This window comes from Rhineura floridana, chromosome 8 (genome assembly GCF_030035675.1).
Source record: "Rhineura floridana isolate rRhiFlo1 chromosome 8, rRhiFlo1.hap2, whole genome shotgun sequence".
Lineage (NCBI taxonomy): Eukaryota > Metazoa > Chordata > Lepidosauria > Squamata > Rhineuridae > Rhineura > Rhineura floridana.
Genome location: NC_084487.1, coordinates 47,868,216 through 47,975,664, shown reverse-complemented (window position 1 = coordinate 47,975,664; position 107,449 = coordinate 47,868,216). Strand labels below are relative to the sequence as shown.

Here is a 107,449-nt window from a genome sequence, read left to right as displayed (position 1 = left end):
GCTGTGTGGTCGTTTTAGTGAAGGGTGTAATAAATAAAGTTCGTTATCTGCGAGTGGTAGTTTATTATTGTAACTTGGGATTCAGAATTGCAGAAGCAGACTTCATATCTGCAAAAGTGCCAGTAGCGAGTAGCGACATTGTGAATCAATAAGAACCAGTCTTTATCAGATAACATACATGTAAAATCTCATCCTGCCGTATTACACCCCCCAACTGTCGAATTACTGTGTTGAGTTTTGCCGTTGAGTTTTGAAAATGCGCAACCCTTTTTTACCTAGTTAAGAATTTGGGAAATATTTCAGATGCATTGCTAAATGTCTGGAAAAAAGTATGAACACTGATGTACTAACACAGTAGCAATTGTTATTTAATACAAGATAGTCTTTTGCATATAGAAAAGGACGGTGTGTGTGCAAAACACTAAGACTGCAATCCTCACCTTGCATATCTGGGAGTAAGCCCCGTTAATTTCAGTTGGATTTATTTCTGAGTAGACATGGTTCAGTTTGTGTGGTAATTCTTTTTATTTATGTGGCAGGAAGAGACCAGCAAAACGAAAACAAAACACAGGGCGCACATACAGAACACATTGAGGAAATTGCATAGATAAGACTCCCTACAGGTATAGGAGTCACGGATGAATCACACACATGTTTCACACCCAGGATAATCCCCACCACCTTCCCATTTATAACCCACGTTTTCTTCAAGGAGCTCATGGTGGGGTGAATGCTTCTACCCCTCTCCATTTTATCCTCACAACAACCCTATGCAGTAGGTTAGGCTGAGAGATAGTGATTGATTGGCCCAAGGTCACCCAGTGGGCTTCATGGCAGGATTTGAATCCTGATGATGTCCCAGGCCACAATCCCAGGCCACCACTCTCCACTACACCAGCTACAGATCAGGCAGAGCAGCAGACAACAGGGAGCAGGAAAGAGCACAAAGGCTGAGGGAGAAGGAGATTTGTGGCCTGCTGCTGTCCTTCATGCCAGCTCCACAATATTCCCAGTGGCAGCCTACAAAGTGTACAGTGAACCGTGTAAGAGGGTTGTGTGATGTGTCCTTCCCTGGCTCTCCCTGTCAGGTTCCTACCTGCTCGTGGTTACTGCCTGTCTCTAGGCACCACCAGGGACTCCACCAGTCCGGACCGCACTCTCTTATGGTTTACCTATCCGCTCTAGCACAGATCTCAACAGATCCCCCTGCTAGGCAACCACCAGTAACGTCCCAATACTAGTATTCCCAGAGACTCTGAATACTGGTATTGTTATTCTCTTCACCGCTGTCACCATTTGTTACAGTTCCCCTTCAGCCTTGGTCATTACCGTACCCTCCCTTCTGGTCTGTGAAACCCCAGCCAAGGATCAGGCCTTTGGTAAACCAAATTAAGTATTTATTACAGATAACAAAACTAACAAGATTAACAAGATTTCTTCTTAAGGCACATAAGCATATGGTTTTACTCAATACTAATCCGAACTCCACCTCCCTCCTGGTAAACAACTCTCTAAACCCCACCAAGCAATCCACTCTTTCTCTTCTCCCCCCAGATTCCACAATTCACCATCTCACATTCACCCAGATTTACCTGTCATCCTTTCATTTATACTCTCAGCCATTTTAAACATTCAGCCAATCATCAAGCATTCTATTGCCCATTCACTCCCCCTCCTCTTTCACTCCACTTACCATGTATACTCTAAACAACCAGCACTTACCATATATACACTAATATATAGGAACATCACATTTCCCCCCCCTTAAACAACTGCAGAGTATTATTCCTGTTCCAGGATTTATACATCGCGTTAACAAATAAAAGTCTCTATGGGGAAAATGTCTTTCTTTGTTCCTCTGTCTGGTCACGTCACTGCAGTCCCAGCCACTTGCCTGGAAAGTCCATCGGCCAGTACATTGTCCTTGCCTTTGATGAACTGGAAGTCCACTTGATAGTCCTGTAGGGCCCAGGACCACCTCTGCAGCATAGTGTTATGGTTTTTCATAGTCTGTAACCATAACAAGGCCCGATGATCCGTAGTCACTGTGAATCTTCGTCCCCACACGTATGGGCGCAACTTGTTCAGTCCCCACACGACCGCTAGACACTCCTTCTGGACCGACGAATAGTTTTTCTCCCTCGGCGTCAGCTTGCGACTCAGGTACGCCACTGGATGTCTGGTGCCTTCTCTCTCCTGCAGCAAGACGACTCCCAGCGCGAGGTCTGACGCATCTGTAGCCACGATGAATGGTTGCTCATAGTCTGGTGCTATTAATATGGGTCCTTGGCACAAGGCTTGCTTCAGCAGATCAAAAGCCTTCTGACATTCATCCGTCCATACCACACGCTCAGAACACTTCTTCTTGGTCAATTCATGCAAGGGGGTTGCTATTTCCCCAAAATTTCTCACAAACTTCCTATAAAATCCAGCCACACCCAGAAATGCCCTTACTTGTTTTTTGGTTAAGGGGATCGGCCACGCTTGTATTGCCTCCACCTTGCTCCATAAGGGGGTGATTTTCCCACTCCCCACCTTATGTCTTAAATAGATTACTTCCTTTAGTCCAAACTGGCATTTCTTAGCTTTTATTGTGAGGCCTGCTTTTCTTAAGGCCTCCAATACTGTTGTCAGGTGTTGGACATGCTCAGGCACCGACTTGCTAAAAATGGCCACGTCATCGATATAGGCCACTGCAAAATCTGACATGCCTCGCAACACAGTATTGATTAGCCTCTGAAATGAACTTGGTGAGTTCCTTAGTCCCATGGGTAAGGTCACAAACTCATATAACCCATCTGGTGTACTGAAGGCAGTTTTGGCTCTGGATTGCTCGTCTAGTTCCATTTGCCAAAATCCTTTACAGAGATCTAGTGTAGAGATAATGGTTGCTGCCCCCAATAACTCTAACATAGCATCTACCCTAGGCATAGGATACGCATCTGGGACAGTAATTTTATTGATTAGCCGATAATCAATGCAAAACCTTGTCGTTCCATCTTTTTTCGGAACCAAGACAATACTTGAGGCCCAGGGACTGATGGATTCCCTGATCACTCCTAATTCCAGCATCTCTTCCACCTCCTTTTTGATCTCATTCAAAACTTTCCCATTCACACGGTACGGAACAGATCTGATTGGGGCATGATCTCCAGTATCAATGGAATGTATAACTATACTGGTTCGGCCAGGTTTGTTGCTAAAGAGATTCCTATAGGTTTTCAAAACTCTCAGAATCTCCTCTTTTACTTCCTCCTTCACCTCCTCTGACCATTCCACTTGATCTACCCCTCCTTTGTCTTTGCTTTCCTGTACCAAATCTGGAAGTTCAGGCCCACTTCCCTCAGTGAATAAGGTAACTTGCAACACCTTTGCATCCCTGGTATGGTAAGGCTTTAACATATTTACATGAACCACTTTGCTTTTGTTTAATTGGTCTGTGGTGATTACATATGTCACTGTGTCAAGCCTTTCTCTGATGGTATATGGTCCTTCCCAGTTAGCCTGTAATTTGTCATGTTTCCTGGGTATGAACGCCATAACCATATCTCCCACATCACACACACGTTCTCTGGCTGTTCTGTCATACCAGTAACTTTGCTTCTCCTATGCATGACTCAAATTCTCTTTCGCTACTTCCATCATTGATGTTAATTTATTGCGGAATTCCAATACAAAATCTACTACAGAAGTTTTGTACTCTCCCAGAGTTCCTTCCCATGAATTTTTTAGCAGTTCCAAAGGACCCCTCACTTTTCTAGTGAACATGAGTTCAAAGGGTGAGAAGCCTGTTGACTCCTGAGGGACTTCTCTGTATGCAAATAAGAAGCATCCCAACTGTTCATCCCAGTCTTGTGGGTGATCTTGAACATAGCTTCTGATCATGCCCTTCAAAACGCCATTGAATCTCTCAGTTAGCCCATTAGTGGTGGGATGGTAAGTAGTGGTCTTTAGATGTTTTAGACCACAACATTTCCACATACATTGCATCACTTCTCCCATGAATACACTGCCTTGATCTGTCAGCACTTCATGAGGGAAACCCAGCCTCATAAAAATTTTTAATAAAGCCTCTGCCACTACAGGGGCTTCTACAGATCTCAGTGCTTCTGCGTCTGGGTACCTGGTGGCAAAATCCACCACCACCACTAGATATTTCTTGCCATGCCTTGTGGGTTTGGAAAAAGGGCCCACCAAATCTATTCCCACTCTATAAAAGGGTTGTCCAATTATAGGAAGGGGCTTTAAGGGTGCCTTGGTCTTTACTCCACTCTTTCCCACCTTTTGGCATATTCCACAAGATAGACAATGTTGTTTTACATCCTTGGAGATATTTGGCCAATAATAATGTGCAGCCAATCTCCTCTTGGTCTTTTTTATTCCCAGATGTCCTGCACATGGGACATCGTGGGCTACCTCTAGCAATCTGGTTCTGTATTTGCTAGGTACTATCAATTGCTTCACTGGTTCACATTCATCCTTTCTCTCAGCAGGCATCCACAGTCTATATAAAATCCCATTCTCACACACAACTTGATTCCTCAGTTTGTCAGTGAAAGGAATCTGTTGGGTCAGGACTTGTTCCTTTACCTGCTTCAAACTGATATCTTTATGCAGCTCTTCCCTGAATTGATCTGCTTCTTCCCCAGAGACCACTTGATACAGTTTGTCTTCTTCAGCAGGCCTGCTAGTGGTTGCTATGGTGACCTGAGGCTGGTTAACAGATTCCACCCTGTTTGTTTCAGCCCCCCTTAATATGGCTTCTTTTTCTCTGCCAATTTGCTGTCTGGTCACTACATATATTTTCCCCTGTGCCCCCATAACATCTCTTCCCAGTATTACTCGTTCTTGTTGCTGGGCATTAATACCAACTTTATATTGGCCCTTTCGGCCTCTCCATTCCATTTTCACTAGGGCCACAGGCAAACTCTCTGGTTGACCCCTCACTCCTTGGATAGTCACTGTTTCCTGAGGTAATATTTCTTCAGATTTTATTAAATCTGGCCTCAGTAACGTCTGAGCGGCACCAGTGTCAAGCAATGCCCAATAAGTTGCCCCTTGTACACTCACTTCCTCTCTCAGACTTGAATCAAGGTCTGTTACTTCTGTCCAGTTTATCTGGCAGAACTGAACCTTTTTCGCTGTTTCTAAAGCCTTGGGCTCTGTTTTCACTGTCCTTGTCTGAGCAGGATTACTAATGGGGTTGGCAACCTCACATTGAAAACGTAGGTGCCCCGGTCTACCACATTTGTAGCATAATTTCTCCTCACTTTTAGGGTACACAGATCCACTCTGGGGTGTCCTGTGCCCTTCAGATTTTAATGGAGGACTCACTCGCTGTGGTACCACATCCCTTCTGCCAGCACTATATGGTCTGGGTTTAAACTCTCTTGATGTTTTCCCCACCCAGCCAGTTCTATTGGAGGCGAAGTGATCCGCCATCTCTGCGGCCTCCTGCACAGATGTAGGGGAATGGTCTTTGACCAGGAGCCTTATTTCTGGTGGTAACTGATGGTATAATTGATCCAGTATCATGAGGCTTTTCACCTCTTCCACTGACTGAGCTTTGGCACTACTCATCCACTTTCCAAATATATCCATCAACTTTGCTCCCAGTTCCACAAAAGACCTCCCTGTCTGTATCTGGCAGTTTCTGAAAAGCTTTCTAAAATAATCAGGCCCCAGTCTGAATCTTTTAAACACTGCTTCTTTGTATTCAGCATAGGTGACGGGCCTGTCTGAGGGGAAATATTGGTATACCTCAGCCAATTCCCCTTTAATCAGGTTTGATAAATACTGCATGTATTTATCTTCAGGTAGCCCCCACAACTGAGCTGCTTTTTCAAAGGTGCTGAGGTAAATTTGAGGATCTTGACCAGGCTCATAGACAGCAAAGTCCTTTGGAGTAATTTTTATTTTTGCTCCATCTCTCTCTTTCCTTGTCTCCTCAGAGTGAAATTTCTCTCTATCAAATTTTAACTTTTCTACTTGTAATTCAGCATCCAATGCTCGTTGCTTCTCCCTCTCCTCAAACCCCAATCTCATTCTCTCAATTTCCAACTCCCTCTGTTTTTCCTTATCTGCACCTTCCATCCTCAATCTCTCAGATTCCAACTTCAATCTCTCAGCTTCCAACTCCCTCTGCTTGTCTTTTTCCTCAGCCTCCCATCTTAACTTCTCTCTCAAGTACTCTATATAAGCGGGATTGCTTAAATATCCTTCTGGGGTCTCTTCCCTGACAGGTTGTTTTTGCTGGGCAGTAGCAAATCCTATAAGTGCTACCCTCAATTCATCTACCCCTTTACCTTCGTGAGGTAAATTGAATGTTATGCACTTCTCCACCAGCTCCTCTCTTTTCATTTTTATGTATTCAGCCATGGTGTTTGAGTTCACTCACTCTTTGCCACACACTCTTTGCCAGTCACTCTCACAAGAAATCTTGTTTTGTTATTTCTGTTTGCCACACCACTGTTTTGGATTCTCTAGTATTCGTATCTGGATTCTCTGTTGTTCGTATCCCACCGCTACCACCACATGTGATGCGTCCTTCCCTGGCTCTCCCTGTCAGGTTCCTACCTGCTCGTGGTTACTGCCTGTCTCTAGGCACCACCAGGGACTCCACCAGTCCGGACCACACTCTCTTATGGTTTACCTATCCGCTCTAGCACAGATCTCAACAGATCCCCCTGCTAGGCAACCACCAGTAACGTCCCAATACTAGTATTCCCAGAGACTCTGAATACTGGTATTGTTATTCTCTTCACCGCTGCCACCATTTGTTACAGTTCCCCTTCAGCCTTGGTCATTACCGTACCCTCCCTTCTGGTCTGTGAAACCCCAGCCAAGGATCAGGCCTTTGGTAAACCAAATTAAGTATTTATTACAGATAACAAAACTAACAAGATTAACAAGATTTCTTCTTAAGGCACATAAGCATATGGTTTTACTCAATACTAATCCGAACTCCACCTCCCTCCTGGTAAACAACTCTCTAAACCCCACCAAGCAATCCACTCTTTCTCTTCTCCCCCCAGATTCCACAATTCACCACCTCACATTCACCCAGATTTACCTGTCATCCTTTCATTTATACTCTCAGCCATTTTAAACATTCAGCCAATCATCAAGCATTCTATTGCCCATTCACTCCCCCTCCTCTTTCACTACTTACCATGTATACTCTAAACAACCAGCACTTACCATATATACACTAATATATAGGAACATCACAGGTTGCCCTTGCGCAAAAGAATCCAAGGGCGTTTTCTTCAGGATCTAAATTTGCAGCTCCCTGCCCTTGCTTGGAAGGCTTAACCAAGCCGCAGTTCATGAACAAGCAGTGTGCTGGCATGAGAAGAAAGGAAGCAATGGTGGTCCTTTGGTGCCCAAGTGCTCTGGGCACTCTGTGCTTGGCAGGTCCCTCAACCAAGGTGCAGCTCTGGCACACAAGAGGGAAGTGATAGCAATGCAGAGTGAGGCGTGCATGCAATTCTCTGCCTGGTTTTGTGTGGAGGCTGAGTAGGTTTCCCATATAGAATTGTAGAATCAGAGTGGGAAGGGGCCTATAAGGCCATCGAGTCCAATGCAGGAATCCAAATTAAAGCATACCTGATAGGTTCCTGTCCAGCTGCCTCTTCAATGCCTCCAGTGTTGGAGAGACCACCATCTCCCTAGGTAATTGGTTCCATTGTAGTACCGCTCTAACAGTTAGGACGTTTTTCCTGATGTTCAGTCAAAATCTGGCTTCCTATAACTTGAGCCCATTATTCCGTGTCCTGCGCTCTGAGATGATCGAGAAGATCCTGGCCCTCCTCTGTGTGGCAACCTGTCAAGTACTTGAAAGGTGCTATCATATCTCCCCTCAGTCTTCTCAAGGGTAAACATGCCCAGTTCTTTAAGTTTCTCCTCATGGGGCTTTGTTTCTAGTCCCCTGATAATCCCTGTTGCCAGCCTCTGAACTTACTCTAGTTTGTCTGCATCCTTAAAGTGCGGCGTCCAGAATTGGACGCGGTACTCAAGATGACGCCTAACCAGTACCGAATAGAGGAAAACCAATACTTCATGTGATCTGGAAACTACACTTCTGTTAATGCAGCCTAAAATAGCATTTGCCTTCTTTGCAACCACATCAGACTGTTTGCTCATATTCAGCTTATGATCAACAACAATGCCAAGATTCTTTTCACTTGTAGCCAAGTATCCCCATCTTATAACTGTGCATTTGGTTTCTTTTTCCTAGGTGTAGAAATTTGCACTTATCCCTGTTAAATTTCATTGTTTTCAGACCAATGCTCCAGCCTATTAAGATCCCTTTGAATTTTGTTTCTGTCTTTCAGGGTATACTGTATGCTATCCCCCCCCCGCCGCCCTTTTTGTATCATCTGCAAATCTGATAAGCTTTCCCTGCACCTCCTCATCCAAGTCATTAATAAAAAGGTTGCAGAGCACTGGGCCCAGGACTGATCCCACTTGTTACCTCCCTCCAGGTTGAGAAGGAACACTCTGAGTATGATTCTGTGGCCAGCTATGCATCCACCTGATAGTTGTTCCATCCAACCCACATTTAGCTAGCTTGCTAATCAGAATATCATGGGGCACTTTGTCAAAAGCTTTGCTGAAGTCAATATAATGTCCACAGTATTCCCAGTCTATGAGGGAGGTTATCTGATGTGCTTTACGGACCCTGGCTGTAAACACAGAAGTCACCAGAGCAAAACATTTCCATTGGCCACACCTGGAGGGGGAACGGGTTGATCTGCCCATCAGTTGCAAAATCTCTTTGTAAGCTGAATAAAAAAAACAAAACACTCAAGCTGCTTCCACCAGGTTTTACAATAAAAGGGGGTGGGGTTTGACTAGCACCAATTTCAGAAGAGAGGTAGAGACACACTTGAACCGGCATACCAGCAAGTGTGTTTCCACAGTCTGTTTGGATGCGCCAGCTGTGTCGAGTCCACAGTATGCTACACTGTAGATTACACAACCGCTGAGTACTGAAGGGCTTGAAAATTTGCCATATGAATTTAATAATAGTAATATAAAATTTAAATTTAGTCATCATCGTCATCGTCGTAGTTGTTGTGACCTTTGGGTTGGTCCTAATAAAGGTTTTGCCCAACTGTGAATTTTTGAGTTTTTTCTTAAGAACCAACCTATGTTTTTGATGCATTGATAATGAAGTCACTTCACAGACTATGCAATCATATGCACATTTGGAATTCTGTAGTGCGGTGATGGTGACGAGTTTAGACGGCTTCAAAAGGGGATTAGACAAATCCATGGAGGATGACTATCAATGGGTACCAGTCAGAATGGCTATGTATTGCCAGTATCAGAGGCACTATGCCTCTGAATTCCAGTTGCTGCAGAACAGCAGTGAAAAAGGGCTACTGCCCTTGTGTCCTGCTTGTGGACTTCCAGAAGGTATCTGGTTGGCCTCTGAGCCACTGGACACTGGACTAGGTAAGTCCAACAGGGCTCTAATTATGGTAAAAGTAAGTTCCAGAGAGTTCAATATATGGCATATTCCCATCAGCGTGCAGCCAAAAGCTACTTTTTAAAAAAGTTTATTCAATATTACACTTGAACTACAAAAAACTATGAAGGAGCACTGTATATTGTTTTGAGTGTAAAACACAAGCCATGCAAACACACTTCTTAAAAATGGACATGTAATACACATTTAATGCAAAGCAAATTTAACATTCCAACAAATTTAACATGTAGAGCACCATGAAGTTATTAGCTTTCATTTGTTGTATGAACTTAGTAAGTATATACTGTCTGCTGCTAACATTATTGCAGATCAGCATTCCTGAAGGAAAATTTCTTTAGGTAGATATTGTATATTACATTCTTCCTTCATGTCGTTAACTCTTCTCACTGGGGTTGGAAGTGCCACCTTATTTGCCATGGCAGCTTGATTTTATCATAGTAAAAACAGTTATGGTGGTTCTTTCTCCCCAGCTGGAATAGTCATCTTATCTGGAAATTGCCACTGCCCACAAAGTAACAGCACAGATGGTTATTACCAGCATTGGTCTGAGCCCCTGATGGAGTGGTAAACAATAGTTTTGTTGGCTCAACAATTAGTTATAGTTAAGGCCATTAATGTGCAAGACCATTAAAGAACAAACCTGATCCCGAAGATCAGAAAACAGCAATATGATATAAAGGCAGTGTATGGAGGACACCATAGAACAAGGCATCCAGCTTCTATTGCCATTATTTAAGTTATGGTTCATAGATGACTACAAAACTCACAATCCACTGATTGTGGCTGCAATGGCTGAGAAGTTTAAAAGCCTCTTCTAGGTTTATACTATTCCTCAACCTGCTTATTTTAAGCTCTCTCTTAGTCCATCCGGTATGGCTCCTATATTCAGCTTGGGTTACAATAATTTCCTCTTTCTGTAATTATTGCACAAGAAAGTATTATGGACATTCAGCACTGAATCCTCAGCTGTGCACATTGGACTTTCTGTTAACTATGTAAAAGCCTGTAATACAGTTATGGATAAAACTTAAAAGAGAGCAGAGTGCTTTAGAGAGATACCAAACACAGCACGAGACCATCCTTAGGGTTCTATTGTATACATCAGGAGTGAGGAACATCAGGCCCAAGGGCCAAATGTGGTCCTCCAGGCTTCGCTATTTGGCCCTTGGAACTCTTTCCAAACCACACATCACTGGCCCTACTTTGCACACTGTGTTTTTCCGTGGATGGAATGTGTCCTTGAACTCCAATAATGCCTCTTGCTTGTCTGGATGGAGTGAGGGATGTGTGTCTGCGTGTAGAAACCAGCCTATTGTACAAAGATAAAATTTACATTAATTTCTCTGTCTAATTTGCTTCTGGCCCTGCCTACCACTGGTATATGGCCCTTGGAAGGCTGCCCAGAAGGGAATGTGGCCTCAGACTGGAAAAGGTTCCCCATCCTGGCTATAAATGATGATGCTGAGGATCTGAGTGATTAAATGCTCACACATCATTATTATTATGAAACTTGTGAGAGTAACTGCCCCTAATTCTTTGCTTCTGCTATCCAGTCATGTTGCCTCTCAAAGAGGTTAATTTTCAAAAACTGACTCAGAAAATGTAGAGAAAGCAGAAGAAATTAGGGAGGACAGGGGCGTACCTGGCTTATGGAACTTGGGAGTCAACTTTTTTGTTTTGTAAGGTCTAGCACAACATTTTGACTAAGAGCTGGGAAATTCCTGTGTTTGCCAATTTCACTTGGCAACAGGTGGTCTTAGGCAAGCTACTATTCTCTCTGCTTTGCCCTCCATCTGCAATATGGAGATAAAGATACTAGCCTACCTTATCAGGTTGTTGTCAGTAACCTTTACATAATGTATGTGAAACATTTTGAACATTTGAAATGTGCTATATAAATGACTAGTATTATTAGTCTAGTATAAACCTTAAAGCAACTGGAATATATAGATTGAACGCCATTAATAGAATTATGTGGTATAGGAGAGATTCACAGATTCCTCTCATGTTTTAAGAAGCCACTTGATTCATGACAGCACCATCTTCAGCCTTACATCAATGTTTAAAAAATGTATACCATAGCCTCTTGCAAACATTGCTTGAGTTACAAATGGTATATAGTTAGGTTTCAGGGATATTCTGGCCATTTCTAGATCTCCTGGATATACTAAGTTGCAAGAGTAATCCAAAGCATACATATATCTTCAATTACAGCAATACAGGTTCTTTGGCAATTATGTTGTCTAGGAGCAAATCCACAAGTGCATCAAGAGCGCTGTGAAACCCTGTTTGATGTCCATTTTACCTTCGCTCGTTCTCCCCATTCTCCCCTCAAATACTTTTCCTCAATATGTTCACATTTCTACTCTCTTCTGGCTTTCCAGCCATTCCTTTCTCACTTCTGCTATCTCCTGACCATACCAATCATGCAACTTTGAGAAACAGGCGGTCTCGGGAGACACAGGGCTCTCCTGCACAGCAGAACCAAGGCCTGGAGCAAGCACTCCACCTGCATTGCCGCAAGCTGGTCTTCGGCGAGGAGGTAGAGGTGGGGGCTTCAAATATCCCACATCATGGTCCAAAACAACTCCTGCAACAGTGCAACTATTGTCCCATGTGGAATAACCATTTTCCAAAATGGCAGGGTGCTCCTGGACAGGTACCATAGTGGGATTGGAAAGATGTCTCTTCCGACCAGAGGAAGATTTTTTTGGTGATTTGTGACAGGCAATCAAGCTCTTCCTAGCTTCCTCCAGTTGTTTCTCTAGTTCCTTAACCACTAGCCTCATGTAATCAAAACTGGCTCGTGAAAGTGCCTTCACCCAAGCCTCCATAGCAGCTTGGCAGTCGGCAACCAGCAGATAGGCCTTGCCACCAGTGCCATCAAAGCGGATGGCAAAAGCAAACTCCTCAGCAGCCTCACACAGCTCCACGGTGCAGCCCTCCAGCACAATGAGGCCCAGGGGGTCGCGGCTCTCCTGCTCTTCAAAATAGAAAAGCAAGTTGCCCTTGAGGATGAACCAGCGGCGGTGGTAGGACGTGGTGTGGTGGTGGTGGTGGCGCTCCACACGCTTGCAGAGAAAACCAGTGTGGTCTGCTGGAGAGTTGCACGTGGCATAATGTGCCACGCTACGCTCATTCAGCTTCATTGTTGTAATGCTCCCCTGCAGAGTAAAGAAAGAGGAAATGTATTTAATGGCCACTTAGGAAATGACTGCTAATCTGCTAGCACTGAATAAAGACTCAAGGCCACGTCTCAAAGTTTAAGGTTCACCACTCTACAACATCAGAATAAAGACTCAAGGCCACGTCTCAAAGTTTAAGGTTCACCACTCTACAACATCAGAATAAAGACTCAAGGCCACATCTCAAAGTTTAAGGTTCACCACTCTACAACATCAGAACTATAAAATATGGACTGTAATGCTTTCTGAGTTATTAACTTTCTGAGTTATTAACATCTTGCCTGCTTTATCTAAGGATCTTACTGCAGGATATTTATTAAACTATCCAGAAGCAGACCTCATGCTAAAGTACATAAAAGCCTTATATATATATATGACGGAAGGAATTCTCTCACTGCTTCAAGTTTCAGTCACAACAAAGACAGTGTCCCTTCATTCATATGTGCACAAAGTACTACTTCCAGTGTAGCGTTCTGTGACCCCTGACTTCAAAAGCCAAGGGCACTTTCATGTGGAAATAATATGTGAGGATTAGTCAGCCAGGTGCAAATATATGATGATGATGATTTATTACCATCCCTTCATCCTGAAGTCCAAGGGCAGGTCACAACAATTTAAAATACAACATCAACACAGTTTAAAAGCCTGTTTCTACATCCATTTGGGAAATGTTACAATCCCAAAAAGATTGCTTTAAAAAGTTTTTCCACAAGCAACCCATGGTCTATCTCAAGCAGGCTAAAATTCACAAGCTAAAATACCTTGATCTTGCCTGACTTCCTGAGTGCAACTGCACCTCATGGAGAACAATGGGTCTTGAGAGAGGGGCTGATTGTGTCCAGCTCTGGCTATTTGCAATGACTTTGGAAGGAAGCAGATTAGCAATGACCCTGGAAGGAAGCAGGAGATTTCTTTAACTCAGTACCCACAGAACTGTGTTGAAATATATATGAGGTTCTCTTTCATAAGGAACCTGTAAAGGAATTCATTCTTGTATTCCCTTTATGAACCCCATTAAGCATCCCTGTTTTTAGCACAGGCTGCCCAAGTTAAGGGCGCTTCCATAGTGTCACTATTTTTGGGTGGGATTCAATCACATACCAGCAAATTCAGGTTGTACAATTAAAGCTGATTTGGAGCTTTCGCACAACAAATCCACTACCCCAAAAGATCAGTCTTTTTGAAAAAAGGAGCATCATAAGGAGACACACTGGAAAGTGTAGGATAATACTTGATTTGATGCAACATCACCTAGTCTCCCAGCAAACAAATCAGAGTGAATGCCCATCATATAGCCAACATTGTCTAATCTCCCTACAAACAAATCAAGATGATCAATAAACAGGTTGTCTGGAAGTAACTGTTTTCTTTTAGATGCTACTAAGTGCATTTTAAATATTGTAAGAACAGGGTATATTGTAGAAAATTGTGATGCTCAGAAGCATCTGAGTTCAGCCTCTTATCTACACAGCGATTTACTGTGTATCTGGTGCTACTTGCATCCTCTTTTAATTTGCATTGTTCACATGACGTTGCAGGCAAGTAGAAGCTATCACGCAATTTCCCCCTTTAAATCCTTATTAACCCAATCCCGATATAATCTGAAAAGGGAAGGAAAAAACATCTCCACTTCCTATCTCTAGGGCTTGCAGAAGCTTTGCTCCGATGCTCTTAGGTGGATGTGTCAATTGTTCCCCTCTCCATGCCCACTCCCTCCTCCTCCCTTCTTTCATTACATATCCTCTGGGCAGAGCTTGGAAGTAATTCGTTGCAAGTAACAAATGACTTGTAGCTCATTATTTTTTTGAGGAACGAGTGGGTAATTCCTTTACATTTTGATTGCAATAGAACTAGGAGTAATTTTATTACTTTTGTGGAGTAATTGTAATGTTTCCAGCATTACTGTTGGGCATTACTTGCGGGGGGAAGCAGGGTCTTCTGCTCCTCTGATTCATGGATGAAAACCATGTGCCTCAAACTGGGCTTCTGTGCAGCGTTGCTCTTCCCTCATGCTCTGTGGGTGGGTAGGAGGCAACGAGGGAGGAGGTAGAGAGTGAGACGGGGTGGAGTGGAGAAAACAATTATTTTTAAAAATGGATGGTGGTGGTGAAGAATGGAGTGGAGGGAAAAAGGAGCCAGAGGGCAAGAACAAAGATAGAGGAGGAAAAGGAGGCAACAGCAGAATGGAGATAAAGAACTTTGGAGGTGAAAGATGACAACTTGTGTGTGTGTGTGTGTGTGTGTGTGTGTGAGAGAGAGAGAGAGAGAGAGAGAGAGAGAATACTTTGTTTGCACTTGGCACACAAAGCGACCTCCCTCACCCTCTCTGGCTACTGTGCTGCATTTGCAGTATTTTAACTTTTTTGCATCTCAGGGGAAATGTTTGCTTGGGTGAGTGTCCCTTAGTTGGTGACATGGTAGAGTCTGGGAGGTGGTTAAGTGAGAGAGATTATGCTGGCTGGCTGAGGGGGGGGGTTGCATTTGGTTTGATGTGCAAAGATCTGAGTAGTGGCCTCTGCCTCCCTCCCCACCTCCCTTACCAGCAGAGAGACCACCATTGCTATCTTATGGGTAAAAAGTATTATTCTACTACCTCTGTATGTGTGTACAGTATTTATTTTAATGTTGTTGTAGGCTACTTAAATGTGCAGCAGCCAAGGCCAGCACCTTGTAGGCGTTTTTTTAAAAAAGTAATTGAGATGTAATTGTAATGATTACTTTTGAGAAAAAGTAAAGTAATCAGTTAATTTCAGAGCAATTGTAACGGTAATTATTACTACTTTTGGGCCATGTAATTGTAACTGTAATTTATTACTTTTCAAAAGTAATCTTTCAAGCTCTGCCTCTGGGCTTCACCGCTCTCTCCCATTTTAAAACTAAGCCCCAGACAAGAAATGGGGGTGGGGGTGGAGAGAGAACATCTGGGCGAGGGGGAATTAACATCTAAATCACTCACATCGGGAGCCACTTTTAAAAAAAACAGCCACAACCTCTGTCCCTGTCTCCACGTCATTTTTGATCAAGTGAGTTTATTATTTGCAAGCTATGGGCTCTGTTTCCAGAGTATCTAACCCCCCTTCCTCCCCCAGCCTTTTCAGGGGGATGCTTTCATTGAGAGAAGTGGAGGGGGGGTCTAGTTAGTTTCATTGTTTCTTGTCAATTGCATGCTGAGGGGTTCTTCTGCTTCAGCCTTGAAGCTGGAACAACTGCATCCTACCTGTGTGAATGGAAAACAGTGGATTGGAAGCTACCATTGAGCAAGAAGTGTGGACCCTGAAAACCTATTACACTGGTAAAAGCAGGGTCTTTAGTATGAAGTTAGGCTCCCGTGTGGATAAGCCCTTATAGTGACACTGCTCTATCTTCTCATCTGCTCCTATTCACTGAGAAAATCAAACTCCAATCCACCCCAGTCTTTACAAATGTATAAACATCTGTTTGCACAGATACCAATGGCGCAGATAGGAAAGAGAGCTGTGTACCAGTTATATTGATTAGGTTGTAGTTCTCTGGCAGTTTCCCAGTGTTGAGTGTTTACTAGACTTCATTTCTCCTTGCTATTGATGTCAGTTAGTGCAAAGATGCTGAAAATGGAGTTTCAGCTTTCGACCTGAAACAAAGAATTATTCAACTGTCATTTCAGTTTTAAAATGTGCACATGCATGCATGCACACACACATATATCAGGAACAGAACAGGGCAGAACCCATACACTCAAGAATACAACCCCCACTTTCTCCATAAACATGTGTTCTGGGATGTGATACCATGTTAGGGAGTTCTCGATTGTGTTGATTCTGCTGTTCTTTCTCATGTCTTCAGCACAGCTCCAATGCCATTAAGCCTCACCAAACACAATCCTCTGGCCCAGGCACTGCAGCGGAAGCCACACCAGCACAGTCAATTGACCCCAGGGATATAGCTCATGCGGAATGGTTTTGAAATGGCCCCATGGAATCATAGTCTTAACAGACTGACAAGAGACTTTTAGATCCAACAGATCCCCCATCCCAAAGCAGGATCTAATCCACAGCATGCTACAGGAGGTAAGATTTCTGCACGCCAAGCTGCTGTTTAAAGACACAGGAGCATGATAGCTCCGGGGAAGCCCCATATTCAAGCAGTATGACTCTGGATATCATTTGCAATGGGGCAAGAACAGAGGAGGGCTATTGCCTTCATGCCTCGCTTGTGGGTTTCTTGGAGGCATCAGGTAGCCCAAGGAAACAGAGGCCTGGATTAGACAGACTCATGGATTCAAGCAAGCAAATTTTTCTCATGTACTTATGAGTGCTGCCAATAAAACAAAGTCACTTTCGCTTTGCCAAAATGAAAGCCTTTTGCAGGACAATCTCATCTGCTCCTGCACCATTTCCAGTACTTGCCACTGACCTCTCCCAAGCCAGTTTTGTCTACCTACTGTATGGCTGCATACAACCTTGTCAGTATGCCCCTGAATACCAGTTCCTCGAGACCACAAGTTGGGAGAGTGCTCTGGCACACAGGTCCTGCTTTCAAGCTTCCCACAGGCATCTGGTTGGCCAGTGTGAACAGGATGCTGGACTAGATGTGGCTTTGGTCTGATCCCATACAACTCTTCTTATGTTCTTATGTATGTTCTCTGGACCTGGACTGTGTTATATTGTATGTTCTTCACAACCGCTAGTCACTGTTAGGTGCCATATGAAGGTAGCTGTTCTTCACAACCGCTAGTCACTGTTAGGTGCCATATGAAGGTAGCTGTTTGGGTTGCCAGTGCTACCTTTCCTTCTCGCTCCCTGATGTATGAAAAGCAGATCCAGCTTCTCCCATTACTACATCTCCGTTAGGCAAATGCTGCATCTATTGAATATCTTCCTCTCCTGCAACTGGTAAAGGGAAAAAGCCTTTGTCAGCAAGAAGAAGGTGCCAATTATGGAAATAACCTCTTGCAACCACTGGAACAATGGATCACTTCATTGATTCTGATTTTTCCTTTGGCATGTATGCATCACACCCCAGTTCATGTTATTAGCAGCAATAACAGATGGGGAAAATATTTATAGGAGGGTCTGTATAGCTCAGTAGAAGAACATACGCTTTGTACGCAGGAGGTCCCAGGTCCAAACCCTGGCATCTCCAGGTAAGGCTGGTTGTAGTGGAGACAGAACAGAGGGGAGCGCAGCCCCAGGACTTCTTTCAGAGGAGCAGATGTAACATCATCAGCCAGAATGCCAGGGTCACTGAAGAACTTTCCTTGCTCTGGCAATTGAATGACATGATAATGAGGCTTTCACATTTTAGTTGTGGCAGTTTAGCAGAGAGGAAGTCAGAGAATAAAGAAAACTATCAAGCAGATCCTGGATGCTTCTTTCCTTTTCTTTGATGGGGTGCCAACTTCACACTAACAGTTTAAATGGTCAAACTTCTTTGTGAGATTGAGAGCATTTCAGCTGGATTATCTTTTATCAAAGCTCACTTTGATAAAAATTAAATCTATGTAGTCAGAAGTAAGCAACATCGAGTTCAATGGAGCTTACTCCCAGAAAAGCAGACATGGATTGTAGTCATGCTGCTCCTGATAAATTGGTACCATGCCATTTATGTCTCCTCCTTAGTGTGTCTGCATGTAACAGCAAACAAACAAACACAACCCTAGCTGCTTCTCTCCTCCTCCTTCATGTCACACACATTCCCACACAGAAAGAGAGGAAGTACACACCCATGCATACAGACGCACACAGATTCTTTGCTTTTCCATGGAGTTTGGGTAAAGGATATAGTAGAATTAAAATGATTCCTCTTTAATTTGTATGATTTTTAACAGGGTCCCCCCCGCAAACTCACAGATCTGATGCTTGCCAGCACCACAAAATGGATCCAAAACATAGATCCTTATGGATCTCCACGATTTTTACATAAGATGACAACAAAACAACCAACAAATCACATACTGCATATGCCACCGCAAAGGTGACCTATGTAAACAATAAGATGGTCCAGAAGGATCCATGCCACTGTGGCAGTAATAGAAAGTGCCAGACTGGTTATTTTTACGACTCAGTCAATAGATGTAATCTGTGATTTGATGGCGGAGGGAGACCTGTGGAAAAATTATGCCATTGCAAGAGAATCCACTTCTTGGATCTGGTTGTGTGTGTGTGTGGATGGCGTGTATGTGCACATGAGCCTTTCCCCCCCCTCTCTCTGGTACTTCACTGGTACCCTCTCCCACTCCCTTCTCTCTCACATACACATTCATTCCATTCTCTATCAGGGGAGGCGCCAAAGGGGGGGCACGGGAGCAAACGCCCCCCTCAACAAGGAGCTCACCTCGTACCTAGTATATTTCGGCCACCTAGAAATATATTTTGCCTCTTCTGTGCCCCCCCCCGAATTTTTTTTCTGGTGCCTTTACTGTTCTCAATACATACATCCCCATACACACGCTGCTTCTCTCTCCCTCTCTGTCACTCCTGCAGCATCCCCCTTCCCTCCCCCTTCCCCCCCGCCGCCCGTTTTCCTCCCAAGAGTCGGCTCCCCTTTCCCTCCTACCCTCTCCGTCACTTTCTATTCAGCTGCTTAAAAAGCACATAGAGCTGTAGGGAATAAAGAAGTGGGAAGGAGTGTGGCTCTTCCCACTTCCGCTTTCGTCTTGATGTGTTTTTCAAAGGATAAAACCGTAATTGCTCTCGCCCACTTTGTGCCAAAGGGGGCAGTGCGTGCGTGGAGGGGAGCAGCAGAGAGGCTTCGTGGGTACTGGGGGAAGTCCTCAAGGACAGATTGGTTGACCCCAGATGTAGAGAAAATGATCAACACAGCTGTCTGCGTTTTTGGATTCTCCTAGGTGGGTGTGGCTATGGGGGGCTGTCCTGGGGCTAGGAAAAGACCCTCTACTTCAAACCCTGCAGAGCTGCTGAGCCTGCAATGGACCAATGGTTTGATTCCATATACTCTCTCACGGCCCCATTCATGGAGGACGAAGCTGCTCGCTCCAACAAAAACAAGGGACAAAAGTAGCAATCATCTCTTGCCTTTCACTGGCATTGGAACAGCAGCTTTTGTTGTTCCTCTTCTGGAACAGAACTGAACTATCTGCAAACCACACTAGGAAATTATTCTTTTTATAGACAGACCATCAAGCGGACTGGTGTAATATGAAATTTGATCAGTGGCCAACTGAGCAGAGTCCCTAGTGTCAAAATGCTCACGGGGAAGAAGATCCTTTTAAAGCCTCAGAGCTCAAGATGCCTACATAGTCCCTGTACTGGGGTGGGGAGAATCTCCCTAGTAATAGAGATTGTGGGAGATGGTTTTGAAATCAGGAACAGGCCTTGCTCTTAAAAAGCAAGGAGACATATTTTGTTTATAAGCTTACCTTGTTCCGGTACTGGAAATCTAACATCTTGAAACTTCGTACATCTCGCCATAGCCCGTTATCCCTGCTTTTATTTTATTTTTTTAAAAAAAAAACTTGCTTGTTTGTTTGTCCTCCCTCTTTCTCTGTTGAACCTATTACTGGTGTAGAACAATTTCGTAATGCAAAACCCGGAACGCAGGATCGCCACTGGAGCAGCAAATACAAGGACCCTCCAGGGGTAGCTCTTCAACGATCCAGGTTTTCCAACAGCCTCACATTAAAGAGAGGAGGTTTCATTCTTTTTATTCCCCCCTCCCTCTCATCCCTGCTTTTTCTATCGAGGTCCTGAAAGCCACGTATAGCAAGAATCAGACTGTAAGTCAACAAGTAAATGTTGATTTACCATTACTGGCCTTTATTATTAATCTGTTTCACGACTCTTCCTAATGATACTGTCGTTCATTTATATCTGTGTAATGGGTTCAATAGTTGCATCCACGTATCCCTAGTCTTTGCATTCACCCCCCCCCGATTTCTTGTTCCAAAGAATCTTATTTTTACTAGGGTGAGGGGGTATCTAACATTTATAAGAGGTCTTTTAACCTCTTTAACAAGCCATACTCTGCCCCGAGTGATTGTAAGATCTGGATCAGAGCTAGTCGCAGAAATGGTCAAGCTGAACCAAAGCCAACAGAATGTACAAGCAGCTTCCTTGATCATGCTACTTTATAAGGATCTGTCCTAAAATGAACCGAAATCGCTACATCCATAGCAAGATTATTATCCTTGGATCTTCCCCGAGAGCCCTTCCTAACGATAAAGGACAATTAGTTGAAAGTATGATATTGGAGGTGCCACTAACCTTACAGTGCTAAAGTTGTGCGAAGCATAACAAAGAACATGCAGGACGTGCTTTTTTTTTTTTAAGCCTTTTGTTTCTTGCGTGTACAGCCACAAGAGGGCACCATATTGTAGTACAGTACTACTACAGGACTAGAAGGAAGCTCTTAAGTCAGGAAACAAAGTGCACCGGCTTCCCCAAAGTGCACCGGACTGCAAAGGCAAAAATGCATCGGCTGGCCGCGAAAGGAAAGCTTCCCCAGTGCTTGACATGTTTTAAGCAAGACCCGAACGTGGGGTGGGGCTCATACAAAACCAATAAATTCATATTCCACAGGTCTTGGCAGTGTTTTTCTACTGGAAAGTGAAAGGCATTCTGCATCTGCTCAGAGGCACATATTCCTTCATACAGGCATGTTAAGAACATAAGAAGAGCCTGCTGGATCAGGCCAGTGGCCCATCTAGTCCAGCATCCTGTTCTAACAGTGGCCAACCAGGTGCCTGGGGGAAGCCTGCAAGCAGGACCCGAGTGCAAGAACACTCTCCCCTCCTGAGGCTTCCAGCAACTGGTTTTCAGAAGCATGCTGCCTCTGACTAGGGTGGCAGAGCACAGCCATCATGGCTAGTAGCCATTGATAGCCCTGTCCTCCATGAATTTGTCCAATCTTCTTTTAAAGCCGTCCAAGCTGGTGGCCATTACTGCATCTTGTGGGAGCAAATTCCATAGTTTAACTATGCGCTGAGTAAAGAAGTACTTCCTTTTGTCTGTCCTGAATCTTCCAACATTCAGCTTCTTTGAATGTCCACGAGTTCTAGTATTATGAGAGAGGGAGAAGAACTTTTCTCTATCCACTTTCTCAATGCCATGCATAATTTTATACACTTCTATCATGTCTCCTCTGACCCGCCTTTTCTCTAAACTAAAAAGCCCCAAATGCTGCAACCTTTCCTCGTAAGGGAGTCGCTCCATCCCCTTGATCATTCTGGTTGCCCTCTTCTGAACCTTTTCCAACTCTATAATATCCTTTTTGAGATGAGGCGACCAGAACTGTACACAGTATTCCAAATGCGGCCGCACCATAGATTTATACAACAGCATTATGATATCGGCTGTTTTATTTTCAATACCTTTCCTAATTATCCCTAGCATGGAATTTGCCTTTTTCACAGCTGCTGCACACTGGGTCGACATTTTCATCGTGCTGTCCACTACAACCCCGAGGTCTCTCTCCTGGTCGGTCACCGCCAGTTCAGACCCCATGAGCGTATATGTGAAATTAAGATTTTTTGCTCCAATATGCATAATTTTACACTTGTTTATATTGAATTGCATTTGCCATTTTTCTGCCCATTCAATCAGTTTGGAGAGGTCTTTTTGGAGCTCTTCGCAATCCCTTTTTGTTTTAACAACCCTGAACAATTTAGTGTCGTCAGCAAACTTGGCCACTTCACTGCTCACTCCTAATTCTAGGTCATTAATGAACAAGTTGAAAAGTACAGGTCCCAATACCGATCCTTGAGGGACTCCACTTTCTACAGCCCTCCATTGGGAGAACTGTCCGTTTATTCCTACTCTCTGCTTTCTGCTTCTTAACCAATTCCTTATCCACAAGAGGACCTCTCCTCTTATTCCATGACTGCTAAGCTTCCTCAGAAGCCTTTGGTGAGGTACCTTGTCAAACGCTTTTTGAAAGTCTAAGTACACTATGTCCACTGGATCACCTCTATCTATATGCTTGTTGACACTCTCAAAGAATTCTAATAGGTTACTGAGACAGGACTTTCCCTTGCAGAACCCATACTGGCTCTGCTTCAGCAAGGCTTGTTCTTCTATGTGCTTAGTTAATCTAGCTTTAATAATACTTTCTACCAGTTTTCCAGGGACAGAAGTTAAGCTAACTGGCCTGTAATTTCCGGGATCCCCTCTGGATCCCTTTTTGAAGATTGGCGTTACATTTGCCACTTTCCAGTCCTCAGGCACGGAGGAGGACCCAAGGGACAAGTTACATATTTTAGTTAGCAGATCAGCAATTTCACATTTGAGTTCTTTGAGAACTCTCGGGTGGATGTCATCTGGGCCCGGTGATTTGTCAGTTTTTATATTGTCCATTAAGCTTAGACCTTCCTCTCTCGTTACCACTATTTGTCTCAGTTCCTCAGAATCCCTTCCTGCAAATGTTAGTTCAGGTTCAGGGATCTGCCCTATATCTTCCACTGTGAAGACAGATGCAAAGAATTCATTTAGCTTCTCTGCAATCTCCTTATCGTTCTTTAGTACACCTTTGACTCCCTTATCATCCAAGGGTCCAATCGTCTCCCTAGATGGTCTCCTGCTTTGAATGTATTTATAGAATTTTTTGTTGTTGGTTTTTATGTTCTTAGCAATGTGCTCCTCAAATTCTTTTTTAGCATCCTTTATTGTCTTCTTGCATTTCTTTTGCCAGAGTTTGTGTTCTTTTTTATTTTCTTCATTCGGACAAGACTTCCATTTTCTGAAGGAAGACTTTTTGCCTCTAAGAGCTTCCTTGACTTTGCTCGTTAACCATGCTGGCATCTTCTTGGCCCTGGCGGTACCTTTTCTGATCTGCGGTATGCACTCCAGTTGAGCTTCTAATATAGTGTTTTTAAATGTTGCTGCAAGGTGATTTGCAGTGACAGATTAAAAACAGGACTAAGACGGGGCACTTGGTTGTTGTTTTCTCCTCCTGCCCCACCCACCCATGGCTGAATGATTTATTTCAGAGTCTCGAGGCATTTCCCTGCTGCAATGCAGACAGAGAGGGCAACCCTTATAGATGGTGTTCACATTTTCTGCCATCTGTTCTCATTTGCTATTGCTGACATTAAAGGGAGAGGAAGCCAACAAGAAAGCAGGAAGGGGCAAGGGAGAGAAAGTTGTGAAGCAGGTCAATACAAGAATGAACTCAGATCAGGAAGGAAGGAAGGAAGTAGTTCATCCTTTGGCACTATCTCCCATCCCTTGACAGCCTATACAGTAAAACAGGATCTGCACATTTTCTTTTGTGTCTCCATGAGGGAAAGGGCTACAGCAGTCTGGAGGGGGGAGCAGGACATCCTGAGAAGGGGCCTGGTGTAACTTTAAGGGGTCCAGGTCCACACAGGCCTTTCCACACGGCTGAAACTGATTCCCAGTTTCTTATTCCACACAGCATAGAAGCAGCCTGAATTCACTCCTACTTGCCAAAATAACATTTGGCCACGACAACTCATACAAGTCTGCCACAAGGAAAATGTCCTCTGCTAGAACTCCTAACAAAGTGTACTGTCCAAAGCTTTGTTTTCCAGGATATTGCCCACCAGAGTAAAATTCAGGGCAGGATGGCCTACCTAGTTATTTAAAAGGGAGAGGGAATCAACCTATTATAGTTATCTTGGGGTCTCAGTATGTGTTAGGTTAACAGAAAACAATAGAGATATTTAGAAGATTACCTTTCCATTTGCTTTTACATTTTATTTTAATCAAAAGATTATACACACATCCCATTAAACACATACTTTTGCGATCAATTAAAAACTGACTTTCCCAGTTACCAATACCAGTTCTCTAGTACCTTCCATTTCTGGTTGAAGTTTATTTAATATGTTACTGGAATGTTTTATTGTTTTATTATTGCAGTTTTGATTGTTGTGAGCTGCTTTGGTATTCATTGAATTAAACAACAATATAAATATGATTTAAATTCCTGCATTGAGCAGAGAGTTGGACTCGATGGGCTTATAGGCCCCTTCCAATTCTACTATTCTATGATTCTAAATAAATGAATGGACTAGGAGACCATATGTTTCCTTTGCCTGGATACTTAATGCCGAATAATGGCCTCCAAGGAGCCACACGCTGAGATAATCTGTGGGTGCCTCATCATATCATCAGGGTTGGTGGGGTACCATTTTCTTGAGTTCTTTTCTACATCCATTTCAGTTAGGACTCGGGCCTGGTTTTGGTACAGAAACTGCTTTGGTCACCCTGTATGATGGCCTGTGTAGGGAAAGATACAGGGAGAGTATGACTCTGTTGATCCTCCTTGATCTTTCAGAAGCGTTCAATACCATCAACCATGGTATTTGGGGCAACTGTCTGAGTTGGATATTGGAGGCACTGCATTGCGGTGGTTTCATTCCTACTTGGATGGCCAGCTCCAGAAGGTAGTTCTTGGGGAGCATTTCTTGGCTCTGTGAGTTCTTCACTATGGGGTCCCACAGGGGTCGATTCTGTTCCCCATGATGTTTAACATCTACATGAAACTGCTGAGTTGTGTCATACAGAGGTCTGGAGTGTGTTGTCATCAGTATGCTGATGACATGGAGCTCTATGTCTCCTTTTCATCTTCTGCAGGTGAGGCAATGGATATTCTGAGAGAGTGCTTGGTTGTGATAATGGACTGGATAAGGCCAATAAACTGAAGCTTAATCTAGACAAGACTGAGATGCTGTTGGTGGGTGGTTTCTCTGACTGGCTGAGTGTGTGTGGCCTGCTCTAGATAGTGTCATACTCCCTCTGAAGGAACAGGTTCGTCGTTTGGGGGTTCTCCTGCATCTGTTGCTGTCACTTTATTTATTTATCTATTTATTTATATCCTGCCCTTCCAGTAGGAGCCTAGGGCGGCAAACAAAAAAACTAAAACACTTTGAATCATCATAAAAACAGACTTTAAAATATATTAAAACAAAACATATTTAAAACATTTTTAAAGCTTTAAAACATCTTTTAAAAAAAGGTTTAAAAACATAATAAAAAGCAATTCCAACACAGACGCAGACTTTATGCACAGGTGGCCTCAGTGGTGTGGAGAGCCTTCCATCAGCTTAGGCTGGTGGCCCAACTATGACTCTATCTGGACAGAGATAACTTGGCTACAGTAATCTATGCTCTGGTAACCTCAAGGTTGGATTATTGCAATGTGCTTTATGTGGGGCTGCCTTTGAAAACTGTTTGGAAGCTTCAGTTAGTGCAGAAATGTAGCTGCCCAACTGTTGATGGGTTTGAAGCGAACAGATCATATAATATTAATTCTGTTCCAACTGCACTAGCTGCCTGTTCACTTCCAAGGCCAATTCAATATGCTGGTTTAGACCTATAAAGCTCTTTTGATTCAGGAGCCTAGTATCTTCTGGAACACATCGCCCCATATGAACCAACCTGGACCCTTAGATCTGCTTCTGAGGCTCTTCTCCAGGCCCTCCTCTGAGGGATTCTCGGAGGGTGGTGACAAGGGAGACGGCCTTCTCAGTCGTGGCTACCCATCTGTGGAACGTCTTTTCCGGGTATATATATGGGTATATATATGGGTGTTGTTTTACTATTTTGTTTTTATTGTATATATATTTATTTGAGTTTTTAACAATGTTTTAAGTCACTTGGAGGCCTTTGGGTAACCAAGCGGTTGGCTAGGTAGGTAGGTAGGTAGGTAATTAATTAATTAATTAATAAGATGCCCCCTCACCCACTATATTCTTTCCTATGCCTTAGGCAAAAAAGGAAAGCTTGGAGACAGACCTGTTGCTAAAGCATCTTGAAAGGGACAGTCTCCTGGGTTAAGGAGATGTGGTGGATTGGAGTGGCCCAACCTTTAATCTGGGAGGGCCAGATGTATGAATTTCAGTTTCCTATTCCGGTTTCTTCTACACTGAGTTCTACGGCACTCAGTTGTTCCCCTTCTGTCCCGCATGCCACAAATAGCAAAGAAGAACCCGACTGCACCGGCCCCATCCCTGGTAGCGACTTCTTCTTCTTCCTCGTTCGCTCGTAGCAAACAACCTTCGCTGATAATTGCAGACCTGAGAGCGCTGAGATCAGCTGACGATCGGAAATTCAGAGCAACCAAATTGGTCAGGTGACCAGCGGAAGGCAAGGAGTGCGCGGGTTGCGGCCGCCTCTGTGAGCGCGCTCTCGTCTTTGCAGACTGCGTGGTCGCCTTCGCTCTTGTGGGGTAACTATGTGTGATCTGGCTGTCTTGCGCGTTGGAGAAGTGCATGTTTTGCTGGACCCCTCCTGGGTGGAGGGTTAAACAGTGGGGTTTGCGGAATTGCCCGTTTCTACTGAAAATGAAACTTTTCTATAGGAACAGAGAGGGTGAAAACGAGCAAAACAGTGTGAACAGCCAATGCAGTACTAGCGTTTGGTGAGACCCCTGAATTCCTGACTAGCTTCCCGCCCCCCAAATTACTGAATTGCTTTACCTTTGGCAACGTTCTATTTATTATTATTATTATTATTATTATTATTATTATTATTATTATTATTTCCCTTCCTTCCAAAGGAGCCCAGGGTGACACACTAACAGTGAATTTTTTAAAAAATCTGAAAAACAAAGCATCCTTAAAACATCTTAAAAACAATTCCAACAGATGTAGACTGGGATAAGGTCTCTACTTAAAAGGCTTGTTGAAAGAGGAAGGTCTTCAGTAGGCGCCAGAAAGACAACAGAGAGGGTGCCTGTCACATATTGAAGGGGAGGGAATTCCAAAGGGTAGGTGCCATAACGCTAAAGGTCCTCTTCCCATATTATGTGGAATGGACTTCCTGATAAGATGGTATCTGCAGGAGGCCCTCACCTGGAGAGTGCAGTGATCGACTGAGTATATAAGGGGGTGAAAGATCTTTAATGTAATTGCATTTGGGGGATCACTGAGAGATCCTGCATGACAGCATTGGCCAACCTGGCATCCTGCAGATGTTTAGGATTACAACTCCCATCAGCCCCAGCCAGCCAAGGTGTTGCAGTCCAAAACATCTGGAGGGTGCCATTGAACGTGTCAAGGATTATCAATATTTTGGCACAGTCAGTAATCAAAATGGAGACAACAGTCAAGAAATTAGAAGACTAGGACTAGGGAGGGCAGCTATGAGAGAACTAGAAAAGGTCCTCAAATGCAAAGATGTATTACTGAACAAGTCAGGATCATTCAGTCCATGGTATTCCCGATCTCTATGTATGGATGTGAAAGTAAGACAGTGAAAAAAGTGGATAAGAGAAAAATCAACTCATTTGAAATGTGGTGTTAGAGGAGAGCTTTGCGCATACCATGTATTGTGAAAAAAGACAAATAATTGGGTGTTAGAACAAATTAAACCAGAGCTATCACTAGAAGTTAAAATGATGAAACTGAGGTTATCTTATCATGGACATATCATGAGAAGACAGGATTTACTAGAAAAGACCATAATGCTTGATAAAACAGAAGGGAGTAGAAAAAGAGGAAGACCAAACAAGACATGGACTGATTCCATAAAGGAAGCCACAGACCCGAACTTAAAGATCTGAGCAGGGTGGTCCATGACAGATGCTGTTGGAGGTCACTGATTCATAGGGTCGCCATAAGTCGTAATCGACTTGGAAGGCACATAACACACACACTCTCTGAGCAGGACTACCATTGAATACAATCCACAGTAAGTAAAATAAATGTCCTACCTGTAACGCTTGATGGAAGAGGTCTTAATTTCTCCAATGGCTGTGGCAGGGAGTAGGGCTGGCCCAACTATTTAGCATGGGAGGGCAGTGTTTTTCAGGCTGTTAATGACGCAGTGTCATGCAATCTAAGATTGCTTGGCAGTGTTGCAAAGGATGCAAAAGAATACAGAGAATAAGAACTTGAACTGAATACTTTTCATACGCTTAGGACAGCCTTCACCAACCTGGTGCCCTGCAGATGTCGTTGGACTAAACCCCCATCCACCCCAGCCAGCACAGGGAGTGCTGATGGGAACTGTAGTCCAACAATACCTGAAGGACACTGGCTTGGTGAAGGCTTGCCTGGGAATAGTGTGGGCTGACAGTGATGGAACTCCAGTTCTCTGGAGCAGCAAATGAGGATCCTTTCAGGGTACAATTCAATACACACTATACACAATGTATAGCCAGTATGGCTAATGAGCAGAAATGATGGGAGTTGTAGTCTGGACACCATTGGGGTAATTGGCTACAGCTTTCTGGGACTTGGCAAAAGATTTTCTCAGCCCTGCTACCTGAGAGCCTTTCCCTAAAGATGTCATGGATTGAACCTGGAGCTTCATATATGCCTGTCAGGTCTGCTTTAATTTGGATTCCTGGATTGAGCAGGGGGTTGGACTCGATGGCCTTATAGGCCCCTTCCAACTCTATGGTTCTATGGTTCTTTCTTGCCTGTATTATCTGTACCAGTTCATATTAACAGCACTTTACTCTTGCCATCTGGTTCCTGTATTTCTTTCTTTGTTGCAGTCCAAAACATCACACTGGGCAACGTGGGGGGGGGACAGGGGGAGTACTGCAGTCTGCATCTGTATAGGAATTGTTTTGTAAAATGTTTTATTTTTAAGATGTTTTAATGTTTTATCACTTGTTTGTCGTTCTGGGCTCCTTTTGGAAGAAAGGTCAGGATATTAATCAGTATGGGCACACTGGGAACAGCTTCCCTCTCAGTAGTCGTCGTTATGCCAGTTTGTCTACCTTTCTGGCGCTTGGGTGTTCCAGCCTGTAGCCACTAGTCAGCACTTACACAATGCTCTTCTATGCAACAAGATACAATCTGTATGTCTCTCTCCCCACCCCCATCCTTCCTCACTCTTATCTGTACAGTCCTTTGGTAAATGATCTGCTTTGCATGCAGGAGTTTGGGTAACTTTCTGAAACTTGGGTGGGTGAGTCCCAGAGATCCCTAAGCCACAAGCTACAAACTTGACACTACAGAAAGAGGACCACAGGTCCATTCTGCCAATCTTCCCATGCGCACATACAAACTTTGTTGGCCTTGGAACCAAGTCCCATTTGTCAATATGTGCTATGGCCTCGTGCTGTGATTTTGAGCTTTAGGACAATGGTGACATTGTTCGGTAGTAGTGGCAGCACAGGAATGTGGCTCGTATAGATCTGATGATGAGGAACTGCAGGCCTGGAACAGATGAAGCTGCCGTATACCGAATCAGACCAACAGTCTGTCTAGCTCAATCTTGTCTACACTGACTGGCAGCAGCTTCCCAGGGTTTCAGACAGGGAGTCTTTCCCAGCTCTGCTTGAATATGTTGGGGGTTGAACCTGGGACCTTCTGCATGCAAAGCAGACCATCCACCAAAGGGCTGTACAGATGAGGAAAGGGGGTGGGGAGACAGACAGACAGATAATATCTGATAGCACGGGAGAGCGTTGTGTTGGTGATAGCTGATGTCTGTGGGATGCGACACGGCAGTAGTTGAGTCGTTTCTGTGGTGCTGCAAGTTTGGAATTTGTTGGACAACTGATTCTGCTATACGAGGGAAGGACTGCATGTAAGTGATATGGAAGAACTTAGTGGCTACATAGAGATGGCCGTATTTTGGCTTAATAAACAGATGTGCACAAGTACTTCCTCCCCTTTCTTCCCTTTCTGGTCCACCTTAATGAAATGCAGAAGCCCCCAGTTAAGCATAATTTCCTGTTTCATCCCACTCCTCAAAACTATGGTTTTTGGAACAAGCCAGGATCTTACATCAAAGTTTAAAGGTGGTTTAAGATTCTGGCTTGTTCTAAAGATGCTAACCATAGTTTAGCGGTTTGGACAAAAGAGGAAACTATGTTTAATTGAAGACCTCCACATTTTATTGAAGCATGCTATGAAGGGAAAAGAAGAAAGGAGTATAGAGTAGGGTTGTTGACCCTTGATCGTTTTCTTATTGAAAAGTATTTTCCCTCCCTCTCTGCAGCGTTGATCCATCAGTCAGTAATCATGAAGCTCATAGCTTCTGTCCTTGCGATCTTGGTCTCCTCCCTGGCTCTGGAGAACGGGCTCATGAGGACACCCCCGATGGGGTGGCTTGCGTGGGAACGATTTCGTTGTAATATTGATTGTAAGAATGATCCCCATAACTGCATCAGGTAAGTGGAGGGGCAATGATGCGCATACACATGGCTGGGGCAAGAGAATATAGGAGAAAGAGGTGAGGTCCCTATTTATTATTTATTTATTGCATTTGTATACCGCCCCATAGCCGAAGCTTTCTGGGTGGTTTACAACAATTAAAAACAAATATACAAATTTAAAAACACATTTTTTTAAAAGCAATTTAAAAATGCAGGTCACAAAGCTGGATCTGTTTTGTGGGAAGAATACCTTGAGGAATGCCCGATTTTACCTTCCTTCCATCTCTTTTATGCTGCTATCTGAATATCCACTAGATGTGTCCTTCTCAACGTTACATTTTTTGAAGGCATGGCTTGGCAATTGGGGGATAGGCAATCAATCACCACTGCTGTGCTCAATGGAGAGAAATAAAAGGGCAGCAAGAAGCTTTTAACTTACATTGGAAGGGACCTTTGCTGAACTGAGTTTACTTCTGAGTAAACAGAAGGATCTTGACCGTGAGAAAGAGCACTCCTGGATAATATAGCGCTATATTTAAGTGCTATATGAAATGTCCATTTTTATTTATTTTAAATAAAATATTAAATTCTATATGAAATATCCATTTTAATTCCACTTCTAGCTCCATAAGAGCAATGTCTCATCAGCAGTAATGGGCTCTAGTGTGGAAGCAAGCTTGGACCCTACAGAGGAGAGAAGCCTGCCATCTATAGGTGAAAATTGGCTACTGCATGCTTGTCATGGAAAGAGCCCTGTACATTGTCTCTTCCATGTGTCATTGGTCTCCGTGGCCACAAATAATGTAGGGTCCCTTGGATGTTGTTCACTTTTTAAAGCCCTGTTTTACTATGTCCCCCTTCTCCTTGTGGAGCAGTGAGAAACTCTTCATGGACATGGCAGATCGTCTGGCAACGGATGGCTGGAGAGAGTTAGGCTACGTGTATGTGAATATAGATGATTGTTGGATGGCAAAGCAGCGGGATTCAGCCGGACAGCTGATTCCAGATCCTGAGAGGTTCCCTAGAGGCATCAAAGCCTTGGCAGATTACGTGAGTGATCAGTCACTTTTGATGTAGGAATAAGATCTAAGCCATCTCCCCTGTGGTTTTTAAAAATTCCTGTTTAGTGCTCAGTAGTGAGAATTAAACAACTTGTGAGGTGTTGAGTCCTAAAACCATGAAGTCCCAGAGGTACAAGGTCCTGTTACTTCAGTGGCTTTAAACTGTTTATTCAGAGTTGGTCTGTTGGTAGCATGTGGATGTTTCATCCAGTTCTAAAGCAGCCTTTGTTTACTTTGCCTTAGCATCTTTTATCTCCCAGGCCTGTCTGGATTTAGGGAGGAAATGACAGTTGTAGCTTGTGGAGGGAAGGGGGGTAAGTAATTTACTTACTCACTCTGTAATAACAAATCCCAACTTCCATTCCAGTGGTTCTCCTAAACCCATGCTGCTGCCACCATTCAGTTTCACTTATTCCCTCTGAACCTTTAATTTACCAATAATCTGGTAATTGTGGGGTACAGGAGCGGTACAAAGGTAGTCAGACACAGATATTATATTTAACAAAGGTATTAAAATTCATTATTACAAGATTATCAAGTGCACAAGCTTATCTGGTTACTTTAAAATAGCACTGTATTTTTAAATTATATACTTTTATAACTTGTTAACTGTCAATTTAAATATCAATAGCTTATATTTAACTAAGACAATTTTAAGGAAGCAGTCAGTGACCTGTATTAAAATCTTTTAGCCAAATTGGCCTTTTATACTCTCCACCTCAGTTAAACCGCAGCTGCACTATAACTGAGGACTCTGCTGGGAGCCTCTTTTTCCAACCGTTTATTGACCTGTTGGTCTATTGGACAAAAAAGAGAGGCAGGCTCTGGTGCTTGGTAAATTTATTGAGACTCAACGCGTTTCGGAGTAATCCTTCCTCAGGAGCAATGGAGATCTGATTGAAAGAAACAGATCTCCATTGCTCCTGAGGAAGGATTACTCCGAAACGCATTGAGCCTCAATAAATTTACCAAGCACCAGAGCCTGCCTCTCTTTTTTGTCCATTACATGGTGCTTTTCCCTTTTGTTTCTGTTGGTCTATTGGCCACCCCCCTACTGAAGTGCAGGTTTGTCTTGCTTTAGTGCCCTGGAAATCTCCCTGGCATTCCTACCAGTCACTAGCAGAGACCAACACTCCAAGCTGCTTCTCACTTCTCACCTCAGGGCTGCAGACAGGAGGTTCTCCCCTTGTCTCTTCAGCCTAAACCAAGTGATTCAGCTATTCCAAGCAAGGCCAGAAAGCCACTCCACCTGCCTCTCAGGTCTTCCTTCTTATTCCCCAATCCTCTTCCTCTGCTGCCGTCTTCTTCTGAATGACTCCACAAACACCAAGCGACAGCACCTCCAACTATCCCTGCTAACTCCTGACCGGCACCCGGCCACATATACACTTCTGGCTTCTCTAGTCCATCCCCAGCCAATCACATTGTCTAACTGAAAATTGTAAACCTGTACTCACCAATTTTTTAAAAAATGCACATCTTCTATCCTTCTTTTGCATACGGAGAATTCTAACTCGCAGCTAGTTAAGGCCCCACGTGACAATTGCACTAACATCAGATCAGACAGAAAACTTCCCATATCAAATGAACATTGCAATACAAATGTCAGAACACATTATACAATAGTTAACACTTAATTCAGATAAACAGGATTTCTTCACATAGTTCCAAGACGAAAATGGTCGGATGTTACAGAAGGGCTGGAAGAATGACAGAAGCACTAGTGAAGTTATGGGGCGTGGAGCCATATTCTCCACAAAGACAAAGGGAGTTGTAGCCAAAGTGAGGAGCTAGAGCAGGGGTGGGAAACATTTTCATCCCAAGGGCCAGGCTCCTTCATGGGGAACTCTCCAGTGGCCACATGCCAGTGATGAGTGGGGCCACAGGCCAAAATGGGCAAATCAACAGATGTAACTTACCTTTGTGCAGTCGGATACATTCCAAGTCAGGGGTTTCTATACTCATACACACGTGCAACATCTATATATATCCTCCATCCAGGCCAGGAAGAGGCATTGTCACAATTCAAGGACCTGTTCCAGCCAAGCAAAAGCTCTTGAGGAGGGCACAGAGCAGGGCGAGTGAGGAATGTGGCCTTGCAAGGGGGCATGATGTAGTGAGAGTCCCGGAAGCTGGATAGAGAGGCCTAGAAGGGCCGCATTCAGCCCCTGAGCCTGAGGGAAGGGCAACTCAGCAAGACAGTGCTGGGAAGACTGTGAAGGAGCTAAAATAGGGTGTTGGAGAAATAATGAATTTGTGATAAGGTTTCAGTGAGCTTTGTAAGAAGGGAAGTACAAGTGGTTGAGCTGGCTCCGGCAGCAGGGAAAGATTTGGGTTATGTGGGGGCTAGAGTGTATGCAGAGTAATCTGATGGGCTGGTTGCAGAAGTCACAGTGGACGTTTCCCAGTAGTGTTAAAGAGTGCCCCGCCCTGCATTTCTTGGATGTGCATGTTGTTGTAGCTCACCAAGATCTCTATTCTCTAGTTACCAAGGGATGAGGAAGCCACAATGAGAGAAATTCACACACGACTCTTCTCCTTTTACATGCTTTGTTGTCCATAGACATAATCATGTGGAGAGGTAGAATATGATCTGAGTAGCAATGGATTCCACAGCACAGTTGCCCATGATCGTAGGAGATGCCGGGGGGGTGGGGGATGTTGCTGCAATCACAAATATTGCTGCTAGTTGTATCAGAGTTCCATCTGGCTCATGCTTGCATTTCTGCAGTCATGGGAGTACACATTTGAGCTATGTTGTAGGTAGGAGAAAATTCCTGTGTGAAACAGTCCATAGGGAGTATTGGATAAGGGACCTGTGAATACATGCTGCGAGGGAGGAGGAGGCGGCTTTCCTTATTGGAGATGGGGGAAAATGCTTCATCATGCCAAGAATGGCAGCACACCAGCAGCTTTAACTGCCTTTAGATGGGAATTGTTGATGGGAGATTTCTGTTCATCTCTCAAGCCATGACTTCTTTTTACAGGTGCATGCACGGGGTCTGAAACTCGGCATTTATGCTGATCTAGGCACCCACACTTGTGGAGGATATCCTGGCACCACGTTCAACCGAATCGAACAAGATGCTTTAACATTTGCACAGTGGGGAGTGGACATGCTGAAGCTAGATGGCTGCTATTCATCAGCATGTGAGCAGGCTGAAGGTAAGGGCGGAGGCTTCCTCTTTGCATCTGTTGTCTTTGCCCTATCTCTCCATGCACCACATCTTGCGTGGGCCTGGACTCATCCCTGCTGCCTGACCATGAGAAGAGTGAATAAAAAATGAGGCTAAAAATTATTTGAATAAGATTTAGGTGCCTGTGTTTTTCAAATATATATTTAATATATTAGTTATAGTTCGTGTCATTTAAAAATAATTGGATTCAAAATGAAATCTGAATTTAATGCATCCGTGTTCACGTTTAAGGGTGATATCCAACATACTTGGAGTAGACCCAGTGAAATCAATGGACTTTATTGATTTCAGAGAGCCAGTGTGGTGTAGTGGTTAAGGTGTTGGACTACGACCTGGGAGACCAGGGTTTGAATCCCCACACAGCCATGAACCTCACTGGGTGACCTTGGGCCAGTCACGGCCTCTCAGCCTCGGAGGAAGGCAATGGTAAACCCCCTCTGAATACCACTTACCATGAAAACCCTATTCATAGGGTTGCCATAAGTCGGAATCGACTTGAAGGCAGTCCATTTCCATTTTTATTGATTTCAGTGGGTCGCCTCTGAATATGACTAACATTGGTTATCATCTTACTTCTGTATATTCTCTTAAAAGTGAATCATGAGCATCTTTAAAAATAATTTCAGTGAAAGGCAGTTCTACTTAAAAAAAGGTAAAGAGGGAGGGAAATGCCTGGTTTTTGAGTTGAATAATCACAAATGACACAGTATGCCTTGCATTGTATTTATTATTGTAGGATTCCTATTGGATCTTATCATAAGTACTAGAGTCCAGGAGAAGCCATCTTGGATCTCTCCAGGATCATCCCTGAAACTCACATGGATTATCTTGTTTTCTAGTTTTATATCCTTCACATACCTGACCACTGCAACTTTTTCAGTTTTCAAATTATTAATATTCTTTATCCCTAAAAGGTTATCCTAGGATGTCCAAGGCTCTGAATGCAACAGGCCGTCCAATTGCCTATTCCTGTAGCTGGCCAGCCTATCGAGGGGGGCTTCCACCCCAGGTGAGGCATAGTTGAGAAGACTTCAGAGGTGAGGTTAGTTCCTCCATCCCTTAAAGCTTGTTTAGAATCTTTCAGTCAATATTACCTATCCCATTTTGACAATTTGGATGGAGTGAGCAGGGATCCACAAATGCATACTCTCTACCAGCCACCAGGCAAGTGCTTCTTATGCTGGCAAGAGACAGGCAGGGCCTCCAACCTGACCTGTGCTACTTTTGGAAGTGCTTTGAAAACAGCTCAGCTCTATGACAAGGATCAAGACCTCAGTCCTTCCTGAAGCAATGCTCTGTTTACAGGGGTGGGTGAGGCGGTGGGAGAATAAAAATAAAGTCTCCAGGACAGCATCAGTCATGTTATATCCCACCTTCAAGAAGATCAGGATGGATTATCTGGATTGCCCTTATATTATCCTCACAATTATCTTGTGAGTTAGATTAGGGCTGCTAGTTGATGGCTGGCTGAAGATGGCTTACAGGAGTTGTAGTCCAAAACATCTGGAGGGCACCTGGTTGGGGAAGGCTGACCTATGCAGTATTTATGCCTATGTACTCCAGCATTTAGCTCAATAGTCAACACAGTCCTTGAGCTGTTCTATCAAATTTTACTTACCTGTGTGTCATGATGGCATACTTGGGTCTTCTGCAGCTGGATGGCCAATTTGTAGCTAGTTGTTTAATCTTTTCTCATTAATTAATATTTTGATGATGGCGTTTACCCTTTTTTCCCTTTTTGGGGGCGGGGGATGGGTTTTTCTCAAGAATAGCATTGTGGGTTTTTCCTCTCCGACACATATAACTGCACCTTGCCCTCTGTATCTTTTAAAGGTAAATCACACCAGTCTGCCTGTGTGATTAACCCATTTCACATCTTTTTCAGGTGAACTACACACTCCTGGCGAACGTATGTAATCTCTGGCGAAACTATGATGATATACAAGACTCTTGGGACAGCGTTCTCTCCATAGTGGAGTGGTTCTCAGCCAATCAGGATGTCCTTCAGCCAGTGGCTGGCCCTGGCCATTGGAATGACCCAGACATGGTAATTTTGAGCAGAGATTGACGAGAAAGCTAGGAAAGGGAGAGGAAGACAGACGGTCTCAGGAATTCTAAAGCTAGAAAGACACAGTGGAGACTATTGTTGGCAAGAATCTGTCTGTCCTCAGCATCTTGCATAGAAGGGTTTAAGTCTCTAAGTTAACTGAGCTAGGCAGTTTTTGTGTTTCTTTTTGGGAATCCTTCAATCTGCTGAAAATACCCATGTTTCTACCTTGTGTACCCTCTCCTCCCTAAAATTTCTGAGCCAGAGAAATGAATGCTCTCTCAAGAAATGCCTGGACTCTTAAGACATGTGTAAATTTTGCAAATAAGCATATGTGACGTTTTGCATAATGCAGAACTCCCTCCCTCCCTCAAGAAAGTCCCACTGGAAATGCATCATCTTCATGCAAACGTATAGATTGTCTGGCTTCTGATATTTCACCAGTCCCCACCCCCATCCACACACATTGAAGCTTATCTTTTGAGCCTTAGAAATTTAAAATGATTCCCAGGATATTGGATTTTGTGCCTGGCAGCCATTTCTGCATTTGCACAAGGTGATCTTGGAATAGACTCTGTTCCTGACAGTATTTCCTAGAATATCTTTAGAAACACGTTTGCCTAATCACAGGGGAAGTGAAATAGCTTCTCTGGGAGTTGTAGTCCAACAACATCTGAGGACCCAAAGTTGTGGAACAGTGAACTAGAGCCACCTCTGAATTAAGCCACATCTAACTTCTCTATCCTTTTACATTCATCCTTCACCTCATTCCCAACTTTAGTTATAACCCACCTTTTTGTCTTGCAGTTAATCATTGGGAACTTTGGCCTCAGCTATGAACAGTCTCTCTCTCAGATGGCCTTGTGGACTGTGATGGCTGCTCCCCTTTTGATGTCCACAGACCTCCGAACTATTTCTGAGTCTTCCCAGCAAATTCTGCAGAACAAACTGATGATCAAAATTAACCAAGATCCCCTGGGAATCCAAGGTCGTAGAATCCTTCAGGTAGGGAAGGACTGGATCCTGTGACCTGATAGATGAGCATATCATAGAAACCATTAGAGCTGAGAGTGCACCTTCCCCCTTCTGTCTTTTGATCCTCTAGTCTGGGGAGGATTGGTACTTGAGCCAAATGTGCGGTATTTTTATTTTGTTACATTTTGTATCGTGCCTTTCCTTCAAGACACATAACCCTAACCCAGACCTTTGGGGCACAGTTACTATCTTGATCCATTTTTATACTGCTGAATTTACACAAAAGTAGACCTACTGTGTAGTCCTTTACTGACCATTGTTTACTACTGTGTATACAGGAATGCCCCCAATTTCCAGCTGCTTACCATTTACAGTTTTCTTTCTGTTCACAAAAAAATGTATAGAAAACACCTGGGACAAAAATAGTCTAAGAAATCTATTTTTATTTATTTATTTATTTATTTATTTTGCAACAGGGTTCTTTCCCAGCTAATGTTAACATATTGGGATAAAAAAAATGCTGCACTGCCTTTTCCAAGCAAAAACGTGTCCAGGCAACCAGTCTTCTAACACAGTAAATAGCTTTGTTTTAGAACATTTTGTTACTCCAAAATTCGTTATAATTTAGCCAGTGTTAGAAACTTTTATGTTAGAAGATTTCTGTGTTTTTAAGTCACTGTTAGATTTTGATTTTATGTGTTATATATATATATCACTGTTAGATTTTGATTTTATGTGTTACATATATGTATGTATGTATGTTAGTGTTAAGGCAGCATGCCTGGTTGAGTGGAGATTTGAACCAGAGTCTCCCAGTCTTCTCTAGCTATTTCAACAGATGGGCTCTATAGTAGGGAAAGATCAGTGGTAGAACATCTCCTTTGCATGCAGAAGGTCCCAGGCTCAACCCCACAGCATCTCCAGGTAAGGCTGGGAGAGACCCCTGTCTGAAACCATGGAGAGCCACTGCCAGTCAGTGTGGATAGTACTGTGCTAGATGGACCATTGGTCTGATTCAATATAAGGCAGCTTTCTAGGTTCCTGGTATGTCCAGAGGAACATTCCTGATATTGGCACGTGCTCTTCAATCCGCTTCTATAGGAGAAATCACGCATAGAGGTGTTCCTGCGGCCACTTTCCCACTCGGCCAGTGCTCTGGTTTTCTTCAGTCGAAGGACAGACATGCCATATCGCTATATCACCTCCCTTGCCCAGCTCAATTTTACACAGAATGCTGTATATGAGGTAAGACAAGGGTCGTCAGTATCTCCAGGAGCAATCAGCATGGTGGGGCTGCACCGCTCACCTGACCTCTGCCCAGCTACACCACTGCTGCTGCTAACCTGGACAAAGAGGCATGGTGCCGACAGAGCCAATCTGGCACTCCTAGTGGTGCACTTGCGCTGCACCGACCTCTCCATCCCAATACGCAGCAGTGATGCAGTCAGACAGAGGTCAGGCTGTCTGTTACTGAATATCTTGTATTCTTTCTCATCCTTGCACACCAGCAGTTCTTCTTCTGGATCCTCTGTAGAGTGAGGATGGAGACTTCTGCAAGCACAGACCATATGCTGGCAGTGATATTCAAGAACCTCTTTTTGCACACTAATGCTGTGTATTGGGAGTCTCAACATTACTATGGGGAAATCTCATTCTCAGCCTCCCAACCATTAGGCCCCTCCCCCTGGCTCTAGCATTCACATCTCTCCTGCCTACCTTGGCTTAGGTTGGATGGGTACAACAGAGCAACAGTGTAACAGGTGCCTAATCTCTGCATGTCCTTGGTGATTTGCCACTGCAAATGTTTTGTTGTTGTTCAGTGTGGGCAGGTGGGTGGCATATTAACATCTGCATGGGGCTGTTTACCTATGACACGTGTTTACCCCACAAAGCAGCCTTCACATGATTGCATTTGAAAATGACCATGTCCCCGCTTGTCCTTTTCATCAGCAAGCTACATATTTTCAGTAATATCACAATACAATATAGCAAGCTAGAATGTAAACCATAAACTTCCGACCACCGCCAAAGTTTGTTTGGGGTGGAGGGGGTGCAACACAATGGGATGGGGAGTTACATTTTCTGTAGTTTTAAAGTCCAACCTGTAGGGGTAGTTTGAGTGCAGTATTTTTCATTTGTTCGGTGGAATAACATCTGTATCCTAAAGGCAATTCAAAGTAGATGTATCCCTGTTCATTCATTGATCCATACATGCACACTGTTAACTGTGTCCTGTCACAATTATTTCTTTTGTTTTTGCCAGGCACAGGATGTTTACACTGGTCAAATCATCAGTGGTTTGAAGGCTACCAACAACTTCACAGTGATCATTAATCCCTCTGGAGTAGTCATGTGGTATCTCTACCCAACAATGTACCTGCACCAGCCTTTCAGCTTTGTAAAGCAGCTATCTGAAGCCTAGATATTCTGCAGCTCTACCCTGTGATGTCATGAGGGGTGCATTCCAATTGCTGATGGTAGCTCAAATGGGGGACAATGGGAGAAACCACATTGCACGAGGTGGTGATTACACAGGCAATGTAAAAACAGAGGCAATGCATGATCCTATAGAATCACTTGGAAGTAAGCATAACCCACTCCGCACAGAGTTGCACCATTAGTGGTGGACAGATGCTTTGATCCTTGGGTGCGTTAATGATAATATATGCTTAGATCATCTTAAACAGTAAATGGAAATTTAAGATATTCAGATTAGACTCTGAAAAGGAACTTGCCCTGGATTTTCCATAAATGGCCTGGAAAAATTGTCTATGATCTAATAAGCCTAAATCCTTTTTTTCTTTCTTCCCTTACTGCAAGTATTTTACCTGCAACAGTATCGGAGGCAGCTAATGAAGTAAAATTTGATGGCATGTGCCATTTTTTCTCCATGTTCTCCACTATCTGTATCAGAGACTTACTAGTACCCAGAATTGCAAATTTTACTCTCCTAGGACTGCACCACTTCAGCTTGCAATAAGGATCATAAGATTAAATGCCAATTGTGGAATGATAGCAACTCAGGGAAAAGGGCGCTAGTCAGTCTTTTCCCTGACATGCTAATTTTTTTATCAGCAGGGAAATTTATGGAGAGGAATGGGTGAAATAGGCATAGCTCTGCATTCTGTGACACACCCTTCCCGAAATTATATCATGTTGCTGTTGAATGTAGTTTTGGCTTTTAGGAATATCAGTGCCCTGCTACATCAGATAAAAGATCCATCTAGTCCAGTCTTCTGTAGTTGGCCAGTTGCCTGTGGAAGCTTATAAGCAAAGGCAACCCCCTCCCTGTCACATTCCCCCAATCTGTTGCATTCAGAGGCTGTACACCTTAATCACGCTTAAAGGTCAGCTCACCTATGATAAAAATAATATGGTAGTATATAGGTATTAGTTGAATACAACTTAAGCCCTACTCAGAATAGACCCAGTGAAATTAATGAACTTAAGTTAGTCAAGTCTATTGACTGAAGTGGGTCTGCTCTCTGTAGGACTAGCACTGAATCCCATCCATTAAGAGTAATTGCACACTTGATTTTGTGTATATGGGCACGTACAGATTAGTTACAGTTTCCAACATGTGAAGGCTAGGTGTATAAAGCACATTGTAATCTATGTCGTGGCTTTCTTGAACAAGCTTATATAGAAGTGTCTTGCATGCAGCAGTGTTACAGGGAATATCTTGTTCACATTAGACCCTATATTTTAGCCTGCTTCTGTAAATTGCACCTTACACGGGCAAGAGATGGGAGCATGTGCAGCCTTTGCTTCTTATCAACTGCTTTGACCACTGGTATGCTTCTGGGCCTAATTCAAGGTGCTGGTTTTTACCTGTATAGCTCTATGCAGACTGGGACTCGCATTTTAATATCAAACAGCTGTCATTAGAAGAAGCTTTGCCTTTATCCTTATCAGCTGGAAGCCATGGAATGGCCTCCTTCTGGAATTCTCCTTTCACTTTCATTTTGAAAGGTATTTAAAACTCTGTGCAGTCTCCAGGATTTCTCCCTAGAATGAATTACTTTTCTAATTGACCAATGCATTTTCTAGCTTTTTATTCTGATTGTAATTTTTATTTTTACTGTAAGCCACTTTACATCCTGCTTTTCCAGAATACATTCAATATTTTAAATTATTAAATCAGAATTCAAATAAAGAATATTGTCTTGAGCGATGACCAAAAAAATCAAGAGATGAATTCCAGATCCAGTAGCTTTGCAGAAGGCTGTATGTTCCAGTAGCTTCGATACTACAGTATACTTGGCCAACTTGCTACTAATTATCGAGGCTAGATCCTTTTCATTCAAACAGGAATTAGAGTAAAGGAACATAAACAAGAGCTCACTGTGCCTGTTATGAAGGTCCCCCAGGATCAACCAGATTATCAAAAAGCTGAACTAATCTTCAGAAGATCTCTGGATGCAAATAATAGCAATTCAGATTGGATTTACCAACTAGCTGAAAGTGTAAGAGTACATCTGCACCATTTCCCCTTCATTGCACCAGGAACATTTTTCTCCTGCCTTCATTTCCATGTGTCTCACTATGCACATGGAGACTATGCACTCTCAGCTATGTTTTAAGCTGGATAGTTTTTAAAAACAAAATGAGTGTGTACTCACTTCTCTGCTGGGGATCGTGGCTGGATGAAGGATCATGGCAGGAAAAATAACTACTGCTGAGGTATGATATGCCACCTGCAATTTTGGCTGGATGGAGATAACTTTATCACAATTACCCATGCTCTGTTAACCTCCCATTTAAACTACTGCAATGTTTTGTTATTGGGGCAGTCTTTAAAAATAGTTTGGAGATTAGAACAGGGCCATAAGATTAACAGAGTAGATTATTCGACTTTATGAGCTGCACTGGCCCCTCTCTGTTTCTAGTCCCACCATTAAGTGCCAATGTTAACCTTTAAAGCCCTAAATGGCTTGGAACCAGGCTACCTACAAGACTGCTTGTTTTCTTCTGTGTGCCTGCCTGAACCTTGCAATCTTCTTCAGAGGCCCTGCTCCAAGTCTTCCCACAGAATGAAGTGAGTTGGGTAACCACTAGAGAGAAGGGGTTGAAAAATAGCATGCCAGTTGTCGAGTAGCCTTCCCAGAGCTGTGCCAACTTTATGGTCTTTTCAGTACAAGATGAAGACCTTTCTCTTCATGTAAGTTTTAAATAACTTGTTTACAGTCTGGGCCTGTTTTAAAAAGTTTTATGGTATGTTTTATACTGTGTATTTCATTTCATTTACTTTGACAGCCACCAGGAAAGCTCTGGTTATGATGTGGTTATTTATTAATTGCACTTACATAAATAAAAGAGGTGGGAAGCTTCAGTCAAAGAAACAGCCATGAGCTGAGGAAGCCTTTGGGGCTAATAAAGCTGGTTTAAAAACATGTATATCCCAAAATGTTAGTCTAGCAAAAGGACAGCCTTATCGGGGAGGGGCAATGAGTTTGAGCAGTAGCTTCCAGAATGGCCTCCTGCCTTCATCTTTGAATTGGAAGAGGTAGGAGGAGAGAGATGCACAATTTTGACTTTTTGCTTCAGATATACGGTTAATTCTGGAATCTGTTTTAAGGATGTTCTCCCCCTTATGCTATCTAAAAAAGCCAGGAGCGATGGGCTAATCAAAAAAAGGCACAGGAGAAGAGGTTCCACATACAAGATATTCTTTTTGCAGCACACTGTTACAAATAAAATAAAAACTGACAAATAGCCAACCCAGGATGGCATTCACCCAAGAGTTCTCAAAGAACTCAAATGTGAGGTTGCTGATATTCTAACAAAAATATGTAACTTGTCCCTAAGATCAGCCTCTATACCTGAGAACTGGAAAGTGCCCAATGTAAGACCAGTTTTAAAGAAGTGATCCTGAAAATTACAGACTCTGGTTAGCGTAATGTCTGTCCTAGGAAAACTGATGGAATGTATTGTTAAAGATAAAATAACCAAGCATATAGGAGAGCAAGCCTTGCCTGAAGCAGAACCAGCATGGTATCTCACCATCCTATGAGAGCGTCAACAAGCGTACAGAGGTGATCCAGTTGACATAGTGGACTTTTGAGAAGCTTTAGACCAAGTCACTCGCCAGAGACTCCTAGGTAAGCTTAGCGGTCATGGAGTAAAAGGAGCCGTCCTCTTGTGGGTTGGGGACTGGTTAAGCAACAGGAAGCAGAGAGGAGGGTTGTAGAAAGTGGAGTCCCCCAAGGATCAGTATTGGGACCTGTGCTTTTTCATTTGTTCATAAATGATCTAGAGTTAGGGATGAGCAGTGAGGTGGCTAAATTTGCTGATGATACCAAATTGTTCAGGGTTGTGAAAACAAAAAAGGATTGTGAAGCACTCCAAAATGACTTCTCCAAACTGAAAGAATGGGCAGGAAATGGCAAATGCAATTCAATGTAACCAAATGTAAAGTGATGCAAGTTGCCAGTGCCAGAGGGCGGCTAGGTCTGGCCCTGGCTAAGGGCCCCTCCATAGGGTGGGTGGGTGGATAGCGCTCCCTTCCTTGACCTGCAGCAGCATAGGTCCCTGACCCTGCCATAAATTGCAGCGAGGGAGCTCCCAAGCACCCACCCCCCACTACTGCGCAGGCCCATGATGCCTGCCAGCACACCCCACCTACTTTTCCCTTAGTGCTGGCCACACTGTGGGCACATGCCTACCATCAACTAAGATGGTGGCTGAGGCTTCCCTAAGGGGTTGATGCCCCTGCTGCCATCTCGGTTGATGGCAGGTACGTGTGCACAGCGTGACCAGCATTCACTTCAAGGGAAAGGCAGGTGGGGCGTGCAGGCAGGTGCTGGGGCCTAGGGTCTGAATGTTGTGGGGGCATCTTAATTTCACATATACATTCATGAGTCTGAACTAGCTGTGACTGACCACAAACTAGACCTTGGAGTCGTAGTGGATATCTTGATGAAGATGTCGACCCAATGTGTGGCAGCTGTGAAAAGCAAATTCCACACTAGGAAACATTAGGAAAGGAACTCAAAATTGCCAATATCATAATGCCATTACATAAATCTATGGTGTGACTGCAGTTGGAATTTAGCGTAGTTCTGGTTGCCTCACCTCAAATACGATATTGTAGAGTTCAAAAGGGGGCACTCACAACAATCAAGGGAGTGGAGCAACTCCCGTGAGGAAAGGTTGCAGCATTTGGGGCTTTTTAGTTAGAGAAAAAGATCCTCCGTGGCGCAGAGTGGTAAGTGGCGGTAATGCAGCCGAAAGCTCTGCTCATGGCCGGAGTTCGATTCCAACGGAAGGAGGAAGTCGAATCTCCGGTAAAAGGGGTCAAGGTCCACTCAGCCTTCCATCCATCTGTGGTCGGTAAAATGAGTAGCCAGCATATGCTGGGGGCTAAAGAAAGGCCAGGGAAGGAACTGGCAAACCCACCCCATATATACGGTCTGCCTAGCAAACGTCACAAGACGTCACCCTAAGAGTCGGAAACTTCTCGCACTATAAGTGCGGGAACACCTTTACCTTTAGACAAAAGGCAAGTAACAGGTGACATGACTGAAGTGTATAAAATTATGCAATGCATGGAGAAAGTGGATAGAGAAATGTTTTTCTCTTGTAACACTAGAACTCCAGGACATTCAATAAAGTTGAATGGTGGAAGATTCAGAACAGACAACAGAGTACTTCTTCACACAGTGCATAGTTAAACTATGTAATTTGCTCCCACAATAGGCAGTGATGGCCACCAACTTGGATGGTTTTAAAAGAGTTTGACAAATTCATGAAGGTTAAGGTTATCAGTGGCTGCTATCCATGATGGCTATACGCTGATCCCATGGTTGGAGGTAGTATGCTTCTGAATAATAGTTGCTGAAACTGCAGGAGGGGAGAGTGCTGTTGTGTGCTTTCCATAGGCATCTGGCTGACCACTGAGAACAAATGCTGGATTAGATGGGTGACTGGGCTAATCCAGCAGGCTGCTCTTATGTTAAACTGCATTAGCACAGGGCCAGGTACACCCAAATTAAGATCACTGCCCTGCTATGGTTCAGCGAACTCAGTATCTCCTTTGATTAATGTAAGGTCTTTCATATGCTGTATAGGGATGTAGACAATGAGTTATCAAAGTTGTTTCAAAACAGGCTTGTGCAGGTCACAATCCAACATGATTATAGGGTGCTGCTTGATGAGCCGGCCATTATCACTGCTGTTTTATTTCTTGCTATCAATTTTTGTGCATTTGATATTTGTCTCAATGAATAAAATTATATAAAGCCACGTTTCTGCTTGCTTCAAGGTGTATTTGTCTTAAGTTATCTCCCAACCTCTAAACCGAGTGACAGAAGTACATTTTTATAAGAAAAAGGACAAACATCTGAGTAGCAGTTTCAAATGTAATAATGATTAATGCAGTGTGTCAAACTCTGTGACTATAAACGTAATTTACTGCACCTCAGCAACTTTGAACCTTCTTTGATTTTAATCCTTGGTTTGCATATAAACTCTAGATCTCACTTGAGAACTGAACCCAAAAGGAATCACTCAAAGGGAGGAGTGAGCCTGAGTCCAGGGTGGGGAACTGATGGCCCTTCAGACATTGCTGGACTACAACTCCCATGATCCCTCATTGGCTGTTGGTTGGGGCTGATGGGGATTCCAAAAATAGCTGGAGGGCCACAGGTTCCCCACTCCTGGTTGAAGTGATCCAACTACAATCAGATCCCACACTTCAGAGAACCTCAAGCCTTTATTTGATGTGTGCCAGCATGACATCCAGAGCTGCTCTGTTCTGACGTTTCTTGCTCCAAATGACAACGATACCACTTATTTTGCATGTTAGTTCTGGCATGAAATCACCCAACAGCTATTCTTATTAGGTCCCAGGGCTATGGTCTGAAGGCACATGAGGCCAGCACCTGGCTGAAGCTAAGCAGGGTCAGGTCTGGTCTGGTCAGTGGCTAGATGGGAGACCGCCTGGGAACCATATGTAAGCCACCTTGGGTTTCTATCATGAAAAGAAAGGTGGGGTATAAATTAATAATACAGTATTTAATTATTCCTTTTAACAACAACAAAGTATCCCCTACTTCTCTGTCTCATACACACAGTGCCAGCACAAAAACCAAGTAGTCAACACCATCACTACAGCCACACAAAGATTTCAATACTTCTGTATTAAAGTGCAATCCAAAAATATTACAAACAGAGGTAAATATCAAGTTATGGAAAGCTAAGCCTCTTGGATTCAGATTAAAACGGTTATTAGAAAAGTTCATCCTATGCCTGCTATACTGAGTAATATGCTCAGTTACTAAAGGGAAGATGGATAGAAAGGGGTCCATGAACACATAGTAATTTATGACTTGAACTGTTCTTGTCAAATTCAGCCCCTACAGAAGAGGGGGAAAGTGATCCTAAGAGATTAGGTTTTGTGTATTTATATTCTCTGTTACATTGGTGGAGCAAGAGTTCCCTTTGGAACAAATAGAAGTGGAATTAGCATGTGAAAAGTCAAAGTTAACCAGCAAAAAGCTGAGGTAACTACAATATTGTAACATGAATTGCCTCTGCACTGCTTGCTGGCAAGTGTCTTACTCAAGTTTGCCATCTCCTCCAACATTGTTCAGAAACAAAAGTCTTATCCCAACATGCCTTTCTGTATTGAAGAGTAAATTTCATAGTTTCCACCACATAGTGCTTTATGGTTATATCAGTGCCTAACTCAACCTGCAGAACAAAGAGAAATGGCTTCACCATCCATCTCAGGACTTTGCTACAATAGCTTGTTTTCTATAAAGTACTCTCCTATTAAATATACTCTGCTAGACTGGCTGCTATTGGGTACCAAGCAACTCTGGGTAAGGATCAGGCTGGTTCCAGGAGACCAAGACATTCTGCTTGGGTCGTATTCCCAGAATGCTTAATGGCTGAGGATTGCTCTTATTTCTGTCCAGATTTTATACCTTTTGCTTAAATACAAATTAAGATGGGCAGACAGACAATCTGGTCCCTACACCAAAAGACAGGATACACTTTTAGAGACATCAACCAGTCAAAAGAGAAAGCAGATTACCATGCATGATTTTACACAGTCATCCATTTTGTAAGAGATAGATTGCAAAAGTGTAGAGATCATTGTTGCAGAGCCCTAATTCTTTATAACAGTAACCTGGAGATGCAGCTACTTATTCAAAATGACTACTGGTTAGCCTTTTGGTTTCCTCCCTGAGGCCATCTTTTTCAGTATATCATTAGAGAGTTTCCTCTAAAGTCCTCCCTGCTACTGTCCCAGGAAATAGATACGCCTCAAGTATTTAAAATTCCTTCTCATGCATTAAATTGCATGGAGTTAAGCATTTGTAACATGCCACACTGATGTCAATGGACATGCAGAGATGCATGGGAGAACACTCCTGACATGCTCATTTCTGTGTGTTGTTATGCAAGTGTTTTTGTTTCAAAGAAAGAGCTTCAGTATTTCATCCTTATATATATGAAGCAGATTCATTTGCATTATGCATATTTCACCTCTCCCTTCAAACTAAGGGCTAAAACAGTCCTATTCTGGCCTCAGAGAAAGCAAGTACTCAGGAAAGCATTACTGTCACTGCTCTTCTGTATTGCCACAAGGAAAATTTCAAGAACAGTGGGTGTTAAGAGTCACCCAACATTGTGCAGGTTAGTGACACAGGATGACCTAGAGATGGAGGCGGTGGCGGCAATGGCACAGTCTTCTAGGACAAAAACATGGGAGGGTGGCTCCTGGGTTCTTGTCAGTTCTTCTTTTTCTCATCAGGTGATGAATAAGGAGGTGGTTGATCCTAAAACAAAAGGGAGACAGTATTAATGTGGCACATCCACATTAATGAATTTGCCTATTTTACAAAGTATATCCAAGTTTTGCTTATTTCATAACTTCTACACAAAGCAAGACTCTGTTAGGTTAAGACATTTCCATTCAACATCACGCACAAGACAAGGTATCTAAAATGAAGGTTCTCAACCCACAAGGCATCTTGTTCTATGCTTCAAGTCAGAGTTCACATTTTTATGCAGTCTGCTCACACTTAGGGTAGGATGGTAGGCTGGCGGGCTGGCAGTTAAGACATGGTAGCAACTGTGCCATTCTTTAAAAAAATGGGAGGGAGGGAGGCATTCTGGATTGTCTAAGTGTTATTTACCTGATATAAGGTGTTTGTTTGAACGCAGCCTATTTTTCTTTTAAAATTCAAGACTATTCTTTAGTACTGTGACTACACTCTAATTCATTAGGAAGCAAAGATACCAAATATGGTTACTGTGCTTGTAAAAAGCTGCATAGTATACTTCAACCAGTTGCAAGTTATGTTCGACTGGATGCTAGATAGCAACAGCTCTAGCTCCTCCTCTCCTCTCCCCCCAACCAACAACCCTAGAGTGGTTCCCTACCATAGGCATGTAGACGTTGTGAGGATTGGCTGGGTTATAATATGCACTGGAAGTCGCCTCTGCTGCTTTGTTGCCACCTACAGCATAAGGAAAGAATCAGTCAGAGCTTGTTTCAAAAAAATAAATACAGAAAATCCACACTATTTATATTCACAAGTTTTGGCACCATTTCTGGATTAGACAAAAGGGCAGATTCTACACTCTCAGCAAGAAAGTAGTAGGTCATACCTAGGCACTCAGCAGCAGTTTGCTTTTGGGACATAATGAACTGCATTAATTTTGGGGAGGTAAGGAAAAGGAGAAAAGATGCCGCAGAGAGAGAGATCAAGAAGCAAGAAGCCAAGTGAGGGCGAAATCCACAAATACAAATGGTGGTCCCAATACTTTTTTCACCTGGGCTTCAGCCAAACTGCATTCTGTAAGTTAAGTATTATGTGATTATAAAAGCTTCTGGGAATTTGGACAAGACTTTCACAGGTCTCACTTCACATCCCTCAAAAATTACATACATCTTCACTGGCGCCACGGCTATAAGAATAAAGTAACTCCTCATAGTTCAGCAGTTCACATCTCTTCTACAAAGAACTTACTCAAAGCCCAGAAACTGATACCTTAAGAATCTGATGCAATTTTTTCCTATTCTAAATGGAAACTATCCTCCAGTCTTACCTGGCATCCCTGGCTCTGTCCAGGTTCTAGGGGCTGAAGGCCCTGCCTCAGTCGGGGCTGAAGGTCCTACAGCAGAAGGGCCTGGGTATGGGGGAGGAGGAGCCATATACATGGAGTTCATCCCAGGAGGTGGCGGATACATGCCTGAAGACAGAAGACAGATTCCACATCACAGAAGTATTCAAATGGTTGCAGTTCACCAGACAGATTTTTTCTACATTGCATTTCATCCTTTTTTCCCATAAGCAGCCAAGGAACTTTAAACAAATTGGTCACACATTCACATTGAAACAGTTGCTGTGCAAACTGCATCATCCATACTGGTCTGGCTATTGTTCCCATTGGTTGCATAGGAGGCAGGGCACCAGCAAAGGCTAAGTCACCACACACAGATGTAATACAAAGAATGGATCTGCTGAAACAGTGCATCCAATAACTGAAGTTTAGGGCCATGCAAACAAGCCTTAATTCTATTTTATTAAGAGAAATAGGCCAATCCACATTTAATGTATACCAAGCATTCTACACTAAACATAATCCACAGTGGCAACTCTTTCATGCTGTTGTTTGTGTTCTATAGACCTGAGCATCACTCATTTCATCTATGTGGAATGATCACATATTGCGTTTGGTTCTGTAGTACATACTACAGCCCTGACTTGAGCAACTTTCTTTTATGAAGATTATAAAAATCTTTTACCTGGAGGAGGTGCATATGGATATCCCATTGGTTGTGCAGCAGATCCATATCCATTCATTTGTGCAGGCATATAACCGTATGGTCCAGCCGGTGGTGGTGCAGCATAGCTTCCTGGTGCAGGTACATAGCCTCCTGGAAAAGGTGAAGGGGCATATCCCCCAGGAACAGGTGCATACCCATAGCCAAAACTCTGGGCAGGCACTCCCCTAGAAGCTAAACATTAATACATTTAGTAAGCTAAATTCAGCACATGAAACCCTCAACTTCAACACACTGTGTCTTAAATCAGTCTACTTTTAATCGATTAAGGCAGAATTATCTCCTTTCCCATGTTGATGTTTTTGCCAGTTTTGCACCTAGAGCAAAACAGGATCATGAAGGTGAAAACAAACAGGTAATTGGGTGGAGGAAGGCAGCAGGACTACGTGGAGGACAATTACTGCTAGCAAAATTGGAAAGCAAAGCAACTACAGATTAATCAGCATTTGGGGGGAAGAGAATCTTACCATCACTAGCAAGTTTGAACATCAGTTGCCCAAATTCTATGGCGCCTCCACTGAAGAAACTCATCTTAAATGAAGCCTGCCCTTCCCAGCCACCTAAAAAAACAAAGTCATGATAAAGTTTTAATTAAAACAGATTCCCAAGAGATTACAAATATAAAATTTAATAGGATTTTGAACCCACATTCTTCTTGGCAAATGATGCCATCTGTATTTTAATTTGATTGCAACAATGTAATTAAAATAGGGATGGAGAACCTGGAGCCCCCCAGATTTTGTTTGACTCTAATTCCCATCGGACCCAACCACCTTGGCTAATAGGCAGGGCAATGGGAATTGGTCTAACACTTGCAGCTGGAGAGGGGGCCCAGCACAGATCAGTCACTTCTGATTTGAAAAGTGGGATCAAGAACAGTTTCAACCAAGTCACAGAAAGGACATAAGACTGCAAAACAGTCTCCTGATACCAGTATTAACCGTTCAAGTACTTCTCTCACAAACTCAGTTTCAATTATCTTTGAACACTGTTTTTTGCTCTATTTTTCCTCACAGCCACCAAAAGGGGTCTTCCACAAAGCAGTTTCCTCTTATTTGAGGTAGTGTCTGAAAAACATCTGTATGAAAAGTAGCATTTCATTTGATAAGACTGACAGTGGGTAACTTGATTGAAAGACCAAGAAAGCAAATATTTTCCACTGTTTTGTAAATTTTGTCAGAGTCTGGAACTTAACTAGAATGTGGATTAAGAATTTGGACCAGCAGAATCTTTTATTTTCTTATTCCAGTAAGCAACCTACATAACTTGGCAAGAAACCCTTGGCTGACACAAAGGCTTTTTGAAAAATAAGTTTCCACAATTGAACTCAACTTTTTTCCATTTCCAAATCAAACAGTAATGATAACAACTAAAGAAAAATCCTCGTCACTCTACACCAGTGGTTCTTAACCTTTTCCACTGCCAGTACCCCTTGGATTTCCAAAATATGCTCTTGCAGCCCCTGAAAAAAATACCATTCATTTTTTATTTAATTTTAATTTATTTTATTTTAATGTGTGTTTTAGCCTAACTTGGCTAAGATAAATGTCAGTTTTCCAAAATCTTTGGTTGTATAGTTACCGCCTCGCACCCCTAGAAAAAGTGTCTCGCACCCCTGGGGGTGCGTGCAGCCCAGGTTAAGAACCACTGCTCTACACTATAGTAGTTACACTGAAAGAAAGCATTTGTAAGCCAGGAGGATGTTTTCATAAGGTGAATGCTGAAAGACAATCAAACCCTTCACAGGGTTGGGGAGGAAAGAGGGCTATATAGTAAACACACAAATTCACAGGAAAAGCTCATAACTGACATGTGATATTCAAATCGGGCACTGCCCCAGATTTCCTATGGAAACTTGCTTCCCAAGAGCAATAGAAACTAAATCCCTCCTGTAGATTCTGCACATACTTACATGAAACTCTACGAAGTAAGAAACACATTTGTCACCACAAGTAGTAATACAAACCTCCTGGTTCTGCTTCTATCACTCCTTTGATATAATTGGCAGAAAATACTGGCTGTTCAATGGAGCATCCTTTCACCCGGTAGAATGGCATCATGAAAGACATCATTGGGTCCTTGCCCTTGGACACAAAAATAACCTGCAAGATATTTAATTATCAAATTTATACTACATTCTCTCTCTTCTTTACAAGGCCCAAAGCAGTTTACACAGAGATAAAAATATATAACATAAAACTACATATAAAACAATCCAGTACTAATTACTCATTCTTCAAGGCCAGAGAAAGCCAATCCTCCCTATCAAACCATCAAAGACCTAAATAAGGAATCAAATATTTTTCCACAGAAACCTGAAAAATATATCTTCACCCTTTTCCTAAATGTCTTCAATATTAGGCTCAGAGATGCCCCATCAAGCCCTCTCCTTGGTGCATTCTTAATCAGTTTAAGACAGGGTTAGGAATCCTTTTTTAGCTTGAAGCCGCATTCCCTTCTGGATAACTTTCCAGGGGTCACAAGCTAGTAGTGGGCAGGACCCTCTGACTTCTATCCAGGCATTATCAGAGTTCAAGGACACATTCCAGCCAGGCAAAAGCACTCAAGGAGGATGCAAAGTGGGGCCTGGAAAGAGGGGGATGGCCTGAGTGCAGGGATGTGGCCTAGAGAGAATCTTGAGGGCCAGCTAGAGAAGCCTGGAGGGACACATTATATATTTATTATTTCCATTTATAGACTGCTTACTATCTAAAAGATCCCAAAGCGGTTTACAATAGAATACACGAAGTACAATAAAAACATATCAACTTAATTTACAAAGCAAAATACATAAACAATATCCATATACATAAACATATGCATAGACACAGTATAAAGGTCAGAATTCACCAAGGGAAGCACGTAAGCTGCCCTCTCTGCCCTATGAAAGTGTCAGAAAACTGAAATTATGTTGACCATGGAGAAGGGCAACATGCAGGTAAAAGGTTATTGCTCCCCTGGTGTGGCTTGCCGCCATCTCTCTTGCCTCTCCTTCCTCCCGGGGGGGGCGGGGGGGCGGCAGTGGAAGCTCCAGGACTCAACCTCAGCGGGCCTGTGTGTCCATTGTTCTGAAGGTGGAGCATCTCTCCAGGAGGCAGGTTGTGATCAGAGAGCAGGATGGGTTTTTGCTGGGAACTGCAAACACTGTGTAGTAGAATCTGGAGAAAACAACTCATAGGCAGTACCTGATCTCAAACAGAGATTACAAGGAAAAAGAAGCCACTGGTCAATAGAGCTTGCTTCTGAGCTAGAGGCTAGCCACCCCTGGTTCAAGATCTCAATCAATGAAGGAAGATCAGCAGGTCAAGTGGTAGAGTATTTTCTTTGCACGCAGATGGTCCCACGTTAAATACCTAGCATGTCCAGGTAGGGCAGGGAGAGACTCTTGTCTGAAATTCTAGACAGCCACTGCCAGTCAGTGCAGACAATACTGAACTAGTTGGATAAAGTATTAAGGCAGCTTTCTAATCCGAGGCTGATTAAGGAAAAGGCTTTATAGTCACCAGCACTTAAGTTGTGTCTGTCTAGAAAGTGTGGGTAAGTAGCATAACCAAGAGAGTATTGGTGTCATTCTTTTCTTGTTCTACCCCAGTCAAAATGAGGCTGCTGCATTTTGTCACAACTGCAGTTTCAAATGCCTTTAAAGACAGCTCTATGCAGAATATGTGGCAATGGTCCCTCAGTCTTCAACGGGTAACTTAGAAGCTCCATATGGATTGCGGCTCTCAAGATGTTTGCACCAGCAGCATTGCCTTCTGTGCATTTGCAAGAGAAGTCAAATTTAAAATACACCCGTCAAATGGGACAAAGCCTCCCACAAGAACTTACAAAACATAATTAAAAGCATGAAGAAATTTTTACAATTCAAATGAAGTAATCCAATTACAAAAACTAAGAAGAGCAGCAGTTTAAAACAATCTGAATCCCAACTCACAACACTTTTAACAGAACACAGATTGAAACAAGTTTTTAAATGGATCTTAAAAACTAGCAACAATGGGACACACATACTCTTTAGAAGAAAGTTTCAAAGACAGGGCCTTTTTGGTCCTATCTCTAGTGCCCACCAATCTGATATATCTTTCCGGCAGGCCTGGGAACAAGGCCTCCAAGCTGATTTTATGGTCCAGGTAGGTTTATATGGCTGCAGATGGTCTTTTGAACAACCTGGTGTCAAACAGGGTTTTAAAGATCAACACCAGAACTTTAAACTGAGCCTGGGATAAAACATGCAGTCAATGCAACTGGCACAATATTATTATACTCTCTGACCTCCTGTCCACCCCCAAAGTATTTTAATGGCTGTGTTCTATACCACTTGGAGTTTCCAAACAGTCTTTAAAGGCAGACCATGTACAACAAACTGGAGTAGTCTCATCTGGATGTAATTAAGAGCATGTGTCATTAAGGCAAGATCCATATTTCTAGATAAACCGATAAAAGCACTCCTAACCACTGACACCACCTGCAAGGTCTCCATAAATAATGTTGAGCCCAGGAGAAGTGCAACCTTGTCCAGAACCAATTGAAAGTCTCTATCCAGATCAACAGAATTCCCAACCGATAATACTTCTATCTTCAGGGGGTTTTGCCCTCATTCATAGGAGGATAGCACACTGGAATTAAAGGCGAGTCTCATTTGAAAGATGGCTACCAATAGTTAGCCCTCAAGGTATGGGTGTTTGTTGTCAAGTTCTCATTCAAAGGAAGGGATGCAGGTGGTACAGACAGACCACCAACAAGAAATTCTTCCATTTTCTCTGACTTCAGATTCAGTTTATTTGTCCTCATCTATCCAAACTACCACCAGGACACTCTACTTCAGAAAAGAAACTGATAATCCTTAGTGTCATTAAAATGAAAGAGAAAGCTGGGTATCCTCAGAATACTGATGTCACCACACATCAGCTTGGGTAGCTCCATGTAGCTCAAGAATGGGGAAATTTTCAGCATTCCCTTGTGGGCAACCTTTCAAGGGCTACACGTCAGCAGCAGATGGGCCCACAGGCAAAAGTGACTGTAGCAACAAATGCAAATTTTACTTTTGTACAGTAGGCTAGTTTCTATACACACTGACACATCCCTCTCTTTCCTCCATCCAGACAAGCAAGAGACATACTCTGGACGAGAGGCTACTGTAAGGACAGAATATGGAGAAACCAAATAGTTCGCAGTCAGAAAGGGTGCGAGACAGGGGTGTATTTTATCACTCTATTTGTTTAATCTGTACCCAGAACATATCATACGGAAAGCGGGATTGGACCAAGATGAAGGAGGTGTGAAAACTGGAGGGAGAAATATCAATAATTTAAGATATGCAGACACCATACTATTAAGTAGAAACCAGTAATGATTTGAAACGAATGTTGATGAAAGTTAAAGAGGGAAGCACAAAAGCAGGACTACAGCTGAATGTCAAGAAGACTAAAGTCATGACAACAGAAGACTTATGTAACTTTAAAGTTGACAAGGAGGATATTGAACTTGTCAAGGATTATCAATACCTCGGCACAGTCATTAACCAAAATGGAGACAATAGTCAAGAAATCAGAAGAAGGCTAGGACTGGGGAGGGCAGCTGTGAGAGACCTAGAAAAGGTCCTCAAATGGAAAGATGTATCACTGAACACTAAAGTCAGGATCATTCAGACTATGGTATACTTGATCTCTATGTATTGATGTGAAAGTTGGACAGTGAAAAAAGACAGTGAGAGAAAAATCAACTCATTTGAAATGTGGTGTTGGAGGAGAGCTTTGCGCATAACATGGACTGCGAAAAAGACAAATAATTGGGTGTTAGAACAGATTAAACCAGAACTATCGCTAGAAGCTAAAATGATGAAACTGAGGTTATCATACTTTGGACACGTAATGAGAAGACATGATTCACTAGAAAAGACAATAGTGCTGGGGAGAACAGAAGGGAGTAGAAACAGAAGATGACCAAACAAGAGATGGATTGATTCCATAAATGAAGCCACAGACCTGAACTTACAAGATCTAAACACGGTGGTTTGTAACAGATGTTATTGGAGGTTGCTGATTTATAGGGTCGCCATAAGTCGTAATCAGACTTGAAGGCACATAACAACAACAATAGCAATAGGAAAGTGTCAGGTGGAATCCTTCAGAACAACTCCCAAACTAATGAAAGAATCTTCAATTCTCTGAGACTGATCAGTTAGGAATGATAATCAGGGTGGTTCCCCATATCCCCCTCTTCAAAAAAAAACCTTTGAAAGTCCAAAGAGGTTCAATAATCATCTCCTTATAAGATGATGAATGAGAAAGATTTGATGGAAACAATCCACAGAAACAGTTTCTATCTAATGCTAGTCAGAATGCTTAGTCACATCTTAAGCTAACACTGAAAATAAGTTGAAACTTCAAAACAAAAATAATCTAAAAAAATTCAGAATATGTGGCAGGCTTTCTGAACACTGAAAGATAATAATAAAAAAACCACCCCTCTATCCTATTAAGATTGCAACTGGTTCTCACTCAAGACTTACCCTATAAGGAGTGAGGAACACCATTCCTTTCTTGGTGCCTTTGAAGATCTCTGGTTTGCCAGTCACATCTGAGAAGGTCAGCTCCACATCTTTGCAATGCTTAAGAATGCTTCAAAGAAGGAGACAAAGTATGGGGGTGTGAGCATTTTTCAGTGGGCTATGCAAAATATGCCAGTACAATATGGGTGAAAAATCAACTCTACTATACTTGTCAGGGACAGCCACTGCCAAGCCTGGACACCAGTTCAGAAAGAAAAACCCAACTCAGCACATACAGTGTCTTGCAAAAGTAATCAGACCCCTGACCAATCTCATATTACTGAATTACAAAAGGTACATTATAATTTTGTTCTGTATGATATTTTATTTTGAAACACTGAAACTCAACATCAATTATTGTAAAGTGACATTGGTTTTATGTTGGGAAATGTTTGTAAGAAACATAAAAAACAAACATGTTGCTTGCATAAGTAGTCAACCGCTGTGCTGTGGAAGCTCCCAGCTTACACAGATGAAAGAAACTGCCTTATCGCGGACGCAATTACTTTACCATTGGCCACCATCTGTGAACCATTAAAGTTGCTGTCACATTGTCAGGATAAAAACCCCACTTTTGAAGGATCATTGGTCAGGCTGTGGATCTGAAGGAAAATGAAGGCCAAAGAGCATTCAACAGAAGTGAGAGATTATGTAATACAGATGCATAGATTAGGAAAAGGGTACAAAAAATATCCAAGTGTTTGGATATCCCAGTGATCATAATTGGATCAATAATCAGGAAGTGGAAGCTGCATCACATCACCCAGGCACTGTCAAGAAAAAGCCATCTTTCAAAACTCAGTGCTCAACAAGAAGAAGCCACAGAGAGGCCAACAATCACTTGGAAGGAGCTACAGAGTTCAGTGGCTGGGAGTGGAGTAATGGTGCACCAGTCAACCATATCAAGAGCTCTGCGTAACACTGGCCTATATGGGAGGGTAGCAAGAAAAAGCCGTTACTCAAAAAGTACCATCTGAAAGCACATCTGGTGGTCAGATGAGACCAAGATAGAGCTTTCTGGCCAAAACTCAAAGCGCTATGTGTGGCACAAACCTAACATTGCCCATGCCTCAAGACACATCATCCCTACAGTGAAGTATGGTGGTGGCAGCTTCTCATCAGCAGAGACTGGGCATCTTGTTAAAATCAAAGGAAGAACGGGTGGAGCAAAATACCGGGAAACACTGCAAGAGAACCTGCTTCAGTCCACTAAAAACGGAATCTTGGGGGAGGAAATTCACTTTTCAGCAAGACAATGATCCCAAGCACAAGGCCAAAGCAACATTGGAGAGGCTCAAGAACAAAAAGGTGAATGTCCTACAGTGGCCAGTCAAAGTTCTGATCTCAATCCCATTGAGAATCTGTGACACTCTTTGAAAATTGTGGTCCACAAGTGACATCCAACCAACCTGAACAACTGGAGTGAGAAGAATGGTCCAAAATCCCTCTGACACTGTGTGCAAAGCTGGTACATACCTACCCCAAAAGATTTAAAGCTGTTATTGCAGTGAAAGATGGCTCTACCAGATATTAATGTGTAGGGGTTGGATACTTATGCAAGCAACACGTTTCAGTTTTTTATGTTTCTTACAAACATTTTCCAACATAAAACCAATGTCACCTTACAACAATTGATTTTGAGTTTCATTGTTTCAAAATCAAATATCATACAGAATGAAATTACAATGTACTATTTGTAATTCAGTAATGTGAGAGCATTGGGCAGGGGTCTGATTACTTTTGCAAGGCACTGTATATTAGCCTTAAGACATTAAGCTACAGCACAATTGCTCTGAAATGTCCTCTGGCATTTCAATTCTGACATAGCAATGTGAGAAAAATCCACTGAATTCCATCCCATTCCAATAATTAGTGTTATATTTTACTCACAGTAGTAAATGTCTCACCAAAAAACACTTGGGCATTGGCTCCAGAATATTCTGCAAGTATTTTTGTTACTTTTTTCCTAAGAAGAAAGTCTGCACAAAAGTATCTCAAATGGCTTAGCACCATTGTTTGAGAAACAGCTATTCCCATTACGACAATGAACTATCTATTGCTGCAGCCCTTACAAGCAGGTCACTTGCATGTAAAGCATCTAGGCTAATAGTTTTGTGATAAATATACTGAGGGGGGCACCATGATTTTGCACAAAAAGTTGAAAATCATTGTGCCCCACAGTTCCAATCCTATGCATGCTCATTTGGGAGTAAACTTCGTTGAACTCAGTGAGAATTACTTCTGAGTAAGCATACACAAGAACATATTATAACGCACAAACTAAGCAGTCTGCCTATCTCATAAAAGAAACAAGTACAGGTATTAAGTTTCAGCTATAGCCAATTGTGTCACTCAATGGACATAAGGCTTCCAACAGGAGAGGGAAGCAATTCTGGCAGTTCCCCCTCCACTTTACAGCTGCCCCATCAGCTCCAGAGGGTTGGGAGACCCTCTAAAGTAGATTTGGGGAACCTGCAGAGGGAGGAATTGCCAAAAAGTTATTTCCTCCCTATTCCACTGATGGAAACCTTACTGTTTGCTGAGTGGCACTGGGAAACCTATCCTGACAAGGCAGATCCCCATGTGACGTGCACTATAGTTGGTTCTCATTTTGCATTGCTCCAAGTTTGTGTCAAACACATGTGAATATTAAAGCTACAGAAACTCCCATATGAACAGTCTTTGCAGCATGTGCCTTTTTAACCTTTGCAAAGAATTTCCTTATGGCTTAAATTGTTCATGACCAGTTATTTAATGCATTCCTTCTGCAAAAAAGTTCTGAATGTTCTCATCAGGATATCTCTAAACCACTTCTTGTTCAGGAAAATTTTACTGGCAATCTACTACTGCTCAAGAACAGGTTATGAAAGAGCTGTGCCTTTTAATTTAGCTCTGTCATCAACCAGCTAGAAATCATCTTGCTGGCTTTCCTTCCCAGTCTTTGTCAGCCCACAGCCAGTTAGTGACAGTTTTCTAAGCCAACAGAATTTCATGCTGCCAACAAGATTTGTCTTTTCTGTTACTGTTTGGTCTTGTGGTTGATACACAATGTGCTCAACATATGGGATAAAAATTAATTTAAAAAATAGATAAAATCTTAGCAAGTGAAGTACCAGCAGTCAATACAGTGAAACTTAAAACTTCTTAATAATAAAGTTGAAATAATTAATCCTGTCATGACTAAAGTTTATAAGTGATCAGCTTCTCTTTATATAATCACAATTATGCTTCCAATGGCTTTCAGAAGCCTGCAGAGACATGGAATCCACTGTTCAACACATTTAAATGAGCTTGCTGCCAGACTTCATTTTCTCCAACTTTTGAATTCTGCTAACCACAAAGATCTTCAGTTTTTTCCACAATACACTTTTCAGAATTTGTTAGTGCAAAGATTAACATGCACATAGCTTCACCATTACTCTGTTTTATTGTCCTGTCATTCAGCTCAACCATTAGTACAAGACATTAATGGGAAGAGCTTTTCCACAGTATTTTTGCCAATTGTTATCAATAGTGAGGTAAAAAGATGTCACTACAAACCACCTGAGCCAGTGTGGTGTAGGGGTTAAGGTGTTGGACTACGACCTGGGAGACCAGGGTTCGAATCCCCACATAGCCATGAAGCTCACTGGGTGACCTTGGGCCAGTCACTGCCTCTCAGCCTCATGAAAACCCTATTCATAGGGTCGCCATAAGTCAGGATCGACTTGAAGGCAGAACATTTTTATAAACCACCTAGGGAACCACACTTACGTGGATCAGTTCAGAGTACCCTACGTTTAATATGCTTTCTGGTTCTTTATGAGAAAAAAAAATGAAAGGCCTTGATTCAAAAGAATTCTCTGCAGTTCTAAAATTTGTATATTTGTTTTTAATGCTTTTAATTGCTGTAAACCACCCAGAGAGCTTCAGCTATTGGGCGGTGTATAAAAGTAATAAATAAATTAACTGAAGGAGGCGTACAGCTGTTCACAACCCCTCTTGCTTGATCTGTCCTAAATGTGCTATATAAGGAGTGAAGCCAGTATAGTATTACTTTCTTAATACAGGTAAAATCAGTATTGCTTCTTTAACATTCCTCTGGCAGGCTAGTCACTTCAGCCATACCTCTGGTAAAGTGACTAGCCTCAGTGAGAAACATTATAGAAATAATTTATGCTGGGCTCAGACTGCACTCTCTCCTCCATCACTGACTGTTAACATCAACATGTTCTTGTGTGCAACACAACAACGGAAACAAAGATCAGGGTCACAACTGCAGAGGAATGAATAGGAAGAAGTGCGAGTGTCACAAACTAAAGTCTGTGCAGTAGTCTAAAGCTGTGTACACATCACTGAAGGCACATTTACACCACATCACCTCCTGAAAACCCTGAGAACTGTAAAGGGTGCTGGGAATTGTGGCTCTGTGAGGGATAAACTACAGTTCCCAGGATTCTTGGGGGGGTTGCTTTAATTCTATGGTGTGCACTCAGCCTAAAGCTAATACTCTAATCTCCTTTATGAGGAAGTAAACGCCAGTACAAACAGGCCTTACTTCCCTGTAAACATCCTTAGGATTGCACTACAAGAGTGGACCAAGTTTGTGCTTATCCAGCAGCCCCACTGACAAGGCGATATCTACCCCATTAACACCTTCTCCCCCCATCCTATGAATATCAATAAAGCAGGAACCAAGAGCCCCTGGAAGGAAGAAGGCGCAGGGAAAGAGGGGGCACCCTGTGTAACAGCAGCACTCCCACGGTGAATTAGCTGTTCTGTGCGCGCGTCACAATCACGCATCTAAAGGGAGAAGAATATACTTTGGGCCGTGGCGGAGTTCGGATTTGGCTTTGCTTTCGGTGTAAAAACCGGGGCAACATTCTCCATAAGGGGCAACTTGAGGCTCGCTGTACGAGTCGCCCGTCGTCTCCTCTTCGACGCAAAAATAAACACGGACTCCCACAATCCGGAAGACCTCCGAGGACTGCGAAGGGTGGCAAGAAAATCCCCCCTTTCCCACTCCACGTCTACCCTCGCCTCATTAGTTACCTCTCTCCGTTGGGCGGGATAACCCCACCGCCCTCCGAGTGGTTCCTGTTCACCGCCATCTTCCCAGCCAATAGCACCGTCTGCGGCCGTCCTTCTCCAGAGTCCCCCTTACTAAACTCCTCGGAGCTGCCCCCGGCGCGGCTGTGACCTCATGGCGCACAGGTCCGCCTCTCCGTAGGGCGGAGAACTGGAAGGTTGGCTGGTTGGGGCGGGGCGGTCGGTCAACGAAGCAGAAAAGGGGGGGGGAAGATTGTGACTCTTATGAAACTGCGGTGGAAAGCCGTTCCGTAGAGACCGGCAGCTATACTTCAGCCCCAAGGATAACTCTCTCCTAATCGAAAACAATGAAGAGTCTCTAGACTTAACCCTCGGACTGCCTTAAAATCTAACACGTGTATTATGGGTGGCCTGGCTTTTGTGGACTAGAGTCCCCTTCATCCGAGGTATGAAGGGTTATTGTCAGGTAAATATAGACATGGGAGGGGATGTAAACAGTGAAGTCAGAGGGAAACAAATGCAAAAAGTAGACTAGTTGGCGGAGACTAGTTTTGCTGACCTCACCGTTTGCATTTTTTCTCCGTCTAGCCTACACCCATGTCATGTGGAAAGCCGGTGTGGCGAAGTGGTTAGAGTGTTTTGACATTGACCTGGGAGATCAGAGTTCAAATCCTCACTCAGCCATGAAGTTCACTAAGTGGCCTTTGGGTAGTCACTGCCTCTCAGCCTAACCTACCTCACAGGGTTGTTGTGGGGATAAATTGGAGAGTGGGAGAACCATGTATGCCACCTTGAACTTCTTAGAGGAAAGGCAGGATATAAATGCAACAATAAATATATATAAATAAATATACCTGCTTAATAATGCTTCAGACGATGAAAGGGACTCTAGTCTACCAAAGCTGTGCAGCTATAAAACATTCCTTTGATTTTAAGGGGCTATAAGCTTGTGTTTTTGCTGCAGCAGCCCAACATGACTAGCCCTCTGAACCACTAATAGTAGTTGCACGGTACCTTTTTTTAAATGCTCAATGCTTATTTCTCTTTACTACCCTTCTCTTTGTTTGCCCTTTAATTTTTTGTTGTATTGTTGGTTCCAGTTTTATATATATGCTATATCATATATCAATTCTAACCTATTAGAATTCTTTGAGAGTGTCAACAAGCATATAGATAGAGGTGATCCAGTGGACATAGTGTACTTAGACTTTCAAAAAGCGTTTGACAAGGTACCTCACCAAAGGCTTCTGAGGAAGCTTAGCAGTCATGGAATAAGAGGAGAGGTCCTCTTGTGGATAAGGAATTGGTTAAGAAGCAGAAAGCAGAGAGTAGGAATAAACGGACAGTTCTCCCAATGGAGGGCTGTAGAAAGTGGAGTCCCTCAAGGATCGGTATTGGGACCTGTACTTTTCAACTTGTTCATTAATGACCTAGAATTAGGAGTGAGCAGTGAAGTGGCCAAGTTTGCTGATGACACTAAATTGTTCAGGGTTGTTAAAACAAAAAGGGATTGCGAAGAGCTCCAAAAAGACCTCTCCAAACTGAGTGCATGGGCAGAAAAATGGCAAATGCAATTCAATATAAACAAGTGTAAAATTATGCATATTGGAGCAAAAAATCTGAATTTCACATATACGCTCATGGGGTCTGAACTGGTGGTGACCGACCAGGAGAGAGACCTCGGGGTTGTAGTGGACAGCACAATGAAAATGTCGACCCAGTGTGCGGCAGCTGTGAAAAAGGCAAATTCCGTGCTAGCGATAATTAGGAAAGGTATTGAAAATAAAACAGCCAATATCATAATGCCGTTGTATAAATCTATGGTGCGGCCGCATTTGGAATACTGTGTACAGTTCTGGTCACCTCATCTCAAAAAGGATATTCTAGAGTTGGAAAAGGTTCAGAAGAGGGCAACCAGAATGATCAAGGGGATGGAGCGACTCCCTTACGAGGAAAGGTTGCAGCATTTGGGGCTTTTTAGTTTAGAGAAAAGGCGGGTCAGAGGAGACATGATAGAAGTGTATAAAATTATGCATGGCATTGAGAAAGTGGATAGAGAAAAGTTCTTCTCCCTCTCTCATAATACTAGAACTCGTGGACATTCAAAGAAGCTGAATGTTGGAAGATTCAGGACAGACAAAAGGAAGTACTTCTTTACTCAGCGCATAGTTAAACTATGGAATTTGCTCCCACAAGATGCAGTAATGGCCACCAGCTTGGACGGCTTTAAAAGAAGATTAGACAAATTCATGGAGGACAGGGCTATCAATGGCTACTAGCCATGATGGCTGTGCTCTGTCACCCTAGTCAGAGGCAGCATGCTTCTGAAAACCAGTTGCCGGAAGCCTCAGGAGGGGAGAGTGTTCTTGCACTCGGGTTCTGCTTGCGGGCTTCCCCCAGGCACCTGGTTGGCCACTGTGAGAACAGGATGCTGGACTAGATGGGCCACTGGCCTGATCCAGCAGGCTCTTCTTATGTTCTTATGTTCTTAATTATATTGCAAATAATTAAAAAAAAAACAGTTGCACTGTCTGTTCTTGGAGCTATAGTTGGCTCCAAAAAGTTGTGACCCAATCACAAAGCATTTTGTTTCATATCCCATGTTTTTTGTCTCACACAGTACTTGAGATGTTAGACTGCTTGTAGGCTTCCTGGAGGCATCCGATTGACTGAGAAGTAGGATACTTGGTCTGATGCAGCAAGGCTTTTCTTACACTCTTAAGTAATTGGTAAAAAAAGCCAACTGCAAATTGTGACTGGAGAAGTCTACTTTTTCAGGACTGAAAATAGCAGTTTTACAGTAAATGTCAGATGTGGAGCACTTTTGAACAATGCATAGATACCAATTCACATTGACATCTGTGACTTTACAGTATTAATATTTTTCGTACAACTAAGCCCCATTCATAGAACTTTTTTTTGGAATTTTATATGTGAAAACCACGTGTGACATCTTGGGTTCCTTGACATAAGAAAGGTGGGATATAAATATAACAAAATAAATAATTAAAATTTAATTATTCTGCAGTCTTTCTGTTCATTTGGTCTTCAACTGGTGAGTTGGGAGGACCCAGGACTGTGTCACAGCCTGAGTTACAGTGGATTGCAAACATCAAGATTACTACCATACAAATTTTATACTAAAAAAAATTAGAAGGGGATCTCCAAATTCATGCTTGAGCAAAAGGCAGATCCTAGATCTGAAAAGGATGAAGACTAATCATTAGAATAAATGACAAAATCTATTTACAAATAGTATCTGAGCAACAAACAAATCTAAGATGCCTTTGAACAGTGTTTCTTTGAACTAAGCAACTCTGGAAACTATGTTGTCCTCAAAGCACTAGTGTTCGTTAATAAAATATTTTCAGCACCCTCACAACATGACATCTTGCTTAGGTGTGAAAATGTTAACCAATGGGCCCATCTCCAAAGGAACTGATAAAACAACCTCTGGATTCATTTGAAACAACAGTTGATAAGAGTCAAGGGAATTTGGAAAAAGTACTGAACAGATCTGCTTTGGCTTGGAGGCAATAAAGGTATGATACACATTCTGATCCTAAATAATAGCACTGACATATCTGTACTGCCAGAATAACTCTTGTTTAAAGTGTTTTGCGATTTCCGTTCCTGAATATTCTCTACAGTATGCCATCCTAAGCATTTATTTGCTGAACAGAGCAAGTGTTGAGCATCTCTCGGTGCTAATAGGGTTTTTTTTTTTCCTGTTATTTTCCAAGCTAGGAATGGCCCAGTCCATGGTTGTGGGGTTATAATATATGTGATTTAATAATGCTGAAAATAGGTGTCATGTGCCCACTCGAACAAAATGGGAAGGATATATATACGTATCTGTAAGGATAACTGAGCAAATAAATTAGCTGTTTGTTCAAAGGACATTTTCTTTAATCAGACAACAGAACACAAAAAGTTAAGTCTAGTAACATTTACATCACTGGTATTGGTCTTTTTTGTCATTTTTCTCAGCCAGGACTGGACAGATGACAAGAAGACTTTGTTATGATACTTTCATGAGCTAGAGGTACCAGAAGGTTCTAGGCTACATTCATTTACCATGCTTGCATCTGTTTCTCTGCCAGAAAAAAAGAATCATAATGAAATCTACCAATTATCCATTAATTTGTTTTCAAGAGGATCTAGATTTCCAAAATACTTCAGGTACATCTCAATATGCACAATGACAATGTAGGTTTTTCAGAGACTACAGTAAGATTCCATTTATATCTTCTTTCTTTTTTTATGGGCTTACTGTCCAGATCCATGTGTAACATTAAAAAACGGAAAAAGGGGGAAAGCCAAAATATTGCATTGGGGAATTTACTTTCTTAACACATTTCTAATAGTAATAGTAGTCAACAAGGTGCTATTTAGGCAGGTTGGATGTCTTAGGTGGCATTTGAATTGGGGAGATTGGAATGGAGAAAAATACGATTTCACAATAGTGCATACCATTGGCTGCAGCAGAAGGTTGTGAACATCAAAACTTTCTCATCCAGAAAGGCAAAGATCCACATTAGTGCATGCAGATCTTTGCTTTTCCCCATTATGGTCGGCATTTACTAGACCATGTAAACTTAGATTGGCTATAATGTATATAGAAATTCTCTTAAAATAAATGGACCTGCTCAGCTTGACCTGAGGATGAAATTTTAAATTTAATCTTGCTATGCAGTAAAGTGATGAACAACATTTTACCATTTAGACTAATACAGACAGAAACTGTTCAACAGAAATTGAAACCATCAAGACTTTTTGGAATTCTCAGACCAAGCTTCCTCCATCAAGGAGAACAATTCCTCAAACACATTGGTCTCTTGTACAATCCAAGTAAAATATAGCACTACAGTTGCAGCAGTTAAAGCTAGACTAAAAATAAAATCTTCCCCCTTTGAATAGTAGAGTGCACGGTGCACCACATCTTCATCAAACAATAGCATCAACGCCTTGTATTTTTAAAATTATTTTTGCAGTGTTTGTCAGTGAATGATGCTCCCTGAAGATGTAGGTTTATGATGATAATTTTACCACTCTGCTTGAAATAAAAATGGCTGAAATGGATAAACATTTGTGGCTTCTATAGCTTTGTATACACCCGATTTCTTGACTACAAGCACTGCACAATTTACAGCTGCCAAATGGAGGTGGGACTGCTTTATATTGTTCTATATGACAGTTTTCACCACATGGATTGATCAGTTTTCTCCATGCTGAAAAATGATTCCCAAAAACCCACTCTGTGATAGTATGGAGAAAATTGCCAATCCATGTAGTAAATCACTGGACATGAATAGTTCATTATGTGATAACAGCCAATTAGGGATGCATGACATACCCACAAGTGAAACATTTTGCTAGTCTTATTGTTATACTTTGGGTTTCCCTTGAAATCCCTGATGCCTCAACTTGAGGAGATCCCACCAGATTTCCTTTGAATTTTTCTTTAGGCAATAATTCAGTAACAGCCTAAAGATGTGTGGAACCCTCCTGAGAAATTTCCAGAGGGGTAGCTGTATTACAATGCATTTCTATTGGTGTCTACTTAAAAAATAAGTCCCATTGAGTTCAGTGGGACTTACTTCCAGGTAAGCAGGTATAAGCTTGCAGCCTTAGGCAGCAATCCAATACACACTTATGTGGGAGTATTGAATTACAGCCTTAGTCTGTTGTAACAAAAACAGAGTCTTGTGGTGCCTTAAAGACTAGTATTTGTTAGTCTTAGTTTAAGGTGTTACAAGACTCTTGTTTTATCATTCTTACTGAACAGGGTTTGCACAAGACTGGTTGCATGAAGTGGGCAGCGGTCACTCCTCTTTGCACCACCATCTCCCTCTTACTTCCCTACCACTGCTGTCCTTCCCATTCCTATTCCTCCTCCTCTCCCCTCTTGGCCAGGAGAATTCCTGTGGTACTGCCACTGCTAAAAAAATACTGTTTAAACATAGTTACTTTAAAAGTTACTTTAAACAGCATTTCTAGCTGCTGCAGTAAATCTTGGGTGTAGCACAGACACTGTCCCGGTCATTTTATCCAGCTTGCTTTCCTCAGAGCAAGGAAAAGAGGATGTTGAAGGGGCAGCCTTGTCAGCAGCTGCAGCAGGAGGGCCCCCAGACCAGCCAATAATGAAGCAAGAGAGCAGGAGGCCTAGGAGCACATTTTTGCTGCTTTTCTATGCCCCGCCACCGGAGACTATTGTCTTATTCTGTTCATGATTGGGCCGGCCCTGTTACTGCACCTCCGCTCTCTTTTTGTTATTTCTCTCATACCGCTTGTGTATAGCATTCTTCTACTTGTAGTTATTCATCTGGCCTCTTCTTTCTCCTACTTTGAAGAAATTACTAATATTTTCTTGTATTTCCTTTTTGGCATTCTAACTGACTTTTTCAACATTTTCCCTATATATAAGTTATTTTATAGGTTTTATTTTACTCTTTAAGGGGGTGTTTTTGTCTCACATGCTACAAAGTTGTCCTTTTATCTCATTATTTTGGACTGTGAGTGTGCAAGAAGGGGCCCATTCGTTTTATTTATACAGTACTGTCATGTATATTCTTGATATTTTGTCTAAAAACTCAGTGATGATGATCTGACTTCCCATTTTGCTTGTGCAGAAGCCCTCAAAACTCACTTTTTATTTCACTTTAAGCAAAGTTTTGGTGGTCCCCAGGTGGCAGCTGTACCATGTGCACCAATCCTAAGGGTAGGTCAAGTAGAAGGTTAGAAATAAACTGCTGGCTGTGAAATGGTCTTGATCCCATTAACTGGTTGTGGCTTGCTGAGATGGATATTATGAACAAAGCTCAACAGTGAAATACATAAAAAAGGCTGATAAGTTTGCCTAGACAGGTTTGCCACCAAAAAAGCTTTTGAACATTAAGTGAATAGGAAAACCCAACAGAAGCTAGAATGGCCATAAGCAGCATTGCTGTCTGATTACAAGAGAAAAGGAAGCACAGGAGGAATTTTATGCCACCTTTTGCTTGCATGAGTAGAGAACAGAGGATGTGCATGTATTCAAGCACCGTTGCTGAGGCTTTCCTTCCATGTCAGGCAAGCTAATGCAGAGGCAGGTTAAAGGGCAATAGAACCTGTTCACTAGGTTTCCTCTATGTAGAGTCCAGCAAAGCTAAAAGGAGTAGATATAGATGGATAGACAGAAGCAACACTATTAGTGATGTAATGCTGTGTCTGGTAATTCTGAGTATGTTGGCAGACCATCATGATATTGAAGAGGCCTCTGCACAGTTATGGTAGCCTAACCACTGGCAGAGCGCAATCAGGAATCTTTGCTCCACCTCTTCCCATGGATGTCATCTCTCCCCTAAGTCTCTGTCATTCCACTACCCAACCTTGCGTCGTATGCTGCTATGATATTATAGCTTCTATTTATTTATTTTTACTTACAACACTTCTAACTGCTGCACTTCTAGCTGGGACACTCCTTCTCAAAGTAATCTTCCAAAGGACCCCAGTCATAGCATACATTTTCTTCAGATGCTGCAACCATAGATGACTCCTATGATTTTACCTCTGTTCTTCAAAAATGTCATGCAATTTTTCTTGCAGTACTATAGAAGCCTGAAAATCATAAAAGGTTCAACAATCCTTCAGGGCTAAGCTAAGTTCCTTTCATCTTTGACTTGAACTATGCTTGGTTAGGCACATTCATAACCTGCCGGTCTCACTGGCCTCTCATTTGCTAAGCTAGATAAAGGAAGAAAGATGTTTTGCACAGAAATAAATTGAAGGCCTGCCTCAACTTCAGGCAAACCTGAGTTTCATTGACTGGGCCTGCACTGAAGGTAGACAGATCTTCTGCCCGTACTGAAGAGACCATTTGTCCCAAGTCCTAAGGTTCTAGTATTGTAGCAATGTTGTGAAATACAGAAATTGGTTAATGTTGATATTTTACCTGAGCTATAAAGACAAGGTCTTTTGGCTCACACAGTAAAGGTTGTACTCTTATCATCTTATATCACCACTGCATGGACTGTGACAATAGTTGCCATCCTCATGTTTCAGTGGGTCTCAGTAAAATATTGTTTGCTAACAAGCATCTATGTTATTGAAATGAACAGTGAAGTAGCATTATTTTTGTATGTTTTAAGTTTGAGTTATGGAGAATGATTAAATAGCAAGAGGCTCAGCTCAAACGTGTTTCTTCAATTATCATTTTAAATGTATATTGCTATAAGTGCCCACTTTTGATGCTGTGAGGCTCCAAAAATGTGTGTGTGTGATTTGTGGGCCTTGAGGTGTATCAGTAAATGGGTCTGGATCCCTGTGGTAGAAAATATATCTGGAAGGGCTTGCAGTATCTATTGTCCCTGCTTTTATAGGTCTGATCTAGACACTATCAGAAACAGGTGATAAGGTTCAAATAAGTTATGAAATCTTGTATATGCTTTTCTCCACAAGTTTCCAAAAAGCAACATTCCTTGTAGCAGAAACAAAGTCTCACACACACACCCCTCATGTGCTTGACCAGAGTTTGGTGGTTACACTGAGGCAGGCCACTAATCTTTAGGGATGGGTGAGAATTTCAATTCAGTTCACATCTAAAGCTGAATTTATCAAATTCACACTTTTCGAAACAATACCAGAACTGACACACAGCCATCCTTTGAAATTCACCACTTGTTCGAATTTTGCAATGCAGTTTGATAACCAATGTTTACAAAAATGCATAGGGGAAAGTGTGAATAAAAATGAGTGTATAAGTGAAAGCATGCAAAAATGCATTACATGATGAGAAATGGCTTGCAAAAATGTGTACATTAGTCAGAATTGCCTACAAAAATGTGTACATTAGGAGAAATTGACACTAAAATGCTGGAGAATTTTTATGATTTTTTTTAAAAAATCACAAACTGCTGCAGAAATACAGAGAACTGAATTTAAGATTGGAAAAATGAGAAACTGAGAGAACCAAAATTAGCAGATCTTTCCATTCCTACTGATCTTCCTGAAGTACAACTATAATAGCTTGCACAGTACCTCTCTCCATGTTTCTAAAGTTCACCTATATAGCTTGCAAAGTTCCTCTAGAGTTCCTCTTTCCTGTTGGTTAAGGGCATTTGACAAAGCTTTGTTCCAGGTCGCATATTACCCCAAAAGATTATGTAGTGACATGGGGCTCTCTCTGTGATTTTGTGGAACTCCTATGAAAGCACCTCCAGCACCTGAATGTCTAGGATTTAGGAAATAATGTAAAAATCTGATGTTTAGATTAGTGGCCTGTTACAATTGAGTACTACCAAGCAGATTATTACATAGAGTTGGTAACTGTTACTACATTTATGTGATGTAATCTATGATGATGATGGGCTGTAGCTCAGTAGCAGATCGCATGCTTTGCCTGCAGAAGGCTCCAGGTTCAAACCCTGGTATTTCCAAGAACAGCTAAGAAAGAATCTTGTCTGAAACCTTCGAGAGCTGCATTCACATAGACAGTACTGAGCTAGCAAACAGAAGATAGGCTTTCTATGCTCCTAATTTGTATTGTATCTTCTGGTATTGTTGGCTGGCTTAAATTATATTGGGCAGAAAGATTATTTGAATTTGCATGCAGGTATATGAATTAACATCTGAAAATGAGGAAGGTACTTTGAGCACTTTGAGATTTAGTACTTCTGGCACTTTGAGAGACAGTGCTAAATAATAAAAACAGGATGCAGCAGGGACAGTTTAGGACTTGCACAGGGCAATGTAGTCCTCCAGACCATCAGAAGTCCCACACAAACTGCTTCTGCTTTCTAAGACTTCTGTAAATACCTAAACATCTTTTTTTCTTCATATTCATGAAACCTAGGCACTTGCTCTTGCTTTAAACAAAACAAAAACAAAGGCTGTGATTCTCAGGGTTTGATGGTGCTGCCAAATTACATATTCAAAGATATATCCTTTAATTTGCAGTACACCTACAGTCAAGTGGATTCCTAGACCACCCAAGCAAACCCTAAATGAACAAGGTCATATTAAGAATGCCATACAATGGGATCAAAGAAAAGTGTGTTCTGACTAAGTAGCCTCTTCATGCTGTTTGACGTCTCACTATGCAATAGATGGGGGCATCTGCCCAGCATAAGGGGCTCTCAGCTTAGCAGAAAGCTATCTTCTGATAGTCAGTAGGTTAGAGGGAGGGAAAGGCACAATTGGAAGATGTTGCATTCATGGTGTTTCCAACCGCTGCAACAACCCAAAGGGGACTGTTACAGTAATGTTTCTGTTAAAACCTCCCAAGAGCAGATCTGACAAAGCTAAGTGCCAGTCAGGGTCAAGATATTAGATATGTAATGGTGATGACAAGGGTGGTCTTCGACCTTAACAAAAAATTCGTTAAAGCACAAATTGAAAGGAGTTCCTAATTATTAAATGCTTCCCCCGTTACACCAAGAAAACTAGTATTTCCAAATCAAATTTCCAGTCTTATTTTTTCATTCTACAACTTTCCTCCAATCAATCTTATAATGGGAAACAAAATGGCCAAAATCCTATCTATCATTTTTACACTGGCACATTGAAACACATTTACTTGGCAACAAATCCCTCCCATTGATTTCATTGCACTTTCATTCCACATAACTGTGTTATAGATCCAGTCTAAGTCCATTTTTCCTGGTTCCACACTGCAAACTAAGCCTATGACATAAACCATCTATCACAATCAGCTGCAGAGCAACCCAGTCTCTTCCAGACCTGTGACACTCGCATTTCCACCATAGTGCATACAACACCCTTACACTGATCTCATTCTTTTTCCTTGGAGGCATTTCGCGTGTCTCCAGAGATTGCACTACTTCCAGAATTCCCTCTGCATTCTGGTTGCACAATTGAATCTTGTAACACAACGGAAGACTGCTGTCTGCTGTGCAAAATTCAAATAATAATAATAATAATAAAAGATGGGGACATTTGGGTAAAGTTGGGGGTCATGTCCCTGGTTCTTCCCCCATATGCACACACAAAGGATATTCCACATGCTTCAAAGAGAGGCCTGAATTCAAGGGATGGGGTGATGATAGTGGTTATAATTCAGAGATGGCAGCTAACTGGATAGGTCATTCACAGGTTGCTTTCATGGTTTTCTTCTGTTTCTACGGTCACTGGGGGGAGTCCCCCATTGTCATTCAGTCGTTTAGCCCTGTAAGTCTCATAGTGGATGTTGTGTGTTACTTCTTTTAGATCCTGAAGGTGGGTCCTGAGGAATAGGAGAAAGAAAGAATGAAAGAAAGAGAAAGAGAGGAACCTACTATATCATGTAAGCACAGGAGCACTTGTTGCCCTTAGGTCCTGACTTAAATGGCTTTAAAGTGCTTTGCAAACTCCTGACTTTATTTGGAATTACAGGATGGTAAGCCATACTATTCTAGTATGAACACACCTCACATTATCATTCCAATTTAGATTTTACCAGCAGGTTATTTTCAGTTCAGTAGGCAGCACCCTTTAACAGTCAATGGACTCACCTAATCACAAAGTCTCGGAGTAGAGCAAATTCACAGTGATTGAGATTTTCCACTGTAAATAAAGAAAAATACATTAATCATGCCTTGAATGGGGGGTCAGTAATAGAATCACAGAACTGAAAGGAATCCATCAAGGCCAGCCTCTGCCTGAAGCAAGCAGCACTAATGATAGTGAGTTCCGTGTTGTTTTTCTAGATCTACCACATAGTCTAACCCCTATAGTGAATTAGGTAAAACATTTTGCAGGAATTTCATTCCAGCACTCCATACTTACCTATTTCTCTCACTCACTCACTCACTCACTCACTCACACACACACACACACACACACACACACACACACACACACACACTCACACACACTCACACACACACCCATTGGCCTGAAGACAGGCTATCGAAACCATGCCTAGTAGGACACTTATCCTTGACCATCTTAAGTATGGAGAGTCTACAACGTACCTAGGCATCTTGATGCACTACCAAACTGATCTTCTGTTCAGAGGTTTTTTTCTGTAAAATTTAGACCTGTAAAATTAAACCTACTTGTTTTGCCTTTAGCATGAATTACCTTCTGATTTCTTTTAACAAAAACTATCCACGCATTGCCTATTAACTGAGCTTTCTCTAAACACACATAATTCTTTAGCATTTCTTTTTCTGATTTGCGTTGGAGGTCTGCCCAGTTTGGGTCAATTCTCCTCTTCCCCACCAGCCCCCTATGCCCCATCCTGCATTGTTCAGGTGTCTCTTCAGAGGGGTTCTTCGGGGACACAGGGGAGGACAGGATGGAAATTGCTTCTTTCATGAACTTCCTTAACATCTTAGGGTCCAAGCCAGTGTTTCTGCTCATAGCATCATCTCATAGCATCCAGGAATTTGAAAAATGAAAATGGACTGCCTTCAAGTCGATCCCGACTTATGACTACCCTATGAATAGGGTGTTCATGGTAAGCAGTATTCAGAGGGGGCTTACCATTGCCTCCCTCTGAGGCTAGTCCTCCCCAGCTGGCTAGGGCCTGCTCAGCTTGCCACAGCTGCACAAGCCAGCCCCTTCCTTGTCCGCAACTGCCAGCTGGGGGGCAACTGGGCTCCTTGGGACAATGCAGCTTGCCCACAGCTGCACAGGTGGCAGGGCACGTAACCCCTGAGCCACTCACTGTGAGTGTGATCTTTAGCTGGCCCTTGACACCCACGAGGCATGAGTGGGGATTTGAACTCATAGACTCTGGACTCCTAGCCAGGCTCTCTTCCCCACTGTGCTATACAGGAATTTATGATTCCAAAATCTTTCTTACAAGTAAAACAACCTACCCAATTATCCTATAACTTATACAGGTATGTGGTTCTTTTCCCATGTTTAACATTTTACTGCAGTGGAGGACTGGAGAAGACCTGCCCTGAGAGCATCTGGGTGTTTGCTTGCTTGCTGCTCTGGGTTGCTGTCTCTTAAGACAGCTTAGGTCCCTGGTAAGTGCTGTAAGGACTGGAACCCCCTGCCTGACCCTGAATCCAAAGAGAGGCTGCAATCAGTCTTGCAGCCTCTTGCATCAACTCCTGGGTGTGCCTTGGGGCATAAAAGCCCTGCTGTCCTTAGGTGGCGGGTCTGCCACTGGTGGGGTTGCCATCGAAGGGGTGACACCAAAGGGGTTTGTCCCTTGGAGATCTCCTTAGGGAATCCCAAGGGTAAGGGTGCTATCCCCTTCTATTTTTAAAAAAAACCAATCTAGAGGAGATTAGTAGTAGAGAGGGTGTAAGGCACATGTGTAGTTCCTGTGCAGGGTGAGAGTCTGCGCAGTGATCTGGATGATAGGAAGTTGCCAGATGCCTTCAGAGTGAGGGTCTGCAACTGGCAGAAGGCTGGCCCTCCCTGGGTGAGATGGGGGAGCAGCAGATGTGCCCTGTGTGGAAGATATTGTGGGGATCTGGCTGTTCTCAGTTCTCTCAGCGGTGTACTGGGATAACTGGTTCTGGTAGGTTTTTTTGGTGAGTTCTTGTTGTGTCCATATCATGTGTTTAGGAGGAGGCCTAGTAAGGAGGGACATGAGTGATGCCACCCAATTTCAGTGATCATGGGTAGAGGGAGATATAGTCATGGGTAGGTAATGAGCTACCATAGAAGACAGGGGCAAGACTATCTATGCCTTGTTCCTTGCTCCCACTTCTCCCATGATGGGTTCCTCGTTGCTCATCTGCTGTACCCACTGACCTGTGTGCGCTGTTGTTTCATGCCAGATCGGTACACAATATGATCACACTTGTCTGTTACCAGGACCTGGGAGGATGAGCTGGGAGGAGTTGATCTTTGCCCACCTGGATACTTGGTGCAACACCAGTACAGGCTGCAGGGATGGGGGGGAGGGGTTGCTGTGGTCTACAGAACTTTCATCTCTGTCAATAGGAAACCACTCTGTCTTAGAGCTGGCTGTGAGGGTCTGCACCTGGTGTTGGGCCAAGGGGACAGTAAACTAGGATTGCTGCTGGCGTACCATCCACCCTACTGCCCAGCAGCTTTTCTGACTGAGCTGGCAGAGGCCGTCTTGGCTGTGGTACTGGAGAAGTCCAGAACGATAGTCCTGGGTGATTTCAATGTCTGTGCTGAGGCTGCCTCAAGTGTTCCAGCTTGGGACTTCATGGCCTCCATGATGACCACGGGGCTGTCTCAAGTTGTCACCGGTTCAACACATTGGGGCAGGGCATACCCTCGACTTGGTTTTTGCTCCAGATGGAGGAAAGCGTGTTCTGGAAATAGGGGGGTGGATGTCACTCCATTGTCATGGTCAGACCACTCTCTGGTGAAGTTCAGACTTATGGCTCCAATCCTCCCCTATAGGGGTGGTGGACAGATTAAGATGGTCTGCCCCTCGAGACTAATTGGATTCCTGAAAGCCCTGGGAGAGTTCTCAGTAGATAGAGCAGGTGACCCTGTCGAAGCCCTTGTCTTGCTATGGAACAATGAGTTGCATCGGGCTCTTAACATGGTTGCCCCTGAGCACCCTCTCCAGCATTGTGGAGCCCTGTTTGCACCTTGGTACACCACTGAACTAAGGACAATGAAACAGGCTGGACGACGGCTAGAGCACAAGTGGCAAAAGACACGCTGTGAGGCTGACAGGGTATGAGTAAAACATCATAACCATGCCTACTGTGCGGCAGTGAGGGTGGCAAAGAAGCCCACTTCTCTGCCTCTGTTGCATCCTCAAGTAGCTATCCACTGGAGATTTTCCACATTGCCAGGGGTCTGTTGACATCAACTCCAAGAAATGGAGTTTTTGACCCTTCAGAGGCCCACTGTGAATTGTTTGCATGGTACTTTGAGAGTAAAGTTGCTCACCTCCGTAGAAATCTTGATGCCCCATCTACATCTGCTGCAGTCCCCAGTGAGGTGTCCAGTGCAATGTCTGCTGCAACTTCTTGGGATCAGTTTCAGTTGATGCAGCCTGATGACATGGACAAGGTACTTGCAACGATACGGCCATCAGCTTGTCCTTTCAGCTCTTGTCCTTGGCCTATTATAGCTTGCAGAGGGGGAATGACCGAGTGGATCCAGGGTGTGGTCAACAAATCTTTGTGGGAGGGAGTGGTCCCAGCCACCCTGAAACAGACGGTGATCCGACCACTCCTGAAAAAGCCCACCCTGAACCAATTGGTTTGTGACAACTCCTGCCCAGTTGCAAATACCCCCCCTTTAGGGAAGGTGATTGAGAAGGTTGTGGCACAGCAACTGCAAGTGTTCTTGGATGAAGCAGATTGTCTTGACCCATTCTAATCTGGGTTCAGGGCTGATTCAGGTCACCCTGATGGATGACCTTTATTGGGAGAAGGACAGGGGGAGTGTGACTCTGTTATTCTTACTTGATCAGCAGCTTTTGATACCATTGACCATGGTATCCTTCTAGGCCAACTTGGTGAGATGGGTATTGGAGGCACTGTTTTACAGTGGTTCCAATCCTATCTCCAGGGTCGCTCTCAGAGAATAGCATTGGGTGATTGTCTTTTGGCCCCCTGGCAGTTGTGTTTTGGGGTGCCGCAGGGTACCATCTTGTGTCCGATGCTGTTTAACATCTATATGGAGCCCTTGAGAGCGGTCATCAGAAGATTTGGGGCAAGGTGTCAGCAGTATGCTGATGATACCCAGCTCTATCTCTCTGTAACATCTGAATCGGGAGAGGCCATGCAAGTCCTGGACCAGTACCTAGACTTTGTGGTGGGCTAGATGAGGGCCAATAAACTGAGTCTAAATCCTAGCAAGACAGAGGCACTGTGGGTTGGTGGTTCCGAGTTTGGATAATTGATCAGTTGCCTGCTTTGCATGGGGTTGTACTCCCTCTGAAAGAGCAGGTTCGTAGTCTGAGGGTGCTCCTGGATCCATCTTTGTTGCTAGAGGCCCAGGTGACCTCAGTGGCTAGGAGTGCCTTTTACCAGCTTCGGCTGGTAAGATAGCTGCGGCCATTTCTGGACTAGGATAGCCTTGCTATTGTTGTCCATGCACTGGTAACCTCCAGATTGGATTACTGTAATGAGCTCTATGTGGGGCTGCCCTTGAAGTTGGTCTAGAAGCTGCAGCTGGCACAAAATGCAATGGTGCAACTGGTCACTGGGGGTCTGGGTCAGGGTATTGCCAGCCTGTCACCCCATTGCTGAAAGAATTGCACTGGCTGCTCATCTGCTACTGGGCCTAGTTCAAGATTCTGGTTTTGGTGTACAAAGCCTGATCCAACTTGGGACCAGGATACCTTAAAGACCGTCTTACCCCTTATATACCCATTTGGTCACTGTGCTCTGTAGGTGAGGGTCTCCTGCAGATACCACCTTATCAGGACATCTGTTCTACACAACATAGGAAGCAGACCTTTAGTGTTGTGGCACCTACCCTTTGGAATTCCCTCCCCTTAAATATTAGATAGGCACCATCTCTGTTATCTTTTTGGCTCCTACGGAAGACCTTCCTCTTTCAACAAGCCTTTTAAGTAGAGACCTTATCTAGTCTGCATCTGTGTTGGGATTGCTTTTTAATATGTTTGTAAAGCTTTGTTTTAAATATGTTTTGTTTTAATATGTTTCTCAAGATGTTTTGTTTCAATAAATTTTAAAGTCTGTTTTTAAGATGTTTTAAAGTATTTTTAGTGCTTTTGTTTGCCGCTCTAGGCTCCTACTGGGAGGAAGGGCGGGATATAAATTTAATTTATTATTTTTGTTGTTTTTGTTGTTTTACACTTGCCTCTATGGAATTTCATTTTGTTGCTATCTATACAGGTCTCTAGTTATTTACAGAAATTATTTTAAATATTTAACCCAGCCTTGAAAGGATCTATGGTCAGTTTAATTTTATGCCATCAGTTCACATGTAACACTAAGCCAAATGATGGCTTAACACAAACAGCAAATGGGTGGGCGCCAAGAGTGAAGACCTTGGTTGCTGAGTTCCTTTCCCCGTCCCACCACACTACCCAAGGCTAAGCCATGATGTGTCTTAGTGTTACATCCAAACCTGGGCTCACGGATTGTCTAGGTCCAAACAAACCATGAGCTGTAACCAAAGTTTGCTCTTGGTTTATTGGGGGAGACAAGCCACAAGGCTGGGTTTGGACATAATGCTAAGTCAAAGCATGGCTTAGCCCTGTGTTGTGCAGCAGCAAGACTGGGGTAGGTATTCAGCAGCTCCAGTGTTCACTCTGGCAACCTCCATGTTTGCTCATTTATACTATGGTATAGTTTGGTTTAGCATTACATATAACCTGGGTCATCATGGCCAATTCAGAAAAACATATCTACTGCACTGAAATCATTAATGGCTAATGGACTCCACTGAAGGCAAGGAAAGGGATGGCTGACAATCCCAGGGAGGACAAATGGCAACAAAGCAAGACATCCCCACCAGAAACACTAGTAGCACCATTTTGAGACTCACTGCTGGAAATGTTGACTTTGCCATTTTAGCTTCTGCAACCTACTGACATCTAAAATGCAACTGTCAGAAACTATAGGATCAGCATCTGCTTACCTTCAATGACTCCCCAGGGTGTCTTCCTACCCAGGACCCTTTTTCCATTTACTTGATATTCCTTGTCACTGCCCACCACTGCAAATGGCATACTTTCCTGCTGAGAATACATAGTGAAATGATTTTGCTCCTCTGTGTGACAGGTATGGACAGTTGTTGTTTTTATTTCCATGTTTCTTGCCCATCTTACTCCATACTTACTTCTGTCACTGTCACCATCTCTTGTGCCTAGGGGGCATACTGTCACTGATAGTCAAAATATTCTCAGAGTTCCCATTCTTTATACAGGACATAACTTTACAATGAAATGTTAAGTATGTTTCCTCAGAAGTCAGTCCCATGCATTCTGTAGGGCTTAATCCCTAGTAAGTGTGTTTAAGATTGCAGCCTATAACATTACTGATGTTTTTCTGTTATGTCTGTTCATCCTGTAGTTGTCTGTTGGAACTTTTCAGGACAGACTAGTATTTTTATTTAGCAGGACACTTCACAAAGATGTATAAGTTTCTCATAAATTAGAACTGAGGAATGAGTTGAAGTACTAGAGCTAATTTGCAATGCTGGCAATACTTAACACAGGGAATTTATTTATACTACTCCAAGGGTAGAGAACCACTTTTGGGGGCCAAAAGTGGGTGGAGCCAAACATTGCATATTTTTGCATATTTTGAGTTCAGTTTAGTATTAGAGGGAATTGTATGTAAAATACAGATTATGTAAAATGTTAAGATTAACCCTTGGAAAGCCACAGAAAATGTAAAAACCAGTGGGGCAGATCAACATTATTGACGGTGTTAAATGGTGTCACATGATTAGCAGGTGGGTGGAGTTTGCTAGAAATTGCCTTGAAGACCATTTATAGGTGCTTGGTAGGCTGATTTAGGCCTGTGGGCTGGAGGTTTCCCACAACTGCACTACTAGTTTAATGTGGGCGAACCTGCCAGCTGAACCTGAGACAGGCTGCAGATTTCCTTCTGAATAGGCATGCATAGGATTGTCCTCCACAACCAGCAGTATTCATACTAAATGTAACCTTGAATCAATGTAGCATAACAGAGACCCATACAGGTACTGTTCATATTTAACATTTAATAGCCCCCTTGAACACTTTCTGAGTGGAAAGGTTATTTATATATATATATATATATATATATATATATATATATATATATAAACCTATAAGCAATAAATAGATCATATGTAAAACTCTGAAGAAAGACAAATTTCCCCACTAAATTTATATAATACAAATGTGTGTGAGCACAGAAATTCCCCATTGATTCATCTACCAAAAGATAAAAGTGATCTCATTTTCACCTCAGGAACTACCAAAAAATAAATATTTACAGTTAAGTTCAGAAGAATCTATGGGTTATGCTCTCTCAGTGGCTATAACCATTAGCCAGCTACATCCAGCTCAGATCAAACAAGATGAAGACAAACAAGTAGCCATTAAACAGCAGTGATCCCAGAATCTCCAAGCAGATAATGTGCTCAATAACCATCATCATAAGCATCCTACCCTGATTTTGTCATTTTCTGTCTTATCTTCAAGGTCCTCATCAAACTCTTTCTGGGGATAAAACTCAATTCCATTGATTTCTAGTTCCTTGCGGACCTGGGTAGAAAAACATTTCAAAATGAAAAGCTATGTAAGCAAAGAGCATTTCTGGCTCAACACTGCAAGATGTGTGCATTTGTGTTTTTTACTGGATGTTTCCCAGGCAAGGAGATACTTACCCTCTGTTTGAACTCAATTTTCTCCTCCAGAGTCATGGTGTCTGCCTTGGCAATAACTGGGATGATGTTGACTACTTTGCTCAAGTGTTTCATGAATTCCATATCCAATGGTCTCAAGCTACAGCCCAGGAAAAATAAACCACCATATCTTCAATGAAGCATATTGTCCTGCTCCTAAACTTCACAAAATGATCCCCCTCTCTTTTAACTCTGTTCCTTTCTCATCTGTAGCTGTAAATTTCTTCCTATTAATATCCTCCATAGTCATAGTATTAAACAGCCATTGGGCACTTGCAGCTGACTTGAAAGATGAAGAGAAAAGAGGACTTTTAAATGCCACAACTGCATAATATAAGAAAATTGAAACAAGAAAGAGGGGGGAAATTCCAAGCAGACACTTGCTGAAAAACCATGACCATGGAATATAGCATCTTCCCAACAAGTGTACAACTGGCAAAACAGACCCTTATGTGTGATCTTCACACATAACCATAACAATACGATTTTGCCCCTATAACAGTATACACCCACGTTCAGAAAATATCATGTGTGATCCAGACCTAAGAATATGCTGCCATAGGAGTTTCCTGCCAATTATGAAAGTGGGCAGGAATAGACCAACAGTAGTTGGAATGCTTTTCTGGAACTCCTCATTCAGAGGGTCATCTGGCAAAGCATACTTTTGCTGTGGCACAAAAGTGGAAGAAATGCCAGTTATCGTGTGGACTGTGCCACTCCATAGTGACCTCGTCATTACCTTGGTCAACTGTGCAGCTTATTGGGGAAGATTTGTGCAGACTATACATGGGTGCCTAGTGCAGATCATTGTTTTGCTCAGCCCATTAGTGCCATCTCCCACACCACACCCCGATCTTATGGACATGCATCAGAATTAGTGAGAGATACATACGAGTGACCTGTGGGAGAAATAAAGTAGAGGCAACAGTGAACTCTTGTGTCTGGGATTCGTTTCTTTCTTGCAATATTCACCTCCTCCTTCAAGAATTTCTCGTACTGCTCATTGATATATTTCTCGATGGGCTCCCAGCTAAGATGGACAGGGAGAAAAGGGGAAGAAAAGAGGCAGACATACCTTCACAATCAAGTCTACATAACAATGCCATTAGTCCCAAACCTTGAAGAGCTTCCTTCAGTATAACTTTGTCTTGGAATATAGGTGCTTTTTCTATTCCTCCCCACTTTGGTCCACACTCAAGGTTCCTGTGATCTCACTAGTGGGTCCTGATTTCATCTACAGAAATTGCTGAGCAATATAACCCCTCAATATTTACATGTGACCAAAAGCTGGTGCTTGACTGATAAATTTCATAACAACACCCACCCTATAGTGCTGACTAACTGGGGCTTGTGGGGCACATGTTGGACTCGAGTCCATCTCAAAGCAAGAAAATTCTGCCTATCCTAAGCCATCCATCCTTCATCTAGCTAAGCCACTCAGGAGAAAGAGAAAGGGATGAAACTGAGAAGGGACAAAGCACTCACCAGTTTTCATTGTTGATCTGGTCACCAAATCCAGGGGTGTCAATAACTGTCAGCTTCATTTTGACACCACCTTCTTCAATAACTGGGGGGAAATGTTACTGTTATCTTCATTCAAAACGAAATACTGTACTTTTATAGAAATGATGGCATGAAGGCCCTTACAGAGCACTGAGTGGGGAAATGAGAGGCCTAATTTGGACTATAAATCCCCTGTGGCCCTTGAAAATATAATGATCCTTGTCCAGGACTTTACATGCCCTTGGTGGACAGAGCATGGGCCCTTTGCAATGACCCTCAATGGATGACAAACCAGAAAGTAACATACATTTACATCCACGTGGAGGCCTGCTTATGTGTGACACCTCTTACCAACAGTAGATGTCTTTGCCTATTTTTCTTTGTTTGATACTAAAACAATACAATTTTATTTTTAAAAAGAGATCTCTGTGCCTGTAAGCTTCCGCAGGATTAAGGACTCTGCATGCCTGGGGTCTAGGAGTAGGCTTCCCTGAGGCAGATGTCCATGCTGAATGCATGGATGTCAGAGGCTGGGCCAGCAGCATGGCTCCATAGTCCCTTTCATGCATACAGCTCCTTTGATGTGACTAATATGTGAGGAGCTTATTTTATCCTTGATTCCTAGTTTATAGATACAACAGTTACCTTCTAGTGTTCCAGATGTGGAGAGAGGGGAGGCCAGGGTCTCTCTTTTACAATCAAAATGCTGCCCCAGCATCTCTCCAAGCTGATATACTGGATGCCTCCGTAGCATTTGCTTTTATTCTCAAACTGCTAAGTCCTTTGCCCCTTGCTCCCTGTGTTCCCCAGGTTTGGCAAACCTATATTTTTGTCTCCTCCATAAAAAATTCTACTGCCAAAACCAGCCAGTCCAGTCTGTGTCTCTCTATATGCTAACATTCCTCCCAACACTGCCCCATTCCTCTACATCTATAAAGTAAAGTGGGTTATTTGACTTTCCCACAAGGGAAGAGGGCAAGAGGGAGTGAACCATGGATTGCCATGTGCCCCACTGCCCTGGAGACGAGGGAGAGTGTGGCAAACTCCTTTGGCCTCCAGCCACTGAGAAACACCCAGGGAAAAGTAACCCCAAGTGCCAGATGAAGGCAAGGTGTGCATCTCTCTTTCCATCACTTCCTCCTAACTTCTTGCTGTATTGACCTCAGTGTCTTTCATGGACTCTAGGAAAAGTGGTTCAAGAGCCTAACATTATGCACCACAGGTTATCTTTCTCCTATTCAAAGGACAAGAAAGTTCCAACTGTAAACTTTGGGAATCACTGCCCGGGCTCTTACCATGCCCAATAGCCTTGATTTCCACTGTCTTAGGGATCTTCTCCTCACGGTTCCAGCCTGAAGACTTGCGACTTACTTGGGATTTGAACAAGGTGTTCACAAGTGTTGATTTCCCCAATCCACTTTGGCCTGGAAAAAAAGAGTACAGGACCTGCCACAGTCTTTTCATGCCAGTCAAAAGAACTATTTATAGCTTGATTGCAGGAAGGTGAGAAGGGTTGGCTGGGTTAAGAGGAAGGGCTCATGAGTATGATGGCTTCCCAGCTAGGTTATCAGCAGAGAAACAGGAGCACAAGCAGTCATTCCCAAATAAATTATGTTTTTCCCCCACAGCTGGTATACCACAGTGGGGAGGAGAGCCTGCCTGGGAGTCCAGAGTCTATGAGTTCAAATCCCCACTCATGTCTCCTGGGTGTCAAGGGCCAGCTAAAGATCACCCCCCACAGTGAGTGGCTCAGGGGTTATGTGCCCTGCCACCTGTGCAGTCGTGGGCAGGTTGCATAGTGCCAAGGAGCCCAGTTGTCCCCCAGCTGGCAGTTGCGGACAAGGAAGGGGCTGGCTTGTGCAGCTGTGGCAAGCTGAGCAGGCCCTAGCCAGCTGGGGAGGACTAGCCTCAGAGGGAGGCAATGGTAAGCCCCCTCTGAATACTGCTTACCATGAACACCCTATTCATAGGGTAGTCATAAGTCGGGATCGACTTGAAGGCAGTCCATTTCCATTTTTTCATGTTTTCCCCTGGGACACCCTTGTGGTGAATGTGGCAAGGCAGCCATGTGGATTGCACACAGACGATGTTTGTCTCTGTTAAGTCACATTAAATAGTTCTAGTTTCAGGGCAATTGGGAGCCTTCCTTCTATTGTGAATTGCAGGTGCTATGGAGTCTGATTCCGACAGGGACCTTGATGAGGGGGAAAGGTTTACAAAGCCTTCCTCTATACCAGGACTGGGGAACTTCTTTCAGCCCAAGGGCTATGGGCAACCTTCCAAGGGACTCCTGCCAGTGGTGGGTGGGGCCAGAAGCAAAAGTGGGTGCAATGGATGTAAATTTTACCTTTGCACAGTAGGCTAGTTTCTACACACTCACATACCCTTCTCAACACCACAGTTCCAATCTAATTGCCCCAACCCAAGTTGGCTATTATTATTTTTAAACAGGCATGGAAGAATGAACTACATGATGAACTTCATGCCCAGCTTAGTCCTCAAACTGGCTTCATAGCAACATCTCCCATCCCAAGCTCCCTGGATCCAACCTTTCCTACCTACAACCATGATATTGAAGTCAAATCCAGTTTTCATAGTCTTCTTGCGCATCTGCTCAATGATGGTGTCAATCCCGATGTAGCCCAGCAGGTTAGAATTAATACCAATGGGTTTCATTGGCACTACTGGTTTTTGTCGCGGCTCTGGCACCAGCTCAGACATGGCTGCTTCAGGCTTGGTATCTGCTGGCCCTGCAAACGGAAGGGGGGGGGGAAATCAGTTTATTTCAAAGAAAAGTGCCAGCCCTCTGCTCTGGAACTTGAAGGGCTAAGTTAGTCAGCTTCTTCTTCTGTTTACCCTGGAAAGAGGAGGAGCAAACTGAAACAGCTCCACCTCCTCCTCCTTAAAGGCTCTTGTCTCTTTTCATCTGCACTCTTGTAAGTGTGAACAGAAAAACAGTTAAAACTAAGGTCCATTTCATACATACAAGCCCCTGTTATTATCTTCATGTAATTGTGTATGGCGTTTACTACACGACAATGATAGGGCCGGCCCTACCATGAAGCAGAGTGAACCGATCTGCTTCAGGCATCAATGTGATGACCGAGGAGGAGAGATAGATGAAGGCAGGAACTGATGCCAGAATGATGGAGCAAGACTTTTTAAAGAATCCTAGCAAGAGCTGCATTTGGGCTTTGCTTCAGGCAGCTAAACGTCTTAGGCCAACAGCACTGTTAAATGGAGAAATGTTAGTATAAATCAGTTGGTATACAGAGACGCTTGTATCAGTTCCTGGCATCACAGTGACAACATCGACCTCTTGTAAAGCTTGTACAATGGACACAGTGCCACTCTTAGACATTTTCACATCTGAAACAAATGGTTAGATGCCTCCACCCTTTGCTTGAGACTGAGGCTTATTTAAAACAGCAACAAGAGAGATATGATGAAGGCACGACAATGGTGCTTCCTTTGGAATATGGTGCCTTAAGCAAGTGCTCTATATAGCTTCATTACAACACAACATTAGTGAAGCATCAGGAACAAAGCTTTCTGTAACTTAGGAACTGGCTTAGCCTATAACTGCATGGCCCAGTCTCCAAATTGTAAGATTTAAGGAAAAGGTGGAAGTGTAATTTGGGGAAAGAAGGTTGGGATGTAAATTTAAATAAATAACATTAAACTAGCAGAAATATCACAGGAGAGTCATAGAGTTGAAGGAGGTCTTGTAGGCCATCTGTTCTAGTCCAACTGCCTGCTCGACACAAGAAATGTAGTGCTAGAGCATCCCCAACCAATGGCTGTCCAGCCTGTGCTTGAAGACCTCTAGCGAGAGAGAGCACCCCCCACCATTCCCAAGTAAGTGGCTCCATTGTCAAACTGCTCTTACCAGGAAGAAGTTAGTCATCATGTTAAACTGAAATTTAGTCTCCTGTAACTTAAGCATTAGATCTAGTCTTGCCTTTTGGGATAGCAGAGAGCAAATCTTTACCTTCTTCTGTTTATTCATTCTTTCATTATTTATTTATTTTTCAGATCTAAAAACCACTTCACAGCAAAAGGGTACTAAAACAGTGTACTATAAAATAAAAATGAGAAAAAATACAAAAGAGACTCTTAAAAACAACAAAACCATTTCTACAATTATACAGTTAATACTCCATAAAATAACTAGGTCACACTTTAGGTAAAGCCTTCTTAAACAAAACATCTTTAGTGGCCACCTAAATATCAAGATGCTAGGTGCTTGGCTAATTTTAGCTTCTAACTGATTCCAGAGGGCTGGAGCTGAAACACTAAAAGCCTGGTTTGTAGCACAAACTAAATGTACCTCACAGGACTTTCCACATCTGAGCTCCACCTGAGGAGTTCATTTGCCAGGCAGGGATACTGTATATGGTGTAAGTGATCCCTTAGATAACTTGCTCTCAAGTTGTTTAGGTTTCAGAGGGCCTGTCACCAACCCTGCCTACCATCAATTCCCCTACCTGGTGCTGCTGCCACCTCTGGACCCTGTCGTCATGGCCAGTGACTCTCCTCCTCCTTGCTGCTGGACACAATATCGGGCACTGCATTGTGGGAATCTAAGATAGCTGGAAACCTATTGATGCGTCAGCTCCCATTCAAAAGCACCAGTCTCCAGGTAAGCACATCCAGCGGCAGTGTGAGAGTGAATGAGAGTAATTGGCAGCAGCAGCTAACTGGGGGAGGAAAGTGAGTGGTCATGGTGACAGCATCTGGTGGTCAGTGGTGGATCTGATGTTGGCAGGGTGGCATCTGCACCTGGCAAGGGACCTAGTGGCAGCACAATGCCAAGGGTCCATCAAAGCCTAGTGCCAGGCCTGCTGAGTACATTACTCTACATGTGGACTGACTGAGGGGATACAAAGGAGCACCATCACATCATGGTAACAATAGTCTCTTTCTTTATTTATTGAAAGTGTTGATTTGCACGCTACATGAAGAGGATAGCAACATACTGAAAACAGAAAATCCTTTAGAAACTAATATAACCCTTATATGGTCCTGTCCCTAGTCATAAAAAAGCAGCTGAAATGAAAAGGTTTCAATAATCCACAGCCAATTACTTTTCAGCAATTCTAACTGAAATGTCAAAATATCAGTGCACTCCTGTTAGCAAATCTAGACAAAAGATACTACTTTGATTTGACAACACTGACCAAGTAGTAAAGATCAAAGAAACAAACATTTCCATTTAATCCAGGCCCCAGTTTGTTTCTGGTATCTTTCTCCCTGAAGACAAGGGGTACATTTTGCTAGTTAAAAAATAAAAGCCCCTTTTTAAGGGACTGAAGGAAACTGACATCTTTTTGCTCTAATGAGAATAAAATGCTTTGGGATCCTTCCAGCACAGAGACAGTCACACAGTTTTAAGAAATTGGTCCTACCCACTCAGAACACCCTGTACCAACTGCAATGACCAAATATGTTACACAACCAGCAGCCTCTATTCCTTTGTATTGGCGCCAAGCTCTTGTGGTGAGAAAGCCCTTCAGAAACACCTCAGCACAGCATGGTGCCTAAGAGACTGTTCTACAAATCACGAAGCCCCTGGTTTAAATCTCATCTCTGCCATGAGCATGCCATGTCGTCTTAAACAAGTTACAGCGTCAGTACTCCATCTTAGGCCCTGTGCCATACATCCTCAGACAGCTGCTGGGGTCCTGGCACAGCACTCCTCTGCATTGACACCTGTTGGGCTCTTCACAAACGCATACCTGACAGGCAGCAGGCTCTGGGTGCCACCTGTTATTTTCCTTTCCCACAGTATATCATAACTCTGAGGCACTCCAAGAAATTTTAATAGTGAGTCCAAGCCACCTGGCACTCCTCAGAATACTCCTGCTGCTGCCACCCACCACCACGTAAGCCCAATGGGGTCCACTCTGATGGACGAGTCCTAATAGATGACATCAAACGTGGAACTGCATATGAAATCTGAGGACACAAACTTACTGTACAGATAACTGTAAGGATTACAATATAACATACGTGAAGCACTTGATCACCTTAAAAGTATTACATGATAGAGTTGACAGTGATCCCCACTATTATTATTATTATTTATTGAATTTATGTCCCACCTTTCCTCCCAAAGGAGCGCAGGGTGGCAAACACATCAACAAAACAGTTTAACAATGAAAAAGAAAAGCATTCTAAAATCAGCTAAAGACATTAAAAAACACAATTACAGTTAAAATCTTTGTTTAAAAAAAACCCATAATTATTGTTAAAAACATTCTTTCATCTAGTGATTTCCAGGTTGGCAGCAGCAGTCTCCTTCAGTCATCAAATGCCTGGGTAAACCGGGATGTTTTCAAATTCCTCCTGAGACTCACCTGTTTGGGGAGGACAATCCACAAACAGGGAGTCACCACCACATGGGTCAACAGTAACTGGTCAGCCCATGGTGGCAGCACCACCAACAATGCCCAGTAGCCCATCATAGGCTCCGAGCTTATTACTACATCTTCTATCTGGAAACCTATGTCCTCACTGTGGGAGGCTATGTGGATCCAGAATTGGCCTCCACAGTCACTTATGGACCCACTGTTAAAGACCTTACCCTGGAAGACAATCTTACTTGGCCACGAGTGATCGCCAATGAATGAATGAATGAATGAATTACTACCACCACCACCCATGGCCTTGCAGAAAATCTTCGGCAGAAATAGGATTAGATCTCTCATTTTTCATAGTTATTGGAGGTGTATGTGTGTGGGGGGGGATTCAGCATCCTTTTCACAGATCCATTTGACTTTTATTTATCTTTGACAGTGTCAAGAAGATATACCCCAAACCAGCAGTCACCATTTTCAAGTGCCATTTCCACTGAGCATACAACTGTGCTTCCATAGATGACTGTTCAGTAGTTCTGCTTGGCTCCAGTGTGATGACCTGCATCTTTCTCTAGTCAAGGGAGAAATCAGCAGGCTTGGAATTAAGGATGTAAGAGACAAACTGAGCTCTCCTCAGCTGGACGTTTCTCTTTTAATATTTCACTGTTTGTGATTTTTGTGCTGACAGAGCATCCCCTGAGGCTTCTGTTGTCTTTTTCAAGCTTTTATGGAGCTGTTGCTAGCTAGCCAAAAACAAAAACAAAAAAAACCCCACCACTCCAGCTATCTGACAAAACCTGAGAAGTTCACACAGCCAGCCCTCTTGCTACTTTTTCTTCTTTTCCTTTTAACAAAACCATTTGCTGCTGCATCCTCAACAGCCCAGTCCTGAGAACCACAGTTTCTACTTAGGATTGCCCTGACATTTGCTCATAATATGCATAAATAATACATCTAAATATACACTAATTGTGAATCACCTGTTGCTTAATATTAAAACGTATAAACTGAGCTGGGTGGCCCCAAAAATGGCTGCCCCGAAAATGTCCCTGTTCAGCACTATTTTGGCAAGAAAAAATAAAAAATCAAGGTATGAACACACTAGAAACAATATACAAATAAATACTGAAGTAAGAAAAAATGTCTAATGAAGGACAGAATATACCAACATGCCCAAAGTGAAATACTTAGGCATTTTTTAATAGATGGGTATGCCATAAATGGTTGTTAGTGAATAAAATATAATAAAAACTTGGTAGAAACATACAAAAACAATAATAGGAAGTAATAACAACAAAATATACAGAACATGAACACTAAGCAAAAAAATTCCACATCAGAAATGAATAAAAACAGTAAAAATACCAATAAAATGCACACCAAGAAAACTGGATTACAACAAAGGTGCCTAATAAGCACATCAAAAATAGATAAAAATAACAAAGGAGCCAGACGCGTTTCGACTTTAAGAAAGTGGCTTCTCCTTGAAACAGAATCAATTTGTGCAATTCAATTCACTAGTGCTGCTGCTACAATTGATATATATAAATGTTTGCAGTCCTTTTATAAGGCATCAGAATGTGAGCCTACTGGTCAAATTAGGACCTCTTCTTACAACCCCTGAACACATATTTTCTATATGGACTGATGTTGGGCAGTTTTGGTCAGATTAGATTTTTTTAAAAAAAGCAGACAGATAGCCAAGAGTCCCAGACTTATGTGAATTGCCCCAGAATCAGTCCAAGATTACAGTTAGAAGCTTTTGCATGGCAGCTGTACTCCGTGGTCATAACACCATACATTTAAAGCACGACTTTGTCATGGCTTCCCACAAAGAATCCTGGGAACTATTATTTGTTGAGGACTCTGAGAGTTGTTAGGAGATCCCTCATGAGCTACAATTCCCATAACAAACTAGAGTTCCCAGGATTCCTTGGCAGAAGCCATGACTGTTATAGTGCTATAAAAGTGCTTTAAATACACAGTGTGTATGTGACCAGTGTTTCCAGATGTGTGGGAATCCTCATTTAATTACAGGAATTAAGGGGTTCCTTAGTGCAAGGACTCTTGCACTTCTCTACTCATATATACAAGAATTCAGGTTTTCTCAGTTTAGTACTAACTTTGGTGTCAAACATTTTGGAGAGGGCAACATAGTAGCATTGCCTAGCATGCCCAAGGATCTCAAGCAAAACTGTAGGGTGGGAGTGATTGCTGGATGATTGGGGGGCAGGGTTTGTTTATTACATTTATATCCCACCTTTTCCCCCAGGAACTCATGGCAACATACATTATTCTTCTCCCCCATTTAACCCTCACAACAACCCTGTGAGATTGAGAGGGAATGATTGGCCCAAGGTCACTAGGTGAGCTTCACAGTAAAAAGAGCATTCTAACCCGGGTCACCCCAGTCCTGGTTCAACATTCTGCTCTGCCTGCTCTTGCCTCAACCAGCGGTGGTTCACTGTGCAAGTGAGAATTTCAGACATGTGTCCTACTGGTAGCAGCAACACGGCAACAACAGCAGAGTCTGAGGGAGTCAGGGGTTCCTACCCACTGTTTTTCAAAGTAAATTATGGGCTGCAGAAAGGAGCTGTGGTCGGCATTTTACCATCTCTCCCATATGGAAGTTCTGAGCAAAACCATGAGCAAGACACTTTTGCTCTAAGCAAGAAGGCTGCCTGATTAATTTTTTTATATAAAGGTGCTCATTTTGTTTTGCCAGAATTCCAAAGTGAGGTGGCTTGCTTCAAGCATCAGATTTGGGGGACATCTTTACAGGGCAGCAAATTGTAATTTATTAAACTCTTATATTTTTGCCGTCTTCTGGACACTGTTTAGCTCTTCCATCTCAGGTGCCAAAAATATTGAGGACTGCATCAGAAACAGGATTATTTTCCTTTGTAAAACATTTTGCAACCTGTGGATGAAAATTGCTCTCCAAAGGCTGGGTTAGTTGCTATTTGGGTTAGTTGAATTCGGGATGTATATTGCCTCAGTCTAGACTTTGATCAAATCATATCTGTTGTATGTATTTGCAGCAGCCCCTGGATTTTGTTTGCTGCTGCCCTTTGGACCAGATGCAGAATAGTAACTTTTTTAAAAAGACTGTTTAATTATTTTCTACAGTTTAGTTAGGGAAGTCTCTATTTCCCTTTCCCAACTCTATGGAACAAAGTAATAATCAGCCCTGATCTAATACACCTCCAGTTTTACTGCCTGCTGCCTGCCATTCAATGTGAATTTGATCCCGTTTTGATTGAAACTTGTGGAAGGGCTCACACATAGGACCTCAAAAGGAGCACGTTGAATATAGCCCCCTGGGAGCTGAGCTATTGCTATTGAAATAGCTTGCATGTGGCTTCCCAGGTATCAGTCTTGTTAAAGACTGTCATAAGAAAATAAAGAATCAGAAGATACAGGTGCTGTTTCCAGAACTGTGGGGAGAGGATCCTTGTTCCAACTCATGCCCTTCTATATTCTGGGGGGAAGCATGAAGGCTTTAGAACAGCTTTCCCCAACTGGTGCCCTCCAGATGTTGTTGCACTATCCATCATTCCTGACCATTGGCCATGCTGACTGGGGCAGAGGGGAGTTGAAACCCAAAATACCTAGAGATCCCCAGACTAGAAAAGGCTGCTTGAAGATAATGCACTGTCAAATAGATCACAGTTTTGCTGCATGGCCTCGAGTCCATTTCCTTGGTTTTGCACATCATGAAAATATAGGAGAAATGAGCAAGCTTAAAGATTCATTAGCCCAAACTCACCAGTCCCCTACTGGCAAATCTGTTTTTGAACAAGAAGTCTCAATGCTGGAACTTCTGAAGACATAATAAAGGAGTGCTCTTGACAAAGTGCAGTGTTTTTCTGATAATGCTTTATGAAGCTATGTGAATGCTGCTTGTGAATTATCCCAAGCAACATTCATGTATCTGTACAAAGGATACAACTTCTATAAGAGCTTGAATCCAAATACTTTTTTAAAAAAGCCCTTGGCCTGAGATGATAAGCCATTACCAATCAAGGCAGACAATCCTGAGCTAGATGGACCAACGGTGTGACTCAGTATAAGACAACTGCCTATGTTCCTGTGAAAGGGCTCAGATGAAAGGTGGGGTGAGTTTGCTCTGGCCACTTATGACTATATAGTGCAAACACTTGCTCTCTTTATTTCAGGTGATTCGTGCTGTTCCAATTACCAGAAAACATCTGCAGCTATTTGATAGCAGCCATATTTTCTACATCTGATAGCTCCTGTTTGTTAGCACATTCCCCGTGCAGTGCAGTCCTCACACTCTCTACCCAGCCCCCTTTCAAATTTACAGCCCTTTGGTGGCTGCTACCCAGCCCCCACATCACCACACCCCTTTTTCTCCTCCCTCAAGCCTTAGCCAGGCGTTGCTTTCCATTTCCCAGTCACACCAATTCTCAAGCTTTTGCTCTCCCACAGGACTCCAGCCAGAAGCCTACAGACGACATCCCTACCTTGCTCAGGATTCCCTGCCACCCTCCCACCCATCTTCCCCTCCACAATGCCTGGGTAAGGATTCCAATGTGACACACATTCATGTCACTAAAAGAGAGCAGCCGGTGGCAGTCAGCACAGCAGCAGCCAAGCCAATTGGGAAGCAGCTCACACCTCGGCCAGCTGGGATTAATGCGCTCCTTCACAAAAGCCTTAGTGTCTCTCGGACGCACATCAGCAACACCATCACAGCTATCCTGCCTGCTTCCCCCTTAGCACCAGATGGAAAAAGATGAGCAGGAACTGCCTCTTTCCCTTTCCACAAGCTTCCCTTGAAAGATGAGCAGTGACTGTGCCCAGTCTCCATTCCCAGCGCCAAATGTCTTGTTGAGCAGAGAGTGTGTGCAGGATCTCAGCATCCCTCTTGCATCTTGGAGCCCAGCCAGACCCATAAGCATCCCCATGGAACACTTACCTTTGAACATGAATCTTTCTTTGTTTCTGGATATGATCCTTCTCTTTCCTTTCCTCTGCCTAAAAGGCTGCCTTGGAGATTCTGGTTGCGTTTCTTTCTTTCCCTGTGTGTCTCTCTTTCTCCCCCCCTTTTTTTCTTCTCCAATGGATATTTCAGATAAGCAGAGATGCTGCTGCTGCTGCTGCCATGGTCACGTGGCCTGAATATTAAACATCCCTGCAAAATCTCCCCCACATTCTACCTCCCTGTCTTCCCAGGATCAAGGGTTGTATCATCCAGGCATCTGGGAGACCATGACTTGATTGGTGGGCATGAAAACATGTGCTGGCTCCTGAAGGGAGGTGCTGTGATAAATGGGTTAGATGGAGCCAGAAAATGTCTCCTCCCCACCACACACATATACTCTTTCTCCCTCGCCTCTCCACCCTCCGTTCTCCTCCCTGTTCCCAGGCAGCTTTCATATGCCACTGTCTGCTGAGCATCTCTAGAGACAAACCACTCATTCATGCAAAAAAAAGACTGTTAACCCTTTCATCAGATAGCTGCATTCACTAATAAAGAAATAAGGGAAGTGTGCATCTGCATCTCAGTATTCTAGGATTTTAGTCTTGGTGGCTTCTTGTAGTAGAATATTTGTTTCTTTAGCAAATATGCATGTGCCTATGAATTGGACACCATTAAAACCTACATCACCATGCATTTTTGGAAAAGTAAGAAGCAGAAACCCACTGTGTGGAGGCACAGAGTGTCTGCCAGCAATAATCTACATGTCAGCCCGGGCAAGGAGAAACTGTCTTTGTGTCAGTGTGCATAGTGCACACACAAGATATCTCTCCATGTGCCTATAGGCATCTATATCTCTATGTGTCTCCTCACATTTGTCACGGCAAGCACAAATACTTGAAGATGTGGAGAGCTGGGAATGTGTCTGCCAAGTGCAATGAAAGGGAAACACTTCCGCTTGATAAAATGTACAACCCACAGATAGATTGCTACAAGTGATTACCATGCACAATTGAAGTTCACTGCATGGGAAGCCATGACCACCCAGGAAAATATTTAACTATAAATACACACTCATGCAATCTTCACATGTGATGATGCATGATTTGCACAAGTTTCCTACACGAAGTGCTTCTCATGTGGAAAATAGGTGCCGTTTGAAGTGCTGAAGCATATGTCCAGGGAGCAGTATTACAAAGAAGATTGTGCAGGATGTCTGTACAACAACCCATCATTTGGACTATGCCTCCTGTACTGAATTGAATCCATCATCCCACTGTCTCCTAAAGCCGCTCCTCTACCTGAGATACACTGATGAAATCTTTATCATCTGGACTCATGGAAAAGAAGCACTTAAAAAGTTCCACCAGGATTAGAATAATTCAAGTCCCAGGCTCACTTTCCGGACAGTATTGTTCAGGTACATATTGGACATATAAGCAACGTATTATACCAGAAACAATGTTCCTACAGGCTTCCACCAAAACCATACATCAAAATTCATTGCCTGCAGTCAAGCTCTATGATATCACCGTATAGAAGCCATAGGTTCCAAGATGGAAGAAAGATGAGATATACATGTTAAATGAATAATAATAATAATAATAATAAAAATCTTTTCAATTGTCAGAGAGAGGCTCACAATTTCACACCAGTCAGACCAGAGTACCCACCCAATGAAGTAAAAAAAGGCTGGTCAACAATCACAGAATGGTGCCCAAGAATAATCTACCACAGAACAGACCCAGAACAGATGATGACAGACCACCACTTCTCGTTGCTTATAGCTCCCAACTAAAACTACACATCTATCTGTAGCCCATGCTGGATAATGACATCCCCCTCTCATGGCCTTTGGATGGCAGGCTAGTGCTTGCAAACAGACAGACACCCAAACTAAAACAGCTATTCATCACCAGCAACAACAGGCCACATAACAAAGACACAAGCACAAAGACCAGCCCCTGCAACAAACACAGTTGCCAACTTTGTACTAGTATCCACCCAGGCAACAGCATGACAGGCCCTAATAATATCACCCATGACATCATGGGTTTATTCAGCTGCTCAATTTCCAGTGGCAATATCCGTGTGTGTGTGTGTGTGTGTTAAGACTGGTAGTTGAAAGACTAAAAAAACTTAAGGTTTATTAATACAAAGAGGTAGAGTCATGCATGCTGAGCTATTATTTATTTTATTTATTTATTTACTGTATTTATATACCGCCCCATAGCCGAAGCTCTCTGGGCGGTTTACAGTCACTAAAAACATTAAAAACAAATAATAATAACCTGCAGATCTCCCACTGGTTGATGCACCCCTTGCACTTTCAATTTAATAATGGAAAAACAGGCTCACTTCACCATAGCTCAGCAGTGGAGCACTTGCTTTGCATGTAGAGGGTTGCTGCATTCAATTCCTGGCATCACGAGTTAAAAAGAATCAATAGCAGGCAAACATAAGAGCCCTCTTGAATCGGACCAAAGACCCATTTGGTCTAGCATCCTGCGCTCACAGTGGCCAATCAGATGCCTATGGGAAGCCTGCAAGAAGCACCTGAGCGCAACGGCTAACTAGACAGAAAGAGAGGGGAGGAAGGGGAGGAGCAAAGCATGTGAAAAGCAATAAACACTTTAGAGGAGGAATCAGGAGAGGGAAGAATAGATTGCCAGGTCACCTGTAATATGCATTGGTGCTTTACTCCCTACATTTGGGTGGGTGGATCAATTGTCACTCTCTGCTATACCCCTTTCCACACCCACTACTTCCTCTATGCTTTAATTTCTTTTCTAGCCATGCTCATAACTGTTTCTGGAGTGTAACTATATATATTTCTTTTGTTCCTTCAAATTTGCACAAAAAAATAAAACCACACAAGCAAGCTACATTAAACATGTCTACATTTTTAGGGATGTGCAGATTTAATAAACAATGAAGAGCCTGGTGCTCTGCTCTTTTTTCTCACTCCTCTGGAAGTCCACAATTACATACTTCCTTCCTGAGAGGAATTAAAAAAAAAAGTCTCCCACACACTGTTCAAATAACCTTACACATGCCCAATTCATTTGCAAATGGAAGGAGTGGAAATGCCAAATTGGGGCCACAAACATACATTGGGACTGTTCCAACACACTGGAATACCCACTGGTATGGCTGGAAAACACTGTCTTTTCAGCTCAAATTGAGCCTGCTGTGTGAACCACTCTAACCAAATTTGAAGGTAAAAGGAGTATATTTGCAGTGAGGTACTGCTCACATGTGGACATGCACTTGATCTTTAAGGTGCCACAAGACTCCTTGCTGGCTTTGCTACAACACAGCTACTCCTTTGGAAATTATTCCCGCGGCCTGAGCTAGATGGGCCAGTGCCTGACCCAATATAAGGCAGTTTCCTACATTGGTATTTACTTGGCTACTGGCTATACTACAGTGTCAACTTCAAACTCTCTCAGATGTACCCTAATCCTTCATTTACTTGGATATGATGCTTACATGTAAGCCAGCCAGTTACTGTCTTCACACAGGTTGCAGGAAGAAATCCCGGTTTGAACCTGGTTGTATATATGAACTAGGGTTGCCAGGTTCAGGGCCTGAGACTGATCCTGTATCTTTAGGAGAAGAGAAAGTCAGCCAAGTGCAGGTGTTTTTGCAACCCTGTAATGGGAAAAACCACAAGGTGGAATTCTCCCTTCCCCTTGCACAACTTTTAAAGATACAGAAGACCTCTTAGAGGCTGGCCTGGCAACAAGAGGTCTTCTGTATCTTTAAAAGTTGTGCAGGGGGAAGGGAGAATTCCACCTTGTGGTTTTTCCCATTACAGTGTTGCAAGAACACCTGCACTTGGCTGACTTTCTCTTCTCCTAAAGACACCTCCTGACAGCTAGGAGGGCTGGGAAAGATTTCTGGAGACTGATTGACAGTTTGAATGGATGATACTGGGCTAGATGGATCAGTGTCTGACTCAGTGTAAAGCACTTTCATATATTTATACCTCTACTGAGGTTTATCCTGCTTGAAGGAGGGATCATATGGAGAAACAATAGATTTCTGGATTGCTCAAGTGTGTGAATTGAGCCTCTGGCCCATGCTGATGAAATAACATGACATCAGATTATTATCTCATGAAAGATGATACCCTGTGGTACATCCCTGTATATTGCTCCACATTATTGAAGAAAGAAACACTCACCCTGCATACACACAATCAACACATGGCAAGATGTCACTTTTGGACTTACATTTAAACCTAGTTGTATTTGTCACAGGAGACATTGTGGAATCTGCCATGAAACAGTTGCCCATCAAAGCATGTCCCTCAAGATGCTCCTGAGGAAAGGTGGGCAACAACTGTCCAGATTCAGCTAAGCCTTTGGGTGGATCTATGTCTTTTGGAATGCCATATTGGTCATTAGAAGCGAGGCCTTCCTGAACAGTTTCCTTCAGGGCTGAATTCATGGGATCCTCTCCTATGTTTTGAGGGCTTGGCTGAGACGGAGTTAATGGTGGGCTATCACAGAGCAAATGTCTCTGGAAATCTGGCATTGCATCTGAGGAATAATTTTCATCTTCCTGGCAAGGAGTAGTTTCCATGTCAGCAGAGCTCTCAGCTACTCTTTGGGGCAAGATTTGTAATCCAGATGGTGGCAGAGGGCTTGGTAAAGGTACCTCCCCTCCCCTCCCCAGGGCTTCCTTTTGAAGAGGAACCTTCTGGAAATTCCTCTTTGCCATGGAGTGTAAGAGGAGTTGTCGGCCAGCTGGAGGAGCATCGCTGCTCCGATGAAGGGTAAATGAGATCGCGCTTAGCTTTCGTGGCTCCAAACCATTGGCTGCTGTCCACTGAAGAGACTGGGATGTCATGAGAGGAGAGCATGATGAGGGTTGCTCGTGGCTACGGGGTGGTTTTGGGGGGCCAACCCTGGAATTAGGTCTAGGAATCACTCTACCTTTTGCCAAGGGGATCTGTTTAGTGGGGTCCTGCCTGAAAGAGTTGAGGCAGGCTTCCTTTTTCAAGATGGGGCTAACAGCTGCTAGTCCCCCAGTTCCAAGGGAGCGAGCTGAGAGTCCTGGGATGCGGCTGGGATTGGATGAGGCTCCTAAGGTTGCAACACATCTTTGGATCCTGTGTGGTAAAGGAGCAAAATCCTTGTCCATTCGGAGTGTTTGCTGCTTCTGTGTTTCCTGAAATAACAAAACCGAAGGAAGGGTTGACACAAAGGGCTCAGCAGCAGCAGCAGCAGCTCTGAAAAGAAAAAAAGCAACCTGACCCAGCCTCTCTGTTCTGGCAATGGAATTACTCACTGCCCTCAATACTTCCCCAGCCAATATATTTTGAAAGACTGTGGGACCCCACCTTTTCTCAGTATGTTGTAAAGCCCCTAACCATGTATCAAAAACCTGAAGGCTTTCTGTGAAGCCTTTGACATAATCTCTTAGTCCTTATTAGCCTCACGAGACTGAAGGCCAAATCAGAAGAGACTCCATTTGCACCATTAGCAATTGCATGAATGGCTTTTTAAATGTAAACAACAGGGGTTGCATTCAACTCAGACCTACTCAGAGCAGACCCATTGAAATGAATGGACCTAATCATTCATCTCTATTAACTTCAATGGGGCTACTCTGAGCAGAGCTTGGAAAAGTTCCTTTTTTTGAACTACAACTCCCATCAGCCCAATCCAGTGGCCATGCTGGCTGGGGCTGATGGGAGTTGTAGTTCAAAAAAGTAACTTTTCCAAGCTCTGACTCTGACTAGGATTATCACTGAATACCACCCCAGGTGTGTGTGTTTATAAATTCAGATTGGCACATGTGGGATCTGGATTGAGACAACAGATGTCAGCTTCCCATCACCCCTGCCAGGGTTCCAGTTTGGAGCAGGCCCTCTCATGCATGCTATTTACTATTTAAAACCTATCCAAGGTATCTTGGCCCTAAAGCATTTTGGCTCTAAAAGCCAAGCTACATGGTATAGTGGGGCAACCAATGTAATTTCCTTTTTGTGAAAGCAGTGATAGAGGCCCCAGAGGGGAAAACACGTGGGGTTACATTTATGGTTGGAACCCACCTCCTCACTCCATGCCACAGCCCCAATCCATCCTAGAGGACCTTGCAGCTACTTTTACAAAAAAGAAAATTAAGGTGGAGGCTCCAATATAACAAAATCTTGATCCAAGACCACCATCTTCAGTAGTGTCCTTATTGATAAAAATCACAAATGCCTGCAACCAAATTTCTTGGGTGCTTGGGGTCCCCTCCTGCCCATCAACTGTTCAGCAGAGAGACCCTGAGAGAAAAAGGACTTTTGATGTTCACAAATTGTGCAATTGTAGCACCTGCCTTTGCAAGAAGATCTGCTGCAAGAAGATCAAAGCAGAAGGGGAAATGTTTCAGCAAAGGGTTCTCAGCAGAGAGGTGTTATTTAATTATTTTTTATTCAATTTATATTCCCCCCCTTCCTCCTGAAGGAGCCCAGGTAGACTTGTGTTGCCTGCAAAGAGTGCCTTCTAAAAGCTTCAGACGGTATGCCAGGTATGGCCATTCCTGGACAGGGATAATCTGACCACCTGGTAATCTCAAAACTTGATGATTGCAGTGCACTCTATGAGGGGCTACCCTTGAGGTTGGTCTGGAAGCTGCAATTGGTGCAAAATGCTGCTACAAGCCTTATGTCTGGAGCTAACCATCATCAACACATTACACTTTTATGGAAGCAGTTGCACTGGCAGCCTATGTGCTGCTGGGCCAGGTTCAAGGCATTATTTCTTTTTATACAAAACCCTAAATAACTTGGAACCAGGTTGCTTTGAAGACTGCCTCTCCCCTTAGGCTCCTGCCCAACCACTACATTTCCTGGCAGAGGACCTCCTGATGATACCAAAAGTTTCCACTATTTGCCTTGTGTCCACCAGTAGTATGGCTTTCAGTGTTGTGGCCCTATTAGAGATAAGAAATGTCTCAACAATCCACTCTTTCAGATGCATGCTTAAAACATTTTCATTTACCTTTTCATAATGATTTTTTAAAAATTATTGTCTTCTGATCATCTTGTAGTATTGAACTGCAATTTTAACTGTATTAATTTTGGAGCTGAATCCAAAGTTCATCATACTCAGGGCTGACCCACTGAAATTAATGGACATGACTAACTTAGGTCTGTTATTTCAGATTTATCTACTCAAAATAGAATTTAGTTGGATACAACTCTTGGTGTATATTTTATATTCTATTTTTGTTCGCTCTGATATATTAGAATACAATTTTTAAAAATATAAATAAATAAGCAAGCAACAGTGTTCGTGCATTTTACAATTACTTTCAGGATACAATTCATGTTTGTGTGTGATGCTTTGAATAGCTGTAAGGAAGGACTTGCAGTTCAGCTGGGCTTTTATGTTATTTGCATTCTTAATCTTTATTATTATTATTTATTATTTATTTATTAAACTTATATACCGCCCGACTAGCAATAGCTCTCTGGGCGGTGAACATAGGAAATACAATAAATCACAATATGTTACAATAAAACATAAAGACAGTCTAAAATCAATTACAGCAAGATTTTAAAATCAAATTAACATTAAATTAAAATGCTTCAGAGAAGAGGAAGGTTTTAACTTGGCGCCAAAAAGAAAACAGTGTCGGCGCCAAGTGCACTTCCTCGGAAAAACTGTTCCATAGTTCGGGGGCCACCACTGAGAAGGCCCTAGATCTTGTCACCACCCTCCGGGCCTCTCTATGAGTTGGAACCCGGAGGAGGGCCTTCGTAGTAGAACGTAGTGTACGGGCCGGTTCATATCGGGAGAGGCGTTCCAACAGGTATCGTGGTCCCGCACCGTATAAGGCTTTATAGGTTAATACCAACACTTTGAATCTAGCTCGGAAGCATATTGGCAGCCAGTGCAAGCAGGCCAGAACAGGTGTTATATGCTCGGACTGCTTAGTTCTTGTTAGCAGTCTGGCCGCCACATTTTGCACTAGCTGTAGCTTCCGAACTGTCTTCAGAGGTAGCCCTACATAGAGCGCATTGCAGTAATCCAAACGCGAGGTTACCAGAGCATGTACCACTGATGTAAGGTCCTCTTTACTCAAATAGGGACGTAGCTGGGCTACTAACCGAAGTTGGTAGAACGCATTCCTTGCCACCGAGGCTACTTGAGCCTCAAGTGAGAGGGAAGAGTCTAAAAAGACTCCCAGACTATGAACCCGCTCCTTTAGGGGGAGTGTAACCCCATCCAGGACAGGGTATATATCCACCATCCGATCAGAGAAACCATCCACCAACAGCATCTCAGTCTTGTCTGGATTGAGCCTCAGTTTGTTAACTCTCATCCAGTCCATTGTTGCGGCCAGGCAACGGTTCAGCACATCGACAGCCTCACCTGAAGAAGATGAAAAGGAGAAGTAGAGCTGCGTGTCATCAGCATACTGATGACAATGCACTCCAAAACTCCTGATGACCTCCCCCAACGGCTTCATGTAGATATTAAAAAGCATGAGGGACAAAACTGACCCCTGTGGGACTCCATATTGGAGAACCCACGGTTTCGAGCAATGTTCCCCAAGCACTACCTTCTGGAGACGACCCGCCAAGTAGGAGCGGAAGCACTGCCAAACAGTACCTCCAACTCCCAACTCCGCGAGCCTCTCCAGAAGGATACCATGGTCCATGGTATCAAAAGCCGCTGAGAGATCAAGGAGGATCAACAGAGTTACACTCCCTCTGTCTCTCTCCCGACATAGGTCATCATACAGGGCGACCAAGGCTGTCTCGGTGCCAAAACTGGACTATCTAGATCCATACCAATTGGGTTTCAGGACTGGACATGGAACTGAAACAGCCTTGGTCGCTCTGGTCGATGATATGAGGAGGGCATTGGATAGGGGAGAATTCACCTTCCTTGTCCTCCTGGATCTCTCAGCGGCTTTTGATACCGTAGACCACGGTATCCTGTTAGATCGCCTGGAGAGTATGGGATTGGGAGGCACAGTCTCACAGTGGTTCCACTCCTTTCTCTCTGATAGGCGCCAACAGGTAGCATTGGGTGATGAGGTTTCAGACCCTTGGCCTCTCAATTGCGGTGTGCCACAGGGCTCTATCCTCTCACCCATGCTATTTAACATCTACGTAAAGCCGCTGGGAGAGATCCTCAGGAGATTTGGGCTGCAGTGTCACCAATATGCGGATGACACTCAGCTCTATCTCTCATTTAAATCTTCACTGGAGAGGGCTGTGGAGACCATGTCCAAGTGCCTGGAATCCGTGAGTGGATGGATGGGCAGGAACAGGCTGAAGCTGAACCCTGATAAGACCGAGGTACTACTTGTGGGTGACAAGGGAGGGTTAGGAGATGTTGACCTGGTGTTTGATGGAGTGAAGTTGCCCCTACAGGACCAGGTCCGCAGCCTCGGGGTTGTTCTTGATTCCAAGCTGTCCATGGAGGCTCAGATTTCGGCTGTGAGCCGGGCAGCTTGGTATCAATTACACCTTATACGTAGGCTGCAACCCTACCTCCCTGTTCAACAGCTCCCACTCGTGGTGCATGCCCTGGTCACCTCTCGATTGGACTACTGTAATGCGCTCTACGTGGGGTTACCCTTGAAAACGACCCAGAAATTACAACTTGTACAGAATGCAGCAGCGCGCTTACTTACCAACAGCTGCCGCCAAGACCACATTACGCCAGTATTATTTGATCTACACTGGCTGCCGGTTATTTTCCGGGCCCGATTCAAGGTGTTGGTATTAACCTTTAAAACCCTATACAGTTTCGGCCCAGCTTACCTGAAAGAGCGCCTCCACCGCCACCAATTATGCCGCCCAACTAGATCATCCACTCAAGGCCTTCTCGCAATCCCGCCAACCAAAACAGCTAGGTTGGTGGGTACTAGGGAGAGAGCCTTTTCTGTGGTGGCCCCCACTCTCTGGAACTCCCTCCCATGTGACCTTCAACATGCTCCTTCCCTAGACGTATTCCGCAAGGCCATGAAGACGTGGCTTTTCCAACAGGCCTTTGAGGTCCTTGGGAAGGGTAAATCTTTATGATTTTACCATCTATCATATGCTGCTAATATAAGTGCTTTTATATGTATTGATGACTGTCCAGTATTTTTATCTACTGTTATTAATATGACTGCATTTGATATTGTTGTATTTGATGTTGTTGTATTGTTGTATTTTATCTCATTTTAATGTACGTCGCCTAGAGTGGCTAATTGCCAGATAGGCGACAAACAAATTAATTATTATTATTATTATTATTGTTGTTGTTGTTGTTGTTGTTGTTGTTAAAACCGGGCCTAAAACCCAATTGAAATGGATCTAGATAATCGGTTTCATCCAATAGCGCCTGGAGCTGGCCACTTTGAGACATTTTGTAAAAAGCATGTAATAAATAAAATTTATTATTATTATTTTGCTGGGATTACTGAGCTTTTGTTTTTGCCTTTTGCATAGCCAAGGGTGTTTGAGGGCTCTTATTATTTTTCAAAGCTTGTCAAAAGTAAATTGTATTAAAAAATGGAAAATGAACCTTGAGCGGTGTTGCTAAGGTTTAAATACATGTGTCTACATCTATGTGAAACAGAGGTGTTTGTGCGCAATAGTGTGTGTCTGATGCTGCCCATTACTGGAATGAGCCTCTGACAACTTTCCACCAATGCAATGCAGCCCACAGCCCCAAAAAGGTTCTCCACCTCTAGTACTCAAATTACTTGGAAAGGACAGAAATTTACTCACCCCTCCCGAAAATTATTATTTAAAGAACTGCATGGTCTGCAAGGATATAGAAAGATGTTTCACTTTCCCTGCTGCCAGATACAATATATGGATGCACTTTTTATCTGTCTGCTTGCTCCAGTTTGTATATAAAAAGTCTGCAGTTGGAGACAAGACAATACTTTGGGAAAGTTAAAAGTGATTTGTGCACACATCCCATTTTCCCCTGTGATAGATATGATAGAGTTTCATAGTGTTCAAACACCCACAAAGCCCCTCTGACCAAGAGATAAAAGAAATACATATAGGTAGCATGGAAACTGATGCCTTTCTCAAGCCTTTTTCAGCTCTCTTAAAACTATTGCCTACCTCCAACCAGCAATGTTTCATGGAATAATCAGTAAATCAAGGCTGATGATTTTTCTGATATTTCTCTCTTGTTTTCCCAGAGAATTCTTAAACGGAAAGAGCACAAGAGACGTTTACCTGGAAAGATGAATGTATGAAGCAGTTGGATGTCTACAGTGATGTCTCAGAGCTTCCAAAAATCCAGATCTTTCAAAGAGCAGCCTGCTGTCCCCCACACACAAAGATTGCAGTGAAATCCACAAAAATGTTTTAACTACATCAGCTCTCAGAAGGAACATCAGTTGTAAGATATTCAGACCTCCTGGAGTTCATGGTGAATGGAGTGAGTCCTTGCCTTCTCTTTCTCTATTCAGTCTTTTGAACGCTAGGGATTTTTCCCATCCTTCTTAAGAAATTAAGTGGGAGAGAGAGTCTGGGAGAACTTGGAGCCGAACACAGCTGGACACAGAAGCCAAAAGGAGTGGGCAGGGGCACTGAATGAGAGCACTCATACAGTGCCCTGACTAGGAAATGAAAAACAGGAATTAGTGGATTCTAAAGGTCTCAGTGCACAAGACAATGTCAACAACTATAAACGTCATGCAACATTTGTCTTCTATAACACTTCAGTGATGGCAGTATAGAGCAAGCCAATCTAACATGCATTATAGAGACCTGGTTGGATGAAGCAGGAGAGTGAATCTCTCCCAGCTTTGCCCACCAGTCCAGCAGCAACTAAGGTTTGACAGGTAGGTGGGATCACAGTTGGGCTATCATGAGTCCATCCCCTTATTTAGGTACCTGTTCAGAATTTTACAGGTTTTGTGTGTCTATTCTCTCCATCAGCTCTGCTGAAATACCAACTCCATCAGGCTCTGAAATGTCATCTACAGCAGCCATTCCATCAAGCTATATGTAGGAGGAAGTGAGCAATGGGACTACAGGGCCTCTCAATCTACGCAACTGAAAGGGCAGGAACATTTGGCTCCTCCTTGCTATGAAATCTTTTTACTCCAGCAGATCATTGCAAAAACTCTGCAACTAAGAAATAGTGCCTGAATTCTATTTTCAGTCTTGACATGTGTTTGTAATTTACCTAGTCCAGAGGTTGACAATGTGGTGCCCACAGGTGCTCATGTGTCTGTAGATGTGCTCTTTAGTGTCCACAGGGTCCTCTCCCCTCACTCTACTGAAAGTAGGCTTGAACCGTAGCCAATAGGCAGTAGTATGTGCTTGGTAATGGGTTAAGAGAATGTAGGTGCAGCATATGTTCTGGGGCAGAGAGAAAGGACAGGCAGGAAACAGACAAAACAAGGGCAGTCAGAGGCAGGTTTCTCAGGACCCTGGACAGAGTCCAGGGAGCCAATGAGTTGTCCTGACATCACCTGAAGCATCCTTCCTGGGCCTGACTAGATGTGACAATAACTGCATGAATGCAATTAATATGTACATCTTAGCCATGTACATTAACAGCTGCGGGGGAATCTGAGTAGCAATGGTATCCAGGGGCTGGTGAGGGATTCCTCCCTCTGCCATGGTCCTAGTCAAAATTCACCCTCAATCTGCCATTTGCATTGAGAGGAAGTGTCTGTTAGTGCCAATGGGAAATTTCCTCCCAATGTAAATAGCTGCTACAGCAAAGTGGTTTTCATCAAGACCTCAGAAAGGGAGGAAAGGTTTAAATCCTCCCCTCTGCACTTGATCTCAGTAATTACTAGTTTATTTATTTATTTATATCCTGCCCTTCCTCCCAGCAGGAGCCCCCCCCCACACACACACAGAGGCTGTTATTTACAGTTTGAAAAATGTGCACATTAAATGCAAAGGCACGCCTAGTTTTGTTTCATTTTTGGCCAGAACTTTGTTCTTCGTTTGGCCCAAAACAAAGTTGATCAAGTTAGCTCACCAAATTGTAATTTTCAGCTAATTTGTTGTGCACCCACCAGAGATTTATACTTACAATGTTATGATGC

At 43.0% G+C, this 107,449-nt stretch overlaps 4 protein-coding genes and 1 long non-coding RNA gene across 17 annotated transcripts; 2 read left to right on the top strand and 3 right to left on the bottom strand.

Annotated features, from left to right (window-relative positions):
- Positions 1–9,610: 9,610 nt before the first annotated feature.
- Positions 9,611–20,921, bottom strand: PHETA2 (PH domain containing endocytic trafficking adaptor 2). Of its 6 annotated transcripts, XM_061639320.1 has the most exons (5): positions 20,039–20,268; positions 17,102–17,549; positions 16,164–16,291; positions 13,443–13,571; positions 9,611–12,660 (listed from the first exon to the last, which is right to left on the bottom strand). In XM_061639320.1, the coding sequence occupies exon 5, from the start codon at positions 12,643–12,645 to the stop codon at positions 11,851–11,853; it is 795 nt and encodes a 264-aa protein (XP_061495304.1). In that variant the 5' UTR covers positions 12,646–12,660; positions 13,443–13,571; positions 16,164–16,291; positions 17,102–17,549; positions 20,039–20,268; the 3' UTR covers positions 9,611–11,850. The 6 variants fall into 6 exon arrangements, with proteins under 6 accessions (XP_061495304.1, XP_061495307.1, XP_061495303.1 ...); XM_061639323.1 differs by lacking the exons at positions 17,102–17,549; positions 20,039–20,268 and adding an exon at positions 20,883–20,921; XM_061639319.1 differs by lacking the exon at positions 17,102–17,549.
- A 5,580-nt stretch (positions 20,922–26,501) lies between these two features.
- On the top strand, positions 26,502–42,135 carry NAGA (alpha-N-acetylgalactosaminidase). Of its 2 annotated transcripts, none has more exons than XM_061639316.1 (9): positions 26,502–26,808; positions 30,540–30,711; positions 31,572–31,746; positions 34,745–34,922; positions 35,869–35,963; positions 36,840–37,001; positions 37,809–38,006; positions 39,078–39,221; positions 40,240–42,135. In XM_061639316.1, exons 2-9 carry the CDS (start codon positions 30,563–30,565, stop codon positions 40,396–40,398), a joined length of 1,260 nt encoding a protein of 419 aa, XP_061495300.1. In that variant the 5' UTR covers positions 26,502–26,808; positions 30,540–30,562; the 3' UTR covers positions 40,399–42,135. The 2 variants fall into 2 exon arrangements, with proteins under 2 accessions (XP_061495300.1, XP_061495301.1); XM_061639317.1 differs by lacking the exon at positions 26,502–26,808 and adding an exon at positions 26,935–27,000.
- Positions 42,136–47,097: 4,962 nt separating this feature from the next.
- WBP2NL (WBP2 N-terminal like) lies at positions 47,098–62,561 on the bottom strand. The gene is made up of 8 exons (XM_061639318.1): positions 62,360–62,561; positions 57,290–57,398; positions 52,745–52,880; positions 51,246–51,338; positions 50,740–50,952; positions 50,040–50,183; positions 49,371–49,447; positions 47,098–48,763 (listed from the first exon to the last, which is right to left on the bottom strand). The coding sequence occupies exons 1-8, from the start codon at positions 62,416–62,418 to the stop codon at positions 48,716–48,718; spliced, it is 879 nt and encodes a 292-aa protein (XP_061495302.1). The 5' UTR covers positions 62,419–62,561; the 3' UTR covers positions 47,098–48,715.
- Positions 62,562–62,602: 41 nt separating this feature from the next.
- Positions 62,603–67,420, top strand: LOC133390532 (uncharacterized). Its single transcript, XR_009764419.1, has 3 exons — positions 62,603–62,822; positions 65,756–65,898; positions 66,347–67,420. It is a non-coding gene; the product is annotated as an uncharacterized LOC133390532 (long non-coding RNA).
- Positions 67,421–71,326: 3,906 nt separating this feature from the next.
- Positions 71,327–105,832, bottom strand: SEPTIN3 (septin 3). Of its 7 annotated transcripts, none has more exons than XM_061639310.1 (11): positions 105,615–105,832; positions 98,653–99,592; positions 85,669–85,860; positions 84,406–84,534; positions 83,093–83,174; positions 82,500–82,637; positions 81,590–81,707; positions 81,372–81,467; positions 79,850–79,949; positions 73,846–73,897; positions 71,327–73,577 (listed from the first exon to the last, which is right to left on the bottom strand). In XM_061639310.1, the coding sequence occupies exons 2-11, from the start codon at positions 99,563–99,565 to the stop codon at positions 73,442–73,444; spliced, it is 1,956 nt and encodes a 651-aa protein (XP_061495294.1). In that variant the 5' UTR covers positions 99,566–99,592; positions 105,615–105,832; the 3' UTR covers positions 71,327–73,441. The 7 variants fall into 7 exon arrangements, with proteins under 7 accessions (XP_061495294.1, XP_061495293.1, XP_061495295.1 ...); XM_061639309.1 differs by lacking the exon at positions 105,615–105,832 and adding an exon at positions 99,765–99,840; XM_061639311.1 differs by lacking the exon at positions 105,615–105,832 and adding an exon at positions 99,765–99,840 and having other exon boundaries at positions 79,850–79,946.
- Between the last annotated feature and the right edge of the window lie 1,617 nt (positions 105,833–107,449).

Coding starts and splice junctions, on each gene's coding strand:
- PHETA2 (XM_061639323.1), bottom strand. CDS start 12,645: ATGAAGCTGAATGAGCGTAGCGTGGCACATTATGCCACGTGCAACTCT.
- NAGA (XM_061639316.1), top strand. CDS start 30,563: ATGAAGCTCATAGCTTCTGTCCTTGCGATCTTGGTCTCCTCCCTGGCT. Junction 35,964..36,839: donor GAGGGGGGCTTCCACCCCAG/GTGAGGCATAGT, acceptor CATCTTTTTCAG/GTGAACTACACACTCCTGGC. Junction 39,222..40,239: donor CACAGAATGCTGTATATGAG/GTAAGACAAGGG, acceptor TGTTTTTGCCAG/GCACAGGATGTTTACACTGG.
- WBP2NL (XM_061639318.1), bottom strand. CDS start 62,418: ATGGCGGTGAACAGGAACCACTCGGAGGGCGGTGGGGTTATCCCGCCC. Junction 50,184..50,739: donor TCCATATGCACCTCCTCCAG/GTAAAAGATTTT, acceptor TTCTGTCTTCAG/GCATGTATCCGCCACCTCCT. Junction 49,448..50,039: donor GACAGAGCCAGGGATGCCAG/GTAAGACTGGAG, acceptor CTTATGCTGTAG/GTGGCAACAAAGCAGCAGAG.
- SEPTIN3 (XM_061639310.1), bottom strand. CDS start 99,565: ATGGACAAGGATTTTGCTCCTTTACCACACAGGATCCAAAGATGTGTT. Junction 83,175..84,405: donor AATCAAGGCTATTGGGCATG/GTAAGAGCCCGG, acceptor ATTTCCCCCCAG/TTATTGAAGAAGGTGGTGTC. Junction 79,950..81,371: donor CAGAAAATGACAAAATCAGG/GTAGGATGCTTA, acceptor ATGTATTCTCAG/CAGGAAAGTATGCCATTTGC.